At 39.3% G+C, this 144,179-nt stretch overlaps 2 protein-coding genes across 2 annotated transcripts in view; both read left to right on the forward strand.

Annotated features, from left to right (window-relative positions):
* The first annotated feature begins 3,529 nt into the window (after positions 1-3,529).
* On the forward strand, positions 3,530-102,141 carry PRMT3 (protein arginine methyltransferase 3). Its single transcript, XM_081942658.1, has 16 exons — positions 3,530-3,679; positions 3,777-3,933; positions 6,085-6,167; positions 7,511-7,560; positions 8,352-8,454; positions 17,918-18,071; positions 23,186-23,327; positions 25,566-25,631; positions 44,257-44,378; positions 51,033-51,132; positions 57,407-57,485; positions 67,511-67,698; positions 71,554-71,640; positions 91,926-91,976; positions 92,175-92,262; positions 101,001-102,141. The coding sequence occupies exons 1-16, from the start codon at positions 3,652-3,654 to the stop codon at positions 101,108-101,110; spliced, it is 1,608 nt and encodes a 535-aa protein (XP_081798784.1). The 5' UTR covers positions 3,530-3,651; the 3' UTR covers positions 101,111-102,141.
* A 26,788-nt stretch (positions 102,142-128,929) lies between these two features.
* Positions 128,930-144,179, forward strand: part of SLC6A5 (solute carrier family 6 member 5) — a gene marked incomplete at both ends in the record, with an annotated part of 62,039 nt that continues 46,789 nt past the window's right edge. Inside the window, 4 exons of the mRNA XM_081937205.1 lie at positions 128,930-129,418; positions 132,339-132,477; positions 138,201-138,332; positions 139,058-139,231. Of these exons, the coding sequence (XP_081793331.1) occupies positions 128,930-129,418; positions 132,339-132,477; positions 138,201-138,332; positions 139,058-139,231 (934 nt within the window). The remainder of the gene's footprint in view (positions 129,419-132,338; positions 132,478-138,200; positions 138,333-139,057; positions 139,232-144,179) is intronic.

Here is a 144,179-nt window from a genome sequence, read left to right on the forward strand (position 1 = left end):
GCTTAAAAAGAAGGACAAGGCTTCTTTTTAAGTAGGCAATCTTTAAGCAGGCGATCTTTAAGCAGGCGATCTTCGGCTGCACAAGCGCTGCCTTCTTCTCTCTGATAGCTGCCTGCTTAAAAAGAAGGACGAGCCCCGATGTAAAAAAATGCCATGGACTTGCGAGTGAGTTACAGGGGCGGGGCTTCCAGGTTCATTGACCAACCAGCAGAAACCCACCACTGCCCAGGTGGCTACATTCGGCCTATAAGACGCAACCAGATTTTCACCCTCTTTTTTGGAGTAAAAAAGTGCGTCTTATAGGGCGAAAAATACGGTAAATCTGTCAGACTAGAGGGGCCCTGAAATAACAAAGTTGACATTTTGTGACATTTCCAAACATAGAATGTCGGCATATTGCTCCCAACAATCTGAAAGATGGAAGGCTGAATCAACCTGGATCAAATTCCTGGCAGTGGGCAGAGTTAGCCTGCAATGCTATATTCTAACCACTGCGCCACCACAGCTCCTAAACAATATTTTAAACTACAAACAAGCAAGCCACATTTTAAAGTGAGGTTGCTCTTTGAAAAGTGTCAATCTGTTTTATACTAACAAAGACAAAGTAGAATGGATATAGTTGTTGTTAGTTGCAAAGTCGTGTCCCACCCATCACGACCTCCAGGCCTTCCTATCCTCTACCATTCCCAGAGTCCATTTAAGCTCACATCGATTGCTTCAGTGATTTCATCCAACCATCTAGTTCTCTGTCGTCCCCTTCTTCTTTTGCCCACAATCTTTCCCAGCCTTAGGCTCTTCTCCAGGAGACCTTCCTTCTCATTAGGTGGCCAAAGTATTTGAGTTTCATCTTCAGGATCTGGCCTTCTAAAGAGCAATCAGGGTTGATCTCCTCTAGGACTGACCAGTTTGATTGCCTTGCAGTCCAAGGAACTCGCAGGAGTCTTCTCCAGCACCATAGTTCAAAGGCCTCAATTCTTTGCCCCTCAGCCTTTCTTATGGTAGAATGGACATAGTATAGATCTCCTATATTGTGTGCATGTTTCTTGATGAAATGTTTAACTAAAGAAGAACAAGAAGGGTGGATTACAGGTAGTCCTCAACTTACAACAACAATGGAGCTTAAAGTTTCTGTTAAGTGAGGTTTGTTCCCTTTTATGACCTTTCTTGCCATAGTTAAGTGAATCACTGCAATTGATAAGTGAGCAACCCAGTTGTTAATTGAATCTGACTTTGCCATTGACTTTGCTTGTCAAAAGGTCACAAAAGGTGATCACATGACCTTGGGATGCAGCAACAGTTGTAAGTATGAACCAGTTGCTAGCATTTGAATTTTTATGACAAGATTATGGGGATGCTGCAAAGTTCATAACTGTGAAAAATGGTCATAAGTCACATTTTTCAGTGCCGTTGTAACTTTGAATGGTCATTAAATGAACTGTTGTAAGCCGAGGGCTATCTGTATGAGTTCCTCAGATAATTCTGTTACACATTGGTCCAGCAGGATAGCAGTGGACTTGTGTTATAGCACAGTCATCTTTTACCTAATCTCAGACAACATAAAACAAAGCAGAAAATATAGATATACTAACCATGGATTTAAAAACACCAAACAATAACTAAGTAGCAGCAAGTACATACTGTTTGCTGTGCTCATCTACACTTTGCAAACTAGAAATGCTATGTTGAAAATGAAAAACAAGATCAATCTCAAACCTCAATTAAAACATAGATCCTCCCACACTTAATCACAGTCAAATGTAAATAGAAAATGAAAACATTACACACTCAGATATACACAAACCACCTTGTCTTGCTTCATTGCTAACTGTGTAAATTCAGAAAGTTGCAACTCCAAGCATCTTCCGAACCAACGCTAAGAAATTTTGTTCTCTAATATGTTTTCACATCCAATAGTAAAAACAGATTCCATAAGTTTAGAACAACAATTAAAGAGAGGTCCTGCAAGGATTATTTTAAAAAAAATCACAACCATGTCACAGCAAGTATATTTGCTCAAAATATATTATAAGTCTAAGGTGGATAGCCATTTATCCATGAAGAAACCACACTGAACACATTTGTGCTGCTGATTGCTATTCCTCTTACATTCCACAGTATGGTATTAGAGTCCAATCATTTGCAACTGCAGAATCAGAAAGTCTAGCAAATATCTGTTTTCAATAAGAAAAGCTTCTAATATTTCTGCCATTCTATGATTTTGTACAAATATTTTGTGGTACCCAACAGAAGCATGCCTTTTCTGAAATAGTTATTTTTAAATGTGGGGTCAAAGTTGAAAGGCTTGAAGGAAATATACCTCAGATTCTGAAAGTTTGAGGTTTGATTATTTGAAAGAAACAAATGGTGTTAAAATGAATATCAGATTTGTAAGTATTTATGGGCTATGTATACATGGTGCTATTACCCAGATTTACTGAAATTTTCTAAAAACCACCAGAAGCAATAATAAGAGTAAACACAAAATATTAATACTATAGTGCGTTTCTGTCCCATATTCTTTAGAAAGTTTGCACTTGCAGTTGTCATTTGAAGAATGATGAGATTTTGTGTTTTTCTGTCACTACATTTGTATGATACACTAGTCTAGCAAACCGCTTTAAATGCACACTATGTGGTTGGTTTATGGTTCAGTTTATCATGTGAACTCACAAAATTGGGTTGAATAATGATTAGCTCAGATAACAAAGCTTAACCATTTCATGCAACAAAACTAACATGGCAACTGTTTATATATGGGCAGGAGGAAGTAACAGTATCAAAACCAAAAAGTACCATAATAATTGGAATATATTATATTGGGATATTGCTACACATGGCAGTTATTAACTTGCCTGGAAATATTTATATAAGCAAATTATTGAAAATCAACATTCTACTGATTCCACTGACCAATAAAAAAGTCCTACCTTCTTCAAATGTATTTTAGCAACTTAAAAAAAAAACTTCTATAGGTTTCTTTCTGCAGGTAACACTTCTAATTATATGACTGCAAATTGTATTGTATTTTAATAATTGTCATTTTAAAAATTACCTTTTTCTACTCTGAGACAAGAACACCTAATTATTTTACTTATCAAGTGTGAACTGGCTATGAAATTGACTCTGGGAGGGTTAAGTCACGATTCTATAAATTTTAAAAAGCCTAGTGGAAGTTGCTGTCGGGGGACGGGAAGAAAACAGGAGCTTATTACAAATCTATTCCGGTCTCTAAAAACTTGCATTGCGTGTTTGGAGCAAAAATACAATCAACTGCCAAGAAAAAGTTTGGTACGTCTTCATAGTTCCAGAAATCATTCTAATTACTACCACTACTCACTCCACTGTTTCTTGCACCCTCCTTTCAAAACGCCAGAGCATCTCCGCCCTAACCCAACGTTCCAACTCATGCACGCTCCTATGGTTTATGCGTACTCTCTCCGTCCCTACCGTGAAATTTGGCCCCCTAAAGTCACCGTAGTCGTGCGCATTCCCCGCCTCCTCCTCTATTTCCTTCTCCTATTGGTCGGAAACCTGACACTTAAACCGGAAGTGAGGTTCAGCTTCTCGCTCCACGTGGGAAGAGTCTGGTCTCTGTGTTGTTATCTGGGAACTTTCGCCGAAGGGTTTGAACTTTTAACGGGTTGCAGAGTTATGAGTGCCGGGACATCTGCGGCGATCGGTACGTGTTTTTCCCCTTCCGCCCTCTTCCTTTTCTGCAGATTTCCGGCCAGATTGAGCTCTGGTTCATCCCCCCTTTTTGTCTCTCGCTACTGCAGGCGAACCGGAGGGACCGGCACGAAGTGGCTCCAGGCTTTGTTTGTCGGATAGCGAAAATGAGGACGCTTGGGAGGAGGAAGAGGAGGATGGTGCCGACGATCCCAGCGCCGGGATGGAGGGACCTTCTCAGAGCACTCCCTGCCTTTTCTGCGACAGGTTGGAGTTTTAGGGAAACGAGTTCGAAAGAAGCCTTCCTTCCTCCAGTTTTGTATAGTTTATTGTCATTGCACATGGTACAACGAAATTAAATGCCATCTTGGGTGTACATTATAACTATAAAAATAAAAAACAAACTTTACTTTCTATATAATAGAAATTGGAAACCCGATATTGCACTATACCATAGAATTCAATATAGTTACTGCCCTGGGATAGAAGCTGTTTTTCAGCCTGTTTGCTCTTGTTTTTATTATCCTGTACCGTCTGCCAGATGGTAATAGTTCAAAAAAGGGTGCTCAGGATGAGATGGAACTTTCTTAAGGCAGCAGGAGCTATAAAGTTCTTCCAAAGAGGGGAGAGCAGGGCTGAAATTCAGCACGTTCTGACAGATTCTGGAGAACCTATAGCGGAAATTTTAAGTAGTTCGGAGAACCAGCAAATACCACCTCTGACTGGCTCCAGAGTGGAGAGGAAATGGAGATTTTGCAATATCCTTCTCTTGCCACGCCCACCATGCCACACCCAGAGAACTGGTGGTAAAAAAAATTGAATTTCACCACTGGGGAGGAGAGGGCAGCTCATGATCCTCTCAGCAATGATGTTAACCCCCTGGAGTGCTGTCCTATCTGCCACTGTGCAATTGGCAAACCATACACAGATGCAGTAAGTTAAAAAACTCTTGATGGTGCAGCGATAGAAGGTCACCAGCAGTTTTTCATTCAGTTGTTGTTTCCTGAGAAGTCTCGGGTCTCTGCTGGGCCCTTTTGACCAGTGCTGCAATGTAAGTGCCCCAGGTCAGGTCCTCTTTTATGATAACACATAACAGTTTAACATCATGCGAGTTTCTGCTTTGTCTCTATTATCTCCTTTCTTTCTCCTTGTTTCAGTAGAGTCCCCGTAGATGGGTATATAAAAGGACAGAAAAGCACCAGAAATTTAAACCGTCTTTGTGTTAAAATGAAAGTCACCATCTTGACACAACAGCTCCACTCCTAGCAGTGTGTAACATCTTTAAAAGACAACCCATGTGCACATCATTTTTTGATTCAGAAGTTGATTAGTTAGCTGCCCGGAGTTGTTTGGGATAGCAAAATGGGCAGCACATACATTTAATTTTAATTTAATAAGTAACGATATTAAATGTATAACATGGACAACAAAACTCACAAAATGCATATTTTTGCACTCTTTCCACCTTAGGATTTCACTTGAAATGTGACTGTTGTTACATGGGATTCTGCAATTTTTGGCTGATAAAAAGCAGGATTGCAGACACAGGCTTCAATTTTCCGGAGGGGTGGGGGCAAATCCCTAAACACGACCTTTCCTAGGGAAAGCAATGTAGAGAAGTACAGTAGTTCTGGCCTCACAACCACAATTGAGTTCAGAATTTCTGTTGCTAGGCGAGACATTTGTTAAGGAAATTCTGCCCCATTTTACGATCTTTCTTGCCACAGTTGTTAAGTGAATCACTGTGGTTGTTAAGTTAATAATAACCGTGGTTAAATGAATCTGGCTTCCCCACTGACTTTGCTCATCAGAAGGTCACAAAAGGTCACTGCAACCGTGGAGTAGTTGCCCAGCACCCGAATTTTGATCACAAGACCATGGGAATGCTGCAATGGTTGTAAGTGTGAAAAAAGTCATAAATCCCTTTTTTTCAGTGCCATTATAGCTTTGAATGGGCACTAAATGAACAATGTTGTAAGTCGAGAACTGAATGACCCAGTGCCTCTGACACAGTATTCAATAGAAGACTTGAATACTTTAGTCACAGTATTTTTCAGTCTTTACCACATGTATTTCCTGTCTTTCAGATACTGAATTTCTTTTGCATTTAATCATTGTTAATTTTCACAACTGACTACCATAATCCTTTTGTTACCATCCTTGCTGCCTTTCTTTTAGGAATATTATTTTCTTTGTACAATATCATGAGATGTTTCTAACATCAATTTGTCACTTCATTTTTCACCTGATACTTCAGAAACATGTTGCTTATTCTTTGATACTTGCTCTGAATTCTGTCTTTCATAGTTCTATAATTAGATATTGGGATCTATTTCTATGTTATGTTGTTCATGCCTATATTTTAAAAAGTATAAAATTGGTGCATATCTATTCTAAAAATATTGCTTTTTTCTTAAGATTTTTCAGTTCAGCTGAAGATAGTTTTTGCCATTGTACCTCAGACCATGGGTTCAGTATTGAGATGATGGTTCAAAAACATAGTAAGTTTATTTTCACATATTGTATGGTTCTCTTTTTGTATTTTCAAAAGGTTATTAAATGTAAGGCTACAAAAGGAAAAGAAGGGAAAAATTAAAAAAACCAAATACATCTTTACAAGTATTGTAAAATTAACTTAAGACATTTCAAAATTTATTTTCTGGATATTAGAATTGATTGTATCAATTTAAAGTTTTAAGAACATTAAAATAAATCTGTTAAAAACAAGGCAGGCAATAATTAACTATGATCAACATGAGAAATTGTGTTAAATGGAAAAGATTACAATAATTTTTGCTTAATAATAATAATAATAATAATAATTTTATTTGATTAGCCGCAACCCTCTCCCGAAGGACTCGGGGCGGCGTACAATCAAGCAGATAAAAAATACACATAAGACAAACATATATACAAAAACAGAGACATATACATATGTGCATGGAGGAGGATAACCAAAAAATTGGCAAATTGAAAACATAAAGAAATTAAACATTAAAGTCCAGTTACCTCTCTCGTGTATTCCAGAAGAGGGCATATGTCACCTTCCTCAACTTTCAGAATATAGGTAAAGTCACAAGTCCTTCTTGTGATGCATCCTACGGTCTACAATACTCTGCTTCCTCCTTGCAGAGTTATGATGACTGCCTTAAATAGTGTTATATCCAGAACCTTTGGGAAATGTGCTATTGTAATGTCTGAATGTTGGTTACCTTATCCAACATTTATGAATTATCTATTGTTGACTTTTAAATATTAATAATCAATTGGGAGCCAGTTTGGTGTAGTTTTTAATCTAGCAAGCTAGAAACTGGAGGGGCTGTGATTTCTAGTACTGCCTTAGGCACAAAGCCAGCCTCGTGACGTTGCCAGTGACTCTCAGCCCTTGAAGAAACCAATGTTAAGTAAGCCGTTTCCAAAAACCTGCAGGGGTTAACTCAAAACAGTTATCAGGAATCAACATTGACTCAAATGTTGTTTGAGTCAAGTGTGAAACACTGTTGTTTGTACACAGTGCACACAAATGCACATCAATTGCTGGTCCAGTAGTTATCGGTTGTTTTTCTACTAAGATTGTTTTATTTTGCCAGATGTAAACTGCTTAAAATTTGTGATTGAAATGGCATTCAGATTTTATAAGTAGCATAAGTCAATTACATTAATAAATAAGCTTTGTTAGTTTTTGAGATAAAGTCAAATATTCCATTTAGTATAGCAAACTTGTAGTTGTACTTGACAAAGAAAATCAGTACAGAAATAAAATAATGGGAGGAAGTATAAAAATATAAGAGAGTAAACAGATTATGATTCTGATAATTTTTTTTTATTTTTCTGCTTCTTTCAGGGCTTGATTTCTACGGGTACATTAAGCTAGTAAATTTTATTAGGCTGCAGGTAAGTTTTCAAGTATTCTGTAAAGTCGATGTAATTTAAATAATGTTATTTAAATTAGAGAGTGGTGAGAAGAATATGTTCTACATTTGGTATTAGGTTTCTGAGAATGCCACTTGAAGAAATTGTGAGTGCAAAAACTAAACCAAATACGAATGTAACATCCATTTTTAAAAATTATTTATGTTGTATTATCTTGATGCCCAGAATATTACTTCACTTAAGAACTTAAGTAGTTAATTGGGTCATCTTATAAATATAAGTGTTCATAAAATTCAGTGCAATCTGGAAATGTGTAAGTGTTAGATAACTTTTAATATTCTAACTATGGACATTTCTTACCGAAATGAAGACCACAATGTTCAATAATGTTTATTGTTTCTAGATCTAATTTTTGAGTTATTGTTAGCAACAACTTGTTGTTAACGGCAAGCAATGTTTGTTTATTTGTGTCACAATTAAAATAAGGCCTACTATATTACATAAAATGTAAAAAATAAAATATAAGATTAATCCATTTTTACAGTAGATGAGAAAGGTCAAGGTTCAAGTTAGCATTGCAAAAAAGATTTTTCTTTGATGAGAAATTAGGAGCATTATGTATACAAGAAAAATAAGAAATTGATAAAGACTATCTTCAACTACAAATTAGAGGAAAAATGTATCGTTTGTAGAATTACTAGTATGCTACAAGTAGATCATATGTCCAACTTTAAAAATTCCAGTTTGTTATTTCTGTGTATGATTCATTCCTACGATAAGTCTGTCACTTCCATGTTTATTTATTATTTCAGAAGCCAGATGCAGAATATGTTAATTCTCTTAGACCTCCATTTCCTTGGAATGAAGATAACTATTTGAAGCCTGTAATAGAAAACGACTTACTACTACAGTTTGGTAAATTTTCTTTTCATTTAAAATTTTTAGTATATAAAATTATAAGGAAATTTATAAATAACTTGAAGCCTTGACCAAATCAATAGTTTATATTTTCAAATGGAAATAGTAATTATCTGTGCTTTAAACTGTTTGAAAATAGTATTGTAAAAAAACCCACATGGAAATTAACTTAAACCATCAAAGTCATTTTAGTATTATATCTTTAACATTTCCAGCATAGATTATTCATCGTGGTGACAAGGCTATTACTATTTGTGTTCCATAACCAAGCCAGACAAAGAGTGAAAATGATTTAAATTAGTTGCCTCCAAAACTGTCAGAAATTAACTAATATTGTCTTCATCTTTACCAAGGGTAGAAAGTTTGATATTGTCACGATGTTAAAAAGTTTGCTAGGCCTGAACTGCCTGAATTGACACTCAAGAGTTAAACTAAGAAAGCTTTATTGCGCAGGTCATAAAACAAAAAAGGGTTCTTATCTGAAAGTGATTTATTGCGCACGCGTTACACATTCCAAAAATTCCTCTCTTCTTTGTTCGGCAGCCAATTTTGGCAAACGTAGCTTTCATTATCAAAATGTAACCAATTAGTTATTTTCTGTTTTATTTTATTATTTCATTAATTAAAGTTTGTTTATTAATTAGAATACTTTTAAAGACTTATTTTTCTCAATATCTCAAAAGATATGCAGAAGGGAATCAGCCACGGTTCATCGATCTCTAACAGGGTGTTTTTTTCCCCTGACAACTTGGTAGCAGAGGTTTGGTTGACAACTTGGTAGCAGAGTTTTGGCTTTTGATGATACCAGCTGAGATGGTTACAATTTATGGCTGTATTTTCCCTTCATGCTATCTAAAGATAACCGACTAAGCCTAATTAGCAATGTCGGAGAAAAAGAAAAAAAAGAAAAAGAAAGATGGGGCGAGCACAGATGGATCAGCTTCCTCTGACAAGGAGGCTCCCTCGGACACAGAGAAGCAAGATCAAAACGTGCTTCAGGAACAACAAATTCCTTCAGGTGCCGAGCCAAATATGGGAGAAGGAGCTACAGGACGCGACATCCACGAAACGAGGTCAGTGGTTCCTCCTTCTAAAATATCTCCAGGAGATTATGAATTTTTGGGGGCCAAGCCAAAACTTCCCACTCTGCCAGAGCCACTCCATTCCCAGACCCTCGCAGATTATCAAACGATTGATGAATGGCAACTGCCGGCACAGAAAATATCCTCCCACGCAGAAAGCAGATTTTATAACATCTCCCCAGATGGTGAGCAAGAAATGCAAAGCTATCTATATCAAATAGAACGTTTAGAAAGATATGTTAGGGAGGCGAGAGTGTGTTTTAACGAAATAAGGCGAAGTAGAAGAAGCTCCCCCACTCCCAAAAAGTCTGAGGACGCCATCTTGTCTTCTTCAAAACAACAGCCTAAGACACACCCCACAGAGTTCATTGGTCAATTAGAACAAAGAGACATGTACACGTCACCGAGGTCACGTGGTCCCTTTGAGTCGACTGAACTTCCGCATACGTATAGAAAGGAGAGGCAGCCAAAAAGTGAAGCTGCACTGCCATCTGCTGGCGGAGAAAAATTATTACAGCAAAAGATTAAGCAATTGGACCAGATTTTCAGAGATATGTCTATGAGTCTTTTAGAAGCCAAAACTTTGTCTCCAAAGGTTAAGTCTTCAATACCCCCTGGCGGTGTGGAATTCTCCCTAGATGGAAAAAGGCAAAGCCAAAGGCGAATTCGAGGAAGCCAATTTGATGTTGCCACGCAAAGGCCAATGATGCAACCCCAGCATCCCCTGGTTCAACAACCAGCTTTGCAACCAGAGCAACAAATCATTCCTCAGCAGGTATTCACAGTCACCCCCTTGACTGGTGAGTCCAAATTAAAGGAGTCAGGAGAGAATTATAAAGCCTGGGTCAGTGAAATTGCGCTCTTGCTTCGAAGAGAAGGCACATATTCCATGGTTTTTGATCCTCCCCGTCAACCCTGGACACCTGCAATAAGAAACCTTGAAAACAGAGCTATCACGACTTTACTCATGTCAATGGAAATTGAGATCCAAGGTATCTTTCCACCTGATGCAACTGCCCAAGAAATATGGGCTATTTTGGAAGATTGCTACAGGCCCGTTTCAATTGAATCCTCATGTTTGCTCATGTCTGAGTTCCATGGTTCGAAGTTGAAACCTGGTGAACGAATTGGTGGACATTTGACCAAACTGAAAAGAATGAGAAGTGAATTGAGACAAAATGGCCATGTAATCGATGATATCCAAATGATTAGCATCATCATTAACTCATTGAATTATGAATGGAAAGATGCTGTTGCAAAGATTAACTACGTGCCTATTGCTCAACGCACAGTTAACCACGTTTGCAGACTTTTAGTGGAAGACGAAGCTATCAGGTTAGCTACCCCACATCTGCAACGACCTCCAGCACCAAAGGCTCCAGCCAGACGTCCCTTCCGAGGAAGAGGCTACGCTCCAAGGATGCCAAAATGCTACACCTGCAACCGTGTGGGACATGACACCCGGGATTGTCCCCAACGAGTTCCAGCTCCCGCCACGTACCAGCCCAGAGGAACAGATTCCAGAGGCAGAGGTAGAGGCGGAAGACAAGGTCGTCGTGGTCCAAGGCGTGATCCACAAGCTCCGCTTGCAACACTGGCCATAACCAACGTTCCACAACCTGATCCAAAGTTCGACAGACGTCTTTTGTGGACTTTAGATAGTGGAGCAGCTGTGCACGTTACCCACAGAAGGGAACTTTTCACAGAGATGGGCGAACCAGAGCCCGAGTATCGAGAACTGTATTCCTTCACCAACCACACTTGCAAGGTTATGGGAAAAGGAACTGTTTACATTGAAGAACTCGATACACACATCCCTGATGTTTATTACATACCTTCAGCAACCAGTAATTTGCTTAGTCAAAGTCACTTGTCTAGAGATTTAAAGTTCCAGGTTCACCACCTCGAAAAAGCAAGTTACTTAGTTAAAGATGGTGATATTGTTGCTGAAACCATGCTGATTGGTGGTGTTTATTACTTAAAGCCAAAGCCTAAAGGGCAAGCACAGGCAAGTATGCAAACTCCAAAAAGGCACAACGCAAACCCAGAGAGAGTTGTCCCAGAGAGAGAAAGCGTTACTGTGCCAAAGGCTCCTAAAGCCAACAAACAAAGAAAACAGAAACAGATTGCTCAAAGCAAGCCTGAGGGTCCTCATGAAACTGTTAATGTTGAGAATTCACTAACTGGTAAACCTTTGCATTCCAGGTGTATTCACAAGTGGCACAGAAGATTGGGGCATGCCAGTTTCCGTGTTCTTAGAAAGATGCCGGAGTTCGCAAAAGGTTTGGATCTAAAGGGGTGTAAGGTGTTTTTGGATTGTGCGGTTTGCAAAAAGGCTAAATCCAAGGCGGCTGCAATTCCCAAACACGCTACACGCCGGTCAACACGCATTTTTGATTTGGTACACACTGACATAGTGGGTCGTTTCCCACCAACACTTGGTGGCAGGAAGTATTTTTTAACAATTGTAGATAATCATTCTAGATATGGATTTGTATATCCTATGAGAGAGAAATCTGAGACCTTTCAGATCTTTAAAGACTTTGCAGCGTTTGTTTCTACACAATACCAAGTTCGCATCGCCAGAATCCAGAGTGACCGTGGTGCAGAATTCATGTCTCAGCGTTTCCAGGACTGGATGCGTAAGAATGGAATTCTTCATCAGACATCTGCTCCATATACACCGGCTCATAACGGAGTCGTAGAAAGAAGACAAGGGGTTCTACAAACCATGATGCGTTGTCTTCTAGAAGATGCCAATCTCAGTAACGCATACTGGGGTGAAGCAATCAAATATGCAAATTACATTGTCAACCGTACTTGGAGCAGTGTAATCAATCAAACTCCTTTCTACATGCTGTATGGCTACAAGCCTGATCTCAAGAACCTCCACATTTTTGGTTCATATGCTATGGTGAACACTCCCTTAAGTCAAAGGAGAAAGGGAGGTACAGTAGCAAAGAGACTGAGATTTATGGGTATTGATGATAATTCAAAATGGTACAAATTCATTGATACTAAACATGTGATTGTCATTTTCACAATCTGCTAATTTTGAGGAAGACATTGACTGGTCCAGGATTCATTCCAATGATCCTGAAGTTTATTTTCCTAGAGATGGTGTTCCAGATGCCACGCAGCCTGATGACAATTCGCAGGCAGATGTTCCTTCTACCAGTTCTTCACAACCTGATGTTCCGTCTTCTCAAGCCGCGGATGCTGATGCTAGCGACGAACGTGAGGACGAGGATGATGATGAAGAAGAAGAAGAAGACTGGTCTGTTGTTCCTAGACGCTCCAAGAGGGCCACAAAAGGAATCCCTCCACAACGTTATTCATGGCAACTGACAAAATCACCAGTACCTTTGATTTGCAACGTTACTCTTCCTCCAGAGACATTCACACAAATCAAACAGCTTCCTGATTCAGAACAAGACAAGTGGTATGATGCAATGCAGGATGAAATGGACAGTTTAAAGAAACTTAATGTATTCACACCTGCAAAACCTCCAGCAAACAAGAAAGTCATTGGCACCCGATGGGTCTACAGAATCAAGAAGAAACCGAATGGTGAGTCCTTATACAAAGCCAGACTGGTAGCTCAGGGTTTCGCTCAACGTTATCCTGAGGACTACACAAACACTTACTCACCAACAGTCAGAACTGAAAGTGTAAAAATTGCTTTAACCACTGCAACTATTCTTGGTTTAGAAGTTTTCCAATTTGATGTGGACACAGCTTATCTACATGCAGACCTAGATGAAGAGATCTACGTGAGAAGCCCTCCAGGATTCCGAAAGCAAGAAGGGGATACCTGGTTCCTGAACAAAAGTCTTTATGGTCTGAAACAGTCAGGTTTAATGTGGTATTTATGTCTTACTGACAAACTAAATTCAATGGGCTTTATTAAGTCCGAAACTGATGAATGCGTGTTCACAAAAAGATCTGACAATGCATATGAGATAATTCTTGTTTATGTTGATGATATTGTTTATATTGGTCCAAATAAGAAAATGAGTGAGATTTTTGCCAAAAGTTTGCAGAGATACTTCACACTAAAATCTTTAGGACACATTAGCACTTATTTAGGTGTTCAAATTGAAAAGACACAGAAGGGGTTTAGTCTTTCACAAGAGGAGAAAATTGACCACATTCTACATCATTGCAACATGAAAGATGCTAGCACAACAAAGACACCCATGCAAACAGATTTTCACAACTTAACACATGAACTAAGTCCTGAGTTCGAGGATCAAACACTTTATCGTTCAGTCATTGGTTCACTATTATACATTAGTAGTTGGACCAGACCTGACATCGCACTTAGTGTTAATCTTTTATCACGACACGTAGGTAAGGCAACACAATTTCATTGGTCATGCATTAAGAAGTTGTTGAAATACCTAAAACACACTAAGCACATGAAGTTATTGCTAGAACCAACACACACTGATCAACCAAAGTTGATTTGTTTTGCCGACGCCGACTGGGCGAGCGACAAGAAGTCACGCAAAAGCACTTCTGGTTACATGATGTTCCTAAATGGTTGTCCTGTTTACTGGCAAGTGAGAAAACAGAGTTTTGTTTCATGTTCATCTACTGAAGCTGAATATGCTTGTGTTTCAGATGCTTGTAATTCTCTAACGTGGTTTGATGCTTTAATCACAGATATCTGGACACGTCCGATTCGACCAATCACCGTGATGGAAGATAATGTATCTGTTGTTTATATTTCTGAGTCACATTTCACAGGTTCTAGGTCCAGACACATTGACATTCGTTATCAAAACACAAAGCAATTAGTTAAGCAAGGTTTTGTTAAATTGCAATATGTTTCTACACATGATCAGATTGCAGACATGCTTAACAAACCACTTGCCGCAAATCAACACGAATATCTGCGAAAGAAGATGTGCCTTAATTGATGATTTGATGACGTCAGCCCAGACTAGCAAAAGAAGGGGTGTCACGATGTTAAAAAGTTTGCTAGGCCTGAACTGCCTGAATTGACACTCAAGAGTTAAACTAAGAAAGCTTTATTGCGCAGGTCATAAAACAAAAAAGGGTTCTTATCTGAAAGTGATTTATTGCGCACGCGTTACACATTCCAAAATTCCTCTCTTCTTTGTTCGGCAGCCAATTTTGGCAAACGTAGCTTTCATTATCAAAATGTAACCAATTAGTTATTTTCTGTTTTATTTTATTATTTCATTAATTAAAGTTTGTTTATTAATTAGAATACTTTTAAAGACTTATTTTTCTCAATATCTCAAAAGATATGCAGAAGGGAATCAGCCACGGTTCATCGATCTCTAACAGGGTGTTTTTTTCCCCTGACAGATATGAGGGAAGAATCTTTCTGGACAATGAATGCTTTGTTTTATTTTTTCATAGAGACCTTAATATCTGTTCTCTTAAGTAGACCCTTATGGTATGTGATGGCTTCTTGAAAATTTTGGGGAATTTGCATAATCTAAAAATGATGGGCCTGTTGAAACTCTTACTGATGCATGTGATGTTACTTTTTGAATGGGGATTGAAATAATGAGACCTGTATGGCTAGCTATAGATGTTCTTAGAAATCCTTTTCTGGATCCTATCTCTGGTTTCAGTTTTGGTCTGAGGCAGAATGAATTTATTCTGACAGAAAATTTTTAATCTAAATGGGGTTGCACAAGTAGACTTAATAGGTATTTTTCAACTGGTTTATCACTAAAATTGTCAGAGGTTTTGTTACATGTGCTGGGTTGTAAAGAATACCATCTTGTATTGCTTATGGATGGTATAATTAATGGATGCTTTGTGATAGCATCTGCACTCTGTCTCTAGAAATCAATGAGGCACCTATGATTCTATGGTATTCAATATATCTCTTTACCTAGGACTCCCCTGTATGTCTCCAGTATGAATAATAGTCTTTGGTGAACTTTTAAATACCTGTATAGCACTATGAATCCAGTGGAATTTAGAGTTTATTTTTAAAGTTTAATAATTGCAAGCTAGCAAATCCCTTTTGGAAAAAAATAATTTCACAAATATCTTGATGTTGATTGATTGTGCATCAAGACAGGTTGTTTTTTGCTCCTAGCAACCATATGATAGATTTTTGTCCATATATTGACACTCGCTTGGTAAGTACTGCACAAAGAAAAGTAAAACAGGCAATCTAATCAATTTGGATAGAGTCCTTTTGAACTTTAGAACTGGGAAGAAGCAACATGAGAAGAAGCTCAGAATATATGCACCAAAAGTATTCTTGGCAAAGATCCAAACCCAGCTTTCTTTTTGGGCCCTAAAAGTCATTTCTTCCTTTGGAAAGATTTCAGTCCAAGTTCCTGTTGGCTTAAATTCTCCTTTTTGTCCCCTTTAATTATGATGGATAGCTTTCACTTTTCCTGGTGCCAGGCAACATATGCCAAATTTCAATTTTATGGCTTTCCATTGCCAGCCATCACCTTGATGGTCCATGAATGTGCGCAAACTGATCTCAAGCAGAGGCCATTGACTTAGCGGTGCAAGCAAGCTTTCCAGCTCTCCACAAAACACTTTCTTGAGCCATTCTGCATAACTTTTCTAGCCGCAGGGCATGCATGGGCCTAATCGGCACTTGCCCATGGGCCTCACGAGCATAGGAGCCCCATACTAATCTGTGATGTTAATCCTTCGATGCACCTTGTATCATATAAATACAGCAACCTATTTATTACATTTTATTGCATTTTTTATTAATACTAACATGCAAATATATGTTTAATTTTATCAACCATTTACATTTTTAGTTTGAGTAGTTGTCATAGGGGTCCCAATACACTGCTTTGCTCAGGGCCCATAATGCTGTTTAAGATGGCCCTATCTAACCGGCTATATATCTTAACTGCATAATGATCCGAACATTCAGAAGGGCCTTATCCCTAGCCAGATTCAATGCCTTTCCAAAAGCCATTGCTGAAGAAGATATGTATCAGAGTTCCAAGTAACACCCCCAATGTAAAAGATGCTTCCAGGCCTGACAATATGAAAAGATCTGACTTTGAACAAAGACTATGTTCATGTGGTGGAAGAATAATTGAAATAATGAAACATGTTCTTCTGTATTGCCCTTTCTATGCAGGTGCCTGCCAAGAATTTTTACTAAAATCTTTACTAAATATCCTGGTCACTCTGATCTATTTTATCTTAAGATGATGTTATTGTATCAGTCTGATTTTATTTCCTTGACTGTTCTCTAGTTTATGCAATATGGTACAGTATTTATTCTAAATCAACTTGATTTAAATCACAATTTAAATCATGATTGAAATCACTAGTAAAAATGCTTGATGTAAATCAACTCGATTTAAATCATAATTTTTAAAGAGCAACTGTCATCTCTGTCCCGCAGCAGCTTCTCCTCTGACCAGCTGTTAACTCACTGACATTTCCATTCAACTTTAATGGGTGAGGTGGCAGTGACACAACAATGTGAAGGACATGGTGGGCAGCAGGTGAGTGGATGCCCGCTAACAGGCCCTACCCCACCTGAAACGATAGATTTTACACCTTTAAATGTAAGGACTCATTCTTGCTGGTAGTTAGAATCTTTAATATTATTATTTGCAAACAAAATGAAGGTTTCCTATTTAGCTTGCAGAACTTGGATTCATTGAATGAGTTTGCCAAAAATATAAATATTGCCGAATATAGAGCCTCATGCTGCATAACTAAGCTCCATTTCATGCTGAATAAACTAAATTATTAAAGTATCTTAAATATAAAACTATCTTTAGATAGATTTTTACTCCAAAAGCATTTTATTAAAATAAATTTGTTAAAAATAAAAAAATCCAATTTAAATTTTTTTTAAAAATCCAATTTTTTATTTTTTTAAAAAAAATCATTGATTTTTATTCATCCTGGATATTTTAGAACCATTATATTATAAGAATTGATTGATTGATTGATTGTTTTTAAAGTATTGTACTACTGTACTAAGCAAAAGTAAGTAAAGAAAGTTCACATTATACTCACTCCTGAGTTTATATGTTGTGTTGTAATAATACGTTGGAATACTCTTGGAAGATGGGAGGAAAAGCTGGAGAATAATTGCTGTGCAGAAGATACCTCAATCCAGAGGAGGAATGGTATGGTAAATGTTTCAGAAGGGATCCTAGTTATGTAAAAAGAAATCAAGAGGAGAAAATATTTTCAGTCTTGTTTGATTCTGTTAAATATAACCTTACAATAAAGATAGAGCTAGTGTTCCTGGCTGTGCTTCTTGTCTGGACTGTCTTTCAAAACTAACACACATTTAAGAAACATGGTCAGTATCCATTCTTATTCAAAGTTAAACCATTAAGTTCCATTCCATATTTGTACAAATATTTGTCTTTTATTTCCAGATGTAGAAGACCTTCTTGAGTCTCCCAGTATCTCCTGTCCTAATGGAGTATCTGAGGCTTCATCTCTCCTTGAATGCTTGAAAAATGCTGAGCACAGAACTGAGTTGGCAGAAGCTGCATTGGCCAGAGCCCAAGATGATCTACAGAAAATGAGGTCATCATTTTGAATAATGAACTTTTTAGTTCAAAATCTTGAACTAAAGATTCAACTTAGTTGAACTAAGAGGATATAGGAGCATAATGCCGTATTTTTCGCCCTATAAGACGCACTTTTTTACTCCAAAAAAGAGGGTGAAAATCTGGGTGCGTCTTATAGGCCGAATGTAGCCACCTGGGCAGTGGTGGGTTCCTGCTGGTTGGTCAATGAACCCGGAAGCCCCGCCCCTGTCACTCACTCGCAAGTCCTTGGCGTTTTTTTGTATCGGGGCTTGCTGTAAGAGAGAGGGAGCAAAGACCTTTTCCGGATTGGTGGTGGTGGAGGTGCGGGCCCGTACTCACTAAAGCAAGTCCGGGGAAGTCCTTTGCGCCAACTGGAAAAGGTCTTCACTCCCCCTCCCTTGCAGCATGCCCCGATGCAAAAAATGGCGAGATCTCTTCTCAGAAATGTCTTCTCGGGCTGGCCGGATCTCTCTCCAGATGTTGCGGCTTTTTCAGGGTTTTCTTTTTAAAAAACACCTGTCCGAACTATCTTGAAAACCTGCGATGTTGCTTTGGGAGGGGGCAGGCGGCAGCATTTGCCCCTGCCGCCCTCCCTGGGCACCTGCAGCCTTGGAGCCTGCAGCTTTAAAACAAGCCTTTGCACAGCTGCCCGTCTTTCCCCTCCGAAAGCAACCTCGCAGGTTTTCAAGATCGTCTGCAGAGGCGTTTGTCGCGAACTCCTCTCCTGTTCCTTCTTCTGCGGGGGGGGGGGCTGCCTTGCTTTGACAGCCACCTCGTTTCCAATTGGGGAGTGGGGGAGAAATCCTCTGCATGGATCCCCCCAATTGGAAGGAGGAGGCTCCATCCGCGGGGGGAGAGATCCCCCTCACATTCTGTCTGTCTGTCTCTCCCTCTCCCTCCCTCCCTCCCTCTCTCTCTATCTCTCTGTGTTTCTCTCTCCTCCCTTCCTCTCTGTCTGTCACTCTGTGTGTATATGTGTGTGTGTGTGTGTGTGTGTCTGTCTGTCTGTCACTCACTCAATCACTCACTCTGTGTGTGTCTCTCTCTCTGTGTGTCTCTGTCTGTCTGTCCCTCTCTCCGTCCCAACTGGAGAACAACCTTTTCTGTCCCCTTACCAGCCCATCCGGGAAGATGAGGAACGTGAGGGCGATTCCCCCCCCCCACGGTTGGGCTCCGAACTAGCGGAGCCTCGTCCTTCTTTTTAAGCAGGCGATCTTTAAGCAGGCAATCTTTAAGCAGGCAATCTTTAAGCAGGCGATCTTCGGCTGCTGCACAAGCCGCGCTGCCTTCTTCTCTCTGATAGCTGCCTGCTTAAAAAGAAGGACGAGGCTCCGCTGGTTCGGAGCCCATCCGCGGGGGGGAGGGATCCCCCTCGCGTTCCTCATCTTCCCGGATGGGCTTGTAAGGGGACAGAAAAAGTTGTTCTCCAGTTGGGACAGAGAGAGGGACAGACAGAGACACACACAGAGAGAGAGAGACACACACACACAGAGTGAGTGATTGAGTGAGTGACAGACAGACACACACACACACACACACACACACACACACACATACACACAGAGTGACAGACAGAGAGGAAGGGAGGAGAGAGAAACAGAGAGATAGAGAGAGAGGGAGGGAGAGGGAGAGACAGACAGACACACACACACATACAGAGTGACAGATGGAAGAGGGAGGAGAGAGAGAGACAGAGATACAGAGACAGACAGACACACAGAAAGAATGACAGAGAGAGACAGAGAGGGGGGGAGGGAGAGAAAGACAAAGAGCTACACACAGAGACAGAGACAGACAGACACACACACAGAGTAACAGAGAGAGAGAAAGAGAAAGAAAGGCAGAAAAAATAAAAATAAAAAAAAGAAAGTGGGAGAGAGAGATGAAAGAAACAAACAAAGAAAGAAAACTTATGACCACAATTGAGCCCAAAATTGAGTGGCAATTGAGCCCAAAAATCTTTTTTTTCTAGATTTTCTTCCTTTAAAATTGGGTGCGTCTTATATTCCGGAGCGTCTTATAGGGCGAAAAATACGGTATTTAGTGTATTAAAAAGAAGAAAAACTGAACAATTTGTCATTTAATGAATGGATCAATAAGAAAGAAATATTTTTTTTACAAAATTGGATTCATCTAAGCTTTGTAAAACACACTCTCCTGTTGTTTAAATAATACAATAAAAATAAATTTAGCAAATAGGAACTAGCAAGAGACTTATTAGACAGTGAAAAGGGAATGTGGGCTGGATAGCATAATCATCAAGTGGATACATAGATAGCTTGAAAATTATAGTCAGAATGCCCTCATTGAATTGGAATGTTGTTTTGAGTAAGTATCTAAAGATTCAACCCTAAGCTTACATTTTTCAATACTTTTATTAGTGGTGGAAGAAATGATACAGTGAAAGCTTCTCACATTTGTAAATAAGGTGAAACGAAATGGACTGTCTGGTGCCCTAGAAAACAAATGAAATTCACAACAATTTGTATAGGTTAGAGAAATGGCTTGAAAGCAATAAATGAAGTTGAGAGAGAGAGAGAGAGAGAGAGAGAGAGAGAGAGATGGGAAATTCTTCATTTAAAATCAAAGACACAGATACAGGATTGGAGGAGGATGTCTGGCTTAATACCAGTGCTTATGAAAAAGGTATTTGAATAGCAATTAATTGCAAAGCTGTACGTATCAGAAATGTGTCATTAAAAAAATCAATTTTAGGCTTCATTAATAGAAGCATAATTTCCAAAACACAAAAAATAATTGTTCAAATTTATTATTTGGTGAAATTTCATACTAAGTATATCTAGTTAGGGTTGGCATACATTTAAGAAGGATTTAGATAAATTAGAATATTATACAATACAATACAATAGCAGAGTTGGAAGGGACCTTGGAGGTCTTCTAGTCCAACCCCCTGCCTAGGCAGTAACCCTATACCATTTCAGACAAATGGCTATCCAACATCTTCTTAAAGATTTCCAGTGTTATGGAAGGCCAGTAAAGATGATCAGGAGACTAGAAACTAAATCATACCAGAGATCAAGAAATTATGAATATGTAACGGTAAGACAGAGCAGGATTATAACATCTTCAAATACCTGAATAAGATTACCAGAAAGTCAAAACAGGTTTTTCATAATTCAGGAATGCATGTTGCTTTAATGGAGCTAAACTATTGGAAGACAAAATCTGATTTAATGCTGAAAGAACTTTATAACTCTTAAGAGCAGTTTATCAGTAGAAATAATTACCATTAAAGAAGTGCTGTCCCTTTCATTGGATGAGTTCAATTGGAGGCTAGATACTTGTGTTTTAATTTAGGTTTCTGTCATAAAGTATGGATTGGACTTGGCCTAAGTAGAGCATTCCAGCTCAATTTTTTTGAATAGAGAATTGCTAAATCAATTCTTCCTCTTCTCTATTTGGCTCATTCCTGAGACAGGAGTGTTTTGAGTCACAAAATTGATTAAAATATCTATTCTGAATTTACGGACTCAACACGACTGCACTTTTCTTACCCCTTCATTAGTTGCTAGTGTTCCAACTAGAATATAGATAGGGAATTGGTAGGTGACCAGACATCATTCTGTCAGCAACTCCCATCAGCTCGGCCGGTAGCCAGGGATGTTGAAATTGATCAGTGTCGATAGTCTCATCCAAATATTTTTGTTGCTATAAAAAGTAGAGACTGGCACGTCCTAGACAGCTACCCTTAAATCCTGCTTTACAGAAAGAGAATCAGATGCCCAAGGCTACATCAAAACACATTCAAAGTATTTTAGTTATAGACCAGAAAGGAAGTCAGAAATCATCCCAGAAGCCATTGGCAAACATTTCTGTACTTTTGCCAGAAAAATCACAAGAGTATGTCCATTTCATTACCAAGAGTTAAGATTTATTCGATGTAGACTTGCCTGTAAGATATTAGAATAGCTTCTGTTCCACATTCTAGTTGCTTTTTATGTGGTGTTCTGAAATTATAGCCATTGTTCCTTCAAACAGTACTTTTATTTTTAAAAAATAGACTTTTGAACTATTGTGTTCTTAAATCACTCAATAAGGATCTGCTTTTGCCTTATAGATTTATTATTGTTTTTGTAGCAGAAAGAGGATGGTGAGAAATAATACTAATTGTTTAAGTGCTTTTAAAATGTTAATTTCTCCACTGTTGTGTCCCTGTGATTATCTTCTACTTTTTCTTTATTGGTTGCTATTCCTTGAAAGAATATTATTTTCAAAGGTTGCTAAATTACTTTAAAGTAATTGGACAAAGTTTTTTAACATCAACTGGATTATTTGGAGTCTATTCCCTGCTGTTTTATGTTTTCTGAAAGTACCTTTTAAAACATTATCTTAATATACATTTTACTGTACTACAGCTAGAATTGTGTGTGTACCTTTGAGTCATTATTGACTCCTGGTGACTGCCTGGACTCATCCCTGCAGTTTTCTTGGCAAGGGTTTTCGGAGATAGTTTGCCATTGGCTTCTGCTTCTTGGGCTGAAAGAGAGTCTTGGCCCAAGGTCGCCCAGTTGATTTTGTGTCTCAGGCAAAACTAGAACTCATAGTGTTAAGACCAATTGACTGCAAAGGAAATACAATCTTTCCATTCCCCTCATCCCACCATTTAATCTCAAATGTGAATAACTCCTTTCATCTCCCACAGCATGCAATACAACTGATGCTTCCAGGATAGGAAGCAAAATGTCTTCTTTTTTTCCTCAAAAAATCAGTCTAGTTTGCCTTTTCAAAAATAAAAACCACTTTTGATTCAACTGGATGACTGAGAATTTTCATAGACATTTGACTAGAATTCATAGTTTCCCAGTATCTAGCCTAGTGTCTTAACCACCAAATTGACTCTCATATTTAGAATTGAATAGGGTTATAGAAAATAACCAGATACAGTAATTCATGCCCTGGAATGTAAAAAAAAAGAAAAATACTGATGTTTGATATACTCAAAAAAATTCCAAGCAACTTTCAATGCAGTAGCCAGCAGAGGGAGCTTCAGCATGTGGAAGCCACCAAACAGCACAGTATGCAACCTATATGCTGCCTTTTTATAGTTCTTGTACTATGTCTTGAGGGTATGTTTCAAATTGATTACAGGCAATTTGCGCAGGATTTGGTGATGAACACAGAAATCGGAAGTAGCTCATCTGCCAGCACGACTGGGAACTTAAAAGAGGATGAGGAAGATGTTTACTTCAGCTCATACGGGCACTTTGGGATCCATGAAGAAATGCTAAAGGTTAGGAAATGAACAGAAGCATGTCTTTATGGTGAGAAAGATGGAAGGGAGGCTGTTTCCCCATACGTATACTGCAATACAGCTGCATTTTTAACCCTATCCATACTAGATTGTTATCCTGGTGAAGCTCAGGTAAAAATGCAAGGGAAAAAAGTGAACAAAATAACAAGACATATGTAAAAACACAGATCAAAATCCAAAGGACCATGTATAGTCTGCCCTCCCCATATGCTGCCTTGATTGTTGTTTTTTCCATAAGATTTACAGATCCCCTTCAGTGGGATAGGAATTCAGCCATATGAAACACAAAAGAAAAAACTCTGGAGGTAATTCTCCTCTACCATTTTGATATTAAATAATTGACATCATTTAAGATATTTTGTGACTGAATTTTGACAATTGTGCATATGCTAGCCTTTGGGATTTTGTCTACCTTAGTGCCAGCGTTTACATTGCAGCATATTCTTCTCAGTATGTGGACTAGTACAGACAAAATAAATGGTAAAAAGAAGGAACTATCCTATGGGTAACATGGATTTACATTCCACGGTGAGTATGGTTCCCCCACAATGTTAAGCGCTCAACCATGACTTATAAATTACACTGGCTGGATTTCTGTGTCAGCTGAACTACAGATGAACAATCAGCTATATAAGTTAGAACCTAGTCCGTGCCTTGGATAGGTAAAAGAAGACTGGTAAAACACCTTCTTGCTTAAGCTGAGGTGGGAACTCTGGGTCCCTCCAAATACTGAAGGGTTGCAGGACTGTTAGAATGAACAGTTTCAAGATTTTCAGACTTGTAGCCTTACTACAGCCTGAGGTCCATTACTTCCACAGTGCCATTCGTGCTTAGAATTGAGCTTTAAGTTAGAAGCTGCATAATATTTGATTTTACAGTACATTCCCTTGTCTTTAAAATATGGCATATTTAATAAACAAGATGCTTCTGAAACAATGCTGCTAGAATCAGATAAGTACTGTTGAATAAAGAGATGGCTTAATATTAATTACCTGGCAGAATCTAATTTAAGCAGCTTTCTAGATATGCCCAAGGGTAGGAGTACCTGAGTTGTCAAACAGTGAAGTCCATGTCACTGCATTACTGATGAAGAACAGCCAATTCCACGTCCTTGTTCTTTGAAACTCTGATGGAAAAGGAATGCAGAGCATGCATTCCTGTGGACTGCAAGTGAGAAGGTTCACAAATGAGAGCAGAATAATGGGTTTTCTTTAGATAATTGTTTTTGAAATTCACTAAAAAAAGTTTAATTTACATTATTTATGTATAAAATAATAATTTCATGCTCCTCTCACATTCTGATCCATCAATCTCAATCCTGAAAGGCACTGATTCAGATATATATGCTTCATTCCTAAATGTGAGTTTTGGAATTTAGCTTGCTAGCTGCTGCAGGGAATTGTACTTTTGTCCTTTCGGTGTTTCATCTAGTGGTGCAGTGTCTGATTTGTATGCAAGGAGAAGTTCTCACTTTTTAAAAAAGTTGTTCTTCTTACATATTTTTTTAAACCTGCATTTGCAAGGAGCTAAAAATAGGATCTCAGGCACTGTCTTCCTTTCGTTTGCTGATTGGTTCTCCAACCATTTACACAGATAGTAAAGCATATTAGCTTTCTGGCAGTTTGTCTATCTGCCTGCATTTATTAAAGGGAATGATGTTAGTTGCTAAACAGGTTACAGAGTCAGCTTAGGTTGTTATCTCTGTTCAGGTGTACAAACTGGAAAACTACCAGTACTTTGCACACTGTTACTTAGTTTTGTACATTTTTAGATTTGTATATGTTAGCCTCGGCAAAAGATAACAAAGAAATAAGTGGGTAGCTATGCATCCTGAATATCAAATTAAGACTAGTATTTTATTGCTTTTACAAGGTTGTATTACTGTACTTCAAAAATTAAGAGAATGTTGGTAAAAAAGAAGATACGAGCATTATTTCCTTACAAACAGAAAGGTTAAATCATTATCCTAGTATGTTTAATATTTCCACATTTCACTTAGGTCTGATAATTTTGTTGCTAAAAAAAACCTATTAGAAATTCTGTAATACTTTCTCAATAAAGTACTATTTTTTGTCACATTCCAATGCCTGGTCATACTTAAAATACTGCTTTTGTTAGATGGGTTAAGGAATAACTGCTAGGTGATGAACTTTTGATATAACTATCATTGGACAATGAATAGCAGTCAGTGCTCAGAATACCTCTTTTTTTTAATAGGATAAAGTGCGTACTGAAAGCTATCGTGACTTCATTTATCTAAACCCACACATCTTTAGAGATAAGGTAAGTGAGCTGGCTTTAAAGCTGTTAATGTATTTGCAGCATGTGATGCGCTAAGGTAATAAAAGTCTCCTGGATTGGATTCCTTCTACAATTGGGATACTGAATCTTTTTGACAAGGCTTTGATTGAATGTACTAAAGTCCTATTACATGGAGAGCATTATTCAGTTGCAGGAGAGTGCAGAATACTGATAAGAGAAATGCTGATCAGCATTGTCATTGTTCAGTGTGCTGTCGTGAGTATTCATTAATTTTGATGACAAGGTTTTGTTGAGTCTTTTCTTGTTTGCTCTTCTTAAGTGGTATCTGAAATAAATGTGTGAACACTTACCATTCTAAAATCTACCACAAATGAATTTCTTACCTGTGTGTTGTATGATAAAAAGTTTCATGAAGCCCCCTGAGGTACTGGCTTCTGGAAAGAGTTCAGATCCCAGTGTTTTGGTTTGAGTGAAACCCATATAAATAATTCCCTCCTGGTAAGTTTATCAAAAAATTTTTTTAGCAAGTTCTGCCTTTGTATGGGACTAAACCTGGCTTCTGTGTGAAGAATTAAGGATAAATTTCCTGACAGTGAGAACAGGTAATAGTGGAGCCTGCCTTCAGTAGCTGTACATATTCAAACACTGTAGGCTTTTAAGAGGAGACTGAACCAGCCACTTGTCTGGAATGGAATAGGTGTCCTGCTTGGGCACAGAGTTGGACTAGAAGACCCTCAGGGTCCCTTCCAAGTCTGTTATTCTGTATTCTGTAAATTATGGAATAAGAGTAAACAATAGGAAAAGAAGATCCAGTCTGTATATGCCATTGCATATTCAGACCTTATTCATATCATCTTTTGCTTCTGAGTGGATCCTTTTCTCATATTTATTGGCTATTAGTCAGAAATGCACACTTAGAAATTACCTTCAATTAAAGTATATGTCAGCATTCCAAATGCATGAAATCAATCAGAGACCAAGGCAGAATCCTTAAAGTTCCAATTTAATCATACAGGCACGTTGGCACTGTGCTATCGAATTTCAAATCTGATCTTCTTCCCGGAATTCTACCCAGTTGAAAGTTCATGATCTATCCCCACACCCCATAATCCATCACATGTTCCAATCATCATCTTCCACGCTGGCATCTACACCCCTCTGCTTCCGGTCAGGTGTTGAGGTGCGGAGACAAAAGATGACCTTGAGCTTCTAGAAAGAATGACAACAATACATTCCACAATCCTATTCCTTTCTATTCCCCCCTCCCAACTACTACACTAATGAAACAACATAGGAAAATAATAGAAAGTGTGGCAGGCCAAAGATCCTAAAAGAAACATAACTACAGGCCTGGCAGGCGGCCTCTCCTCAGAAGAAAAACGTTTCCTGAAAAGAGAATAACATAAAAGTTAACAAAATAAAATTTACCACCTCTTTCCCCAGGGGTACTTTGGGAAGCTTCTCATGGAATTGCTTTACTAACTTCTCCACTTTTAGGTTCCCACTGTTCACCCAAGTAGCTTCAGACCAAGGGTAACCCTTCCAGTGCACTAAGTACTGTAAGCGACCCCTATTCATCCTGGAGTTTACAATTTTTTCCACGTCAGATTGTGTTTCCCCTTCTATCACTACAGGAGGAGAGTGAGCTTGGGTGGATGCTCTTAGGCTAGACCCAATTACTGGTTTCAACAAGCTACAATGAAATTCTGGGTCAAATTTCCCTAGACTTCTGGGTAGACTGAGTCGAACTGTAACTGGGTTAACTATCTTCACTATTGGGAATGGACCTAGAAATTTTGGACCAAATTCCTTTTTAGGCATTCCTAATCTTATGTATTTGGTAGATGCAAAACCTTTGTCCCAGAAGGGGTTTTGGAGCGAGCAGTGTTGATCAGCTTGCTTCTTGTAGACTTCTGCCGCTACTGCTAGAGCCTTCTTCGTATTCTCCCATCCGTTCTTTAGCATGTCTATCCATTCATTCAAAGACATGGAGGAAGGAGGTTCTCTAGGCAACTCGGGCATGGCAACAAATTCCATGCCACTGGTAATCTGGAAAGGAGTTAATCCTGTGCTGCTGTGGACCGCATCGTTGTATGCCACTTCGGCGAAGGGTAGCAAGTCCGACCAGTTGTCTTGTTGATAGTCCACAAAACACCGGATGTATTGTTCCACCACCGCATTGGCTCTCTCTGCTGCGCAGTTCTTGCTGGGATGAACCTCTGAGCTCAGTTCTTGTGTGGACCGAATGGATCTCAGGACCTCTCTCCAGAACTTGGCTGTGAACTGGACTCCGGGGTCTGAAATGATCCTCTTGGGTACACCGTGCAGGCGATAAATGTGTTTCACAAACATTTTCGCTAATTTGTTTGCGGATGGCAATCCTGAGCAAGCAATGAAGTTTGCCTGCTTAGACACCAAATCAATAACTGTCCAGATTACTTTATTCCCACTGCTGTCTGGGAGTTCCACGATGAAGTCCATTGCGACCTCTTCCCATGGTCGGTTAGGGCTCTCTGCTGCAGGTTCTGGGCTCTTGGATTCAATCATCCCTGGTTGGCCCTTTTCCTCCTCCGAGGCCTCCCCTTCTGTGGTGGCATCTGGGGCCCTCTCTTTACCACCGTGGCGATTGGTACACACATTTGTTCTTCGGCAACTCCCTCCTCCGACCCCCCCCCCTTGGTAGGACTTTTTGTCACCTTAAGTTGGGGATCCTCCTCCGGAGATTGTTTGGGCTTTTCTCCCTCCAAGGCCTCCCCCTTGGTAGAACTCTTTGTCACTTTAAGTTGGGGATCCTCCTCCGGAGATTGTTTGCCCTTTTCCTCCTCCGAGGCCTCCCCCTTGGTAGGACACTTCATCACCTTAAGTTGGGGATCCTCTTCCAGAGGTTGGTGGCCCAGATGATTCTTTTCTGGTGGCATCTGGGGCCTTCTTCTTACCGCTGTGGCGGTTGGTGCGCACGTTTGTGGCATTGGGGGCTGGAGCCAAGCACTGTGACGCCCTGTGGCCAAGTTGACAGCAATGGTGGCATTTTATTGACCTCCACGAAGGAAGGAACCTAATTTTATCTCTAAACTTAGGAACCTCTTCATCACATTGGCTTGCTCTCCAACTTGCAGCTTCCCCCTTGGTAAACCCTTCTTCCCTTTTGGAGATTGCTTCTCTGTAGGAAGGTGGGGTAAGAACCTTTTGGGGCATTGCAGGGGAGACTGGAACCGGTGGGGAGGTCAATCCCTCGGTTGGCCACTGCCCAGTTTTCTGCCATACTGCCATCTGCTGAGCGAGGGCAGGTGCCCACTGGGATTCCTCCCATTCATGATCTGGGGTTAAGACCCATCCCGGGGTTGCCTGCTTCACAGGTTTCCATTCAACCAATGATGGCTGGCTAGGGGGTTTTATGTGCCAAGGACCCTCCTGCTGGCTTGGAGGAGCTTTGGGCCAAGTTTGAGAGCAATCGCGCGTTCCGACCCTCATCACCCTTCTTGCGCCCCCGGGTGCTCGGGATTACAGGACCCTGGTCTCCGGCTGGTGTCGCTTAACGCCAGGTCTGTGGTACATAAGGCTCCCCTCATTTACGACCTCACACAGGAGGGTAGAGCAGACCTGGCGTGTATTACGGAGACCTGGTTGGGCCATGAGGGGTGTGTGCCCCTTAGCGAACTATGCCCACCAGGCTTCCGGGCGTTTCACCATCCGAGAGCCCAGGGCAGGGGCGGGGGGGTAGCGGTGGTTATTAGGGAAAGTCTCAGACCTCATGAGGTCACTGTGCCTCAGATAGGCGGGTGTGAGCCCCTCTTTGTGAAGTGGGGCTTTGGAGCTCAGGTGGGCCTTTTTGTTACATACCTGTCTCCCTGCTATGTTTCATCGGCCCTGCCGGAGCTGCTGGATGTATTAGCTGAATTGGCGGTTGAGTTCCCCAGGCTCATGGCCCTGGGGGATTTCAATCTGCCCTCCATTGGCGAGACATCCGAGTCAGCTCGGGAGTTCATGGCTTCCATGACAGCTATGGACCTAACTCAGTTAATTCAAGACCCCACCCATAATGGGGGACACACACTCGACCTGATTTTTGTCTCTGGGCAGTGGATGAATGATCTAGATTTAGGGGATATTTCTATTCAACCCTTGTCATGGTCTGATCATTTCCTCATCAGGCTTGACTTCCATACCGCTACCCCTCGCTGCAGGGAGGGGGAACCGACTAGATGGTTCCGCCCCAGGCACATTATGGACCCCGAAAGGTTCCTGATGGAGCTTGGGACTTTTCCTGAATCCCTTGCTCACAACTTGACCGAAGCCCTAGTGGGAGCCTGGGATAGGGCTTCTGCTGGGGCTTTGGATCGTGTTGTGCCTTTGCGGCCTCTGACCCGGTGTCGATCCCGGATGGCTCCCTGGTTTACCGGGGAGCTCCGGGAGATGAAACGCCAGAAAAGACACCTAGAGAGTGGCTGGAGGGCCAGCCGGTCCGAATCTGATCGAACACTAGTAAGAATTTATATTAAATCCTACTTAGTGGCGATAGAAGTGGCAAAACGGCAATATTTTTCCGCTCTTATCGCGTCCGCAGATAACCGCCCAGCCGCCCTGTTTAGGGTGACCCGCTCCTTACTTAACCAAGGAACTGGGGAAGACACCTTGCAGGGTAGGGCTGAAGAATTTGTTCAGTATCTGCAGGATAAAATCTCTCAGATCCGGACAGGCCTGGACTCTGACTAGGTAGATTCGGGCGAGCCGACGGGGATGAATCTTGAGGAGACTATCTGGGATGGGTTTGACCCTGTGACCCCCAAAGGCATGGACAGGATTATGGGGAGACTCAGGGCTGCCACTTGTGTGCTGGACCCGTGTCCCTCTTGGTTAGTTTCAGCTTCCCGGGAGGTGACACGAGGCTGGCTCCAGGCGATTACCAACGCTTCATTGAGAGAGGGGTTCTTTCCCACCGCCTTGAACGAGGCGGTGGTGAGGCCCCTCCTCAAGAAGCCTTCCCTGGACCCAGCTTCTTTAGCCAACTATCGTCCGGTCTCCAACCTTCGCTTTGTAGCGAAGGTTGTCGAGAGTGTGGTAGCACGTCAGCTTCCCCAGTACCTGGATGAAGCTGTCTACCTGGATCCGTTTCAGTCGGGTTTCAGGCCCGGGTACAGCACAGAGACGGCATTGGTCGCGTTGGTCGATGATCTCTGGCGGGCCCGGGACAGGGGCTGTTCCTCTGTCCTGGTCCTATTAGACCTCTCGGCGGCTTTCGATACCATCGACCATGGTATCCTACTGCGATGACTCGGGGGGTTGGGAGTGGGGGGCACCGTTTTACGGTGGTTCTCCTCCTACCTGTTGGATCGGTCACAGTTTGTGTTGACTGGAGGGCAGAGATCGACCCCGAGGTGCCTCACTTGTGGGGTGCCCCAGGGATTGGTTCTCTCACCCCTCCTGTTCAACATATACATGAAACCGCTGGGTGAGATCATCCGTGGTTTTGGGGTACAGTATCATCAATATGCTGATGATACCCAACTTTTCATCTCTACTCCAAACCACCCAAATGATGCCCTCGACGTGATGTCCCGATGCCTGGAGGCTGTGCGGATCTGGATGGGGAGGAACAGACTCAAGCTCAATCCCTCCAAGACTGAGTGGCTGTGGTTTCCGTCATCCCGATTTGTACATCTTGTTCCATCTTTGACGATAGGGGGAGAAATTTTAGCCCCCTCAGAGAAGGCTCGCAATCTGGTAGTCCTCCTGGATACGTGGCTTAGTTTAGAAGAACACCTGACGGCCGTGACCAGGGGGGCCTTTTACCAGGTTCGCCTGGTAGGCCGGTTGCGCCCCTTCCTGGATCGGGATGCTCTGTGCACAGTCACTCATGCCCTCGTCCTTTCTCGCCTGGACTACTGCAATGCTCTCTACATGGGGCTGCCTTTGAAGAGCACCCGGAGGCTTCAGCTGGTCCAGAATGCGGCCGCGCGGGTTGTCATGGGGGTACCTAGGTGCTCCCATGTCACACCCCTTTTAGACGGCCTGCACTGGTTGCCGGTTGTTTTCCGGGTGCGATTCAAGGTATTAATTATGACCTTTAAAGCGCTCCATGGCTTAGGGCCAGGGTACCTGCGAGACCACCTACTGCCACCAGTAGCCTCCCACCGTCCAGTACGCTCCCACAGAGTTGGCCTCCTCAGGGTGCTGTCGGCCAAGCAGTGTCGGCTGGTGACCCCCAGGGGGAGACCCTTCTCTGTGGGAGCGCCTTCCCTCTGGAATGAGCTGCCCCTGGAGCTCCGCATAATCCCTGACCTCCGGTCCTTCCGACGCGCCCTAAAAAGTTGGCTTTTCCAGCAAGCCGGCCTGGCCTGTTAATGTTAATTTTAATTTTAACTTATTTTAAATGTATTGTTTCTTTTAAAAAAAAATCGGTTTGGTCTTTTTGGAAATGGATTTAATCTTTTTTTTAACTTTTGTGATGTGTGTTTTTAATGTTGTACGCCGCCCTGAGTCCTTTTGGAGAAGGGCGGCATATAAACCCAAATAAACCTAAACCTAAACCTAGGGGGTTTTATGTGCCAAGGACCCTCCTGCTGGCTTGGAGGAGCTTTGGGCCAAGTAGGTGCCCTCAGCTGGCTTGGAGCATTTTCCCATGTTGATGGCAAAAGAGGTGCCCAGTGGCACCTTCCCCATCCATACTCTGGGAAGAAAACCCATTCTGGAGGTGCTTCACTCACAATCTGCAGCCCAATTTGTGGTTGCTGGCAAGTGAAAGATGCTGGCCAAATTCCTTCTTGCTGGCTGGGTTGGAATTCCCATTTTGATAGGGAATCTGTCTCCCACTCAGTTGCTGGGTAATAAGTCATTTCATTTATTGCTGTCTGGAAGGAGTCAAAATCTCCACTCCAGGTTTTTTTCCAAGATTTGCTTCCAAATTGGGGGGAAGGAGAGGGAGCATGCACTCACGTTTAGTTGTCTGAAATGGTCCGGGAAGTTCATCAGAGATGGTTGCCTGGGGATGGCTGGAATCTCCATTCCTTTCATCTTCTATTTCCCTCCTCTAACCGGGTGTAGAAAAAGTCTTTTCCAGCCCCCTCCGTCCTCTTGCCAGATGCAATAAATCTTGAAACAGATTCCTTTTCCTTTAAAGTTAGCAGAGACGTGTTCCATCTCAGCTTCTTATCACCAAAAGCTTACTCATAATTGTTTGCTGATATTTTACCCTGTCCCGGTCAGCGTTGGGAATTCAGCACCCCTTTGCAGCACCCCCCCATGCGAGGGGGGATGCTGGTGCCTTATTTTAAAGAGAGAGTTGGAATAATGTCAGCGTTCCAAATACCATGCATGAAATCAATCAGACCAAGGCAGAATCATCCTTAAAGTTCCAATTTAATCATACAGGCATGTTGGCACTGTGCTATCGAATTTCAAATCTGATGATCTTCCTGGAATTCCATCCAGTTGAAAGTTCATGATCTATCCCCACACCCCATAATCCATCACATGTTCCAATCATCATCTTCCACGCTGGCATGTACACCCCTCTGCTTCCGGTCAGGTGTCGAGGTGCGGAGACAAAAGATGACCTTGAGCTTCTAGAAAGAATGACAACAATACATTCCACAATCCTATTCCTTTCTATTCCCCCCCTCCCAACTACTACACTAATGAAACAGCATAGGAAAATAATAGAAAGTGTAGCAGGCCAAAGATCCTAAAAGAAACATAACTACAGGCCTGACAGTATATCTTCTTCCACACATTATTTATTTTATTTTATGGAAGGAATTTATCTTGGAGGTTGCAGTTAACATCTATCTTTTATTTTTTTAAACTGTGGTAAAAACTTTAATTATGCTAAGTGTATAATCTAGAGTCCTTCTATTGAACAAAGAGGAAGATTAACCCTGATCTTGTATGTGCCACTTCTATGATATAAGGAATCGTCTTTATTTTTGTCTTTGAGCTAGAGAACAGGCAGAAAACATTTTCTCTGTATGTGTGTAATTAAAAATTATTTATACCAAATGTAAACATACCTTGACATTTATGGGAAACACTTGTAGCATTTTTTTCATAATAAAGTTCTATTTTCTTAAATGTTGAGTATGTATAGAAAACCTCCACTTTTTCCACTTGATAAACATCTCCAACCTTCATCATATTTTACTGTTAGATGCTCTAGGTTTTCCAACTTCTTTTCCATTCTCTCAAATGTATTTGATAATTTCTGAATTTTTAACAATATCTTTTGCAGGCTTAAAATTTCTTTCTGCTGTTGAAGTTGTGCCATTATCTCCAGCTGACAAACACTGCTGCTCTGGCTTAGAAGGTTTTTACAAGATTAAGCATAAATTCACAATAACGTGTTATTTTCACTTTTCTCTAGTTAAAGATATACTTCAAAGGAACATCTGTATGCTTTTCTTCTTATCATTGTCTATAAACAAACAGTGAGATCTTGAAGTGCCAAGCCAAAATAATCAGTAAGGAAAGTAAAAGTGTTTTGTTTCCAATACACAAACCTCCAGCCTCCGAGCAGCAGAGTTTTTCTTTCACTCTGTTGTAACAATTTTCTTTGTTTCTTTTTGTATCTTTTTTATATTCCAAGTTAAACAAAAGTCAAATTCTTGAATGAGTTAGAGAAGAAAAGGGGAAAAACACCCACAGTAGTGAAGAAGTAGAATTTTAGTCCATAGGTTACAAAGAATAATAATAAAAGAAAAAAATAGAAGAAGAAAACTTAGTCCATTCGTTTTAAAAGGCTTGCATAAATTCCATCCATGAACATAGCGTTTAAAAAGCAAGATAATCCACTGTCCAAAACCATTCAAAGCTTAATTCCACCACTTATTTCTTCTGTTCTCAAATTTAAATTAACGTTAAGTTTTTTATAGGCAGTCTCTTTTAAAACGGCAAAAATTCCTCACCAACTGGAAACATTTTCTCTTTCCGTATCCTTCCATTTTGGAGCCGCCTCGACTTTATCAGCCTAATGGTTGGCTTTTTTGTCGCCGGCTTGAAGAACTTCTCTTGGATCTATCAGAGACTTTGCGATGTCCCTGAGATCAGCAAGACATTTTCTTTCTTTTCACTGTCTCTGTGGGACGGTTTAGGTCCGATTGGACCACCCAGCGGCAAAAGTATCGGGTGCGCTCTCGGAGCATCAAGACCGCACATCTGTATCGTCGTGACGTTGGCTTCTCCTCCAGGTTCTTAATTTTTAACATGTTTGTGCCAAGTAAGTTGTTGGATCTGTGGATTCTTGCTTAAAAAATGTGTAAGGTGATATTGAAATCTGCTACTCTGCTTGCTTCTATGTAATGGATATTATAGAATAACTGACAATATTTCAAAATATTTCAGCGTTTCTTCGACTCCTAATTAGTTTTATACCTATTTACACATTTATTTCTAGTCAAAAAAATGTTTTTGTCTTTCATTTTATTTTTTTAAACCATCACTGCTCCAGCTTTTGCTGGTGTTGGGAGGGGCAAAGTACTGATTTTGGGAGGGGCAAAGTACTGATTTTGAAAACTGCATTTAGACTTGCATGCTTATTATTGCTACAGAGCTTCGCCTTGCTAGCATGGAAATTGGATAGATTTGTTAAAATAGCTTCCGTTTGTCAGGGGAAAAAAACGCCTGATATCTGAGATCAATGGATCGGGCTGATTCCCTTCCGCATATCTTTTGAGATATTAAGAAAATAAATAAAAGTCTTTGACAAGTGTTCTAATTAACAAACAAACTTTAATAAAAGTAAATAAAAGTAAAATAAACTAATTGTTACATTTTGATAATGAAAGCTCCGTCTGCCAGCTCTGCTTGGCAGCCGGACAAAGAAGAAAGGAATTTTGGAATGTGTAACGCATGCGCAATAAATCACTTTCAGATAAGAACTTTTATGACCTGCGCAATAACTCTTTCTTAGTTTAACTCTTGAGTGTCAATTCATTCAGTTCAGGCCTAGCAAACTTTTTAACATCGTGACACCCCTTCTTTTGCTAGTCTGGGCTGATGTCATCAAATCATCAATTAAGGCACATCTTCTTTCGCAGATACTCGTGTTGATTTGCGGCAAGTGGTTTGTTAAGCATGTCTGCGATCTGATCATGTGTAGAAACATATTGCAATTTAACAAAACCTTGCTTAACTAATTGCTTTGTGTTTTGATAACGAATGTCAATGTGTCTGGACCTAGAACCTGTAAAATGTGACTCAGAAATATAAACCACAGATACATTATCTTCCATCACGGTGATTGGTCGAATCGGACTGTCCAGATATCTGTGATCAAAGCATCAAACCACGTTAGAGAATTACAAGCATCTGAAACACAAGCATATTCAGCTTCAGTAGATGAACATGAAACAAAACTCTGTTTTCTCACTTGCCAGTAAACAGGACAACCATTTAGGAACATCATGTAACCAGAAGTGCTTTTGCGTGACTTCTTGTCGCTCGCCCAGTCGGAATCAGCAAAACAAATCAACTTTGGTTGATCAGCGTGTGTTGGTTCTAGCAATAACTTCATGTGTTTAGTGTGTTTTAGGTATTTCAATAACTTCTTAATGCATGACGAATGAAATTGTGTTGCCTTACCTACGTGTCGTGATAAAAGATTAACACTAAGTGCGATGTCAGGTCTGGTCCAACTACTAATGTATAATAGTGAACCAATGACTGAACGATAAAGTGTTTGATCCTCGAACTCAGGACTTGGTTCATGTGTTAAGTTGTGAAAATCTGTTTGCATGGGTGTCTTTGTTGTGCTAGCATCTTTCATGTTGCAATGATGTAGAATGTGGTCAATTTTCTCTTCTTGTGAAAGACTAAACCCCTTCTGTGTCTTTTCAATTTGAACACCTAAATAAGTGCTAATGTGTCCTAAAGATTTCAGTGTGAAGTATCTCTGCAAACTTTTGGCAAAAATCTCACTCATTTTCTTATTTGGACCAATATAAACAATATCATCAACATAAACAAGAATTATCTCATATGCATTGTTAGATCTTTTTGTGAACACGCATTCATCAGTTTCGGACTTAATAAAGCCCATTGAATTTAGTTTGTCAGTAAGACATAAATACCACATTAAACCTGACTGTTTCAGACCATAAAGACTTTTGTTCAGGAACCAGGTATCCCCTTCTTGCTTTCGGAATCCTGGAGGGCTTCTCACGTAGATCTCTTCATCTAGGTCTGCATGTAGATAAGCTGTGTCCACATCAAATTGGATAACTTCTAAACCAAGAATAGTTGCAGTGGTTAAGGCAATTTTTACACTTTCAGTTCTGACTGTTGGTGAGTAAGTGTTTGTGTAGTCCTCAGGATAACGTTGAGCGAAACCCTGAGCTACAAGTCTGGCTTTGTATAAAGACTCACCATTTGGTTTCTTCTTGATTCTGTAGACCCATCGGGTGCCAATGACTTTCTTGTTTGCTGGAGGTTTTGCAGGTGTGAATACATTAAGTTTCTTTAAACTGTCCATTTCATCCTGCATTGCATCATACCACTTGTCTTGTTCTGAATCAGGAAGCTGTTTGATTTGTGTGAATGTCTCTGGAGGAAGAGTAACGTTGCAAATCAAAGGTAGTGGTGACTTTGTCAGTTGCCATGAATAACGTTGTGGAGGGATTCCTTTTGTGGCCCTCTTGGAGCGTCTAGGAGCAACAGACCAGTCTTCTTCTTCATCATCATCATCATCCTCGTCCTCACGTTCGTCGCTAGCATCAGCATCCGCGGCTTGCGAAGACGGAACATCAGTTTGTGAAGAACTGGTAGAAGGAATATCTGCCTGCAAATTGTTATCAGGCTGCGTGGCATCTGGAACACCATCTCTAGGAAAATAAACTTCAGGATCATTGGAATGAATCCTGGACCAGTCAATGTCTTCCTCAAAATTAGCAGATTGTGAAATGACAATCACATGTTTAGTATCAATGAATTTGTACCATTTTGAATTATCATCAATACCCATAAATCTTAGTCTCTTTGCTACTATACCTCCCTTTCTTCTTTGACTTAAGGGAGTGTTCACCATAGCATATGAACCAAAAATATGGAGGTTCTTGAGATCGGGCTTGTAGCCATACAGCATGTAGAAAGGAGTTTGATTGATTACACTGCTCCAAGTACGGTTGACAATGTAATTTGCATATTTGATTGCTTCACCCCAGTATGCGTTACTGAGATTGGCATCTTCTAGAAGACAACGCATCATGGTTTGTAGAACCCCTTGTCTTCTTTCTACGACTCCGTTATGAGCCGGTGTATATGGAGCAGATGTCTGATGAAGAATTCCATTCTTACGCATCCAGTCCTGGAAACGCTGAGACATGAATTCTGCACCACGGTCACTCTGGATTCTGGCGATGCGAACTTGGTATTGTGTAGAAACAAACGCTGCAAAGTCTTTAAAGATCTGAAAGGTCTCAGATTTCTCTCTCATAGGATATACAAATCCATATCTAGAATGATTATCTACAATTGTTAAAAAATACTTTCTGCCACCAAGTGTTGGTGGGAGAGGACCCACTATGTCAGTGTGTACCAAATCAAAAATGCGTGTTGACAGGCGTGTAGCGTGTTTGGGAATTGCAGCCACCTTGGATTTAGCCTTTTTGCAAACCGCACAATCCAAAAACACCTTACACCCCTTTAGATCCAAACCTTTTGCGAACTCCGGCATCTTTCTAAGAACACGGAAACTGGCATGCCCCAATCTTCTGTGCCACTTGTGAATACACCTGGAATGTAAAGGTTTACCAGTTAGTGAATTCTCAACATTAACAGTTTCATGAGGCCCCTCAGGCTTGCTTTGAGCAACCCGTTTTTGTTTTGTCTGTTTGTTGGCTTTAGGAGCCTTTGGCACAGTAATGTTTTCTCTCTCTGGGACAACTCTCTCTGGGTCTGCGTTGTGCCTTTTTGGAGTTTGCATACTTGCCTGTGCTTGCCCTTTAGGCTTTGGCTTTAAGTAATAAACACCACCAATCAGCATGGTTTCAGCAACAATATCTCCATCTTTAACTAAGTAACTTGCTTTTTCGAGGTGGTGAACCTGGAACTTTAAATCTCTAGACAAGTGACTTTGACTAAGCAAATTACTGGTTGCTGAAGGTATGTAATAAACATCAGGGATGTGTGTATCGAGCTCTTCAATGTAAACAGTTCCTTTTCCCATAACCTTGCAAGTGTGGTTGGTGAAGGAATACAGTTCTCGATACTCGGGCTCTGGTTCGCCCATCTCTGTGAAAAGTTCCCTTCTGTGGGTAACGTGCACAGCTGCTCCACTATCTAAAGTCCACAAAAGACGTCTGTCGAACTTTGGATCAGGTTGTGGAACGTTGGTTATGGCCAGTGTCACAAGTGGAGCTTGTGAATCACGCCTTGGACCACGACGGCCTTGTCTTCCGCCTCTACCTCTGCCTCTGGAATCTGTTCCTCTGGGCTGGTACGTGGCGGGAGCTGGAACTCGTTGGGGACAATCCCGGGTGTCATGTCCCACACGGTTGCAGGTGTAGCACTTTGGCATCCTTGGAGCGTAGCCTCTTCTTCGGAAGGGACGTCTGGCTGGAGCCTTTGACGCTGGAGGTCGTTGCAGATGTGGTGTAGCTAACCTGATAGCTTCGTCTTCCACTAAAAGTCTGCAAACGTGGTTAACTGTGCGTTGAGCAATAGGCACGTAGTTAATCTTTGCAACAGCATCTTTCCATTCATAATTCAATGAGTTAATGATGATGCTAATCATTTGGATATCATCGATTACATGGCCATTTTGTCTCAATTCACTTCTCATTCTTTTCAGTTTGGTCAAATGTCCACCAATTCATTCACCAGGTTTCAACTTCGAACCATGGAACTCAGACATGAGCAAACATGAAGATTCAATTGAAACGGGCCTGTAGCAATCTTCCAAAATAGCCCAAATTTCTTGTGCAGTTGCATCAGGTGGAAAGATACCTTGGATCTCAATTTCCATTGACATGAGCAAAGTCGCGATTGCTCTGTTTTCGAGGTCTCTCATTGCAGGTGTCCAGGGTTGAGGAGGAGGATTAAAAACCATGGAATGTGTGCCTTCTCTTCGAAGCAAGAGCGCAATTTCACTGACCCAGGCTTTATAATTCTCTCCTGACTCCTTTAATTTGGACTCACCAGTCAAGGGGGTGACTGTGAATACCTGCTGAGGAATGTGCATTGGAACAATTTGTTGATCTGGTTGCAAAGCTGGTTGTTGAACCAGGGGATGCTGGGGTTGCATCATTGGCCTTTGCGTGGCAACATCAAATTGGCTTCCTCGAATTCGCCTTTGGCTTTGCCTTTTTCCATCTAGGGAGGATTCGACACCACCAGGGGGTGTTGAAGACTTAACCTTTGGAGGCAAAGTTTTGGCTTCTAAAGGACTCATAGCCAATTCTTTAAAACTGTCACGAAGCTGCATCATCTTTTGCTGTAATAATTTTTCTCCGCCAGCAGATGGCAGTGCAGCCTCACTTTTTGGCTGCAGTCGTCTATACGTATGCGGAAGTTCAGTTGACTCAAAGGGACCACGTGACCTCGGTGACGTGTACATGTCTCTTTGTTCTAATTGACCAATGAACTCTGTGGGGTGTGTCTTAGGCTGTTGTTTTGAAGACAAGATGGCGTCCTCAGACATTTTGGGAGTGGGGGAGCTCCTCCTACTTCGCTTTATCTCCTCAAAGCACATTCTCGCGTCCCTAGCATATTTTTCGAAACGTTCTAATTGATCAAGATAGCTTTGCATTTCTTGCTCATCATTTGGGGAGGATTCTTAAAGTCTGATTTCTGTGTGGGAGGATTTTTTTTTCTGCCGGCAGTTGCCATTCATCAATTGTTTGATAATCTGCGAGGGTCTGGGAATGGAGTGGCTCTGGCAGAGTGGGAAGTTTTGGCTTGGCCCCCAAAAATTCATAATCTCCTGGAGATATTTTAGAAGGAGGAACCACTGACCTCGTTTCGTGGATGTCGCGTCCTGTAGCTCCTTCCCCCACATCTGGCTCGGCACCTGAAGGAATTTGTTGTTCCTCTGTGTCTGAGGGAATGGATTCTTTGTCAGAAGAAGCTGATCCGTCTGTGCTTGCCCCATCTTTCTTTTTCTTTTTTTTCTTTTTCTCCGACATTGCTAATTAGGTTTAGTCGGTTATCTTCAGCTGCCAAGTTGTCGACCAACCTCTGCATACCAAGTTGTCAGGGGAAAAAAACGCCTGATATCTGAGATTAATGGATCGGGCTGATTCCCTTCCGCATATCTTTTGAGATATTAAGAAAATAAATAAAAGTCGTTGACAAGTGTTCTAATTAACAAACAAACTTTAATAAATGAATAAAAGTAAAATAAACTAACTGTTACATTTTGATAATGAAAGCTCCGTCTGCCAGCTCTGCTTGGCAGCCGGACAAAGAAGAAAGGAATTTTGGAATGTGTAACGCATGCGCAATAAATCACTTTCAGATAAGAACTTTTATGACCTGCGCAATAACTCTTTCTTAGTTTAACTCTTGAGTGTCAATTCATTCAGTTCAGGCCTAGCAAACTTTTTAACATTGTGACACCGTAGTCCTTTGAATTGTTCGCGTTTTACTATGTTCACATCTTAACATAAGATCTAAATAGTCCTTCCACGCTCCTGTGTATCTGCTGAATTTTTGTGCACTTAACTATAGTAGATAGAATCTGAAAAAAAAAATTATATATTTAAATGATTTATGTGGCAGCTCATCTCACAATGGTTACTTTGGGTTGGCGTACAAAGGTTAACAGAACTACTACAACAGATAATCCAAATGCAGATTGTAGAGGCATTTGTAGAGATTCATCAAGCGCAATAGATGCATCATAACGCAGTGCCTCAATCATTAGTTATTTAGCGATTGAGGAAGTTATAGAACTTAAATATTTGTTTGCATGCAAGTTTCCTTTTCTCAGGGACATACTGAAAAGCAAAAAAACAAAAAACCTCCATTAGAGCTGCAGATCATTACCATCAGGATCATTAACATATAAAGATGAAGAAAATACTTGTTTATTGCTTATATGGCTCGAGAGTTCTCTGAAATGTCCACGTATTTTAAAAAAGTTAAATATCTGAAGTCTAAATAAGTACTTAATAAAACACAGCGGGGCATTTGAAAAACACCTCATTAATGTGTAGAGTGAGTTCATTTTAAAGTGAAAATCTTTTAACTTATTTCAAGAAATGGACAATTTTTACTGCCATGCCAACATTTAAAGTATTCTTTGCAAGGGAAGAGATGCATTTCCTCTATGGTTCTGCTGACTGGTATATAATTATAGTCAATCTATATAAATAAGAAACATATAATTGCAGTAACATTTTCTTTATAGTTGGCATTTTTTTAGATAACGAACAGATCCAGTTGGCAAGGAAAAAGAAGAGGCCTGCTTCCATTCCATGTTGCTATGATAAGAGCTCATTGTTTTAATTTATTTTGATAAGTTTTTGGAACTCCAGTCAGAGAAGCTTGAGAATAAGCTTATATTATTAATACTATCCTTTTCAAGCATGTGTGCTACTTTCTTTTGGGTCCACAGTATTTTATCCACATCTACTCATTTCGTAAAAGGAGGTATTTTGTTTTTTAATTGCTCTCTTTCCCTGCTAAAATTGCTTATTAAGAAAAGGAGCCTTGCACTTGTGGGTTTGATCCCTGTCCCACCTGGCTGCTAGAGAAAGTTCAAGAAAATGGGTGTAGGATTTTGTTATTCTTACACCCTGCAGGAATGGGGTAATGTCAGTGTCTCTGAAGAGAGCATTTGATTGCCCCTTTAAAAGGGTTACTATAAACCAGATGAATTGAATAATTGTTGTCTAGTCTTTAATCTGCCTTTGGGGGGGGGGATTATAGAGATGGTATAGCTATAAAACAAAACAAGTTACTGAAGAAACGTTATCTGGATCCTTTTTAGTCATGGCTCAGGCCTGGGGATGATGGAAAGTGAATTGGTCACTCTTGTTGACTTTTGACAGGGCTTAAAAATTCTGTTAGCTCTTTCAGCAGCTTTTGATGTCAGTTTGGTCTATTAGTTAAAACACCAGACTAGAGAGCAGGAGGCTGTGGGTTCAACTCCAGCCTTTGCCATTAAAGGCAGCTGGCTGACCTTGGGCCAGTCATATTCTCTCACCTCACATGGTTGCCATTATGGGGAAAATAGGAGGAAGAAGTAGCATTAGATATGTTTGCCATTTGCCATCTTCTCTGCCGGCTTTCCTAGAAAGTCAATGGAGGAGCCAGCAGAGAAGGTTGCCGCACAGCTGAGATTCCCTCCTGGCAGGCAGGTCTTTGAGAAGAGTTCGGGTTTTTGTGTAGCTGATATCCACTCCCCAAAAGAAAAGGGTTGCTTGCTGAGGGGAGGGAAGTCAGAAATGGAGGACAAATCTGATCTCTGTTCTTGCAGCCCTTCAGAGGTGGTCCCTGGTGCCCACAAGAGTTTATAAGCTTCCCAAACAAATCCATTTCATAGTTTCCTTTCTTCCTTGCAGACAACTCTCTTTTCATTTCTTCAGCTTAAAAGTTATTGCAAAACCTCTGGTTTTATTTTGGATTATGAACAAAGAATAAAATAAAGCCTCCTTCAGAGTCTAGCTTGTTAGGAGAATGACAAACCATGAATGATTCTACAGTAAGGTTTTGCTTTCTGACTTTTTATTGCCTGATTTCGCTGCTATTGATAACGGAAGAAGCCAGATGAGACTAGTATGGAGCATGCATGTTATTATCACCAAGCCAGAATTCTATGTGTGTTTTGTGATGTCAGAAATAGGCTCCGGGCCAACCAGCATCCTGATCTTTCCTACTAGCTACTAGTCAACCCTCCACCTGATCTTTCCACCATTTCTTTCTCTTCCTCTTCTCGACTCATTAATGTCCATTTCTTTTTCCTTGTCTTTTCTTCCCACTTCTGCTCAGAATAGCATTATTTTGGTTCATGTTCCAAACAAAACATCAGCGCTTTATTTGATATTTGGACCAAAACATTCAAAATGCATGTTTTAGTTCTGTTACCAATCAACTCAAACCTTGAACAGTACAGCTTATGCAGTTTCCCCTCCTCCCCTTTTTTTCAGAATGTAGATAACTCTTCATTGGATTTGTTCAAAGAGAGGCTACACAACCATTTTCCTGGGATTCTTTAACTTGGATTCCTGTGCTGAGCAGGAAGGTGGACTTGATGGCTTAAATGGCCTGTTCCCGTATTGTGATTCTAAGTGTTTCTTGCCTCTGGTCTATTGGCAAGCAATTTTGTTGAAGGCTGCCAGATGTCCTGGTCCTGCTGGTTGTTGTGAATATCTCAGAATTGCAACATGAGTTCAGCAGTGCAAATGTTTTTGTTCTGCATCCGAAAATGGGTGTTTTTATGGGCTGAGGAGACATATGCTTATAACAGCAAGACATTAAATGGTTTTTAATCAAGACTCTAAACACTGAAGACTTTCAGTATATCTTTTAAGGAATTCAGACTTTTTAAATTTCATATTTTAGAACTCATTTCTCATTAACACTGAGTATTCATGACTAGCATTTTGATTACAGATACTATTTAGTAACATTGTTCAATGCCTTCGTCATTATTTTGTAATCAATATCTGATTGCAATAACTTGCTTTTCTTCTTCTTCTTCTTTGCACTTCATTAGATTGTCCTAGATGTTGGATGTGGCACTGGAATCCTTTCCATGTTTGCTGCCAAAGCAGGTGCAAAAAAGGTGATAGGAGTGGATCAATCTGAAATCATTTATCAAGCCATGGACATCATTAGGTAGGCACCCTTCACAGATTTGATTTCATTAATATCAAATATATAATAATACTTAAAGAGAAAATAAAGGAATGGATTTTAGCCGAATCAGACATATTTTTATTCCAAGACTAGGAACTACAGTGGGGCAAAAAAGTATTTAGTCAACCACCAATTGTGCAAGTTCTCCCACTTAAAAAGATGAGAGAGGCCTGTAATTGGCATCATAGGTAGACCTCAACTGTGAGAGACAAAATGTAAAAAAAAAAGACCAAACAATCACATTGGCTGATTTGGAAATAATTTATTTGCAAATTATGCTGGAAAATAAGTATTTGGTCAGTATCAAAAGTTCATCTCAATATTTCGTTATATATCCTTTGTTGGCAATGACAGAGGTCAAACGTTTTCTGTAAGTCTTCACAAGGTTGGCACACACTGTTGCTGGTATGTTGGCCCATTCCTCCATGCAGATCTCCTCTAAAGCAGTGATGTTTTGGGGCTGTCGCTGGGCAACACGGACTTTCAACTCCCTCCAAAGGTTTTCTATGGGGTTGAGATCTGGAGACTGGCTAGGCCACTCCAGGACCTTCTTACGAAGCCACTCCTTCATTGCCCGGGCAGTATGTTTGGAATCATTGTCATGTTAAAAGACCCAGCCACGTTTCATCTTCAATGCCCTTGCTGATGGAAGGAGGTTTGCACTCAAAATCTCACAATACATGGCCCCATTCATTCTGTCCTGTACACGGATCAGTCGTCCTAGTCCCTTTGCAGAAAAACAGCCCCAAAGCATGATGTTGCCACCCCCGTGCTTCACAGTAGGTATGGTGTTCTTTGGATGCAACTCAGCATTCTCTCTCCTCCAAACACGACGAGTTGTGTTTCTACCAAACAGTTCTATTTTGGTTTCATCTGACCATATGACATTCTCCCAATCCTCTTCTGGATCTAGCAAACTTCAGATGGGCCCGGACATGGACTGACTTAAGCAGGGGGACACGTCTGGCACTGCAGGATCTGAGTCCCTGGCGGCGTAGTGTGTTACTGATGGTAGCCTTTGTAACGTTGGTCCCAGCTCTCTGCAGGTCATTCACTAGGTCCCCCCGTGTGATCCTGGGATTTTTGCTCACCGTTCTTGGGATCATTTTGAGCCCACGGGGTGAGATCTTGCGTGGAGCCCCAGATCGAGGGAGATTATCAGTGGTCTTGTATGTCTTCCATTATCTAATTATTGCTCCCACAATTGATTTGTTCACACCAAGCTGCTTGCCTATTGCAGGTTCAGTCTTCCCAGCCTGGTGCAGGTCTACAATTTTGTTTCTGGTGTCCTTTGACAGCTCTTTGGTCTTCACCATAGTGGAGTTTGGAGTGTGACTGTTTGAGGTTGTGGACAGGTGTCTTTTATACTGATGACAAGTTCGAACGGGTGCCATTGATACAGGTAATGAGTGCAGGACAGAGAGCCTCCTAAAGAAGAAGGTACAGGTCTGTGAGAGCCAGAAATCTTGCTTGTTTGTAGGTGACCAAATACTTATTTTCCACCATAATTTGCAAATAAATTATTTCCAAATCAGCCAATGTGATTGTTTGGTCTTTTTTTTTTACATTTTGTCTCTCACAGTTGAGGTCTACCTATGATGCCAATTACAGGCCTCTCTCATCTTCTTAAGTGGGAGAACTTGCACAATTGGTGGTTGACTAAATACTTTTTTGCCCCACTGTAAATGGAAGCCAGATATTCTTGGGCTTCTAATAAAGACCTGAGACCTGTAAGTAGACCATGTTTTACTTTTATATTTTCTGCTGGGTAAAATTATAACTACGCTGTTCAAAAAAGTCAGTGTTATAATTGTTTGGGGAATACTCCTCCTATAATGCATCATTTTATTTGCAAGCATTGAGGAACAGAAGTACTCACTTACTTTGAAAGGTTGGTTTATTTCTTTTTTGAAAGCAGTACTTCCCCACTGCTGTCACTTTGATTTTACAGATAGGAAATCACTTGATTTATTATTTTCAAGAATATGTTAAGTCATATATCAAAAGCAAAACGTCTGCTATATGGAGTATGGAATGAAGAATGGTGGATGCCGTTTACTTGTCAGTTTTGGCTTATTTCTTGGAAAAAACATGGAGGGTTATCAATGCATTTGGCTGCATCTGTATTTTTGGTTTATTTTATGATTAACAAATGTTATTAATTTTCAGACTGTCACAATCGCTAGACTCTCAGCTTTTATAAGAGCAAAATGGTTATTTAAAATACATTCTTTAAAAGTCTAAAAGAATTATAAAAACCAATTTTAATAATTCATTATATATCAATCAAAAATCAAATTAAGCATCCTAACATTTCACTTAGGGCCCCCAAATACTTCAGTTTCCAAAATGTTCATAGTGTTTAAAGAGTGATAGCCAGTATAATTTCCCTGGGGAGTTCTACTGAAAAAACGTAAGTCCTCTCCCTTCACACTTTATGACAGTGAGGGACCACAAACAATTTTTCTCAAGATGCACATGATGGGCAAGTCAATTCTGGTTTGAGAAAGCCTTGCAGCTAACGTATTGCCAAATCACATATTAGTGATAGAAGGATAGAGGTTTATAGGCTATGATGAACACTTTAAATTGCACTGAGAATCTGATAGGAAGCTGGTAAAATGACCATAACCTTTGGTGAAAGACAATAGAGTCACTATATTCTGGATTCGTTGAAGTATGATCTTCAAAGACATTATATAATCTGGGTCAGTCACCAGGACCAGAGGTGATTGACCAAAATTGGATCCTGCAACATTATACCTGGACTATATATATATGGACTACAACCAATTTTGTTGTATTTAAGTGCAATGACAATAAAGATTATACTTATATTCGCCTGCATTCATGAGATACCAGTATAGTACATTGTAGTAATTTAAAGGGAATGAATACTTGATTGACATCTGCATAAATTAGAACTGCCTGATAAGGTAGAACAGTGCCCCCATTTTACCAACTTTGGAAGCAATTTAGAAGAATACCACGGTCAATTGTATCAAGGCTGATGAGAACTCTAAAGACTAGGGGTGTACTACCTCCATCCAGGACCCAACAGAAGTCAGCCACAAGAGGGGTTAGTGCTGTTCCACTAAGAGTTTAAATAATCTCTCTCTAGAGTGCTCTTACAATGACTCCAGTCTCAGTAACCTTCTCAAGAAAAGGAAAGTTAGGAACAAGGTAATAGTTATTCAAAAAGGCTAGGTTCAGGAAGAAGTGAGCTATAGAGAACTAGATGACCTTGGAGAAGGAATATAGCAATTGACCAAATATTAATTAAGCCCAAGACAGGAAGAAAATGTAAAAAGGAAACTTACGCTGAAGGGCGAAAATTGCATCTTCTTTCAGACTTGCAGATATAGTATATCTTCCAAAAATGAAGAACTGACTGTTGCCACCTCTCCTGGTCTCTGAAAGAGCTGGGGGAGGGGACATGGATCCAAACTGTAGGTGGCTGAGGACATATTGGAGAGCGCCCTATCACTTCTTTACGCTCCAGTAGCCAAAATGAATTCCAGCTAAAATAACAAAATATTATCCCAATCACCACAATTAACTCTGCCTTTGAAGAGTTGAGAAAGTTGAATCTGAGTGTCTTAACCCACACAAAGCTGCACACTCATTGCATCAACCAGGTAGGAGTTTATGTGAGACCCTCTTCCCAAAGGAGTACCCTAAATAATGTCACTGCCTCTCAGTGTCTTATTGCCACAATGTTGGCTTGAATTTGAATTTGGTTCTCCATGCTTGGCCAACTTAACTTCTTGTTGTCCTTCACTAATGCATCAATCATGATATATTGCTTCATCTCCTGGACTTTCTCAGTAAACAAAAGGCACATCTCAAGGTGATGTGTGTGTGTGTGTGTGTGTGTGTGTGTGTGTGTGTGTGTGTATATATATATATATATATATATATATATATATATATATATATATATATATATATATATATATATATATTGTATTTTATATTTGTGTTGTAATTGTACTGATACATTTATCAGTACAATTACAACACACACACATATATATAGAGGCCATTCAGGAGCAATTTTATCAAGTGGTTGAGACACCTCTGTATTAGCAATCAATCAGGTGCTCAATGGAACAGCTGGTAAGATTGTTGGGAACTTCCTCAAGTACCGGTGGAATCCATTTGGATTTCACTTGTTTCATTTCAATAGGTGTTTGGAGAGTATCAAAGATAGACCTAATGCCCAGGGAACGCCAGAATTAAATGAGAAAACAAAGTATTAATTTCAAAGATAACATTACTCTTGATTGGATGCTAGTAATTATGTTCAGTGTAAATATTGCCAAAGCATCCAAATTTGGTTAATATTTTATGTTTGGTATGGCATTTTGTGTTCATGAAGCTTTTCACCCATACTTTGTTTTTCTATGGTTTTTATCTACTGAAATGCTAAAATTGTAATGAGGTTACTGGCTTCTGTTACACGTCAGATGTAAGGTGATTGTAATATAATAAATGTTTAAGAAACAATTTAGATAATCATTGTGGTAGAGAAATAAATCCCACTGGTGTGAATAATTATACTGTCCTGTCTGGTATTAGCTGTCATGACAATGGCGTAAGAAAGAAAGATTGATAAATTGCACTGAAGAGAAAGTAAGTGCTATTAATCTTGAGTAACTTAATTCCTTGCACATATTTTCATTTACAATATGAAACAATAGGATATCCGTAAAGGAAATTGGTATTACACCATCATGCTTCAGCTAAAATACTGCAGTTAACTAGGATGATTGTTTTCATAAACACAGAAACACCAGTTACTTTACTATAACCTAGTTGTATCATCTATGGAAAGGACTGTTAAAACTTCCATTTATCAACAGTTTAAAAAATCATTTTGTGAAAGAAAGTATATGAATATAATTCTTTTATTTAAAAAAGCTTGCAGAACACTTAAGTCAGGAGTGTCCAAACTTGGGAACTTTAAGACTTGTGGACTTCAACTCCCAGAATTCCCCAGCAGGAATTCTGGGAGTTGAAGTCCACAAGTCTTAAAATTCCCAAGTTTGGACACCCCTGACTTAAGTATATTCCACTAGGTTCAAAAATTATGAATATATGGTTAAAGCACATTTGACTATTATATTTTTCTCTCTCAGGCTTTCTCTCAGACACCAAAGCAAACCTATATTTGTCTCTGATCTTATAATTAAAACTTGAATTAAACTGTAATTTATTTAACATAATTGTTAACAGCAGACCAATTGCTTTGCAACATACGAGCATGTTTCGAAATCATCTGTTGATTTTTGGTAGCTTCTAATTGATGGGATGTATAAAATCAAATAAGAGATGTGAATACTTATTGAGGCTGTCCAAAGCATTTGAAAGAAGTGCAAAATACATTAATGCAAATTAGTGTTAGTCTCTTCACAGCATTAAAGCAGCCTTTTGAATCCTTATGTGTTTTTTCCCTAGCTGTTTTTTGGGGGGGATATACACATTCTTGTAGACCCAGCCTTTCTTGTCTCTAGCATTCCAATTATCTGGGCATATATACAGTATATGAATACCTATACACGTTTGAAGTAACTGCATAAGTTTCCTAAGGATGTGACTGTTTTAATGTTTGGAGAAGAGGTGTTTCACTCATACTAACCAACTATGCAAAATACTCTTTTTGAATGCTTTGTAAAGTCTTAATTCTTCCAGATACAAACCTACACAACTTGCTAAAAGAGAATATTTGTAGCCTAGGATTGAGCCATGTGGGATACTTGGTGCTTTCTGAACTTGGTGGTGCACTGATGATATTATCTAATTTGGTAATGAACAATCTTCAAGAAAATCACCAAGTTCAGAGAGCACCAACTGTACTGTACCACAGTACAGTATTTGCTTTTTCATTTTTCCTTTACATTTGTATAAGTAGCTTACATTTTCTATTACATATTTCCTTTCTGAAAATAAATAAATATGCATCTAAGCATCTTCAAGTGTGTATTATGTCTTCAAGAAGAAAAAGCTGTGTTATATTAATAAATTAATATATCTCAGTCAACAATTTTCTAATACTGTTATAATGCTTATGGAAGCAGTAGTTACTTTCCTAAACTATGAAAAGCATCCTTGAGACTCAGAAGGCTAAAAACTGCTGCTATCTGGAAGAAATGCTAACATTTCCCTAGGATGTCTTCCCCCATTGCTGGTTAATACCTTTTTTTCTTAGAAGAAAATCAGAGGTATATGAACCCAAGCAAATATTTGAAAATGGAGTGGCTGATTTTCTACTGAACCCCCAAATCCTGCTATCCTGTGTAAGTAACAGATAGGGGAAGATCTGTTTGTAGATTCCCATAGGTCAGTCCAAAACTTCCTTTTTCTTAATGTCTTATAAGCAAAACATTCTCGGCTCTTTAGTACTGTGTTCCATAATATCTCACTTAAAATCATACAGGGAATTCCTAACCAAGTGTGATTTCATGAGTACAATTCATGAGTACAATGCAATTCATGAGTACAGACAGTGTACAAAACATTTGTGAAACAGTTCTCTGTTATTATAAATACTTATTCATAGTAATGTTTGAGTACTTTCAGGTAAAATGTAATTAGAAAATGTATAGCATGCCCTTGCCCTTTGCCTTGCAGGCTCAATGGACTTGAAGATAGTATTTATTTGATCAAAGGAAGAATTGAAGAAGTTGATATACCTGTTGAAAAAGTTGATGTTATCATATCGGAATGGATGGTAAGAATAGAAATATGCTTTGCGTAAATATGGAAACATAATTTCAAATGTACGAAAATATGTGGCAAATGGACGTAGTTTTAATTATTGTAATTATTGTATTCTTGTTCTAAAATGACAGGAAATAATTTGTCCCAGTAATGACACAATAACATCTATTTGAAATCTTTTAGACTAGTATTTCTCCATAATTTATCACAGCCATTAAGTAGCATTTAAAAGAAAGCATGCATGCATGCATATATGTGAATTTATTTGTATGTAGACCGAATCCAGAATGACAGGATTGGAAGGAACCTTGGAGGTCTTCTAGTCCAATCAACTGCTCAAGCAGGAGACCCTATACCATTCCAGACAAGTGGCTGTCTAGTCTTTTCTTAAAAACTTCAAAGTACCTGAATACTTCGATGAGTGCTCAAAGTTACAATGGCACTGCAAAAAGATGCTGAACAAAATTGCTGGTGTATATTGCAAGTAGGCTATTGCTAGTAAGACAACATTGATATTGATATATCAAACAAACAGACTTCAATGCAGACAGAATTGTACTTCTGTTCCTGTGAGGTATAGAATTGTAAGAGGAAATTATGTTTAACACTAATTAGGGCAATTTTACAAAGAGTAAGCTATGAAATGAAATCAGATGTGCAGCATGCTGATGCTAGGTTTTCCGAATATTCATTTATTTATAAAGGGAGACAGTTCACTCAGCACATACCCTTGGGAGAAGCACTTGAGCGTATTTTTCTTCACATCTTGATGATTTAAATGTCGCTACAAGAAGGAATTAGTGCAAAGAGAACACTGTGATAAATCCATGGGCAGAATTTTTCTTCTAAAGTGTAAGGCTCGCTTCCTTGCAGTCAATGCTAGGCTTACACATAAAAACACACGGACACACGTGTAGGTACATGCACATGTACTGTATGTATGTATCTGTATAAATACAAATATAAATAAACGGTGGCACAGTGGTTAGAGTGCAGTACTGTAGGCGATCCTGCTGACTGCTGGCTGCCTACAATTTGGCAGTTCAAATCTCACCAGGCTCAAGGTTGACTCAACCTTCCATTCTTCCAAGATGGGTAAAACGAGGACCCAGATTGTTGGGGGCAATATGCTGACTCAGTAAACCGTTTAGAGAGGGCTGTAAAGTATATGTCTAAATGTACATATACAGTACATATACTATAAAGTATATGTCTAAATGTTATTGCTATTGCTAAACACACAAAGAGACAAAGCACTGACCAGCAGCATCCTCTGCTACTTCTTATCTAGAGCACTTGGATTAGATATATCAATAGCACTTAGACTTATATACCGCTTCAGAGGGCTTTACAGCCCTCTCTAAGCGGCATAGCTATTATAGAGAAACTGTGATTTAGCTATCACTAACCAATGATCAGGATAATGTAGAACTGGCAATGAACCAGGAATTGTAGAAATAGGTTTGGGATGGCTTTGAAAAAAGTTTTTTTTAACTACCATCTACCCCCATCCCATCTTGGTCTTATCAGTAGGTAGTGATAGTGCATAATAATTCTGCTTCCAGCATCCCTGTGGCTCCTCAGCCAAATGTTGGGCGAAGTATCTGCAGCAGTGATTTGTCAGAGCCCCTGGCGTAGAAGCATTTTAGCTAATGACTATATGAACAGCAGTAACTAGTCAACATTTGCCATTTGTTTCTTTTATCCAGTGCAGGTGATGAATTGCTGGAGGAAAAAAGACAAACTACAAATGAAGGGAGGTTGACAGATGTAGATCAGGTCTGATGTTTGTCCAGTCCTAATAGACCAGGGGTGTCCAAACTTGAGAACTTTTAAGACTTGTGGACTTCAATTCCCAGAATTCCCCAGCCAGCATGGCTGGCTGGAGAATTCTAGGAGTTGAAGTCCACAAGTCTTAAAGTTCTCAAGTTTGGACACCCCTGTAATAGACACTAGGGAGGGATTTGAAGGAAATAATGTGGTGTGGAAAGACATGAAAAATATTTCTTGGGATCAGTAGAATCACTGAAGAAATCATATTGGAACCTATGTGTGTGGTGAAGGTAGAAAACGGACAGAAAATGAATGTTCAGAAAACTAAAGTTAGTTGTATTGGAACATTCTTAAATAGTTTTTCATGGCTTAAAAATGACAATAAAGGTTATCTTCTCTATCTTATCTTAGATATCAGCAGTAGGACAGCATTAAAATGTATGAAATGCAATAATAATACCAAAAATGTTTTGAAAGTAGAATGAAAGATATCGTATTTTTCAGAGTATAAGAAGCATCTTTTTTCCTCAAAAAAAGGCTGAAAATCTGGGTGCGTCTTATACATCGAATGCAGCATTTTTTGCCTCCCGAAGCCTCGCCCCTTCATCAAAATGGCCTTGCATAGCCTTATGGAGGATTTCAGAGAGCTCCTGGGGGCTGAGGAGGGCAGAAATGAGCAAAAGATGGGCTGCTTTTTGTCTCCCCAGCAGCACTCTATAAGCCTCCATAAGGCTATGCATGCAATTTTTTTTGACAAAAAATGGGCCCGTTTTTGAGAAAAACAGACCATTTCTTTGCTCATTTTTGGCCCCTCCACCCTCCCAGGAGCATTCTACAAGCCCCCCCTTCCCCCCCGGCTATTCATACCTTTAAAAAAAAAACGGGCCTGTTTTCGGGAAAAATGTGCCATTTTTGGGAGGTTTGCAGACTGCAAAAACTTTTTTTCCCTTTTGGAAAGCTCTTTAACTGATTGATGAGAATTACATTGATCAAGTGCTGTGCCAGCAGAAACAAAGTCTTAGGTGCTGCAGATTGTCAGTGATTTCGTTCTCCAGCACATGGATAAATACACCTGGAAACATCTACCTACCTACTTACTCTTTCTCTCCCTACCTATCTACTGTATTCTCTCTCTCTCTCTCTCTCTCTCTCTCTCTCTCTCTCTCTCTCTCTCTCTCTCTCTCTCTCTCTCTCTCTCTCTCTCTCTCTCTCTACCTACCTACACTCCCTCTCCCTATCTACCTACTGTATTTCTCTATCTATTTCTCTATCTACCTACCTACTTTTTTAAAAAAAAATGCCTCTTGAAAACCTTGGTGCCTCTTATACTCCGATGCGTCTTATACTCCAAAAAATACGGTAAATGAGTTGAACTAAGTCTAGGGCTTTTTCCAATGTTTTGGGGGGAGGTTTTTTTTTCTTTTTTGAGAAATTCAGTTTGGACTTAAAGGCTTAAAAAAAATAAGTGCTGTGTTACACATCCATATAACAATTTTATTTGATGCGAACTTGAAATTGCAAACTTGCTCTCTAGGAGTAAAATTGAATGGAGGAGCATTTTTTTAATTTTTATATATAAAGTTTTTTATTTTGTCATTTTCATAACATATAACCACATGTATACTATTACATAGCCAACATCGTATTGTATTATTAAATGTTTACATCAATTCATCGTACCATCAACTCCCAAAAACAATTATTGGCTCTTCTGCTCAGTGGAGGAGCATTTTTGTTCAACAGCCAGTATCTTATTCTAATTGTTTATTTCTGTTTCTCTGAATTTTGATATACAGATACGCTTCTGTCACCCAGCTATGCAAGTATACCTCACAAAGCCTTAGATCTTTATTCAATTTGCTATAAGCACTAACAAATATTTTAAATAGTTGAAGCACTTCTATAATATGCAATAATAAAATATCCTTTCTTTGTTCGTCTAAGAAAAAGCTAGTAGGTCTTCATTGGGTTGCTACTTTCAATCATTAGCATTCTGCTCACAAATCTGTGCAGTACGGAATACTTAGCTTTAATTAATTTTGAATTAATAATGCAACTTTTTTTAAAAAAAATATTTTTTAAAAAATTTGCACCTTGTCCATGTAGAAGCAGGAGAGTCTCCAAGCATCACACACCAACAATTTCAGGTATAATTCTCTTTCCAGATGGCACCCCTACAGGTGAGGCAGCAGCCTGTGAAATTACATTCTAAATTACAGCAGAGATTAGCACCACACATAGAGCAAAACATTTTGAGATTGATGATGAATGACTTGATTCAATAAGACGGACAACCCCTTAGCAGCTTACAGGACGTGATATTGCATAAGAGAGTTTGGGTGGTTGAGGTAAAAACTGCAGTATCAGCCTGGAAAATATCAGAAGAGAACAGTGAGATCTGAGCAACACCAGTTATTTATCGGTGTTCTGCTTTTTTAGCATGACTGAGAAAGGTATTGATGTATTAGTGCAATAATTGGTTGCTTCTAGTGATGGCTTTGTCTTAGCAGAAAGCATTTCTTCTTCCCAGGGGTGTAATACCCAATTTTCATTATACCTTTTCATGCTATGTGACACATTTTTGTGGAGGATTCCTTGATTTTCAAAACAGCCTTCATGTACATTTGAGGGGGGGAGGGGAGTGCAGTGCAGAAGGAGGAACAGCAGACATCTTGGGTCTCCTTGTGCAGAGAGAAATGCTCCATAGAGATACGAAAGTACTGTTGGATGCAAATATACATATGTCCTGCTATAAAAAACCTGCTTGCCATTTGTCCCTAGGGCTCTTGTTTGTGCAAACAGAAGCTAGAGAGAGAGCGCCTTTCAGTAGGAAACTGATGAAAGCTTTCCATCAGAAGCACTTTCTGGATCAAGCTGTTTTAGCTGTTATTTTCTCCAAAATAAAATTGTCATCTTAAGCTTGCTTATTTAACCCTCAGTCCTAAATAAAGTTGAGCCCTCTTATCAGTAGAAAAATTGCCTCTTTCTTGCCACTGTTCTTTTTTTTAGAGAATAGATTTTCTAACCCTTTTGCATATGTTGAGATTCAAACCTACCTTTCCAAGCTATGCACAATTGGTTTGCACTCTGAGAATATAATAATTGGCTGTTAGGTAGAATTATGACCTGTGGTTCAGCCTTTTGAGAGAAGCTCAGTCCTAACCTCCCTTTGTTTTCCAGCGCATTGCTAAGAAGGAATTTAAAGGTAAAGGTAAAGTTCCCCTCGGACATATGTGCTAGTTGTTCCTGACTCTAGGGGGCGGTGCTCATCTCTGTTTCAAAACCGAAGAGCCAATCCTGTCCCAAGATGTCTCTGTGGTCATGTGGCTGGCATGATTCAACGCTGAAGGCGTACAGAACACTAACCTTCCAACCAAAGTGGTCCCTATTTTTCTACTTGCATTTTTTACATGCTTTCGAACTGCTAGGTTGGCGGAAGCTGGAACAGTAATGGGAGCTCATTCCATTATGCGGCACTAGGGATTCGAAACCACCAAATTGCTGACCTTTCTGATCCACAAGCTCAGCGTCTTAGCCACTGAGCCACCACGTCCCTTTAATTTAGTTTAATTTAGAAACTTTAATTTCCTTTGTACATTAACCCAATTTAATCCAGGCAAACTATGATTAAATTTAAACTTTGATCTGTAGTTCAAGTGTAGTTTGTAAAGCTATTTCATTTTATCAGCAGATTAACTTAAGTTTCAGATGACAGACTTAAATTGCTGTTATTCTAAAATAAAAGCCAAATTTACAGCATCTTCTTTTGCAGCCATGTTGAAGAAGTGGGAATAGGCTGGGAACTAGAGCATGTACATGGCCTACGAGGAAGCCATGCTTCTTAATACAAAGCTATTATTTTTATCACATATACAGTCAGTCTCAAGTCTTCGGCTTATTCTTTACATTTGCATACCTCTAAACCAATAAAATCTGTTGAGCTTCTCTATAATTTCCACTGGGAACCTTTTTTATGGTAAGGGGCCTGCAGCCTTCTCTATTAAATATATCTTTAAGTGGGGAACATTTAGCTACTGCCACCCCTGAGCCTCAGCATTCCTGTCTCTATGGTGGTTTTGTGACAGGAACGGTGTGCGTTGTCTTCTTGGCTTGTATGACGTTTGTGATTGACCTTCATCCATGCTGGATTTGAGAGCTGAAGATTTTAATTTTACTATGCGCCTTTATGTACAAAAGGAGACATGGTCTTAAGATATTTCATTAGTCACTTTTCATACATTCTGATACTAACAATCAATTAAAGTTAAATCTGTGGCCTCTTCCTCTGGGTTTGTAGCACAAGAATTGTGAAATGCTTAATGAAAGGAATTGCTATACCAGAGTGTAAATGGAGTACTAATAGTAAAGAATAAAAGAGCTGCTGGACTGTTCTTCAGAATATTTATTTCCAAGACAAAGTTTATAAATGCTACTGTAGAGCTTGCTAAAACTGATATATAATTTTACCCTATCTCTTATTTGTTTGTTTATTTTTTTTTCTCATTTTGCAGGGCTATTTTCTCCTCTTTGAGTCTATGCTGGATTCAGTCATTTATGCAAGGGACAAATATCTGATCAAAGGAGGCTCAGGTTAGTCTGATTAAATAAATAGTTCAGCTGTGGAAAAAACTAAATTCTGCTATGCATGACCAAGAATTTTATTTTCTGACATGAATAATGTTTCCATTAAGAGTAGCTCCAAGATAATTCATAGTGTGGATAATACAAGAGCAATAACAGAATAGTTGGATCTTAAATGAATTGCTATTTTCAGGAATGCTTTGTCTTTTTAAAAATAATTAATATTCAGTCCTTGAAGAATTTTATGGAAATTTTTAATAGTAAATAATTTGGTAATAAGGTAATAAAAAGTGGAAAGTTGATACAGGAGTATTTCTAAACATTGCTTTACAAATTACTAAAAAGGACATAAACATAGTGTGTGTGTATGTGTCTATATATGTGTTTGCTGTCATAGCAGAGTTTTATATTTTCATCATCTACAACAGAGGTGTCAAACATGTGGCCCACAGGCCGGATATGCTCATGCAGGCCACATCCACTCCAACTCCGTAAGTACAAAAACAATCCCAATACGTCACGATATGGTCTGCGATGCAATTGGGTTTGACACCCCTGATCTACAATGTCCTTCTTCTGCCCCCGCCCCCACTCAATATTTAGAACAGATTGAGCATGGTACTTGAGAGAAGGGCAAATCTATCCTATTGATTCATGCCATGTTGGTGGAAAAAATATTAGAATACTACTCAGTGGAATTCTTTAATTCCACTGGGAATTCTGCTGGATATAAAAATGTTATAGGAAGATCAGAACTAACAATCTAATCTAGATATGAGGTTTAGTAAAGAAGTGGGGAACTACTTGAAAACACAGGTCCTAGTGTCTTGTATAGAAACAGTTTATCACAGCTGGTTTATGTGTTATGTTTTACCTTTAAGTAAAATCCAGTTTTCATGTAGAGTTTCAAGAATAGAATAGAATTGTTTATTAGCCAAATATGATTGGACACACAACAAATTTGTTTCTGGTTCATAAGCTCTCAATGTACATACAATCAACAATCAACACATGATAAATCATAAATAATCATAATACAATTACCATGAATCATAAGATATAACCTTGAGCAATAGTCCTAAAATATTAAATGAAAACAATCAGCATAAATCATAAGGTATAAACAACAAAGTGATAGTCATAAGATGCTAAAGGAATAGGTAATAGAAAAGATGGATAGGAGAAGGAAAATGGTAATACAGCCCAACTACATTGTTTAGCAGAATGATGGCATGAGAGCGGGGGAGGACTGTCTTTGTGTCCAGTTGTTTTGCCATGCGATGCCCTTTAGCATTGTCTTGAAGGAAGAAGTTGAAACAGTTTATGTCCAAGATGCAAGGGATATGTAGATATTTTCATAGCCCTCTTTCTGGCTTGTGCAATATATGGGTCCTTAATGGAAGGCAAGCTCATTGCTATTGTTTTTTCTGCACTCCTAACTGTCCGTTGAAATCTGTCAGTCTTGTTTGGTTGCTGTGCCAAACTAGACAGTTATGAGGTACAAATGATAGTCTCAATAATTTCTGTGTAGAACTGTACTAGCAGTTCCTTACGTAGTCTCAGATTTCTGAGTTGTCACAGGAAGAACATTCTTTGTTGTTCTTAAGTGTAGTGACATTTCTACACCCTCAATTGTTAATATAAAAGCCGAGACCCCCTCCCTTCTTTTTACGGGATGTCCCTGCAATTCTATCTGGCCTCTGTATCTTAAATACTGGGATATGCAAGCTGCTATCATTAATCAAATCATTTAGCTAGGTTTCAGTGACGCAGAGGTCTACCAAGTTGTAAAAATCAGAGTTGCATCTGTTTAAGAGAGTATCAGTTTAGGAGAAGTATGTTTAAGAGAGCCACATAATAACAGAGTTGGAAGGGATCGTGGAGGTTTTCTAGTCCAATCCCATGCTCAAGCAGGAAACCCTATAACATTTCAAATAGGTGTCCAATCTCTTCTTAAAAACCTCCAGCGTTAGAGTGCATACAGCGTGTGGAGTGAGTTAGGAGAAATCATGCCTGCATTCTGTTTTATTTTAAATCTGGAATTGTGTGCTTAGGTTTGCATGCCACACACTGAAAAACAAAATATAATCTTATGGTATTTAAAATAATCATTATGATTTTCTATCCTTCTGATGGTGCTTTCTGAGGTGGAAGCACTACTTCTGAGGGAATAGGTCTATGAGAGGAAATTCTTCTAAACTCCTATCTATGGAGCTTCTCAATCATTCAGGTCATGGTTGCCCCAAAAATGCTTTTTCCAAAAGGCAACTAGACTTTCTTTTTTGTGTTTGAAAACATTTTGCTTCTCATCCAAGAAGTTCTTCAGTTCTAAATGCATAACTATTGCTCAATGGGCAGATGAGAGAATGGCCAGAAGGATTTTTGCCCAGCTTCAGTTTAAGCCACACTTGTAGCATGGCCTTGCTGTAGTGATTCATGTCCCCATCACTACTCATTTGGGCTGCTGCAATGCAGTGGGACTGCCTTTGAAGACTACTCGACTACTGCGTTTGCTTCAAATTGCTGTGACCTATCTGGCAGATTTTGTCAGGATTATAGAATATAAATATTGCAGGCCCACCATTGGTTTTCACTGGGTTTCTTGGTCCAATTCAACTACTGGTTTTAACCTATAAACTCTTTATGACTTGGCACCTAGTTATCTTCAGGACTACCAACTGGGACCATGTTGCATATTTGGAATGCTTGTCATAAAAGATGAGTGGGACTAAGGCCAGGAAGTAATAATTTTCAGTAATAGTGGTGATTCTTTGGAACCCACTCCTTCTGGAGGTGAAATTGAGTCTTTATCTGCCTTTATCTACCTTCCCGATCCAAATGTAATTGTTCCAGTGGGCTTTGGAGGTAAATTATTGTAGTTTAGATTCTGATGTAAGTATATTTTAATCTTGTAAAGCATCAAGAATTGTTAAGATGTGGGGGTTAAAAAAATTAATTAAAAATAATTTACAGTAGGCTAATTGCTACTAGAATTCTGGCTTACCATTCTGTGTATGTACGGCCTCAAAATTTATCCCCAGTGCATTTTTACTCCTCCTTCTCATTTACGGAGTTTAGATTGAGGAACATCTAATGTTGGCTCTTTGAAATAGAATAGGAAGTGTTGAGTTTTCAGTGTTTGCTGAAACACTTACTAACTGTGTGCACAGCTGGATGACTTAATTAAAAATAGTGCTTAACCAAGGGAAAATATAGGCTATTTTTGAGACAAACTGCAGTATTTAAAGCACCATGAAAGAATTGGCCCAGTATCTAGTATTAGAGAGCCAAATTGGTATGGCATTTGTCGCATTTTGTCAAAATAATTTCCAAGTTTATTTAATATTGCACTACATTGATGCGTATGTTGTTTTGCTGAAAAAATGTTTCCAACTAATATTTTTCTCTTTTAAAATTATTATTAAAAGATTGAAAACTAGTGTTTGACCTGCTTAAGGGGAAAACATCACAAGTTGAGTTTCAGTAAATCAAGTTTTTTTTTTACAGTTATTATTTTTGCTTCTTGTTTTTTATGGATGAAATAATACAGTCTTACAAAATCTACAAACAACTTATTTCAACTGTTTTTCTTATTTCTACTTCAGTTGTAATAAAGTTAAATCAGTTTCTTTTTCATAGTAAGGGAGAAAATGACATATTCTGTGTGTTTGCAGACAGTCTCCAGGGTGATGTGATGGTTCTTCTTACCCTTTGAAGATAAAATTGTAGTCATCAAAAAAACCTGAAAGGTTGGAAACTCCTATTTTATCTAAAACCCGATTAGGCAAGTACAGAGCTACATCTGGCATCACAAAGTAGTGTCAGTTGACATCTGCAACCTTTTTGTACCCACTGTGCTTCATAAGCAGTGAAAAGAAAGAAATATAAGAAAAAAGACATATGGAAAGGAAAGAATTGATAGATGTGAAGAAATGTCATAGCATATCTTAAGGGACTGCAGTTGCATGAATCTTGCTGTATCACTCTATTAATACTATGGATTTTCAAGCGAACAAATATATATAGTAATTTATAAGATAAATTTTATCTTTTTTGAGGAAAGGAGAATATTTTTGCCCCTATATCCAAAGAAGCCATGATGACTATCAGATCTTCTCTTTTGTTTCATTTATTCAGTGTATATTAGCAGATTAAGTTTAATGGGTAATGTCAGGCGCAATAAATCAAGAGTTAGGATAGAGTTCAAAAGCACTACAAGTTTATTCCTTGTAACCTATAGACAAGAATCTAATCTACTAACAGTCAAGGCAAATTGGCACCAGCCCTTCAAGGAGGGCTGAACTTAGGTCTCTTATGGGGGCAAAGTGACTCCAAACTGATGGTGCATTCAACCCACCCATGGGCTCAGCCGGGTCATTTCCTACATCCAAGTCTAAATGCAGAAAATAATATTAATAGTAGTTTTGTTGATTATTCAGATAATTCGACAGGATTTCAAATAGAATCCTGTTTTGTTTTTAAACATATGTAATTCATATTCTTTCTGATTTAGAAAGTTACAGAATCCTGTTTTGTTTTTAAACATATGTAATTCATATTCTTTCTGATTTAGAAAGTTAATCAAAGCCTTATTCATAGTTTCTTATATTTTTATGTATAAATCAGTTAGCTGGTAGGATTCAAAGATCAAATGAATTTCCCCATTTCAATGTCCATATGGTATATATTCTTGCCTTGGGTGCAGTAGTAAGCATAAGAACCTGTGAATTCAAAATATTGTATATTATTTCTAGAGTTGACTTTTTAAAGAGTTAGGCTGAAGTCCAATAACCATTGCACTAGATAGAAAGAAGAAAGTTTACAATGAATATATTTTGATGTAGTGAAAACTCTCATATTCCATGGAATAATGTACTTTTGTGATATATGTGATAGCTTGATCAAACATATGTAGGGCTCAGGATTTTGTTTTTCTTTTTTCTTTCCCTTCATATAAAATTTCTTCCCCTGACCCCAAGATGTCAACAGAGGTACTTTCAGAGTGAGAAGAACAATAACTTACAGATAATTTTGAAATAAAAAATATGGTGTAGCTTCTGCAAGAATGACATTGCTTTCAGGGTGGCGTTCTTAAAATTAATTAACTGCCAAATCTGTATGATTTGATAAGATATTTATCAATTCCTTTGCACATTTTAGTGCCAATAGCATAACTGCACAATTCATTTAGCAGGGATTTAGGCATTTGTAACCGGTGAACTTTTGTCAACTGCTTTGGAACAATTGTCCTATTTTCTTTATTATGCTAAATGCTTTCCAGGAGGCAAAGATGATTTATATTTCAATCTTTCTAGAAAGCAGATAGTCTGATTTTAATTGAGAAGTTAAAACTGTACTCCGGACTATTCAGATTTCATTTAAAATTGAATGCCGTGATAGACATTTTAAAAGGCCATCTGAATTTCAGTTCACCGCAGCAATTTAATTATATAGATCAATAGGATATATAATATGAGCCTCAAATCATCTTCAGAGCAGACATTTCTGTCTTGAAAATTTCACTGAATTGCCTGTCTTAGAAGAGAGATTTGTAAGATGAGCCATTGAACCCTTAATTTAAGGAAATGTTACCTCTCACTCTAAGCTGTTCACTGTCAACAGTGTTAAGTTGTGTGTTTGTCTGGGCCTAAATTGTGTATCTTATTTATTATTTATTACACCAATTTGTATATCTCCCAACCATAAAGTTTCAAGGCAGTTTAGGATAAAATACAATTTAAAAGCTTCCATTGTAATTGGTAAGTGTATGTTGCTAGGCTGAGTACAGAAAAAAAAAAGCTTTCACCTTGCAGTTTAAACTGTTCGTCAGCTAAGGCTTTGGAAGAACACAGTGTTCTCAGTGGAATGCAGCGTGGTTAATTTGCTTGTCGAGTGAAACTAAGACAATGAAGCTGCTAATGCTTCTGACCTTAATAAGCTTCTTAGTAAAAGTGTGTATAAAAAAAGCTGAAGTGATGCCTTTACACTAAAATTCTTACAAATACTAAGAACATAAGCGTACTGTAGTCTTAGAACCAAAAACAGTAAGGGAGTAAAAAAAACAGTAAAGTAAATTAGTGGTTGAATAGGAAAGTGCTGCATTAGATCACTAATGTAGATTTTAAAGGCAGTGGCAGAGAGACATACTACCCATCCTGTAATGCTTTTAATTAGTTCCAAGTGTAGTAAAAATGCCTGGGTGGCATTGTACCTGACATTTTTATTTTTTGTGTATTTATTGGATTTCTTATGGCTGTCCATTTCAGTAGACTCTGAACATTTACAAAATCCAAATACACAAAACAATTAAAAAAACATAAAGCAAAATGGACAGCCTGCACTAAAAACAAACACAACACAACAAGGGCTTCATAAACACACTTAAGCCCAAGTCTGAAAACAGGGCCAGATCAGAAGGGCTGTTTGGAACCCTAGAAGAATAAGTGCTGCTTGAATCTCAGTTCCAGAGGGTGGGTAGAACAACAGAGAAGTCATGCTTCCTGAGTTGCGTGACACAGGTAACCTCTTCCCAATGTACTGGGCGGGCAGAAACAATTGGAGATAGATCAGGGGTCCCCAGGCCGTGAACAGGTTGTGGCCTGTTCGAAACTGGGCTGCGCAAGAAGTGGGCAAGCGCACATGTAGCTCCACTTGCGCAAGCAGCAGACCCTCATGCGCAAAGCTCCATTTGTGCAAGTGATGTGCCACTTTCACAGAACTATCCCTTCTTCCCTTCCATCGCCACTAGGCCGCCAAGCCAGAAAGGTTGAGGACCGCGACCTCAGATAATCAACCCTGTGCCCTGAGGGACTTAACGGGTAACAACCAACCTTTTATTTGCCTCCAGAAGCTCATTGGTAAACAATTCAAAAGTACTATCCCGGATACTTTTCCTTCTTAAGCAGTTGCTTTTATGCCCTTTATTTTTTTCAGAAAAAGTAATTTATTATTTCTTCTTGCACATTGGCTTTAAGCCACTTAAAAAAAAATAGCAAGAAAGGAAATCTACCTTCTGCATTGTATTTTTTTTCTTTCCTCCTGTATTTTTCTTTTCTTACTGAAAACAGCATACTGCTGTATTATAGCCAGCTGACAATTTATTATGACTGTATTAACATAGCAGCACTGTGTCATTTTAATATCTCCTGTTCACCTCCCTCAAGTTGCCCCAAGGACCTCTCTATAAAATACATTAAGCTGTGGCTTGCAAAAAAAAAAAATTCTCCGAAGCAAAAGTAGTACATGAAACAGTGATTGATTGTAGTTGCTTTCCCACCTTTAAAGGATGTTTGCTTCCAAGTATGCTTCGGCTTTGCAGTTCCTTCGGTATTACCTTTCTACCACATTGCTGAGGGATCAAAGATTTCCCATCTTACTTTGTTCTCAGTGTGAGCTGTTACTAATGACAAATGATTTGGAGGCAGTGAATCGAGAAGGACACAGATGACAAATCCACAGCAGTGCTAGAGTGCGCTGTCCTGCTATGTCCGATCAGCAGTTTTGTATCACCTATGTTGAGAAATAATTCAATCGGGTAAAAAAAAAAAAGATGGAATAACCCAGAATTAAAGGGGGCTCTTACTTTTTCCTTGCTTTTCCTTTTTCCTCATTTTTATAAATAGCAAGGCTTAAGGGCTGAATCCAGTGAAGTGACATGTCTGGAATATGTCAGAACCATTTCCTCTCTTTTTAGAAGATTAAGGAAAATAACCTTCCATTGAACTGGATCTTTTCTACGAGCAATTTTTAAAAAATGAGGTTACAGTGAAACAGTATTGGGCTATATTGTTAAAATAGAGTAAGGAACCCCCCCCCCCCCATGTCTGTTTTCCTTGGCATTTTTAACATCACCAGCCATTCAAAAATGAGTTGGTCAAACAACAGATCTAGATGTACAGTAATATTAAAACATGCACTTCAGAGTGCCTTACAAAGGCAACCTTGTAAGTATTCATTTGTTTCTTTTTTCTCACTGTAAGACCTACCTGTCTACAGAATGAGAAAGGATTTAACTCCTATTTTAATTTATTTATATATATTTTTAATTCATTCATTCGTATCTCGCCTTTATTATTTTTGCAAATAAGTCAAGGTGGCAAACATATCCAATACACTTTCCTCCTCCTATTTTCCCCATGATAACAACCCTGTAATGTGGGTTGGGCTGAGAGAAAATGACTGGCTCAAAGTCGCCAGCTGGCTTTTATGGCTAAGGCAGAATTTGAACTCACAGCCTCCTGTTTTCTAGCCTGATACCTTAACCACCACACCAGATTAAACCCTGTGTAGTTCAAGATTTTGTTTCCTGCAAATAGGCAAACAAATGAACTCTCTGTAAAATTTGGAAAAAAATCTTCACTGACATTAAATGGCATAATTGTATACCTGTATCTCTGCTGCAACCTAGTGATCATCCAGATTTTTTGCAGCTCAGCAGTTAACTGTAGCTTTTTTGTTAGGCTTGCGCTCACTTGTTTAATTATTTCTTCCTTTCGTTTTTAAGACCATTCACTGCTAATGTTTTGTGCAGTATGCATAGGATTAATAAATAAAGGAGAATATTTATAGCTTGGGGCTGAAATGAGACATCCATGGTGTTCTCTGAATTTGGGTAACGAAATGTATACGAGAAAACAACCAACTCAAAGAGCACCAAAGATCCCTGCATAAGATTAGAAATGTCATACTACAAAACAATCACCTCTACACAACATTTTGTGCCTGGGATAGTGCACTCCAAGCACACATCTAGATAGTTTCATACTGCATTCTGACCCAATGTCTGGGGAGAAAGAACCAGGCTTTCCAGAATCTGTGAAAGTATAGCAGGATTGTGGTCAGTTCAGACCTTGGGGTGGGACAATGTAGGCACAACCAGAGGTGAATTGCTGCCGGTTCAGCCCGGATCGCCTGAACCAGTAGTAGCGGTGGCGTGAGGCTCTGCCCACCCGCCCAGATGCTTCTGCGCATGCGCGTGAGTGCACATGGGAGCGCACCTGAACCGGTAGTAAAAAGATCAGCAACTCACCTCTGGGCACAACTGAGGCATTTTCTATCAAGATTACAAGGTTTATAATATGAATCAGCCTGTTAATACTCCATTTGAGTAATAATAGCAATAGGAGGGGTAGTAATAATATTAGTAATAGGAATAATTCACCAGAGACACATTCCTTATGTTTCCAATCACACTTGGCCAATAAATATTCTGTTCTATTCTATATTTGATTCTGTATTCTGTATTTGATTGTCTATTCTATTTCTATTTATGTTCTATTGGATTTAAATGCTAATCCTGGCATCAGCGTTTGCAAATTAACATGTATGCATGTTTTGTTTGGAAATACTCTTACACAACACTTGCTCTATATTGCACCAGAAATTTCAGTTGTTAAGCTAGACGTTTGTTAAATGAATTTTGCCTCCCATTTTACAACATTCCTTGCCACAGTTGTTAAGTAAATCACTGCAGTTGATAACTCAGTAACACAGTTGTTAAGTGAATCTGGCTTTCCCTTTGACTTTGCTTGCAAAAGGTGCCTCTGGGATGATGCTGCAAGGGTCATAAGTATGAACCAGTTGCCATATGTTCAAATTTTGATCACATGATCATGGGGATTCTGCAAAGGTTGTAATTCTGAAAAACAATCATAAGTCACTTGTTGTAACTTTGAATGGTCACTAAATGAGCTGCTGTAAGTCAAGGATCACCTGTATACCAGTTCAAAGTTGTTTGTATTTTCTCTTTTATACTGTAGATTTTGGTTATACCGCTGGTAGACTTAAAGCTCTTCTCCTCCCCTTTCACATCCCAGCAAAAGAACATCCTACAATTGTTACAGCTGTTTTGTACTCTGTTCATGGAAACACATATCTCTTTTAGTCCTAGAGAACCTTATTTCAGAGAAGTAGCTGTGGAATTGCTGAATTTAAATGTTTTGATTTCCTCCAGCATGTTTAATAGCATTTGGCTTCTCTTGTACAGAATTTGCTCCTGCACAGTCCTCACTATTGAATCATTTATCTGATTGCAGTGTATCCTGACTCCTGCTCCATTAGCCTGGTGGCTGTAAGTGATATCGCTAAGCATACCGATCAATTGACTTTCTGGGATGATGTATATGGCTTCAATATGTCCTGCATGAAAAAGGTGGTAATGCCTGAAGCAGTTGTGGACATCTTAGATTCGAGGACTCTTATATCTGAAGCTTGTATCATCAAGGTAATGTGACAGAGAATAGCATCTTCTAAAAAAATAATCTTTTCTTTATTCTCTTTGTGAACTGTTTTTATATAAAGTTGTCATTATAGAAGATGAATATAATGACTTTGTGTTCTTGATCAATAATAATACGAAGTCCATGGTGTTTAAGTTTGGAATTATCACTGCGGGGTTTTAGTCTTTTGATAGTATGCTTCCATCCTTGCTTCCAATTCCCCCCTCAGGTGTGTGTGTGTGTGGAAATAAGAGTTATCTGCCACTCAACTATTGATTACAGATGTCCTGGCTCATTTGCAGTAATTTCACCCAAAGTCTATTACAGGGCTGTCAAACTCACAGCCCGCAGGCCGGATACGTCACGCACTGGTTATACCCATGCCTGGTTTAGCAAAGGTAAAAAAAAGTCATGATACGTCACGTGACACCGTCATGACGACGCAAGTTTGACACCCCTGATCTATGATATAATTTAAACAGTGACATTGCAACCCTATGTTCCTTTCTCTTTTCCTCACAAGCTCTCTTGATATAACTAGCAAACCATATTTTCTGGAGCTACGGTTAATTACTATTCTCTATTTTACATATTTGTAGAAAAAATAATATTTTCCCATTTTTCCTGAGCAGATATTCATCTCCATTATAGTCAGAAAGTAATAATACAAAGTATAGTATCAGTATATGGCTTTCCCTACAAATAAACATTGGATGTTGGATCTTTACCTAGTGTCACTGTGGAGTCCTTGGTGCTTTCTGAGCTTGGTTGTTTCCTTGCAGATATTTCATTACTCACAATCCACTACTACTTCCTAAAACATGGGATAATATTTTCTTTATTTGCATTTTGAAACTCTGTCAAATTATTTGGAGGAAAGATCATTTCTTTGGTTCTCCTGCTACAGTACAGAAGAAAGACACGATATTGCTGTTCATCTGATACACTGAAATTAGTTGGTTTCCAATTTAGAGCATCCTCTTAAGCATCCTTGGGTTCTCTTTAGATCTGTGAAATTTTATTCTCAGAATTCATGGCAGTTGAAATCCGTGGTGATGGCTAGGGTGAGAAAGGCTGGTCTGGTGCTAACGCTATCTCATCTTGATTAAAATAGGTCACACTGCACTGTATTTCAGATTTCAAATTGTAATTACACAATTTCATCTATTAGCAGTCTGCAAATAATGTACAGGTAGTCCTCAACAGTTCATTTAGTGACTGTTCGAAGTTACAACGGCTCTACAAAAAGTGACATAACGTTTTTCACAATTACAACCGTTGCAGCATCCCCGTGGTCACATGATCAAAATTTGGACGCTTGGCAACTGGCTCCTATTTACGACAGTTGCAGTGTCCAGCCATCATGGGATCACCTTTTGTGACCTTCTGACAAGCAAAGCCACTGGTGAAACCTGATTCACTTAACAACCACGTTACTAACTTAAGAACTGCAGTGATTCACTTAACAACTGTGGCAGGAGAAGTCGTTAAATGGGGCAAAGCTCACTTAACAAGTGTCTCACTCAGCAACAGAAATTGTGGGCTCAGTTGTGGTTATAAGTCGAGGACTACCTGTATATCCAAAACCACCTTGTTTCAGATTTAGTCCTCTGGAAAAATAGGGATCCTGTAGTTTAGGATTCCAGTAAATAATAAGCATACCCAGCATGTCCCAAAGGTGCTTTTTCAGGAGACAACTGGACTTTCTTGTTTTTTCTTTTGAAGACATTTCACTTCTTATCCAAGAAGCTTCTTCATCTCCGGCAGGATAGTGGGAAATGGAAGGATCTATCCTGCCAGAGCTGAAAAAGCTTCTTGGATGAGAAGTGAAATGTGTTCAAAAGAAAAAAAACAAGAAAGTCCAGTTGTCTCCTAAAAAAGCATCTTTGGGACAACCGTGACTTGAATGACTGAGAATCTCTACAGACTTTCATACCCAGCAGAATGATGGATTCTCTCACTCTATTTTCAATGCTTTGTGTAATGTTTGTGTAATGGTTAAGGCATCAGGCTAGAAACCAAGAGAATTCTAGTCCTGACCAGAGCACAATGTCAGCTGGGTGACCTTGGGCCTCTCACTAACTCTCAGCCCTAGGAAGAAGCCCGTGATAAGCACTTATGAAACCATGTTAAAAATGCAAGGATCAGTCCAGGCAGTCATCTGAGTCAATTCGGACTCAAAGAGAGCAAAAGAAGAGATTTTTTAAAAAAGTTATAGTTTTAAAACTGAGAAAATATCCGTATGTAATCATGGATGATAAAAGCTTTCAGATAATTCTTTTACATTCTAAACTTTTTTTCCTGTATAATAAAACTAAGGAATTGACTGAGAGTGTCATTATGAGTAAATAACTAAGATTAATAGCAGCTTTCTAGAACTGGTGATTTTGAAATATCCAGGAAATTATAAAAATGTGCTTTATTTATCATGCAATGTCAAAGAATATACATTCGGCAGTCAAATGTGGGTGAATATGAATAATGCCTTTGTCATACTCTATTTACGTTCATGAAAATCTGTTAATATGCAAGACTGAACTGGGTACATTTTCAAGGATATTTCTATTTTATGGGTTGAACAATTCCTGAACATCATTTGTAAACTGAACGAGTATAATAGAATTGCGGGGCTATAAAGTGGAGAATAGATTTTCTGGCTCCACCATAGATATATAATAAATATTAGTGTCTTCTTGAAAATACTCAAGAATAGATTTCAAGCTTCTGGTAGTTTGTTTCAGTCTTAGGATGTTGGTATATGAAATATTAGGTGTAAGTATTTAGTCTGAATCTCATAACCATTGTTTCATCCTTATCTTAAGTGGAAAAATTGATTATTTATTTGGTTTGGCCATTTTTATTTGTTGTTGGAAGGGTATTCTATTTTTTACAGTGGAAGAATTTTTATCTTCACTGCACACTTTGAGAGAAAACATAACAACTCTTCATGATTCACTTCTAAAATCATTTATACTATTTTCACATTTGTTGAAGTTCCCAACAAATGGGAACATATTTTTACAGCGTTCCCAAACCAAGAGCTATGTACAAAAATGACTTTTAAAATTCTGCCATAAATCAAATAATTAAAAAAAAATCATTTTGGAAAGGAAGACTGGTCCTGGAGTAATAGTTGCCCTGCAAAAACTAGAGAAGACAGTCATGTGTTCATTTGTTGCTTAAAACACAATGGAAAAGGAACCGGATGAGCTTACCTCAAGAGAAAGGGTATTTATAATTGGAGTGCTACCATTGAGAAGACCAACTTCTCAGTACCACACTATGAGACAGATTTGTTAGAATGACAGACAGGTGTTTTTTTTTAAAAAAGTTAAAAACGCGACATATTGCTGCGATATAGAGCGATGAATAAGGCAATGGGAAAAAAGTGTACCTTCTGATCCTTACTCAGCACGGGGTGTTTTTAAAGTTGCACAGACTGCATTGCAAGCTACTTTTAGCATTTTCAAAACTTATTTCACCACACAGTGTTGGCGAGCAGCAATTTAAAAAGCAATTAATAGTCCTGAACTCAAAACAGAGAGCAAAATTATGTATTTTTGGCTTGAGTTCACACATATAATTATATATCGATCTTACAAATAACAGGTTTTGCTGAGATAAATACTTTTGATACAAGGGGGGGGGGGGAGTGAGCCTTTGGCCTTTAGCACTGTCTTCCAGGTATCCCTGATGGTGCGTTTGTGCATCTTACACTCTCCCCATAGAATTGTTCTATCTGGGAGTGCCGAGAACTCTACTATAAAACCTGCAAGTTAAAATAGTTATCAGCCACTCCAAAATCCATATATAACTTTCTTTTGTTTGGTCATCAAACTCATATTTGTTCTACCTTGCAGCGGATAGACTGCCATGTTGTCTCAGTTCCAGAATTGGAATTTTCATCTGACTTCGTCTTGATGGTTACCAAGACTTCCATGTGTACGGTAAGTTTTGTTTCACTTGTAGAAATATTTCTGGGGATCAGATGACTTCATTTTTTAAATCTTCCGTTTGTGCTAACAAAATTTTGTTTCCTGATAAAAGCCACTGATCGGTTTGCGTAATTGCGTAGCTGCAGACATGTGACATTATCTTCAAGCCAATTAACCTTATTTCTTGACTGATTGTCTTGCCAACAGTTAAGTTGTTCCTCGTGAGTCTTTGACTGTCATGTTTTCCCCCCCCCTTTTTTTTTAATTATATATTTTCTCTTTGTATGCACAAATGATTTGTGGACAGCTTGTGGGACAGTTTGTTTACATAACAATATTAAACTCCTAATTTCTACCTCTATTATCCAACCAAATAAGTTCCAAATTTTAAAATATTTTGTGTCTTCCTTTTCTTTTATCTTCATTGTTAATCTGCCATTTCTGCACAGTATCATATTTTTTAAAATTATCTCTTCTGTGGGTGTTTTCTCATTTTTCCAGTATTGTGCAAATACAATTCTTGTTGCTGTCAAAACATGTAATATTAAATATACATTCCCTTTATCATATTTTTCTGGTATGCCTAACAGAAATAATTCTTGTTTGTTGTCTGTATGCTGTCTTAACATTTTTTTCCAACCATGTATGTATTTTCCTTCAATTGTTTTTGCTTTTATGTTTTTCCTAATACATATTTTATCTTACCTTATACTTTAGCTTTATGTTGTGGCTTTATATTTAATAAAAACCTATAGGTTATCCTTTTTTAAAGTATAGATCCTTTAAAAGTAAGTGGTATAATTCTCTTGCCTTTAAAACGCTTGTTGCTTGTTTTCTGTAATTATCATTAATGTCATGGAAATGTGACTTCTTGTTCTACTTTTCCAAAAATTTGCTTCAGATAATCCTGCTCCAGAAAAAAATAGTGAATCCATTCTACCAGTGATTTCCATTCTGTTCTATGAGCCACGGTGGTGCAGTGGTTAGTGCAGTACTATTACTGCTGACTGCCAGTTGACTGCAATTTGGCAGTTCAAATCTCACTAGATTTAAGGTTGACTCAGCCTTCCATCCTTCCGAAATGGGTAAAATAAGGACCCAAATTGTTTGGGGCAATATGCTGACTCTGTAAACCGCTTAGAGAGGGCTAGATAGCACTATAAAGTAGTATATAAGTCTATGTGCTGCTATCTATGGATAGGCAGACTGTAATTAACTGCAATCCCACTAAGCATTTTTGGATTTATTCAAGATTGTATAAAATACTTCCTGCATCTTTCCATTTTTTTTCAATTGATATAAGCTTTATCCATTTCCAAACTCCATTTTATTGTTTTGTAGACATTGATATTCTCCTGTCCTAGAATGGAATGTCAGGTTTGGAAGTTATTGGTCTTTTATTAAATTTTTGTGGCACTACACAGAAAACGAACACATTACCTCACATTATTTGTACTTTTTAATTTATTGACATCTTATGATGAGAATTTTATGATGAAATGCCAGAGATTAGTCACAGATTGACAGTCCATCCATCATAACAGGCTGCCTAACCTTACAGTAAATAAATGGCTATTGAGTGATTTATTCATCATTTGTAGCCAGACAGAAACTTTTTTTCAGACATTGACCAATAAAAGTACAATCAATAAAATGAACAACACAAAACTATCTTCTAACAATAAGAACTGTTAGCACAACTTGTGGGCAAAGTTTATACATAATGTAAGAAAAGTTTGCTACTTTAGAGAAATAATTTTTTATCTTACTTTTTTTTTTTTTAACAGAAAACAGTGTTTAATAGTGCAAATAAAAGCCATCAGTGCCCCGGAAATTTAAATAAAAGAGGAATAATTAAATGGTGTTGAAGGTCCCTATAGAACTGGCAATACAGAAAGATATGAGCAGTCAATAAATAGTGGAATACATTATTAGTGTTTGTTGGAGATGGTTAAATATATATATATATATGATATATATGTTGTAATTGTACTGATAAATAAATAAATAAAGGGAGACTAGGATAGATCTATTTCGAGCTAATTAGCTCTCATCAGCTAGCCATACCCTTACTGGGATTAGAACCCGGGCTGTATATATCTTAGGCAGGAGTCTTAACCACTAAGCCACGGGTTCTCTTCCTTATCAGTTGAGCCAGGGAAATAGGTATGTATTTGTTTTACAACCCCTGGTATGACTAAATATATATCTTGATTTTGGAACCTCAGTTTTGATTAGATTTACAATAAAAATTTAAGGCTTAACGTAAGGCTTACAACATTTTGTGAACTAGAAAACTGAGAAGGTGATTTTGTGTGACATGTCCAGTCAAGTATATGTAGTGCTGCAACCTGGAAGAAATCTATCAGTTTCATTCTATCATAAAGAAATAATAATTCATTCTCTCCAGTAGGTGGTGCAAAGTATTAACCCCATCTACCCACCCACCCTACCAACAAACTTGCATTCAACCTATTCATGCAGTAGTATGAATTTAGGCAACATTTTCACACTTTATGTTAGAGGTATAAAAGTGTTAAATCTGCTCACTTAGACTTCTTTCATAGCCAACCCTTGTTATTTTTGTTGTATTTTTTTGCCATTTATTTGCCATTTATTTATTTCTCCATGGCTTATCAGTGTGTAAAAGTGTTAGAGTATATTATTCATAGATGAAAACATATACCAGGGAATTGAAATGGAACACCAATAAATCGAAATTGCAATTCTAGACTTGAATCTGTATCTTAATGACTAGATTGTATTCTTGACCAGTTCTTGGCAGATTGAGTAGAGTGCCGAACTAAAATCAATCCTGTGCTCTTTGAGTATTTAATATAATAATAATATTCAGAGGTATATTGAAGTAGAAAGGCTTATCCACTATAAAATGAATACTGTTGGAGGAAAAACTCAAGGATCTCAATTTGCCTTGCTTCTTATTTGAATAACAATAATAGAATAACAGAGTTGGAAGGAAAACTGGAGGTCTTCTGTCCAACTCTCTGCTCAGAAAACCTGCTGTCCCACTGCTCAGGAAACCCTCTACGAGTGATGGCTAACCGTCGGGGCCACAACCCAGAAGAGGAGCTGCCCAGGGGGCAGGTGCACTGGAAAGTGAATGTCTGGTTTCCGGTACTTGCATGTGCGCCAGCAAGCTAATCTTCCGGTTACTGGCATGCAAGCACATGCGATGATCAACTTGCCGGTGCGCATGCTCACACTGGAAAACGGAAGACCAGCTCTTCCAGTTTCCAGCACTACCGCATGCACAAAGGCCGGCTGATGCATCGTACGCGCATGCGCACCAGGAACCCAGAAGAGGAATGGGCGACGTCACGCAAGCCAGTTGACATAGTTCCACATGCCACTTCGGGCATGAGTGCCATAGGTTTGCCATCACCACCCTAAACCATTTGAAACAAATGGTTGTCCAATCTCTTCTTAAAAACTTCCAGTGTTGCAGCATTCACAAATTCTGGAGTCAAATTGTTCCACTGATTAACTGTTCTGTCAGGAAATTTTTCTTCATTCTAGGTTACTTCTCTCTTTGATTAATTTCCATCCATTGCTTCTTGTCCTGCCCTCAGGTGCATTCGGGAATAGCTTGACTCCTCATGTTTGTGGCAACCCCTGAGATATTGGAACACTGCTATCATATCACCTCATTAAACTAGACATACAGCATAGTTACTCCATATATGACATTAAAATACCTATGTTCCAGTATTGCAGAGGGGCAGAGCAATACAGTGCATCAATATGAAGACCTAACTGAATTTTGGAAGCTCTAATTGCATGAGGTATAAATGCTGCTATGTACTTCTGAAGATTAGGAAACAAAAGATTGGGAAACTTTTGTGTCTGTGGGAGTGTCCGTGATACATTATTTTGTGTTTTGAGTTCAGTTTTTACTTTTACCTTTTTAATGGCTGGTGGCCTTAATCTCTTCTTGCACCACTGCCATATAATTTAATGATTTAGCGATTTCTTGTTTCTTTTCACAATTTATGGGAAGTAGAGATCCACATGATGTAGTAGAGCAGAATGAGACATACCCAGTGGTGGGATTCAATTTTTTTTTACTATCGGTTCTGTGGGCATGGCTTGGTGGGCATGGTTTGGTGGGCGTGGCAGGGGAAGGATACCCTAAAATCTCCATTCCCACCCCACTCCAGGGGAAGGTTACTGCAAAATCCCCATTCCCTCCCAACCCGCTGGGACTCAGGAGGCAGAGAATAGATGGGGGCAGGGCCAGTCAGAGATGGTATTTACTGGTTCTCCGAACTACTCAAAATTTCTGGTACCGGTTCTCCATAACTGGTCAGAACCTGCTGAATACCACTTCTGGATATATCCCCCCTTTGGAAGGTGGAGATAGAGTCCAGAAAAGGTGTGAAGAATCTTTTAGTTTTTTTTCTTAGAACAAATCCACCTTTCTCAAAATAGTAGTTTCGAGGTGTTTGGATTTTTAGGGAAGATATGTACATTGAGATTACCTCCTAAAGGGAGGTTTAATGGCAAAAATGATTGTTTATAGTGTAATCTTTACTGATTCCTGCATATCCAGCATTTATTTTTCAGTCCAATCGGAGGCGTGTTATAGGGTTGGACCATATCTTTGCCTTTTGCTTCAACTTTTTCTATATTTTGTTCTCTCACCTTCAACTTGGCTAAGCACTTGCCTTACCTTTTATTGACAGCCAATATTATAATACTATGCTGTTTTCCTAGCATTGTTCAAGCCCTCAGCTAGGATTTGGCCTCTACTTTTTAGCAGGCAAGAAATGCCATGATCTTTAAAAACCTGAAATGTCCTCAGAATTCAAGTCTTAAAGGCTTAAAGGGCAGAACGGTACATTGAAAGGATATAATAATTATCTTACAACAGGGGTGTCCAAACTTGGGAACTTTAAGACTTGTGGACTTCAACTCCCAGAATTCCCCAGCCAGCATGGGAATTCTGGGAGTTGAAGTCCACAATTCTTAAAGTTCCCAAGTTTGGACACCCCTGTCTTACAATCTTATATTCAATGTGATTAAGAAGTGTTTATCAAGCCTCAGAAATACTGGCCATTGCAGTGTTTGGGCAGGAGAATGGATAATCATTTTTCTATTCTGTCTAACTCCATGTCATTTACAGTACTCAAAAGCTTAAATGTGTTTTGTTGCAGAATATATGAATTACTATCTTCAACAGTGTACTTAGACCAGCTAGTTGAGATTCTGTGTTTATTAGTGAGCAAGGCTCATCAGAAATCACTACTTTATTTTTTACTGCCTTCCATAATTTCCCAGCCTCTTTTACATCTGCATTTGCAATCTTATGGTACTTGTTATTTTGAAAATCTGGTGCTTTCTCCTATGAATTTTCTTTCTGCATGTACTTCTGAAAGAGAAGTTTAAGGTCATCTGTCTTCTTGCTGGCTGCCAATATTTGTTAATAAACTGCTATGGGTCTTTTTGTAATCAGCAGTGTTGTCTGCAAGGGATAGGGGTCAAAAGAATCTTAGATGGCAGTCGACTAAATACTAAAGACTAAAATTGAAGTCCACACTTTTCCAGATGTTTACAGTTTCCATGTATGTCCATTAATAAAGTAGAACTTTGAGGGAACACAAGCTTTGGAGTTTTATTTCGTTAGGGGTGTTTTTTGGAACCCTGACAGCCAGAGCTTTGATTACACAATCTCAACAAATTGTGCCATTTTTAAAAACTTCTGATCCTTCATCCAATATATGTTGGTGGCAGTAGCAGTATGCATTTTTAAGTACACCAGGTCTAAAGCAGCATTGTAATGGAATTCAGTTCTTTTTTCTTCCCCAGTCTCTAATTGCAAGTTATGTTCAAAAGATGAAAGTTATTCACATTCCCAGTTAAGCTCTACATATTTGTCAGAATTACAAGAATGCGGCTCACTTATCCAGTCCTCAGTGTTCATTTATTACAGTACAATTGAGTCACTTAAGGAGCAGGTTTCTACTTTGCTGTAGTACAAAATTGACAAGTAACTAAATTGCATGACATATTGCTACATAATGTCAGTCATAGTCAATTATATATTGCTACACATTCCTATTAATTTGTATTATAAACGTTGAGATGTTCCACTTTAAATTTAGTTAAACAGAAAATATTATACTGCTGTAGCCAGTATAATTGTAAGCTCCAGCGATTTATAACTGGTACATGTATTACATTCTATCATAAAACTATATATTCTTCAGTGAATACTAAAATCAGGAGAGGGGGGGGTGAGTGAGTGAGTGACTGAGTGTGTTCTGGATAGAAAGTAAGGATAGGTAATCCTTACTTTTAATTTTTAATAATAGTCTAGTTATCCTTGCTGCTGAATTGTTTTTGCTTTGGGGGAACTGAATTTTTTTAAAGCTATATGAAGATAGAGAATTGCCTCCATAGGTCCTGAAGGATTAACAGGTTTGCACTTGTCCATCTATCTTCTCATAACATCCAGGATGACAGAGTATCTAAATCTGATGTAAATTTGAATTTGAATGGATCCCAATAAACAGTATCCTTCAAAGCTACCTCATTTTTGAAAGCTACTAACCCCACCCCTCATTCCAGAACCTCTCAAGTATGCAAGACTGCATAGATGGAACCATATTTAGTCGCATCTGCCAGAGGGTTGGCTTTCAAGAATCTCACCATGTCCTCTCTGAAAGGAGTGCTTATTATTCCTCAAGTCCAAAATCTCAACTCTGTCCATGCAGATTTGAAAAGCCAAATTGACAAGGATTTGTGTGTGTGTGTGTGTGTGTGTGTGTAATTTCCACAAAATTAAGACCCAACCGCAAATAAGTCCTAGCATAATTTTTCAGGATGCTCTTAATATATGGCCTACCCCCAAAATAAGCCCCAGTTAAGATTGTCAGCCAAACAGACCCATTTAGTACCAAATAGTTTTCCAGGGCGCTGCTCTGGAGAGTCCAAAGAAGGGGTTAAACACAGCCAATCTGCCCAGAACTGAATTGAAACTTTAAGCCACGCCTCTGGTGCCGACTCTCCCCAGATTTTTTCAATTCAGCTAGCCCAGTAGACGCGCTTTAAGATTTTCTCCAGTTCTAAGATTGATTCCTTGGACTCTCCAGAGGAAGAATAATTTTTTTAAAACAGTATATTTAAGGATTTTTAGAGCAGGCTGGTGAGTTTAAATTTAAGTTTGTTTTTTTCCCTTTTTAATTGGGTTTTTCTCACCCTTTCGGCTCTCCTGGAGTCCGGGGCTTTGCTCTGGCTCCTAGAAGCCACAGGCAGCTGTTGGGGGAAGCGCGTGGGTCGGAGTGCCGACGCCAGCGCTGTTGGGGCACCCCTACTGGGGGCCGATTCCCACTGGAAGCCCTCCGTTGCAATTTGTGCTTCTAGCAAGTCAAATTGCTGCGTGGGCTTCCAGGGCAGCCATTTTGGCTTCTTCCCTCTTTAAAATTGGCGCGCAAAGCTCCGGTGAGTTCCAGCCGCCATTTTGGATTGCGCAATCTTCCGGCTTTACTTTTAAAAGTTTTTTTGCCGCAGCTGCCTGGTGCCTGGCTCTTTGCAGGAGCCGCGTGGAGTCAGACTTGCCCGGTGTGACCGGCGACCTGGGCCCCAATCCAAGCAAGTGATAGCGGCGTGGGATCGTGGCCTGCTGGGTCGCCTCCTTTACTCTCCTGCAGGCGCTGGGAGCGAATTCTGCTCGCGCCTAAGAAATTCCAAGCTACTTCAGGCCTTGCAGTTTCTCTGTCTCCTCAGGAGCATCGTGCTGCGGTGGGCTTTCTGGAGGTGGTGAGTGGTGGTTTCCCATCCCCCTACTGCCCCAACCAGTGATTGTTACCATGGCAGATCAGGTCCCTGAGACTTCTGAGGGTGTCTCTTCCAGAGCCCCTGTAAGACAGGCCGGGAAAGCTGCCAGGGAGGCCATTAGAGGGAGTAAGCCTTACTCCAGGCATGGCCCCAAGCAGGGCTCAGGCCTAGACAAAGATGCATTAAGGCGACAGAAGGCCTTAGAAAAACAGTTTTCCAAAGCCCAACAGCAGGCCCAATCTTCCCTTTCGGTGTCTCCTGGGGAGCCCTCCAGGGAAATTCCTCCAGCCCAGGGAGGCCCCATTTCTGATAGTGAAGAAGAAGGGGATTCCTTGGCCATGGCAACTTCTCCAGGCCATTCCATGGCTGATCAGGCTGATCTCTTTGCCTGTCCCTCTGATATGGAGGAGGGACCAGCTCCAATGGGGCCCTTAGCCCCTCAACAGCCGATCCCCGGGCCCACTCAAGGGGTTCGCCCCATTGAGGCCCAAGGGCCTAACCTATCCACTGAAATGCAGGAAATAATTAACAGGGCCATTTCCCAGGGCATTGAGGCAGGCATGCGAAAAGGTGGCAAGCGCACTCGCAAGACCCACCATTTGCAACCCCAGGAGGATTCCAGAGAGATGACTCCTAGCCTTCCACCTCCGTCCCTGCATTCTTCAGTGGCCTCTGATGAGTCAGACTGGGAGGAAGAAGAGGAATTTCTTCCTAGGCAGGAAGCTGAATTCTCTGGGGATGAGGCAAGCCCCGCCAAAAAGCCGGCCTTTTCAGGCTTATTTAATTTGGATAATTTCAAAACCATTTTAGATAAGGCTAAGATCTCAACTCACATGGGGTCCACCCCCCCAGCTCAGGTGGTTGTAGACCCTGATGATCTATCTGGGGATCTCTTTGAGGAACCCATTTCGGTCCAGGAAATAGTTCCTGTACCCAAGATGTTCCTCAATTTAGTTCAAGACAGTGGGCGCAGCCAGCTACCATGGCTACCCCCAGCAGCCATGACAAGAAGCTATATACGGTGGATGCCAGCCTGGAGGAGCTGCTCAAGCTCCCTCCTATCGATCCCCCTGTAGCGGCTCTTACCTCCTCTTCTGTGCTCCCTCCTGACCTGTTGGAGGGGCTCAAGGCTGAGGACAAGAGAACCGAAACTGCTTGTCACAAGACCCATCAGGCAGCTGCATGGGCCATTAAGTCCTCCGCTTCAGCCTCCTTTTTCTCCAGGGCGGCTCTCCTGTGGCTGAGGCAGTTGTTGAGGAAGATACCTGCCAAGGACGTTAAAGTCAGGCAGGATATCAATAAAATCATGGCAGCCACAGAGTACACTGCTGATGCCACTCTGAATGCTGCTAAGTTTGCCTCGCGTGCCCTAGCGTCTAATGTTACTTCCAGACGCCTCCTGTGGCTTAGGCACTGGAATGTGGATATGCGCTCCAAATGGAAGCTTGTTACTGCCCCCTTTAAAGGGGACAAGCTGTTTGGTGAGGTCCTTGATCCAGTCCTTGTGGAAAACAAGGACAAAAAGAAAGTGATGCCATCAGTCACCAAAAAGCCTGATCGTAAAGGTCCTGGCTCTTACAGGAGGGAGGCCTTTCGGAACAATGAGCCCTCCACCAGCTCCGCCCCCTATCATCGGGCGTATCCCCAGCAGGGTGAGCGGTCTCAGGACCGTCAGTCCTTTCGAGACAGAGGTCGCCAGCAGCCCTTCTCCAAGCGGCCATTTCGGGGGGGGCTCCGGCTCCCGACCCTTTAGGAGGTATAAATGACCATCACAGGTCAGCTCCCATAGGAGGGCGGTTGCAGTTCCACGCCAAATGGGAGCAGACCACATCGGACCAGTGGGTTCTTCAAACGGTCCGCATGGGTCTCACTTTAGAATTCTGGTCCCCCCCTCCCCACCACTTCATCCGGTGTCCAGTTCCCTCAGGGTTAGTCAAAAGATCCCTCATGGAACAGGAGATAAGGCACCTCAAGGAGATCAGGGCCATAGAACCTGTCCCAGCAGGCCAGGAAGGAAGAGGGTTTTACTCCATCCTGTTTCTGGTCCCCAAAAACTCAGGAGGGTAGAGGGGGATATTAGATCTAAAGAGGTTCAATCACCACGTGACATATCGCAGGTTCAAGATGCAGTCCCTCCAGTCCATCTTGGGGGCATCAGGCCAGGCGATATACTAACGTCCATAGACCTCAAAGAGGCCTACCTCCACATCCCTATCCGCAAAGCCCACCGCAAGTTCCTGAGGTTCTCTTACGCGGGCCTCCATTGCCTCCGGGACCACGGGTTCACCATCAACCTAGAAAAAAGTCATCTCGTTCCCACGACCAGACTGAAGCATCTAGGGGCCGTCATCGACACCACCTCGGGCACGGTATCCCTGTCCCCGGAAAGGGTGGCCAGCCTTCGGGAGATGGTCGTTCAGGTGCAGCAGTCACGTCTAGTCAAGGTGGTTCAGCTCTCACAGCTCCTCGGTAAGATGATCTCGTGCCTGTCAATCGTGCCTTGGGCGAGACTTCACTCCCGTCCCCTTCAGTGGCTCCTGCTTCCATATCAAAGAACAAACGAAAGCAGCTCAACAAGACTGATTCCAGTTCCAGCAGAGGTACGTCGCTCTCTAAGTGGTGGTTGTCTCCGGCCCTGTTAAAGGGGTTGCCATTCAAGGAGCCAGTCAGGCTCACCATCACAACGGATGCCAGCCTGTTCGGTTGGGGGGCCCACTGCCACAACCAGCTCACACAGGGCAGGTGGTCCCCTTCCGAAGCCGCTCACAGCATCAACTGACTGGAGCTGAGGGCAGTCAGGCTTGCGCTGAAGCGCTTCCAGAGCACCGTTCAGGGCCACCACGTGCGCATCATGACAGACAATGTCGCCACCAAGGCGCACATCAATCGACGGGGGAACGCGCTCCAGATCCCTGATGAAGGAGGCGGAGCTCTTGGGTCGATGGGCGGAGAGGTATCTCCTTTCTCTTCAGGCGGAGCACATCTCGGGCACGAGCAACACCCAGGCGGACTGGCTGAGCAGATCCACAGTCGACCACTCGGAGTGGCGTCTACATCCGCTGCTGTTCCAGCAACTGTCCCAGAGGTTCGGCCTCCCGCTGGTGGACCTGTTCGCCACCGCGGCCAACGCGCATCTTCCGCGGTTCTTCACAAGGTTCCACGACCCGAGGGCGGAAGGAGTCAACGTGCTGCACTGCCCGTGGCCGAAAGGTCTGCTTTACGCTTTTCCCCCACTACCTCTTCTTCCCAGAGTCATCAGGAAGATCCTAGCAGAGGAGGCGGAGGTGCTGCGGGTAGCACCGTACTGGCCCAGGAGAACCTGGTTTGCAGACTTGGTGAGTCTTTCGATCACACCACCGTGGCGGATTCCTCCACAGGACATCTCTCTCAGCCAGGGGGCCCTTCAACATCCAGAACCCCAGTGGCTGCAGCTGGCCGTCTGGCACTTGAGAGGGATCTCCTAAGCAGAGGCAAGTTGTCAGACAAGGTGATTGGCACCATCCAAACGTCACGACGGCAGTCCACGACGCGCATCTACGACGCCACTTGGAAATCCTTCGCCAGCTGGTGCACGGCTCATGGTACGTCTGCGCCCCTTGCTTCGGTTCCTGTCATCCTGGACTTCCTGCAGGAAGGTTTGGACAAGGGCCTGGCACCTAACACCCTGAGGCGCCAGGCGGCAGCCCTGTCAACCATCCTCTCAGTTGAGGGCTACGCATCTCTTGGCCGGAATCCGACCATCCGCAGTTTCCTCAGGGGAGCGACCAACCTGAGACCCCCAGTGGTCCACAGATACCCATCTTGGGATCTCAATGTAGTGTGCGGTCCCTCATCGGGCCCCCGTTTGAGCCCATTAAGACAGCCAGTCTCAGACACCTCACATTCAAGACGGTTTTTCTGGTCGCTATCACGTCTGCTCATCGCATATCGGAACTGGCTGCCTGTCAGTCAGAGAGGACTTGTGTCTCATTCGTAACGACAGAGTAATCCTGAGGCTGGACCCTTCCTTCAGTCCGAAGGTCAATTCCGGGTTTCATCGGGCGCAGGAGGTGGTCCTTCCGGATTTTTGTCCGCATCCTCGGCACCCGAGGGAAAAGCGCTGGCACATGCTGGATGTGCGCAGGACTATTCGCAGATACATCAAGCGCACGGCCAGTTTTCGGAAATCCGAATCTCTATTCGTCTCCTTTCAACCAGCTTCTCAAGGCAAGAAGGTCTCTTCATCTACCATCGGCGGATGGCTGCGAGCCTGCATTGCGCTTGCCCACGTTTTACAGTCCGTTCCTGTGCCTCGCAATATCACAGCACATTCGACTAGAAGCGCCGCCACCACAGCTACCTGGTCTACACAGGCACCGATTGAAGAGATCTGCAAGGCGGCCACCTGGACTTCTCTGTCTCCATTTGTCCGAAATTACAAACTGGACAGTTTTGCATCGGCGGAAGGGGCCTTTGGGAGGCGTGTTCTTCAGGGCATCCATACCAGCGGAGCGACCCTGATGGCTGAGCCTTCCCGCCCTAGTGACAGTTAGCTTGGGCATGTCCCTTCTTTGGACTCTCCAGAGCAGCGCCCTGGAAAATGACCATTGTCTTACCTGAAGGGTCCTTTTCAGGGCGCTGCAACGGAGAGTCCACCCCGCCCTGGGGTCTATTCTCCGCTGGTGTTTGTGAAGTCACAGTGTTGTTTGTTGTTTCTGTTATTGTTGTTGGACTATTTTTGACTTGTTCCATATTAGACTTCAGCGCGCAACTGTTCCACGTCTTCATTGAATAAATCTGGGGAGAGTCGGCACCAGAGGCATGGCTTAAAGTTTCAATTCAGTTCTGGGCAGATTGGCTGTGTTTAACCCCTTCTTTGGACTCTCCGTTGCAGTGCCCTGAAAAGGACCCTTCAGGTAAGACAATGGTCATTATATGTTGTAGACCTCTACCTCCAGGAAGGTTGTCCCCATCTTCTGGTTGCTGACATCCAAATATCACAGCACAAACTGTCAAGGAACATTCATTTGTATATTTAAAAAAGTGTCCATATCAGCATAGCTACAGATAATTTTAGCTTCAGGTGAAATGAGATGCAAATTCATCATAACAAAAACTTTTTAGACACTAAGATTCTTTTAACATAAAAGTCACTTCATTCACTGGGCATGGTTTCAGTACATTGGTGACAAAAAAAGTAAACCTTTGTATAATCCCAACAGTGTATGCTAGAAAATAGACCCTTATGTACAGTGTGCTTTGATGTGTTTGCTACACATTTGTAGCGCTAGGCTGCTGAGATTCAGAACAAGGTAAGCAAGAAGCTAATCGCATATGCCAGATCTCAGCAGTTTCACATTGTTTTGCTTGTGGCTACATTTCCCTACTGTTTGTTTTCCTCCATGATTCTTTGCAACCTCATTGCAAAGGGAGTAGAAAATAAAAGGGAATAGAAAACTGAACATTGTTAGTATATGAAAGACAACATGAAATCCAGGTGTAAATTCAAAACAAAATTAATCCAAATTTAATTTTAGGGTGTTTTTTTTTTGTTGTTGTTGTTAAAAAGCATTTGTATGAGGTCCAGTTAATAATACTCAAGATATTCTCTTAACAGTATTGTGGGTTTTTACTTTTGCTTTGTTTTGTATTTTAGAGGTGGAAAATGACCATGAGCATTACAAATAATCAAAATACATTTTCCTTTGATCCTCCCCTTGAGAAAAAAAGATCATTCAGTTATATCCATGTTCTGAATTGTTTTAATTGAAGGAGTACTGTTTTAAATGTTTAAGTAGTATTTCTGCTGCAGAAACGTATGATTGTTTCATTCTCCCTCTCTCCTGCATGCGTTACAAGCATGTCATCTCCATGGTTGAATAAACTCCATCAAAAGCACATTATCCTCCTACTTCTGTGGCCAGCTGCCTAATTGTATCTACTCTAGCTGCATGCAGTTGGAGCGTGATACCAATGAGAAATAAAAAAATGATAAATTGCTCCCTGCAACTGATAGTGATGATGGTAACTTTTAATTTCCCTTCGCCTAAGTGAGCTGGTTAGATTACCTGCTTTCAGAGGCTGCTGTATAAACCAGTCAATGATATATAATCTGTGCAAATTGTTTTCTTTTCTGAAGGAGATAATTCAAGTAAATGAAGTGGCTATAATATTACCTCATGATTTGGTTTATCTTCAACCATAAGTGCAGATTAACAACTGAGTAAATTTGGAGGCTGGTGGCATCCCAGCCGAATATAAATAAATTGAAATAAAGGTGAAATAAATAAATTATATACTCACTGTGCTTTTAATGCTTATTTTTGCAATGCTTTTTAAGTAAAACACGTCCCTCTGTAAAAATAGAGCGAATAAGAATTCTGAACGCTGAAAATAATTAGGCATGTACAAAACATATTAACTCCCCCTCCCTTTTCCCCCCCTCTTATTGTGTTGCAGCTCTGATTTGGCAACATTAAGGCTGCTGATGTTGATTATGTACTATCTATAATAGCTGTCTATAATAGATTTGGAAGGATCTCTAGATTGAGGCAACTAACTTAACCTACATTTCGCTCGTGCATTAATTTCACCGGTCTGTATGCCAGCTTAATGATTACATTTGTAGCTCTGGTGCTCTTCATTTTTCCCCTTGTACAGATGACTTGGTTTATGACCAGGAGAAATTCTGCGTTTTTGTGCATTTTTACATCTCATTAACGTATTTTACTCTCTTCTGCTTGCTTTTATTTCCAGTAGCTCCCTTACCATCCGCACCATCTTTGACTTGGAAATGCTGAGGACAGAAGGCAGAATAATTTATTTGGTCACAATGTCTGTCAACATAAAATAGCCTTTCAAAATGCATGCCAAGTCAGGGTTTCAGTTCTCTATGACCAATCCTGTCCTGTTCATTTTTGATTTCCTAGTGGGGCACTCTTCAATTTCGTTTGATAGATTGTTACACATATCCTAGAATTTGTCATGAGTACTCATCTGAGTATCTATAGATCTGCTGTCAAAGATGAACTGCAGAGATAGAGAAGGCGAGGCAGTGGTAAGGATAGTTTATCTACCAAAACCCAAGAAATATCTCATCATGGTAAGCCCGTTCTTATGTGCTCTTTTTGTTAGTCCTGCAGATAATTCTTCAGATGTCTACAATTCTGGATTTAAATAGGGTTTAATGGCCTATTCTATTCTAGATTTTTAATAATATAGTTTAGTCATGTTTGGCTGTATCATATAAGATGAGGATTTTTGCTCTCTGACCATAAATAATTCTTTCAAATCTTGATTACAGAAATTCTTGAAATACTTTCCACAATGGAATGCACAAATTCAAACAGATTAATAGAACATTATGTACAAAAACAAAAACAACAATTACTTTAGGACAGATTTCCCTTTTAAAGCCATTAGAGAGCAATCCTAAACAAAGAAAGAAACTATGGTAGTAGAATCTCTCCTACTTGCAAAATCCTGCAAAGCTCCATGCAGTGATATACAGAGAAATAGATTACTGTATGCCCTCAAAGCTTTTTGTGGGTTTAATTGAGTCTCTAGGAGTGGGAAGAGAAGGAACAATCATCTCTGCCGGCAGCAAATGTTTTTTTCCCATACTAATCCTTCTCAGGAAACCATTACCATGTTAGACCTGGTGAACAATCCTTCTGAAAAAGATCAACCTCTGTTTGGAACAATTGTCATGTACAGTTGCATTTTTGGCAGCTCACAGCATTGCAATTTAAAAATACTGTGTGGCCAAGACCCGCTTTATATTTCTGATATTGACAATTGACCCCCCGTTATGTAATCTGCTGTTCCATGGAGCCATGATGCTAAGGTTGCTGTGGACCAACTGCTTAGAATAATGGAGTTTGAAGAATTGGCTTTTCTTCTTTTAGTAATTATTTTCTTTAATCCCCTTTGTTTAAACTGCACTATTTGGTTGGCCTTAGTATTTTAAGGGGAAAGATAAAGGGAAATAATTGTTTGTATAAACGTTCAATCATATTCTTAAAAGTTCAAAGCTAACAGTTTAAAAGTAATTTATTTTATTAAAGTGGCTAGATATTTTCAAAAATAACTAGCCACTGAAATAATGAAATGATTAATTCTACCGTGTGGTGCTTTTGGGGAGATGCTTCCACCAATGTTAATTAGGCAATTGCTAAAAAAATTAAGTTCTGAATGCTTTAGGGTGTTAAGTCATACAAATGAGCTCATGACTTAATATTTACTGTGGAAGAAGTAATATTGAATATTGAAGGATCCAGCCTTAAAAATAAATGCGTAGCCATAGTGAAACTTGTCACCATTATCTCTAGATTTGATAGCCCAGTGAACTCTGTGCACCTGCCTTACCAAACCTGATTGTAAATATTCAGAGATCCTTCATGGGTTCAAAGCTAGGTACTTTGAGGATTGCTTTCTCCAATCAGAATTGACTTGAATAAGACACTTCACTGGGAGAACCTGCTTGTAGTACCCATTGTTGGAGTACTACAGGAAAAGAGGTTGAAACCGGAAACATGACTTCGTATTTGTACCACGGACATTCCAATTGATGCAATTATGTTTTAATTCTGTAAACTGCTTACCGTCATTGCTAAGCAGTATCTATCACTCAATTAATCAGTCAATTAATTAAAATGCAGCAGATAGAAAATTGAAGCTAGCCAACTCTTAGGATAATGGGAAGCTCATTATTAGAGTACAGGAACTTCTGGTGTCGGTGTCAAATTTAAATGTTTTTTTTATCAAACCCTCAAAATGACTAGTGCTAGAATACTGTGCTTTTGCCTACTTGAACTTGAGGAAATTATTTCTTAGTAGTATTTCTTGTGATCCAGGCTTAAGGATCAATCTGTGCAATACAGGTAACATTCCAATTTGTAGACATTAGTTGTTAAACTTTTATCAGTACTTACTTTAAAGTTAAACTTTTCTCTTTGGTAAAAGAAAACCGAATGACTAAACCATTAAATTCCCAGCTTGAAAGTTTTATAGGACACGACACAAGCTATATTAACCTTCTGTTATGCTTACTTGCTCGAATTAATTCCTGTGTTCATTAGTGATTTGTAACTATATTTGGCAACTAGTTTCCCACAGAAAAACGTACAGTCCAATCTAAAAGTTTTGCTACACTCTGCACGCAGAAAGTAGGAGGCACATTCCATTACCTGGGATGAGAAGGGAAAAAAAGATATAAAACTCACACTTTTTAACAGTTTTTGTTTACTAAACCTGTTTGAAACTGTCTTGCAGTATTTGACTTGCAAATACAGTTATATAAATGGATATCCCACTTTCCCTTTTTTCTGATTAGTTAGGCAACTGTGTGTACTATTGGCCTAGGAGGAATAATGAATATATATGCATTGGTCTTATATAGCTGTTTATCTTAGGAAACCCAATGGCTCACATTTATAAAATCCAAAGACAGTAAAACAAAAAACCTGGCACCTCACCAGCAATCCATTGAACAATATGATCCCCAGGCTCCAACCTACCTTATCCCAAAGCCTGGAGGAAAAGCTAACATTTAATGGCATTCCTGAAAACTAAAAGCTTGAGGGCTTACTGGATACCAGGGGAAAAACTCAGGGTAGGTAGAGGCTACTATAGAAAAATTGAGCTTCCTTGATCCCACGCTTTTGGTATTTTGAAGCACCCTGAAGACATGGCTTTTCGCTCCAAGCCTTTGGCAAGGGGAATTGAAGCTTGTTTGGATAATGTGTGTGTTTCTTTTCTTTCCTGTTGTTTTTGTTGTCATCCTTGCTATTTTTTTTATCCTTCATTTTTGTTCATTGCTGCATTTTTTCCATTTGTTTTTAATATTTTTGATTTGTTAATCACCTGGAGTCTTTTGAAAACAGGTGGAATAAATAAATAAATAAATAAATAAATAAATAAATAAATAAATAAATTAGAATTAAATAGATAAATAAAAACATTAAAAAAATGGCAGCATGTAAAAAAAAGAGAACTGAGGCACGCCCACCCTATCTAATCTGGTGGGGTGAGCGGATACTGTCATGGACATGAAGTCCCACAGATAACCTAACTCTCTGCTATATAGAGCTATAAGGTAATAATAACTAGCATCTTGAATTGTCTCATGGGCAAAAGTGATAACTGTTAGATAAGAGAAATCTGAGTCAGGGCCATAACTGTAATCTGAGAAAGTGTCTCAAACAAGTCTCTCTCTGGTTCACATGAAGATAAAGGGGTGCGGTGGGAGAAAGCATATATCAGACTTAGAAGATCTGTTAACTCTAACCTTGAAATCAGTATTAGCTTGCATGACTTTGGTTTCCTAATCAGATCTACCTTAAAGTGCTGGCAAACTGCATCTGGGGGAAAACCTGGCAGCTCTCACAACAGTGATGTGATAATGGACACCCCAAGGGGTACCCAGCACCACATGCCACTGTATTCCATTGCAGTTGTAACTTGGCCTTTACAGTCAACAAGATGTACATTGTAGTAGTCCAGCTAAGAAGCAACCAAGTCATGAGTTCCTGTGAGCAAGGCCTCCAGACCAGGAATGGGCACAATAGATGCACAAAGTATTTTTGTACAATGGCTCCCCTAACAATGGCTGCCACCTCTTTGACTGAGAGCTGCAATTCCAGGAAGATCTGTAAATTGTTCACCAGCTCTGTCTAGGGAAGTGCTACCCTGTCAAGAGTCAAAGATAGCACATTGTCAGCCCATGGTGGAGCAAAAACCCAAAGCAACTCAGTCTTTATAAGGTTGGTCAGAGCCACTTTTTCCCCATTGGTCAACATTGAAATTTTTCTGATAAATAGTTAAGGCCTGGTTGAGGAACATAATATAGGCTTTTATAAGCTATTTCTCCATGTACAACCACCTTTGTTTTCAAATTCAAATATTTCTGAAAAATGTGGCCATTATTCTTTGCCTGCCAAAAAAAAGTATACATAATGGGCTGTAAGAGTAACCTTGAGGAAAGGAGATTTTTTTTTTAAAAAGGCAGAAATGTAATTTGAGAAAGCATCTCCGACTTGACCTTCCCTTATTCTCTTGAAGATAACAGTAGGAAGGAGCGTTTGTATTTGCAAGATTCTGTTACTGTAACACAATAAAAACAGTTTTAGAATGCATGACTTTTTTCTCCTCGTCTGATCGATCTTGAATTGCTTACAGCATGGGAGAGACTAAAGGAACAGATAGGGAAAGACAGATTTTGTGACTTCTTAAAGAAGTTGCTGAATAATTTGGAATTTTTAGATAATAGGAGCCATTTGCCCCAGACTGTAGCTACCAGCCTAGTGCCTAGACTGAGTGGGTAGCAGTCATTTTGGTTTACTTACTTACAGCTGCAATATTTTGCTCTTCCTTTCCCAGCAGGGAATGGAGCAAATAGTTTCTTTTCAAACTTGAGTTTTTCTGCTGATTTATTTTTGAGCAGAAAAGGGAAGTATGCCTGAGGGTAGATGTGGAGCAGGCTTTTCATCGCCACTGATTCAGTAGCGGGAGTGCGTGCACACTTTACTTGTACGTGGCACTTCTGCGCATGTGTGATGGTATCAGCTTGGCCACCACTACTGGTTCGGCAGAACCAGTGATGATGTCAGAGCTGCCACCACTGCCTGTTCGGCCAAACTGGTGTGAACAGACAGAATACCACCTCTGATGTGGAGGTAAAATCAAGTGAAACAGAAAGGCCTAAAAATAAAAGGGTGTAAAGGATGTGACATGGACAAGGGAAGGAAGAGAAGGTGAGAGAGCATTTTTTCCTGTTCTTGTGATCATAGACTGGATTGCAAAGCTGAGTTTATGTGAGTGCTGCTTTTAAAAATTAGAGAATCAACCAATGCAAAGTCTTTGTTATGTAACAATTTGCCTTTTCTACCTTGCTTTCTTGATTTCAAGCTCTTTATTTTGTTATGAATTGTAGGACAAAATTAATCAGTGTATCATATTGTTTTGCACTTGCCACCATTGCGAGATTTCTCCCTCTATCACAGAAGGTCTCAAATGTATCCCATTCCAGTATGGCAGACACAAAATTATGAATCATAAGCTTGGATCATTATGGAGCCCATTATATTTCAAGAGCTTTCCCCAGATCATCAGCAAATCACAAATTCATTTTCATGTCCATATTTTCTGTGAGTCCATAAAGTTCCATATACAAAGTCAGAAAGATGCATGTTTCAGTCCTGGTTTTCGACTGTGTTGTCACTGGCCAGGACAGGAGACTTGATTTTTCTGTGATTTGATCTGAGGTAGTTTTGATCCTAATGGGCACACCAACAAAGGTAAATAACATTTGAAAGAAGTGCTTCACAGGCGTTGAAAGCAGGAGTGAAGGAAGTAGGGCTTTTAAAAAACATTGTGTTATATTTTCAGCATTTTAAAGTCTTAACATGGATTATGGTGGGCTGGTTTCTGTTATCGGGAATTGGCATAATAGGCTTTAACCTATTTAGTGAGTCTAGTAAACTAAAATTTCTGTTTGCTATTTTGTTTTCCTTTTAATTCAGGCAATTGCTGGATATTTTGATGTGCATTTTGAGAAAAATTGTAACAAACAAGTAAGTATTTCAAAGCTACAGGTTTAAAATTAATTGTAAAATATAGTTTATATGTTGGCAGCTTTTTGCCTTAAGGTGTTTGGAAATAAGCCTATTAAGTATTGCAAACATTTAACATGTATGGTTGTATAGTGAATGAATGAAGCTTGTTATTTAGACTTGTATTTTATCATGGTTCTCTGAATTTTGTTACTGCAGATCCTACTTTCAACTAGTCCCTGTTGTACCAAGACACACTGGAAACAAACAATGTTTTTTCTGGAAAAACCAATTTCTGTCGAAGAAGGTATATATTCTTGCCATGTCATTAGACTTTTCAGAACAAATTGGATGTTAATAAACCACATTCATCTCAAAAGCTTAACCCTGTGCCATCACTATTCCCATTTTGCCTTTTGATGTAGCATATGTGAAAGTTATTTTAATACTGATCCAGAATTTTTAAGACTCTAGATGGGAATACTCAGCCTATTAAGGGTGAGTAGGATCAAATCTGGTTAGTAATAAAATGGGAGATTACCAGAAAATTGTAGGCTAGTTCGGAAAATTGAAATAACATCCTGGGAAGAATATAACGACAAATCATTTCCTTATTATTGCCAAAAAAAAATTAAATGTCTTAATCCATCTAGGCACAAAAAGCAACTGGTTAACTTTTTTTTAATAACTCTGCAACTTCAATTTATGCATAGGAATTCATTTTTACATTATTATTACAAACATAAATAGTTAATATGCACACTGAGAATGGGAATGGGGAAAAAGCAAAGGGAAATGGACAAAGGAAAATGGACATATTTGCCCAAGTGTTGGCAAATACTTTGTTACCTTTTCAGAACAGCTTTAAATTGTATGTGGGAGACAACAGAGCCACATATACAGATAGTAGAGGTAGGTATTACTGGTAGCTACACGCATGGCTAATAATGGAGGGAGTGCAAGGGGGACATTTGGAAATCCTCAACATGATGTAGGGAAACTGTGACATTGTCAGGTTACTCATCAGGCTTACAGGCTTCCTGTAAGAAGCCATCTAACTATTTTCCATGCATTTAAGACTTCTGGGCCTTGCAAATTGCATACCATTTGACATTAAGTGTCAACAGTACTATTGACTACAATATTGGAAACTGCCTAGAGAACTGATTAGGTATTGAAAGAGCAAACATAGACCCAATATTTTAAAAAGGCAATAGAGAGTCTCTAGGAAATGATAGTTAGTTGAATGCCTAGTAATATTGGTAGATCATCAAATAGCATGCCTATAAACTGTTTGGAAAGGTATTGCTATGAAATGAAACCCATGAAAACAACATGGATTTTTTAGAAACAAATTATTGAACTAGACTTACCTCTTTTTATTTCAAAAGGAATCACTGGGGGTGGGGGGATATATGGGAATGCTGTGGACATAGTATATCATAATCCCAATAAAGCATTTGACAAAATATCTGCTTTTACTCTTTAAGGACAAGATGGATGAATATGGGCCAGAGGGTAATGTGGCTCAGTAGATTTTGCAGTTGGTTGAAACAGCACACTTATTATTAAATGATTCTGTAGTGATTGAGTAGGATTCCCAAGATTCTGTCTTCAAACTAGTGCTTTTCTATAGCTTTATAAATAGCATGGAATAGAAGGCATGACACTCAGATTTGAAGATGCCATTAAACTTCAAGGGTTGGCTGGCATCATAGAGGACAAAAATAAATAAATCACAGTTCAGAATGACCTCAAGAGGGTTAACTATTGGCCCAATCCCAAAAGGATGATGTTCATTGATAACAATAATAAGGTTATCAATATGAAATGTATAAGTGCAGGATTAGAGAAACTTGCTTTGGCAGCAGTGTATATGGGAAGTTGTTAGGAATACCAGTGAGGCACCAACTAAATATGACAAACAATGTTACAGTAGCTAAAGAGGTTAGTGCCATTTTGGGTCATATTAATCAAAATACTATGCCCAGATCAAAGAAGATAATACTTCAATTGCTCTCTATACTGGTTAATCTGCACTTGGAGTAAATGCTTCGTTAAATCTGCCCATTTTTCTTTGTCCAGTTCCCTGTCCCTTTTCCCCATTCTCAATCTGCATATTAACTATTTATGTTTGTAATTATAATGTAAAAATAAATTCCTTTGCATATATTGAAGTTGCAAAATCATAGAAAAAAGGTAAACAGTTGCTTGAGTTAACTTTTTATGCCTAGATGGATACAGATGTTTATTTATGATAAGAAAGTGGTTCATCAATATTTGCTTCCCAGGATGTTACTTCAATTTTCCAGACTAGCCTACAGTTTCCTAGTAGACTCCCATTTTATTGCTAATCAGATTTGATTAGTAATCAAGGCATCACACTTTAAAAAGAATATGTCGAAACGGGCAGATTCAGAGAAATATCTTGATGGTAAAGCTGCCACCAGCCAGGTTGTATGAGAAGCAATTAAAGAATGTAGAGATGTTTAGCTTGCAAAAGAGAAGTTGACACACATAACAAAAAGGTGTCATGCACAAGGGAGCATATATGTTCTCTTAAAACCACAAGTCTAGTGTGTTGACACTAAAAGGAGATTTGGACTGAGTATCAGAAGGAATTTCTGAACAGTCTGTCTAGATCAGTGGTGGACTTCCTCCCTGGAGGTTTACAAATGAGCTGGGTGGCCACATCTGTTGGGATGGTTTAATAGACTTCCTGCAATTGCAGAAGTTTGGACCACATGACCCATAAGGTCCCTTGTAATTTATAACATTCTGCAATTCTATGTAGAGAAGCTAATGGTTAATCATATTTTTACCCAGTGTATGGCAAGGTAATACAGTTTGTTTGTGGCAGAAGAAAATACTATTTCTACATAAGCATTTCTTTACAGTAATTACTCATTTGTTATATCTCCTTTAGACAACATGGGGGGCATCTGGTAAAATCACGAGACCATTTGACTGCAGTATTTTACAAGGGGCACTTCTGAAAATGTGTTGGCATAAATAAAACATCCTTCCTGAAACTGCTTTTCTGTATCAACACCAATGTTAGTTTCATGCCATTCCTTTTTTCTAAGAGGTCAAGGCAATATGTGTTTAAAATATATATTTTGCATAGCTGATGATGCTTACTAGGAAGTGAGTCAAGAGCGAATGATGCTCTGGAATGAGACAGTGGTATAGAATGAGATTCAACAGAACATTGCCACCGTGCTTCATTTGATCTCAATATTTTGCTACAGGGCTAAATCAGTGAAGAAAGACCCATCTGATATTTCACAGACAAGTGAATCTACATTTCTCTTAAAGGGCATTTTTGTTAAAATCAGAATCTTAGATAACAAATGCATACCACCACTTCTGCACAGCTATTGCCTGAATATCTGTAGTTTTATTTATACTAATTTATACTAAACTTGGCTAGTTTCCCCCTAGCTCTTAATATTGTGTGTGTGTGTGTGTGTGTGTGCTTACACACACAAAGACACACAAACTCATATATAATATTCTGTATCTTCCGTAACATAGTAGGTTTTCCACTTTTTGTCAGTGTGTATAACTTACCGTATACGCAGTATAAGACGCACCAAGGTTTTGAAGAGGCACTTAAAAAAAAGTAGGTAGGTAGATAGAGGGATAGAGAGGGAGAGAAAGAAAGAGAAATACAGTAGGCAGGTAAAGGGATAGAGAGAGAGAGAAATAGAGAGAGCGAGAGAGAAATACAGTAGGTAGGTAATGAGAAAGCTTGTGTAGGTAGGTAGGTAGAGGGATAGAGAGAGAGAAATAGAAAGAGATAGAGAGAAATACAGTAGATAGGTAGGGAGAGAGAGTAGGTAGGTAGGTAGGTAAAGGGATATATACAGGTGAAACTCAAAAAATTAGAATATCGTGCAAAAGTTCATTTATTTCAGTAATGCAACTTAAAAGGTCAAACTAATATATGAGATAAGACTCATTACATGCAAAGCAAGATAGTTCAAGCCGTGATTTGTCATAATTGTGATGATTCTGGCTTACAGCTCATGAAAACCCCAAATCCACAATCTCAGAAAATTAGAACATTACATGCAATCAATAAAACAAGGATTGTACATAGAACAATATCGGATCTCTGAAAAGTATAAGCATGCATATGTACTCAGTATTTGGTTTGGGCCCCTTTTGCAGCAATTACTACCTCAATGCAGCGTGGCATGGAAGCTATCAGCCTGTGGCACTGCTGAAGTGTTATGGAAGACCAGGATGCTTCAGTAGCGGCCTTCAGCTCTTCTGCATTGTTCTGTCTTATGTCTCCCATCTTTCTTTTGGCAATGCCCCATAGATTCTCTATGGAGTTCAGGTCAGGCGAATTTGCTGGCCAATCAAGCACAATAATCCCACAGTCATTGAACCAGGTTTTGGTGCTTTTGGCAGTATGGGCAGCTGGAAAATGAAGTCAGCATCCTCATAAAGCTCATCTGCGGAAGGAAGCATGAAGTGCTCCAAAATCTCCTGGTAGACAGCTGCGTTGACCCTGGTCTTAATGAAGCACAGTGGTCCAAAGTCCTGTTGCTCAGTGGTCCAAAGTCCTCTTTTCTGATGAGAGCAACTTTTGCATCTCATTTTGAAACCAAGGACCCGGAGTATGGAGGAAGAATGAAGAGGCCAATCAAGCACAGTAATCCCACGGTCATTGAACCAGGCTTTGGTGCTTTTGGCAGTATGGGCAGCTGGAAAATGAAGTCAACATCCCCATAAAGCTCATCTGCGGAAGGAAGCATGAAGTGCTCCAAAATCTCCTGGTAGACGGCTGCGTTGACCCTGGTCTTAATGAACCACAGTTGGTCCATCAACATCAAAAAGAAACTTTAACATTGCAAGAGATAATGTTTGAAATTCAAAAATTATTAGTATCAGAGAGAATTGAGGAGAAACTGAAAAATCTAGAGCATATAACAGCAAAATATGATGGAGAATCTCAATTAGAAAAAGTGGAGGCTAGAGTCCTAAAAATTGAAGAGAAAAACGAGCACAAAGACAAGAAATTTGTTGACATCTACGGTGAATGGAATGTGGTTGGAAATGGAGAGAATGGAATATGGAAAGGGGAGCTAGATGGCCAGGAACTCTACCCCAGATGGCAAGGTACAGAAGAAGAAAAAAGAGAAGAATTGATGGATTTAAGGAGAGAAATCTTATCAGAAGCACCCTTGATGACCAAAGATATGCTGATTAAAGAAACAGATGGAGGGTATCGAAATTATATAAGAGATGCAACAAGCAATGAGCTGCGAAGAGAAGTCCGGACAAATATTAAGGGAATAATCAGTAGATTAATTCCACAAATGGCAAAAGACATAAGATTGCATTATTACGGAAAGATACAGGTTGATATATGACAGCTTATAATAAAAAATTAGTTAAACTTAGTTAAATTTAGAGCATTATGTAAAAATGAAGTAATAATGGATATGGTTAAATAAATAATTGACAATGATAATAATGTATACATATGTAGTGGTTTGATAAGAATTAATTGGATACGAATGGTAAATGGTGACTATGATAGGAAGATTAGAAATTTTGTTATGACATAAAAGCTAATAATAAAAAATTGGATTGAATCTAGTTAAACTTTGAGTATTAGGTAAAAAATGTTATGATAATGGACAGTCAAATAAATGTTTGCTAATGATAATGATAATAATGTGTATATATATATATATGTATATATATATATATATATATATATATATGTGTGTGTGTGTGTGTGTGTGTGTGTGTGTGTGTGTGTATGTATATATATATATATATATATATATATATATATATATATATATATATATATATATGTATATATATATATATATATATATGTATTGGCTTAATAAAAGGAAATTGGATATAAATTGTAAACAGTGATTTGGAAAAGAGGACTAGAAACTTGGTTACTAAATATTATTGATTTTTATTTAGAATAGGTTATAAGGAAATAGCTAACGAAATGCCATTATGTGGTTATGCTTTAAACTTTGGAATATTTTATACAAAAGGACGTTAAAACAATTGTGGTCAAATGAATATTGAGGTATGATGATAGTAATATCTATAAATATATTTGATTTAAAATATATGATTTGATATGTATTATAGGTGATGACTGAAAGAGATGCACGAAAGCTTTTTGTAACCAATTGACCCACTTTCTATAGTATGTAAAGAAAGAGGATTATTTGTGTTGTATTTGTGTTTATTCAAACAAAAAAAATTAAAATTAAAAAATGCTGTATTCGATGTATAAGACGCACCCAGATTTTCAGCCTCTTTTTTGAGGAAAAAAGGTGTGTCTTATACTTCGAAAAATACGGTATCTTGATTTTGTTTTCCCAAAAAGCTTTATTTTTTTTATTGACTTACTGAATTAATCTGAAAAATAAAATCCTTATGCCAGCAAATTCTATTAGCAATAAAATAAGCACAAGTGCATCTTTTATGTTTTTATGGTACCTTGCCGTGTGGTTTTCTACACCGACTTTAAGATAGTAAAGAGCAACCGTGAGCAATCAAAATATTTTAAAGGGGGCATTTTACTGAAGGCTACTTCATTCTTGATAGTTTAATTCAGCTCAGTTATATCAATAAAAGTGTGCACTCAATGCTGTAAATATGTGTGTGGGTAGTAAGATTTATTTTGCCAGAAAATACGAAAATCATATATGAGATAGCCTTGTTTCTAGTCTATTGGTAATATTAGATTTTTTAAAAATTAATTTCAATATATGCACTCAAAAAATAGCCACTTTTAATTTGAAATTTAAAATCATAGAAACAAGGGGCCCATTTAAGAACTCTTTCCCAAACTGAATCTGAAACACAGAACATGCAAAACAGGTAACTTAAGCATATGGCTTACTAGTGATGAGCCAGTTTACATGTTGTGTGGTCCTAGACACGGTGTAGTTATCCTTGCTGTTTCTGGAGGCTTACTGCTACTAATCTCATTAGTTTATGAACAATTTCCCATCTTACGGTTGAGCAATATAATTACTTTTAGCCCTTAGCTGCCGTAAAGATCTTGCAGTATATCTGTAACATTTCTATTGAAGTAAAAAGCCAACTAGGACGATTGCTATAATGTGCTCAGCCGTAGAGCCAAGCCTCCAAGGGATTAAAAAACACGTAGTAATTATAATTGCATGCTTCTCTGGAAGATCTGTTAAAGGCAAATCAGACTTGATTTTCTCTGCCGGAAGAGTGTCAGTTCCATAGGAGCAGGGTAATGAATTCAGGCTGAATCAAACTACAGCGTGACTTGTGTCTCGCCTGCTTCTTCCTGAGCAGAGGTGATGCAGTTCAGCCTTGGAAGGCATCCTCTCCACTGTGTAGAGCAGCAAAGCTGTTGAGAGCACATCAGTCATTTTATTTCCCCATGGCATTGATTAATTGGCCTGATCTTCTTCCCTGTCCTGATTGCCCTGCCATTGCTTTAGTTCGGGAACAGAAATGGTGGCGCACAAAAGGAGATGTAATGTAGCCAATTGGAGCGAGAAAGGCAAAGATCTGCCTCGTGATAATGAATAAAGCATTGTCTGGATCACTTAATGCAGTTAACTTGGTAATAAATAACGGAGGGCTGCCCTGATTGAAAACTCTCATCAGTTCTTTATGCATAATTAAAGTGAGATTATGTGCTGATAAAATAAATAATAGAAGTACAGCTTTACATTAACAAACATAAGACCCCGATTGAGCTCAAAATTTCTATTGAGTGAAACATTTGTTAAGTGAGTTTTGCCCCATTTTACGACTTTTCTTGCCACAATTCTTATGTACATCACTGCCATTGATAAGTTAATAACATGGTTATTAAATGAATCTGGCTTCCTCGTTGATTTTGCTTGTCAAAAGTTGGCAAAGGGTAATCACATAATCTTAGGACACAGTAATGGTCATAAGTAAGAGTCAATTATCAAGTATCTGAATTTTGATCGCGTGATCATGCGGATACTACAAAGGTCAAGTAGCATGTAGGTGTGAAAAATGGTCATAACTCACTTTTTTCAGTGCCGTTATAACTTTGAACAGTCACTAAATGTAAGTTGTAAGTTGAAAAAAATGTTTTAGCTGTGGATATTTTGAAGTAAGTGTCATCAGGTTTTGTTATACATATCAGAAAAACTAATCTGTTTAGTTATAAAGATTACTTACCATAACAATTGAAGCTTTTTTGTTTTGAGAATGTTTCTTAATAGCCAAAATGTATTGTGTTTGCGGCTATTTATATTGCTCTTTTGATTCTTTTTATTGCTTATTGTCACTGTGACAAGAAGGGTGGCCATGTCCCAAAGGTTCTTTTCCAAAAGGCAACTGGGCTTTCTCGGTTTTTTTCCTTGAAAACATTTCGTTTCTCATCCAAGAAGCTTCTTCAGTTCTGACTGAAGAAAAACGTTTTTAAGGGGAAAAAACCAAGAAAGTCCAGTTGCCTTTTGGAAAGAACCTTTGGGACAACCATGATGTGAGAATATCCATAGACGAGGACAGCCATGCAAATACAAATAAATAAATTCACCTCAAATAATTGAGTCATTCAGGTTAAGGTGAAATCTAAAGAGATATGAAAGAAAGCAGGATGTTATTACTATAAGAGTAACAACATTAGAAATTTTACCAATAATAATCAGAACCTTACCATGTAATATAAAATGAATATTGTGGTAATGGACAAGATTTATTGTTCTTGGTGTTAGATGGCCATTATTTTTATTTTGTTTTTAACTTTTTTTTAAGTCTTTAAAAGACTTAGGGAAATTGAACAATATATAATTTGTAGCAGAAATAAATACATTTATTTACTAATACTAGAGGAAAAACTAGTAATGTTTCTTAACAATAAACATTTGCATTCCTTTCAACCTGTGCTATCCTTCCACTGTAGACTTTGGGGCAAAATACTGTAAGAAGGAGGGATTTAAATCAGCAAATTATATCAGTTTGCTTGGCAGAAAGACACTTGGTTATAGGACTTAAAATCTTTGTATTTATATTTTCTTTCTATAGGTGAAGAACTGAAAGGAAGGATAACAATACACAGAAACCGAAAAGATCTCCGCGCCCTCGTTGTAACACTTTCAATTAAAAATGTGAAACAAACATACAGTCTACAGTGAACATTGCCCCACAATCAGCTTGAGAAGCTCATTTCAATTACCAGATGTTTCTTTTTGAAGCAGAAAAACCTGGATAAAATATTAAGTTAATTTGGTTCTACTTCCAATAACTTTTGTTTTCCTGGACATATAGCTGATCTTTTTTTTTTCTGGACATATGAAATAACTGGCTGTGCTTTGCAATCAGCTCATGCTGTCCTAATAAATTATTTCACCTTCGGTGGGAAACCATTAGTAGAGTATGGAGATTCTCAGTCATCCAGCTCATGGTTGTCCCAAAGTTAACTTTTTTGAGTGGCAACTGGACTTTCTATTTTTTCTTTGAAGACATTTCACTTCTCGTCCAAGAAGCTTCACTCGTCAAAGAAAAACCAGAAAGTCCAGTTGCCTCTTGAAAAAGCACCTTTGGGACATTAGTAGAGTAGCAGTCCTCTGCCAAATCTCTCAACGTTCTGTAAATGTAAGAATGTATTGCCATAGAAATACAATGCAGATATACATCTAGAAGCGACATCACTTGTACAATTGCTATTATTTTTTGGAAGAGTTCATATTATTAGATGGGACCCAGAATTTATTTCTACAGTGATGGAGTTTTCTTCAGAGTAGGGGATATCACCACTTCCATTCTTCCGGAGAGTCTCCAGAACAGATTTTTGAAAATCTTTAGGACCTCCTGGTAGCTGGATTCCTCCTCTGGTTCAAAATCTTTAACTTTGCAAGAATCAAAATCTTTAACTTTGCAAGAATCAAAAGTCGTTTATGTCTGCAGGAAGCAAGGCCTAGTTTCAAGTTAATCATAAAAATATTGAAGACATGCAAATAGAGCTATGTGGATAGCAGACCATTTGGATTTGACTACAATGCATAGGCAAGAATTATGCTTCTGCACACATTATTTTTATAAATATAGTTTCAAAATAAATTCATTTCTTGGTCTTTGGATTTCAAATGTATATCTGATATTATTACATTGTAATATCTTTCAAATATTAAAATGGAATACAAAAATTTTCTGTTATTAAAAGTCACCATTCACTTGAGTCTCATCTTTATCTAGAGGACATTCCAGATTGCTAACAAAGCACAGGCTGTGGCCAAGGGACCAGGGTGTTGGGCAGATCTGGAACAAAAGGATCTGGCGCCAGGGTAGACTATTTTACTTTACTTTACTTTATTTCATATTTCTAGACCGCCCCCCCCCCTCCCAAAAGGCAATGGACCACATACGGGGCTGCTTTTGTAAACTATTTAGTAACGACAATAGATGCAAAATGCAGCTGTCCACATGCTGGCATGTAAGGATTGCATCAGCCTTGTTACACCAATGTATTGGACGTTGCAGCAGTTGCCAATAGATTTATGGTTACAATCCTATATTTTTGGTTCTGTTTTTAAAAGTCTTATATGGCTTGACTACCTTTAGAATCACCACCTCCAGGTACACCGGTGCAATCATTGAAGTTGGGGTGGTAATTTATCTCCAAATGGGTGGGTTGAATTAATGTGGGCCAACCAAAGAATTATGGAATAGCATCCCTCAAAGACTAGATTGGTACAGGCTTTGATTTTCTGCAAAGCAGTAATAACTGAATTCTGTAGGGTCTTGGGACTTCAGGCTATCTATGATGGAGCCCACGATTGGGGTATTAAAGCATAATACCACTTTTTATTTTGTATGGATGATTCCAGTTAACAGACATATTATTGGAGAAAGTACAAATTGGTAAACTTCGAAGAACTATTACAATCATTATCCTATAGTCAATTTCTGCAATAATTGAGATTTACCATTACTGTAACTTGTAAGAGGAATGTTCTAATACATTTTAAAAGCCCTTTTTATTCATAATTGGATTGAAGCCTAAAAAAGAAGGAAGTGGACAGAAATCTTAGTGGCTTCGAAAGCTTTTCTAAGGACGGTGAATGGAGAAAAAATGTGCCAAAGTGATTAAAGGAGATTCCCTCAAAATAAAATATTGGCCTTCCTCCACAGCCAAGTTTCTATTAGAAAAAAGCATCCAGGAAATGATTTTTAAAAAAAATTAGAACCAACCATCATTGGAATAAATATGCAGGAAGCTTCAAGTGACTAGCCCTGCCCTCTTAGGACATTCAGCCTCCCCCCCCCCCCTCCAATAAGAATTTCTTCTTAGTTTCATAGATCATTTTTTACTAGTCTGGCACCATTAAGCACATTAACTTTGACTTTGCCTTGTGTCAAATGTTTTGCAATAAAAAGCTTTAAAGATTGAAATTTACTTCATTGGCTGATGGGATTATAATGTGGCGCTTGACTCCCTCTCTCTTATCTCTCCATGTTTGCTTTCATGATATAAAGGCTGGCTGAACTTTTTCACAACTCTGTTTACTTAATAAAAGGGCTGAAAGGGATTTGTTAGCTACTATGAACAGATTGCAGAGTGTTCAGTGAAGTAGTTAAGACACAAGGCTAGAATCCAAGATACCGTAACATCCTAGGCATAAAGCCAGTTCGGTAATCTTGGAAGTCTACAAAAGTAATTTTCAATCTAAAGAAGAGAGACATAAATTTAAATATTCATATGTGGTATTTCCCTCCACACAGATATTTTTAGTTGTAGTGGTTGTCACATAACAATTAGACAGATTTACAAATTGAATGAATAAAACGTATTACAAATTATTTTGCTACTATAGTTCTAATGACACCACGTTAATACAATATGCTTTAATTAAACATTTTTCAAACTTTGTGATTGCACATATTTTGTTACATTTTTGATTTCCATTTATTCAAGGAGATAAATTTTCTCACTGTTTTGCTATCGTAATTGCATTAATTCTTTGTATTGCGCCATTTTATGTGCCTCGATAAGAATGGATGCTGGAAATATTAATGACCATGATGTACTCTTTTTTCAATTTTCCCAAAAAATCTTTATCCAAAATGAATAAATGGCTACTGCCACTGAATTGGTATGTACCAATTTGATTGTTACCCTTCCAATGCAATCTAGAAAGACTTTGATTAATACAGAACAATTTTAGGACTGTACTACTATGAAAGAACTATTGTTATGGTCATTTTTTTATAACTCGCTGAAATAAAAGGAATGTTATAAAGAATTCTAAGGTGATTTATTTAATTCAAATCCAAAATTCTTTTACTTTTTATTAAAAAAAAAACTTCTGAGAAAGATTGTTTTACTTTCTATACAAATTTCTTGACTATAATTGGAAATTACATACCTGCACTTTATTTTATTTTTCACAACAAATACATAAAAGGAGTATTTCCTATGCCCCAGTGTTGGTTTGTCAAGAAGCACCCTTAAAATCTGATGATCAAATATTAATACACTATCAACGATTGCTTTCTAATATCCTTGTGCCCACATTTTTCTTGTTCTTTTCCAATATGTGCATGCCTAAATAATTGTTGTTTAATACATCTTTACCAGTGAAATTTAATATTTAAAAATCTAAACCATTATATCACTAAATAGTTTGTTAATGGGGCAAAACTACATGGGCTATTAAAGCTGTGAGAGTTGTAATTAGCTCTTGTAACTATTCTTTGTGCATAATATTTTATATTGAATTATTTTAGTTATACTTTTTAAGCAATTTCGTATTGGAGCTAATTTGAACATTCTACTCCTTGATTAATGGTTTCAGTTGTTTTTAAGGACTGAGGGCTTGTTATAGGGAGATAAAGCTATCTGAGGCAACGTTGAAGAATTTTACAGGTTAAGAATTCACTCTGAATGACAAATACTTCAACGTTCTTCATAGAGTGTGTCCTATCAAATCAAATTAATATTTAAATAAATATTGAAATCTTATATCATCACCATATGTCATGAAAACATAGCATGCAAGAACTTAACAATAGATGAGAATGGGTTTTTTTCCCAAATATCAGAAAGATTATTTATTTATTTCTATTAATTTTGATATTCTGACTTCGTTATTTTTTAAATATCTTAACAAACACATGTAATATCTCTTTTTCCTCCTCCTACTTTCTTCACAACAGCTACATTGTGAGGTGAGTTGGGCTGAAAGAAAGTGACAGGCCCTAGTTTATCCAGCTGGCTTTCATGCTGAAGGCATAGTTTCTAGCTTAGTGCCTTCACCACTTAAATCCAACTGATTCTTCTATTACACAGAAGATAACCAAGAGAACATTGGAATATTCAATATCACCCCAATGTGTATGAAATGTTAGCTTTAAATTTCAGGAAGACAGATTTTCAATTAATTTGAAATACCTACCAGTAATGTTCCACTTCAAAATCCATTCAGAGATATTGCCAGTTTCCCTTCACTGTGTAGGCTTGGGAAGGGACTTTGGACTTAATGACTAATGCAGCCCTTTCCAAGTCTATGATTTTAAATAATGCTCAACCATTTTTCTTGCTATTTCATTGAAGATCTAGGAGACAGTGTTTATGAAACACACACACATAGTAAGTTTATATGAAGTATAATTTCATTGTGTGAAGCTATATATTAAAATTTATAAGCATCAACACAAGACATTTAAGACCAAACAAAGTGTATTATGTTCAGCCAAAAAACACATACAAATCTTGTCACAGTAGAAAAGTGCAACAATAGCTACTTTCTTGATCCAGAACTGATCATATGTTTATTTTTAAATGGGATTTTTGTTGAAGATAATGTGTGCTATGAACTGAAACACTCACTAATAGTGGGCCACACTATTGCAAGATAATGGATTTTGCCAATTGAAAGCTACAGTACATTGTGAAAACTTACTTGTTTACAGCTAAACAAGTAATACATTTCTTACTTTCTAGTAGCAGTGGAATCACATCTCCATTATAGCAACTAAGAGCTAATACCATGAAATAATCATAGCATTGCTTAGAAAAGTCCAATGGCCAATGGATAACCAAAGCAATATAGGCTTCACTTAATGGGGACCAATACAATTAGAGAGAAATAAAAGTTAGTCAACAAGTTAATTTGATTTTCCACTTGGGTACGACTCAGACTCCCATGAATATGTGGAAGAAAACTCTAGAGAAAGAAATAACATTGGCATACTCAGAAAACTTTTACCTAATAAATGCCAACTTGGCTTTCACCCTCTTATTTGACTGAACCAACATTATTCAAACTTAAGGAGACATTTGAGTAATTGTATGCTACTGTGTGGTTATATATACGGAACTTATTTGCAATACCCCTCATTTTTATTGACTAACAAGATAGACTATCAAACATGAAACTGTTTTGTGTATCGTTTGGCATAATTTGCCATTTCAAGCTGGCAAACAGGAGATGGAAAGATTAATTTACTACAACTTTGGTGAATCTAGTGCTGTACAGATGTGTTGAAAGAACAGTCTCCAAATCCCCAAGTCAACATTTCCAACAGCCATTCCAACTGGGAAATTTTGGGAAGTGTGGTCCAAATAAACCAGGTTGAGAGAGATTACACTAGATTACCAGTTTGAGAAGTTGATACCTGCTGGTTGCTGGCTTGTTGCTCTATAGAGAGTGTCTGTTTTTTACTGCTATCCCAAAATGGACTGGCAACAAGAAGTCACCTTATCCAAGATGTAATGGTACATATTTATTTACCTAGTTTGCTTGGTTTCTTGCCTTTCTCTCCACTGCAGTTTCTTGGTCTTCTAAGGTTATAGCAATGTTATTTTTTATGGGTAGAAAGTGGATACACAAGAACATTAATGCACATGGTATTTTTATATGAAGCAGATCATATTTGAGTCTCATAAATATTCAACTACATTTGGTAAAACACCGTTCCAAGTATATACCGTACAATTGGGTTCTATTAAGCTTCTTGATTAGCTCTAAGACCTGATAATAAACAAGCCAGCTAGGATAGACTCTCCTAATAGAATTACCCTTTATCTCATTACTGGACCGCCTTGACCCACTATCCACTCAGCTAGAAAATTGGATTGAGAGAGGGCATATGGTGGAACTCCATGACTCAGAAATTCTTTCAAAGCTCTGCATCCCCATGTTAATAAATGTTTCAGCTCTTCTAAAAAAAGCAGAATAAAACAAAACTAGTAACATACGGTAAAAAGAAAAAAAGAAAAAAAATAGCTTTAAGGCATTCATAACTCTTGATTTTTCCATTGCGGTGTGGGTCACTACACCACAATGGAAATTGTAGAACTTGCATTCTATAATTGAGAGATAGATGTACCATTTATATTTTAAATAGCTTTAAAAAGCTTCAGGTTTTTCCCCCTGACATTTATCTGTTTCAAACCTAGCCATAATGTCAAAAACATTTCTATATTTACAGTTCTAGCCTAATCCCCTAAGGCTTGGAAGGAATAATAGCATGTTAATAATATATTCATTTTTATGTTCTAAAACTGGCTCCAAATTAAGTTGTGCCCAGTGGTTGTAAGATTGAAGTCCACATATCTGGAAGACTTCAGATTGGGAAAGACTTAGCTCAAAGTTTTAAAAATGATTGATTCTTCCTATTTTAATTGATTATAAAAGTTCAAATAATCTTATTAGAAATATTACTGTTTATCTAATTGTTTTGGCTTTTTAGCCTTAACAATAGATACAAATGTAATACTTTTTTACTCTTTTAAAACATTGGTTAAAGGTATTAAACAAAATTTCCAAATAAAGATTATGGAACTGCTTTTCCAAAAGCAAAATTGTGACAATAATAGAATGACCAAACTATGAGACAGCTATTGTTGTAGACTTCATCCAAATTAACATTTCACCCTTTATAAATTCTCTTATGTAGCCTTGATATACGTTTTGATTCTTTCTTAAGTAATTTAGCAATTGTTTTAAAAGCTTACAGAACTATTACGGTATGATTGCAAGTAAATCAACAAGAGCCGCAGTGGCACAGTGGTTAGAGTGTAGTACTGCAGGCAACTTCTGCTGCCTGCTGGCTGCCTACAATTTGGCAATTCAAATCTCACCAGGTTTAAGATTGACTCAGCCTTCCATCTTTCTGGGGTGGGTAAAATGAGGATCCAAATTGTTGGGGGCAATATGCTGACTCTGTAAACCTCTTAGAGAGGACTGCAAAAGCACTATAAAGTGGTGTGTATACTGTATAAGTCTAAGTGCTATTGCTATATAATCCAGGATTGGGTAATAAATACAAATAGAAACAGAAAAAACCCCACTATCTTGTTGTATTTCTATCCATTATATAGATTTAGATTCATTTAGAAGTTCTAAATGAACATTTTAAAATAGGGGATTGTGTAAGGATTCAGACACTGATTTCCATACTTGCTGTCTTTCAGATTAGTTATTTAAATATCCTCCTTATGATTGTCTGTTTTATTAAATTCTAATCATGATTATTTTATTAAAATGAAAATTAGGATCTTGTTCAAAAATACCATTTTTGAAAAATATAGGAGAAACACCTCCCAGTGCATTTCACTATCATTATAATCTTTTGATCAAATTCATTTGTTGAGAACCTTCTAATACAGTAAACCTGGTGTCAGATAACAGATCTAGATGACAAATGGAATGGTAGAAATCAGATAAGAGGGCATAAATAGGCTATGGATTGCAGCTGTAATGGAGGAAAAATATTCAGTTTTATTACAGGTGGTCTTCGTAGATTTTTGTTTTAAACTTATAGGAACTTTTAAGGACACACACACACACACACACACACACACATTGCATTTGTGCTGATAAATAAATAAAGGGATACTAGTATAGATCTATTTCAAGCTATTTAGCTCTCATCAGCTAGCCATACCCTTACTGGGATTTGAACCTGGGCTGTTTTTACATGTTAGGCAGTTGTATTAGCCACTAAGCCTCAAGCTCTCCTCCCTTATCAGCTGATCCAAGGAAATAAGTAAGTGTTATGTCAAAGCACTTGGTATGCCCAAATATGGGAAGAAGCATACTGCTCCCCTTTTTGCCTTTCAGTTCCCCCCTAGGAGCCTTCCAGGCATTTGTGCTGATAAATAAATAAAGGGAGACTCGTATAGATCTATTTCAAGCTATTTAGCTTTCATCAGCTAGCCATACCCTTAGTGGGATTTGAACCTGGGCTGTTTTTACATGTTAGGCAGTTGTATTAGCCACTAAGCCACAAGCTCTCCCCCCTTATCAGCTGAAGCTCACCTGGGCATACCAGGTGCTTTGACATAACACTTACTTATTTCCTTGGCTCAGCTGATGTGAATGACATCAAATTGTATGCTAAGTGTGAACAAGACATCAACTTCCTGACTCACCTGACACAGATCTAGGTGAAGACATTGGGAGGCCATTTGGACTGTAGACATGTCGCCAGATAGCAAAGAGAGGGAAGGTAGTTAAGACTGAGGGGCAGAACTAACAGTGAGCTACATTAACAGACCAGCTACAAGTTCCTTGGTATCTCACAGTCACATGAGAACCATGATGAGGAGACAAGGAAAGCAAGCAACATCTAAAACATCCAGAATAAGTATTGAAGAACCAGCTCAATGACAAGAACCACACCATCAACACATATACTCTACCAGATACCTCCAGTATAGTGAACTAGCCAAAGGAGGATATGAAGGTTGCCAATGTGAAGATCTGCAAGCTCATCACAATGTAGGGAGGTTTCCTCCTTAAATCCAACACCTAGACACCATATACTGGCCAGAAAGAGGGTGGGCAGGATCTGGTGAATGTCAAAGTCAGTGACCTGGATGAAACTCAGAACATCCATGAGTACACCAGTAAGATGGTACCCAAAGATGAGCTGCTGAGAGAATGCCTAAGGTAGCAGCAGGCAAGGGGTAAGAACAAGCAGAAAAAATACCACAGTAAAACAAGAGCCTGCGTGGATTTTACCATTGACAGATATCTGAAGTGGCTGACATTGGGAAATCATCAGTTGCTAGAAAGGGCTATAGTAAAAGGTAGCACTGAGGCACTGATCATAGCGGCAGAGGCACAAGCACCAAACATCAGATCTGTAGAAGCAGGGGTCTACCAGACACTAGACAGGATCCGAGGTGTAAACTGTGAGAGAAGCTTCAGAGACAGTTCCAAAACATAGTGGCAGGGTATAAAATGCAGACAGGAACAGCACACACACTGAATGGAATAGCCAGGTATTGTATACAGGAACATCTGCACAATGTGGCATTAGACCTTCCCAGATTCCAAATGGCAGATTCCACAGAAGGTTGTGAAGAATAATAGGGCTAGGATCTGTGGGAATTCCAGATCCAGACGTAGAGGCAAGCATTCACCAATCAATCAGACTTTGTGGTCGTAGACAAGGACCAAAAGGCAGCGGTGGGCTAGATATAGCAACAGTAACACCAGGAAGAAGAGGTGTGAGAAGTTAGTGCCAGATCCTGAAAGAGGAGCTAGAGAGGATGTGGAAAGTAAAAGCCAAAGAGGTCTCAAGGGCTGTAACCCTTAAGCTGAAAGAGTGGTTCCCACAGATCCTAAGAACAACATCAGAGCTCACTGCCCAAAAGGATGCAGTGCTAGGAATAGCTAAGCTATTCTGAAGAATCCTACTAGGTCAAAACCAAGATTGAGGGATTTTGGGAGAGGAGGAGCCAACGTCGCGACGAGATGACGTGCGATCTCAATGCTCTGAGATCGCTGCAGATACTTTTGCCAATGGGTGGTCCAAACAGACCTAGACCGTCCCGCAGAGATGGTGAATGGGAAGAATACATCCTGCTGATCTCAGGGTCACCGCAAAGTCCCTGATCGATCCAGGAGAAGTTCTTCTAGCTGGTGACAAAAGCACAGCCCTTAGGCTGATGAAGTTGGGACGATTCTGAAACAGACGGAAATGGAAAGAGAAAGTGTTTTCAGCTGGTGAGGCTTTTTTACCATTTTAAAAGGAACTGCCTACAAAAAACTTAAAGTTAATTTAAATTTGAGAACAGAAGAAATAAGCAGCGGAATTAAGCTTTGAATTGTTTTGGACAGTGTGTTATCTTACTTTTTAAATGCTATTTTCATGGATGGAATTTATTCAAGCCTTTTAAAACAAATGGATTAAGTTTTCTTCTTCTATCTTTTATTATTATTATTATTACAACCTATGGAGTAAAATTCTCCTTCATTACTACACGTGTTTTTCCTTTTTTCTTCTCTATTTCATTCAAGAATTTGACTTTTTAAAAAAAAACTTGGAATATAAAAATATACAAAAGGAAACTAAGAAAATTGTAACAACAGAATGAAAGACAACATTGCTACTCAGAGGCTGGAGGTTTGTGTATTGGAAACAAAACACTTTTACTTTCTTCACTGATCATTCTGTCTTGGCACTTCAAAGTCTCACTGTTTGTTTATAGAGAGTGATAAAAGAAAAGCATGAATTGTTTATACAGATGTTTTTTTGAAGTATATCTTTAACCAGAGAAAAGTGAAAATAAGACCTTATTGTGAATTTATGCTTAATCTTGTAAAAACCTTCCAAGCGAGAGCAGCAGCGTTTGTCATCTGGAGATAATGGCACAATTTCAACAGCAGAAAGACACTTTAAGTTTGCAAGAAATAATGTTTGAAATTCAGAAATTATTAAATACATCTGAGAGAATAGAAAAGAAGTTGGAAAACCTAGAGCATTTAACAGCAAAATATGATGAAGAAGTTGGAGATGTTTAGCAAGTGGAAAAAGTGGAGGTTAGAGTCCTAAACACTGAAGAGAAAAATGATCATGAAGAAATCAAATCTGTTGACATCGATGGTGAATGGTTTGTGTTTGGAAATGGAAAGAGTGGAATATGGAAAGGGGAGTTAGATAGATGGGAACTCTACCCCAGATGGCAAGACATAGAAGAAGAAAAAACAAAAGAATTTATGGATTTAAAGAGAGAAATGTTATCAGTAACATCATTGATAACACCACAGATAATTAAAGATAAGCTGATCAAGGAAACAGAAGAAGGGTATCGAAATTATATGAGAGACTTAATAAGCAATGAGCTGCAAAGAGGAGTTTGTGCATATTTGATTAAGGCAGTGCTTCTCAATTATTTTCTGTCATGCCCCCCCTAGGAAGAAGAAAACATTTCGCGCCCCCCCCCCGCGCGACTGTAAATAGTATAATTTGTCTATAAAATTGTTATAAGTACACCTCTGCATAACATAGCACACCGGTCTTTCCTCGTCTCCCACCGTAGTCACATGCTTTCTTTCCTCTTTCCCTCTTACTTGTCTATCCTTCCTTCCACCCTCCCTTCCTCCTTCCCTTCCTTCCTGCCTCCCTTCCAGTTCCCTCCTTCCTCTTTCCCCCTGCCTGCCTGCCTTCTTTCCTCTTTCCCTATCCTCCTATCCTTCCTTTCTCCCTCCCTCCTTCCCTGCCTCCCTTCCAGTTCCATTCTTCCCTCCTTCCTTCTGCCTCCTTCCTGCCTGCTTGCCTTCTTTCCTCTTTCCCTCTTGCTTGTCTATCCTTACTCCCTCCTCCCTTTCTTCCCTCCCTCCCTGCCAGCAGCTCCTCCAGCATCCCAGCTGGAAGCAGCAGCACACCAGGGGCGAAGGGGTGGCGGTGGCAAGATCGGGCGACCGCCGCCCCTTTGTCCCTTCCCCAACAGCGGCTGTTGCGCTTCCGCTTCCAGACGGAATCCTGGCGGTGGAGCTGCTGGCGGGGAGGCGAGCTACCTGCATAAAGACGCCGCCGAGGGCATGGCAGAATATATCCCGGCTTGAAGTGGCAGCGCTGGGGACTGCTCAGAGACTCATCAGAGCCGCGGGCTGGAGCTGTGCAAAAAGTCTGCTTGGGCTGGGGGGGGGGAGGGAGGGAAGCCTGGGACAGCCATGCTTCCCTCCCTCCCACCCCCGCCCGAGCAGGCTTCTTGCACAGCTCCAGCCTGCGGCTCCAATGAAAATCCACAGTCCGAAGTGCTGCCATTTCCAGGCGGGATATATTATGCCTCGCCCACGCCGCCGCCGTTGCACCCAGATGGAAAGGGAGCCTTCGCGCCCCCCTTTATGGAGCCTCGCGCCCCCCCAGGGGGGCGCGCCCCACTATTTGAGAACCGCTGGATTAAGGAGATGATTACAGGACTGATACCACAAATGGCAGAAGACATGAGATTGTTTTGCTACTGGAAAGATACAGGTTGATAGATGAAAGTGTATAATCTAAAACTAGTTAAACTTAGTGAAATTTAGTGACAATAGATATAGTTAAATAAATAATTGATAATGATAACAATGTATACATATGTATTGCTATGATAAGTAATAATTGGATATGAATATTGAATGGTACCTATGAAAGGAAGATTAGAATTTTTTGGTTATATATAAAGGTTAATAAAAAAAGAACTAAGTTAAATTTAGTTAAGTTTTGATTATTAGGGGGAAAATGTTATGATAAAGGATATAGTCAAATAAAGGAGGGATAATGATAACAACGTATATATATTTCCTTATGTTGTATGGGTACAACATAAGGAAATTGGATGAAAATTGTAAACAGTGATTTGGAAAGGAGGATTAAACATTTTTGTTACTAAATATTATGGATGTTTAGCCAGAATAGGCCATAAGGATTTAGTGTTATTGGAGGATATTAGAAATAGCAAATGAAATGCCAGTATGCGGTTATGTTTTAAATCTTGGTATATTTTATGATGAAGGACAAAATGTTTAAACAATTATAGTCAAATGAAAATGGAGGTATGATGGTAATATGTATAAATATATCTGAGTTAAAATACTTGTGTTAATATGAATTATGGTTGATTACTGTGGAAGAGATGCACGAAAGTCTTTTGTAACCAACTGATGCACTTTCTACAGTATGTAAAGAAGGAGGATTCTTTGTGTTGTGTTTGTTTTGAATTTTTTTTTTAAAAAAATAAAAAAGATTGAGGGATTTTCTGTATCATCTAGCTACCTACCTACCCACCCACCCACCCACCCACCCACCCATCCATCCATCCATCTATCTCTATCCTCTCTCATCATCATCATCTATCAGTCTTTTCTTCTATGTAAACTGAAATTGACACAATGACCCTATTGTTCCCAATTTACTGGTCTCAAACATAATTCATTATAGGTTTCTAAATTAGACTTCAAATACGGTCACTTTTTGAGAAGTTGCTAGAGCAGCCTTCTTCAGACTAGTATCTTCAGAATAGCTTGTAATCTTATAATCACCCAACAGCTATGTTGGTTGAAGAGGTTTTGAGAGTTTGTCCAATATGTCTAGAAGGCAGATAGGAAATGACTGTGCTATTGAAATGAGTGAAATTCACCAAGAGGACTATCATTGTGCTAGCATGGGAATGCTAGGTTCTGTGTTCCATATGCATTAATTTTAAGACTAGACTTTTATAATGGAGAAAAGCAAAAACAATTGTGACACTATCTCCTTCCTCAAAATGAAGTCTTACAAACCATTAGCTATTCTATACAGATAAACATTCTTCCCCCCCCCCCCACCTCCACCAAATTGAAGCACTAAATATGCTTAAATATTTCTTTCTTTCATGCACCACCTCTTGAGGAATGAAACTTGTCATTGTAAAATAGGTCAGCTCTCACTTAACTGCAAGATAAAACATTCTTCAAAGTGATCCATGTGAAACCTTTTTCTCAGGAGCACTGGCAGAACATATTGTTACTTTGAAATGTGGTTATTCCCAGTCAGTTTCCTTGGCCAAGGTTGTTGTTCGGAATATTAATAAATGATAGGAAACTTGGAAGCTGGAATGTGGGATTCCATGCTCAGTATCACAAGCAGGAAAGTTTTCCTGCAAGGAACTTTGCCGTGATTTAATTTTCCCAACAAGGCAAGGACACCAAGGAGCTAGGACTGGTTCCAAGCATAGATGACACACGTTGACTACTACTTTCTATTTTCTAAGGCAGAAAATTAGGGTGGAGGTTGGAGAGATGTCCAATATTTTTCCTAGACATTGCAGGGTTCCTTATCAATTGGCTTAACTGAAAGGTTTTAAAAAGACTGACAGTGAGCTGAACCTGGTTAAGCTAAGGCAGTGTTTCCAATGCCTAGGAACTTTAAAATGTGTGGACTTCCATTCCCAGAATTCTGGGAGCTGAAGTCCACAATTTTTAAAGTTCCCAAGGTTGGGAAATTCTGCTGTGTGATTTACAATCTATAATTATAAATCCAATTGTGTTTCATGTTTCTTCTTCTTCTTTTATATTAGTAAAATTTAGTTTAGATTAGAATTGGATTTAGTATTAGGCAAATCTGACAGCCAAGACTATTCTAATAATTACCAAGACATTCACAATTGATTTTAGTTAATGCCACTAAATGCATCAGTGCATCATTTGAATCAGTATTACTTTTAGCTACGGTCAGGTTTGGTACTTCTCCTTGAAATCTTTGCCTAGCTTCTGTGGTGTAGCTTCTGCTGCTTGAGGAAAGAGAAGGGTCTCAATCTTTTAATCAGATTCAGTGTGATATCCTGGTAATCATGATGTATAAGTAGAGACCATTATAGTGATACGGTATAGTAACCAAGAGAAATCCTTGATTGGATGAAAGGTTACTTGACTGGGAAACAATAGCTGTTAACAACATGACTGCCTGACCAATGATGCAGAAATTTCTTCCAGATGCTTCTCCTTTTCCCCACCTGATCCCCTGGAACTTCCAATGTCTATGGTTATTTCCCTTACCAAAGTCAAATCTTTCTAGTTTTTCTCTGCCTTCAGTCTAGATTCTCCTCAGTCCTGAAATCAGAACACAAATTTAAAATTAAATTTAAATTTAATATATATGAAAATGAATGATAACAAGCCCACAAGAATAGCTTCACATTCTGCTTAGTAAAGCCCATTGCTTTGGAGGAGTTAATTCTGTAAGCAATTAATGCTTTAAAGATTTACCAGCCTCTTAATTATCTAGGATAATTTCCATGGGAATGAGAGGTTATTTTTCTCAGAGAGCTTAATCTAGGTAATTATTTCCCTTTCACAGAAACATTTTTTTATTAACCAAGGTGACTCATAGAATAAATTATTTACAGTTACAGAAGGAACCCTACCTGGGCTAATGAAAAAAAAACTTGACAAACAATGAACTATATAGCACATTCCCCCCCTTTGAACTAATGCAACTTTTTTCACTTACTGTATTTACTTATTCACTTATCTAGCATTTATTCAGCACTTACTAAATGGTTTATACTTTGTACTACACACATGGCCTTTAATGTAACAGATTAGGATTTTTCCCATAGTTGAAATATCAGACTTCTGTCCATTTAACAAGTTAATTTGGTCAGGCTGTAATAAGAATAATAGTGGCTTGAGATAATGATGCATTTTCCCCTTTGTATCAATGACAAAGTAAATACAGAAGTAACTAGCAACCAAGAAAGAGCAGTATGGCATTACATACAGAGGTGGGGTTAAAAAGAAAAGTATGATTGTAGCTGTGGCCACATGATGTAAGCTCTGCCTCTTTTTTATGTATTTTATGATGTATTTTTATTTTTTTATAATGCAAGTAAAAACTGGGCATTTTCACTGACTAATAATCATGGCCATGACCTTGAACTTGGAGACTCCTTGCAGAATGTGATAGTATAATAACCTTTTCTTAAGATTGTTGATGTTCAACTTACAGAAGATAATCTATTCATTAGGACAATAATAGACAGAATGGAATACACACAAAACCTCCTATGACTGATTTGTATTGATGCTGTGATATATCTTTCTTTCAACGTTTGCCTTGGATCTGGCTAAGAGGAAGCCTTGTGCTACTACCAGTTCAGTAGATCAGGCCTTTGAGAGGTTTCTTCTTAGCATCCTGTGATTTCTCTGTAAGTGCTACCTGTTCCAAGGGCACCTGGCCTAAGGGAGAGGCAGGGCAGATCCATTATTTGCATTACAAGAGTCAGCAGTCAAAAAAGAAGACCAGAAGAATTTCATAGTTGGGTTTCTCCTACCACAAGTGAATTGGGAAGATGGATTGGCATACTCAGAGTAAAGTTCAGTAGGCAAAGCTCTTTTTAGGCATGGCCACCATCTTCAGTGTCTCATCTTTAAAAGTCCCCAGAAAAAGAAATAGCTGACTGGGTAAATCTGAGAAATCGTGTCCATCAACCTCATACCCTCCAGATAGGTTGGGATGACATTTCTCACAATTCCCAAGCATCACAGCCTCCAGTCTACAGGGGATTGTAGTTCCAGCACACCTGGAAGTCCAGTTAGGAAAGACTGATCTAAGGAACCTAATCTGCCATCTTTCTAAAGAGGCAGGCTGTAAAGAATTAAAGATTCTTTAATGGTCCTGTTAGTACCTACTAAGCTCTTAGCAATCTGTTGGCACCATTGCAAGCACCATTGCTTGCCTTCCACTGCAATTAAGAGGCCTATATGTGGCCTAGGTGGTGGTTGATTTCTACCCACCACATTTTTTGAAAGGCATTCTATAAGTCAGCTTCAGCAGCTAAGTGTAGCCACTTATATGCATAAGACTTTGGAGTGGAATAAAATCTCCTACAACTAATCAAGTGGATGCAAAGGGCAGTGGTTTGGTTCATTAGCCACCTGAAATTATATTGAACCTCCCAAATGTGAGTTACATAGCAAACACAATTGTTATATTATATAGCAAGTCACGTCTCTTCAAAATCATGCCAATCCTCATGTTCCGAGAACTACATTTCTTTCTGTTGTTTGTGATAGATATTTTGAACTATGGTATAATCATTTTCAACCAGGTATCTTCTAGGTGCGTGGTCTTAGTGCTTATTTTGACTTCCTGTGCTGTGAGTTTCATGACCATCTCCCATTAGATGATCATCAGGGGAGGGAAAAAAAGAAGTCAGAGAGATGAAGAAAAAAAAAACAAAGCAAAGATGTCCCAAACCCAACCATTCCAGTTTTCTTTCTTCTAGATGTAAGAAATTTGAAATGTAACACATCTGAAAGGCTCAGGAAAGGTTTTATGCTATGAAGGCTCAAACATTCTCTGAATATTTCTGGTTAGTATACAGTAAACCATCTATCTACCATATATGCAAAGAGGAAGTATCAGCAACGACAAAGATTTGCAGAAGTATTAAATACATATTCAAGTAGGGAGAAGAATCTAAGTTCATTGAGAGATAAATGTGTTCCTGGGTCATACTTCACTCAACTACTTGGATAAGAGGAAATGAATATACATACACATACACACAGCTGTATGTGTGTGTGTGTGTGTTCCAGTATAACTCTGGAACGCCTCGACCAATTTCAATCAAACCTGGTACACAGATGACTTACTCTATGGAAACCAATACTGTGGGGTTAAGACACCCCTAACACCCCTCAGGGTGTGTGTTCTGTTAAGATACAGCCTGTTGTGCCTTAAAATGGCTTCTAATGTACTGCAATAAAATGGCTTCTACTGTACAGCGCAGTGGAGTTGTCATGGTAACGGCTCCACAGTACTCCACAAGAAGACTCCCTCTGGCAAGGGGGAAAATTCAACATTAGAAATTTCATTTGGTCCTGACATTTCCCCACTATAAATAAATACCCAGACAACACCAGATTATCAGCTAGTAGCTAAATATATATGACTGTTGTATTCTAGGGCAGGTTCCCTAACCCCTAGTCCATGGACAGGTACTGGGCCACAGCATGGCAGAAACAAGGTTGCACAAACAAGTGAAGACTCATCCACGGGATGCAGGCAGCATGCAAAACCATTCTCCATCTGGTCTGTGGAAAAACCTTTTCTCCACTGAACCAGTCCCTAGTGCTCAAAAGGTTGGGGGCCGCTGCTCTAGGGCAACTTTGTATTCATCTGGTAATATTTTTTCATTATTTTTCCATATTTCATACTAGAGTTTAAATTCCCCCCATTGCATTTTTCTTAAGTGACGGGTATTCAGAGTTCAAGTATATCTTCAAGTTTTGACCCTTGGGAATTGCCCTCTGCAGTTTTATTGACAGCATTTTTCAGAAGTGGTTTGTCCTTAACTTCTTCCTACTACTGAAATGATTGGCCTAAGATCATTCATCTGATCATTCAACTTTGGGCCACAGGTGAGACTTAAAGCTCATGGTCCTTGGGTTTCTAGTTTTGATGCCTTAACCCCTATACCAGTCTGGCTCCATGTGATAGGAACAACCATCAAACTACGTGGAAATTCAATGAAAGATAATGTTGAAACAAAGCATTTGGTGGTTTATGTGCTAATAATGAGTTTCACACCAGCAATGGGACCCATTGTGTTGATGGAGCAACTGAGGCCAATCAAGCCACAATTGATCTTGCATTGTTGTTCTTGGTTAAAACTCAGTCCTGTGGAATTTAAGATGCTACTTTATCTACTGTGATGTTTCAATCGCAACAGACCCTTGGTTCTGGTTTGTAGAACTATTAACAAATACAGCAAGCTCAATATTGTATTTCTACTGAGGTAACAATAATTCCCACTGAACACAATGGAACTTACTTCAGCACAAATCTGTACTGTATAAAACTAAGCTTTTGAAATCACTATGTGAATTTTTGAATTATATGAAATAATAGTCATATAATATAATCAAGCAATAAAAAGACTTAATGTTAATTATAAATTGATATAAAAGTAAATATTCCCCCAACCTACAAAATCCTCAGTGAATTAACCTTTCAAAGAGATAAAGATTAAAAGTAAAAACTACAAACAGTAGTTAGTGAAATATTACTATACCCCTCCCCACAAATTCAAAAAGTAAAATGAACAAGTCACCTGGATATCACCAGGAAATGTCACTGAATACATTATGCTTTATTATTCCTGTTAAAAGATAAACAGTTCTACATCTTGGTTGGCAAATATTAAATACTAGTCAGAAAGTCAAGTGTTATAATGTTTATTTTTAATCAAATTCAGAACACTAGGATTTTAGCTTGAGTGGAGATAAAAGTCAGTCTGCATTTAAAAGGGATGTTTATTTTATGCAATTCAGCATTTAACTATTAAAGCAAAATGCAGTGGAAATAGTTGAGATGTTCCATTTTTAAATTTTTTTCACATCTAGATATTAAAATGTTCACCTAATTGGCATTGTCCTTCATAGTAGACAATTATACCTACCCTAAACTAAGATACTGATAAATATTTCTCTTGAAAGAAAGAAAGAAAGAAAGAAAGAAGGAAGGAAGGAAGGAAGGAAGGAAGGAAGGAAAGAAGGAAGGAAAGAAAGAAAGGTAGGTAGGTTTTGACTTTCCCTGTTCAGTAATTCTCCCATGGAGAAAAGAATAAAAAATATATGTTTTAAAGTAGAAAAACTTGTTTGCAAATCCATTTTAGATTATCACAAACAACACATTTCTGTTATAATTTTGCCAAAAAAATTATAGACCAGCTGTGCCACCTAGACAATGCCAGAACAATAAACCAAGGCAAATGCTAACTAGAAGACTATGTGTTTCCACGGATTATGCTTCTTATTCTAGTATCTCACTCTTAATGATCCTATCTCCTGTCTCCTCACCCTCTTGAATAGCCCTACAATTGCTTGTAGCGTTTTTTTATTGCCCTCCCTCTAGGTTTCCCTGATAGGTATTTATTTAGTTTATTCCAAATTTATTTATTTATTTGCTTATCTGTGAGGACCTGGAGGAAGGTAGGGTATTGAGGGGGACAGGTGGGAGGGGGAGATGTGAACTGATCCAGGACAAGATCAATTACTATTTTTCATCTTTGACAAAGTAATTAAGGCTGTAGTGACTTGTTAATTCAGTCTCAATGGCTGCTGCAGTGATAGATGCAAATTTACAATCAGTTCTGCTTCAGCGTAGGGAAAATGATTATCCACTGCAAACAGGAGGCCAGAGAGTAGGGAATCACTCCAGAGGGACCTGTTTCCGTTTTTAAAGAGTGCAGGCACTGCTTTGGGGGGGGGGGGGTATGATGGAGAGGAGGGTTTGAGAAAGATAATGGGGGAGAGAGAGAGAGAGAGAGAGAGAGAGAATGAATAGATAGAGGTCAGAAGGAGGGAATAGCAAATACACATTTATCTCCCATGCTCACTCATGAAGAGGGTGAGTGTCAATTATTACTGGGGACACAGTTCATATAACTGAAGCCAGCGCCAGGTCAGGGCTCTGCATAGGATAAGCTCTGTTGAGCTTTGACAGGATTTTGCATTGTGAATTGAACAAACAGCCTGGATAGCCTTCTGATTATATTTGGGGCAGGTTTAGATTCATAAATTTCTTTGTGCTATACATATGAACATAGTCTGATGGAATGGTTGCCTTCTGAAACACGATTTCATTTATTTCTATGTTTTACACTCACCCAATAACTAGAGATCTTTGGCACATCTCAAGATTTTTAAAAATAATAACAGAACACTGAAAGAAGCTCTCTCTCACACACAAGCGCACACAGAGCACCAGAAATATTTCAGAGATCCAGTCCACCCTTATTCTCCTCAGGCCAATTTATTATATTTATTTTAAAGCATTTATACATTTTTCTGAACAATGAATCATTTAAAGTAAAGGTAGAAAATCTAAAGGGCATACCTATTATCCCATTTGCAGCCTTCAGAGAAGATTAAACTGACTTTTTAGACTTCAAGTGACTGGAAATATTGACTAATTAAAATTCCCTAATGGGTCAAATTCCCATAGTGGAGGGTAGAGGAGTTATCAGTATGGCTTCTAAAGCCCTTTTAAGACCACCCAAAGCCCCCTCCCACAATTTTAGCCTTTGCCAATGATATTGAAACATTCCAGAGCCACCAGGCAGGGCAGAAAAAGGATGCATGGCTCTGAAACTTCAACACATCCACAATTCCAACAAAGGGGGAAATTATTTAAAAGCAAAACAAGTATTACTTAAAGCAAAGCCAACAGTATTAAAATCCATTATTAAAGTCTCAGAAAGAAACAATGCAGGATTTACACCATGTAAGGTTGAAGGCAACATTACTTTCTTCAGCCAATGAGTTCCTGTGACAGGATGGATTCCAGTAAAAAGCTCAAATCTAATCACCAATGATGTCCAGAAGATCTCTGGTGAATAATGTATAGATGAGGTGCAAACTTTTCAAATATGCTGACTCCACTGAGTTTAAATATGTCTTAAACAACTGAAGACTATCTGTCCTCAAAATTTGTCTGATGTACCGGTATCACTTGGTACTTCAATAATCATAATATAATTTATCAAATTTACATGGTCCTTGAGTCCTTGCTTCTCTTGCTCTTGCTTTAATAAGCAAACTCTGTCACAAGGTTTGATTTTTATTTGTAACCTTAGAACAAATAGGAGAAATTTGGTTAATCTCTACTATTTCTACAGCTTTTAGGGTTGATGTTAAAGTTAGGATCTATGGGGGAAAAACAGGATATGCAGGGAGTAGATTGGATCATAGTTAATATAAGGTTCAATTTCCATGAAAATCTCCAACTACACATGAAATTCTGGTCATTCTCTTCTTTGAAGATTGGATAACGCTTCACTATCATAGTCTATCTTTCCAATTTTTCCCCTTCCAAGCAACTCTGCTGGTGTCCACAACCTTTTTAGCAAAGCTATATTTAGACCAAGCTCTTGTCCAAAGTTGTGGGAAAGTCAAGGCTATAAATCAAGAAGCAAAAGCCGGGACCTAATCTAAATGTAAGGGCAAACCGCTTACAGAAAAGTTCCTTAGAAAACCACAAGGACGTGTCCATATAGACAACAGGAGTTAAGTCTCAAACACACAATTTATAATAATAAACCTTAGACACTGTTTTTAGGTCCTCCCTTTTTGTCGCTTCATACCATAAAACCAGAGGCTGTATCAACTTGCATTCCAACAAATGAGCAAGACCAGGCAAAAAGCAACAACAAAACTAAGCATATTTGAAAAGATATGATCATTATGATAAATTACTCTAATATTTGATATTTAATGGAAATTATATCACTCAGGGCAATTTGGGGAAGTGCTCGGAGGGCTGTCCAGGATCCAACTTGCATGTCTCTAACGTAACACCCAAGAGGAATTCTTTTGGGTGAAATGCAGGGCATCTCTCTCAGCATCAGCTGTCTGTTGTGGTCAACTTCTGCCCTTCATTCCTAGGGCAGGCAGTGTCACCTCAGCACCCACCCACCCTCTCTCAAGAGAATTGGAACCTCTTTCGACGGGAGGCGCCCATTTTTTCCATTTTCAAGAGCACTGCAGACACCGGGCGTCTTTCACAGCACATGTAAGGTCACTGCTGCTGAAACAGCAGTCAGGCCCGGCTATGGTGCAGATCCGCCTCCGGGAGAATGTGGAAAGAATGACCGTCCCTTTTCCTATCCTACTGTCTCAGCAGTCAACCCTGTAGCCTTGCAGTCGACGATACACCGCCCCCACCCATCAAAAATTGGACTCCACCCTTTCACAGCTCTGGGACTAAATCCTAAATCAGAGCCAGTCAGTCTCCTTCCCCCCCTCCCCACTCCGCTCCCTTTCGAGAACGCGCCAAAGAGCATGCGCCCGCTTCCCCGTCGTCCATCTTCGAGGAGAAAGCGCAGGAGGAGGAGGACTCGGCCTGAAGGGAGACTCGCAGGAAAGCTCGGGAGCGCCGAAAGAAATCCCTCCCGTCCCCGCGCCTTCTCTTACTGCTCCTCTGCCTGTTTGGCGGCCAGGCAGGAGGGCCAGCTTCCCTTGCCGGCGTGGTGGATTCGGCGCGGGAGTTTTGCGCTTTCAAACTTCACGCGCCCTCGTTCCAGCCGCAGGATCCTGAGTCACTGCCGCGCCAGTCGCTTCATGCCCGCGCCTTCTCCAAGCCAGGCCCCCCTAGGCGAAAAGTGCTCAAAGGTCCGGAGAAGTCATCCATTCCCAACCTCCCCGCCCTCTCTTTGCGGGACGCGCAGCTTTGCGCAAATCCGCAAAAGGCTTGAAGCCTTCCAGCCTTCTCGGCTCTGAAAGCTTAACTCGGGAGCTGGCATGGATGACGCGTGTTCGAGACCCCCCCTCCCGCCCCTCTTCGCAGCGCAGATGCCCGCCCTTTTTGCCCTCAAAAGGAAGACGGGTTTAAAAATGAGGGCGGGGGAGAGATAACTCCGGAAAGGTTGTGGAAAGAGTTTAAAAAAAAATAAAAAAGCCTTTGCCAGCCTTAGCTATTCATAACGGTCCTTCAAATCGAGAAGACCATGGGAAAGGAAAATGACCACTTTAATCAATGCGACACGGGTAGTCACGAGGACATCGCAGAGAATTGGAAAGAAGAAGAGAGGGTTGTGTTGTTTCTTTTTACAGGAATCTGCAGAATATATTGTTTCTGAACTTAGACGAACAGATTCCCCCAGTTGCATGAAAATAGAGAACAATATTGAAGTGATAAGGATCATCATGATGATCCCTCCCTTCCTATATTTATGAAACACACTTCGCCTTGAGTTTAATTTGCACCCGGAATATATGGGTGGGCTTGGACTTTCTGGCTATAAATAGAAGGGCAGTGTGACGGAAAGGGCTAACTGAATTCGTGCTGATGTCACCTTGCGTCTGAAAATAAATTCTGCCTTATTTTTAAATTAAGCCTCCAAGCAGTTCTGTGAATGATCAGTCAGCAATAAGTCCCATTCTACTGAATGGAGCCTCTTCCTAACTAAATGTGCAGAGGCTTGCAAATACAAACTTAACGTTCTCTCTTGACTGTGTAAAAAAAAAAAAACCCACGATGCCCTTGGGAAAAACATTGTGCAATTGATTTCTACTTCAGTAGTTAATTCGTATCTTCTTTTGGATTATGAGGGTCTCTGGAATTAACTTCGGTTAATCCAAAAACCACCACCAGAAAGCCTTTGTGCACTTTAAAAGCTAGCGCTCCAGTTTTTATGGATCACGAGCCAGTTCATCAGATGCCTGTAGCGACAAGAATTGTTCACGAAAGCCAATGTAGTCATTAGTTTGCGATATTTTTTTTTAAATAAGATGTATCACTTATTTGGCTGTCATTACGTTAGAAACTTAGAACAAGGGCAACAACAAAAACAGATTCCAATGCTGAATTGAAGAAAAAGAACAACTAACTAAATTCCTCGCCATTGAAGATGATGAGCAAGTGTAAAAAAAATCATGTTTTAGAATTTATGAATTTGCATCTTAAAGAATGAGACACATCAGCACATTTTCTTCTTTTTATAAATGAAGATTCTTCCAACAAAATTTGTCTTTTTGATTGGTGACTTGTCACGTTTTGTTTAGCTCCTCTGCTTAGGAATTACTCTACCTTGGGGGGTGGGGGGAGATGGAGCTGACAGATAGGCAGAGCTAGGAAGGATCTCTGGGTTATGCGCCCCCCCCTCCTGCCCCATTCTGAGGGACAGCAGAAACACTAGTTACAATTCCAGTTAGGTTCAAAATTCTGAAATATTCTTATTTTGAAATAATATTAAGACACTCAAATATTTACTTTCCTGGTTTTATTGGTAGTTCTTGTGAGCCAGCTAGGATCATTATTCACAAGATAAGGGACTTCTATGAACAAATAAATATAAAATTAATTCAGAGTATATTTCATGCATTATAATTTTAAAGAATATTTAATGTTTTCAATGATAAATTTGTAAAAAATATTTATTGCTTTATTTTTGTTACATGCTATTCACAGTCACTAGCTGTGAGATGCGAGGCTATATGGATGGATGGATGGATGGATGGATGGATGGATGGATGGATGGACTGGCAGGTAGGCAGGCAGATACCGTAAGCTCAATAGGATACATTTTAGGAAAGTTTGCAAAAGTCTACATTCCAACACTCTCTTATATGAATAAGTTATGCCTTTTCCTCCTGAAATAATTTCTAACTAAATTAATTTAGTTTAACTTAGTGGACATTCATTTTTAAAAAATTAAAAAACAGCAATGTTTTAAAATAAGATAAAATAGTGTAGTTCTTTCTATACCTACCTTCATAGTGCTTAATACAGATATACACTTCTACATTTTTAAAGCTAGAAATGTTATTTCATGATCTCACCATCATTGTAAGTCCTTCCTAAGTAGGTCCTACTTTGTTACTGCAAGATAGGTTTCAAAGAAGATATGAACTAGGAGAAGTGATTTGAAATACCCTCTTCCAAAATGGGTGCTAGATGAGATAAATCTAAATGCTTCATTATACTACAATTTTATAATTGTTTCATAAAGTAGCCTTTGTGATTGAGGGGTTACAATGAGTATTCATAAAACAAACTCACTCCTTGAATATCATATAGAGAGGTGACAAAGTATAAAGTCCACGAGTTTTCTAAATAGCTACCACCTTCTAGTAAATAGGCTTGTCGGACGTTCTCAAAAATAATCCAATCACATTTCTCTCGTCTGTAAATCTGAAAGGTGCTTAGTTGTTTAAAACACATATATGCATTTTAAAAATACATCGATAGTAGTATTTACATAAGATACGCACAATATACAGAGACACATGCATGTTTCAAAGATTGACTCTTGTCCCATTAAAATTAACAGGATCACCCCACTGAAATCAACTAGGATTTGATCAAGCTCATAGTTCTACTTCCTAAGCCAATCATTTAAGCATTTGTTGGTGCATATATTGCACAGAAATTTACAATCAAAGTTCATGCTGCTGAAATCGCAATTTCCTAATGGGTGGCCAATTTCAATGACATTTTAGGGATCTCCTAGGATCTACAGCATCTGTCCTGGGTTGTCAAGTCTGAGTGTCACACAGAGGTTACAGTTGCTTTATTTGCTGTTATTGCCTGATTTACTTACACATCTCTACAACTTATGAGTCTATGAAGAAATCTTGCTTAAAGATATTCCCCGGAGTATGCAGGTTGGGCATTCTAGATTTTAGTCCCAACCCAATTTGAGGGATTACATTGGGTAAGGCTGATTATGTGGCATCAAGCATCCTAATGCCACTGAACAAATTCAACCCCAGCATCACTTTTTAATGGAGTAATCCAATACTAGTTTGCTCCTTTAAAGCAAAGATTTAGGGTTTCAGCCTTTAAAAATCTTCACCCAGCAGCGCTTGTGTGTGTCCAGAGGAATATTTCTTCTAGCATCTCTATGTACTAAAAATAAATCTCCACGAAAATAAATATTTCTCTGAGCACGCGGTGAATTTCGTCTACGGTCTTGGGTCTCCCGCTGCATTTTTGCCGGACAAAGGTCCAGAAAGGTGGGGGAGGGGGGAGGGAGAGAATCTTCTCTTTTCACTTCCCAGAAGAATCGTGACATTAAATTAAAATGCCTCTGCTGACAGATGAAAGGCAGGAAAAGGCGACGAACCGGGTCTTTCGGAGGGGCGGTAGAGGAGCTACTGACTGGAGGCGGGAGCGGTGCGTTAACGAGGGAGTAGACTTCTATCGCCCCTGTTTGCGCGTTGGGTGCAATAGGACGTGTTTCTCACATGTTCTTTTTCTAATTAACCACACACGCGCGCACACGGCTTTCGCTGGGCTTGGCTTAGCAAAGTCTCACCCCCTCCTTCCCCCTGAGTCACACCAAGCACGCCATCCCAACTGCTGTCTGACTGACAGCTAGCTTGCGCGCCTGTTCCTGTTGCCGCTTTAAAAATTCGAATCCGTGGGTAATGATTTATCAAACTCTGATTATCAAAAAAATGTCATAGGAAGGGCACCTTGCTATGCACTGACGCAAACCCAGTCTTTCTCACGGAGCTATAGAAAGCTTTGCTCTTAACGGAGCAAAATTCACTCTACCATTTCGCCCCAGCTGCAGCCTTTTGCCTCTGCAAGATTTTGTCCGATGCTATTGTAAATATGGTAAGTGGGCTTTATTTTTTAATCTCTCTTTTCTTTTTGGAGCCTTGGGTTGGGAGAAAACTGTATTTTATTTGTAATCTTGCCGATGGTTCCGTATTGTTGCGGGTTAAAAGTAGTTAGAAATTAAGGCTTAGTAAAAATGTACCGAGCGGCAGTCAGCCTGTAACGCTATGAGCACTGTCCAGGGTCCTGAAAAACCATATTCCTGTTCTGTAGATAAATTGTTTGGTTCCTTCTACTTTCTGGATCTGCGTTTGCTGACTGCGTGAGTTTCTTTGGAGGGAGGGGTTGATTCCAAAAGTGGAAAGAATATGTGTTATGTCTTTACAGACACTTTTCAGAAGAAGAAAAAAACATTCTCTACAGCAAAAATGTTTATAGAGCGGCAATGATTTATGGGTGAACTAGAGTTGTCTATTAAGGTAGACAAAGCACAGATTGGAGAATGTGGCCCAATTTTATAATTCCACATATGCAATCCTATTTTTACCCAGCTTGAGATCCTCAGAGTACCTACTGAGAAACAAATCCCATTAAATGTACAATCTGTTTGGAGTAACGGGATGTGAGAAAATGTAATTCAGGATTTTTATGCTTCTCGTGCTCCTCCCCCATCGGTATAAGTATGTGGGGGGCCAAGGTTGGGAATATTTAGAAACCAGTATTATTGAATTTCTCTCTATGTCGTTAGCTGCATATAGGGTAGTTCGGTTTTATCTCCCCCGCCCCCCTCTCCAGCTCAAAGCTAGTATGCACTGCTGAAGACAGAAAGGAAATGAGGCGTAAAATTAAAGATATTTTTTTCTACAGTGGGGCAAGGAGAGGGGAGCGTCTTTCAGTCGTGACGAGAAAATAAAAAAAGGTTTGCAAGGAGAGAGCTGGGGGCGATGGTGCTTCCTACGCCGGAAATGTGGGGCTGCAGGGGGAAGAAACGATTTTAGGTTAGGGTGTGAAATGGAATCTGCTGCAGCGTCTCCCTGATGCCTTAAGCAGCGCAACCTTCATACGAATTCTAAACGTTCCAGAAACCCTTTTCGAGCAACAGAGCCGACCGAGGGCAGCCGTTCGTTTCCTTCTTTCTTATTGTCACTCTGCTCTTGCAGGATTACGCCTATCCCAAGGAGATGAGCGAGCAGCTGGTTCAAAGCCCCGAGGTGGTCGCCCCTGGGCCACTGGAGAGGGCAGGGATCCACAGAAACAGTCCCGAAACCGAGCAGCCGCAGAACTTCCAGTCCCAAGTCCCGCCTCAGCTGGCTAAAGTGGGCACAGCTTTCTCAGGCGACATCCACCCTTTGCCTCTCGACGAAGGGCCACCCCACGAGACCGAGCGCGCCAAAGTTGGGATCGGCAAAGTTGCCTCGGCACAAGGCAAAGACCCCGTCGATCTTTGTACGCTCAAGAATGCCCCCTGCGCAGGGAACGCCGCGCCAGCTAACATTGCCCCCTGCAAAATCGCCCCCTTGCAGAGCGCCGTTGGGCTGGCTAATGAAAGTCTTGGTAAGAGCCTGGTGGAGCCAAACAATACCAATACAGGCTGGGTGAACATGAGCCACAGCACCGTGGTGTTAGGTACAGATGGAATCGCATCTGTTCGGCCTGGCACCGTCACTGAGGTGAGTTGGTTCTCCCATCCCATGTACGCTACTCGGTCCCTTTCAGAATGCAAGCAGGGGTTCCTTACTCACGGAAGGACCCTGACTCCACAAAAGTCAACTCCACCGACATCCTTAAATCATTGACACCAGCTGGCCCCTTAATTCCAGAAGTGCTTGGCTGCATCATTGCCAAACAGTCCTCCGGTCTGGGGCTTAGGGGATGTATAGTTCGACATGTCCCACTTCGGGATAGGCCCGTTTAAAACAATTCAAAATTGAGATAGGCAAGGAGCGACCTTGAAAAAGAAAATCGAGGCTAGATTCTTGCGTTGCCTCTTCCAATGCAGGAAGGGAAAAGACAGCAGGCGTTTCTGTTCAAAAGGGAAGAGGGTAAAATCTTCAACCGGTAGTCCGTAAAAGACCTTTCAGGAGGTGTATTTTATGCCCCTAATAACCACATAAACTAGATTGGGAGGAAATGACTGGCTCAAAGTAGGATTCAAGGTTAACTTGAACCCTGAGAGCTCTGTGGCTTCATGCTGCGTGCGAAGCCATCGGATGAGTTGCTAGAGCCGGCTTAAAAGTGCCAGCCCAGCACTTTGGGAACAAGGGATTATAGAGTAGCGCCTTCGGGGAAATTATCTCCCAAGAAGTGTTTGCCGGGCCGCCTTCCGTGTTCCAGGATTGCGCTGCTTTGCATGGAAGGCTGCCGGTAAAACCAAGCGAGAGAGGGGTCGGGCAGGTCACCCTTTGCGATGCTGCCTGTCTTTCGTCCTGCCTGGCCCCTGATCGGAGCACAATCGAAAAAAAACCTACTCAACCAAAGAGCCTACGGGGCCAACCCGCCTCCTGAAGCCCCAGTGGGCCAAGCTGAGCGATCAATCACTTCAGTTCAGACAGTTTAATCGTTACTCGGAGTCAGTCAGCGCGCAAAGCTCTGGCGCTGCGGCGGGTTGTAAGAAACAGGGCTCCGGGCCGCCACTGCGGAACACCTGATCCCTTCGCTGAGCAGCGGCCGCTCGGGAGCTCCGGCGCTTAGGAAGCAAAGCGCTCCGGACACGTTCTGCTCAAGCCTTCTCCGGTCGGACTCGGAACCTCCTCGATTGGGAGTGATGGAGGTTGTAGTCCGACCTCTCTGGAGAGCATTGCACTTAAGAAAAGGAAAGTCTCCATTTACCCCAAAGGACTACTACTTCTGGTCTTTGCACAGAACTGGTCGTGGGGATTTTCTCCTTCCGGTCTCCGGAAGCAAATTAAGTGGAAAGGCATTAAGTGTTGAAGAGTTGGTTGAAGAGTATCAGTATTTAGGGGCGGCTTTGCTGGGTTTTTTTTTGCCCAGGGAGAGCCTGGAAGGGCAGTGAGAATAGCGTTCGTAGAGGTTCATTACCTCAAAGTGGAGCTCATCCCCGGCCCGACCACGGTTAGGTAGTATTGGTGGACAAATCAGGACGTCGATAAGTCCTCAAGATAGGGTAATACAGGCTCAGAGGAAATTGGAGAATAAAACTTTTTCCTTCAAGTGGAATATTTTTTCCCAACAACTATCTGGGAAGACGAAGTGTAATCATCTTCTCTGGCTTCCGTTTAACCTTCTAGTGCTTTATTTTTCCCTGACGACTGGGAGAAGAAGAAATATCTTCCGTGGTTGTTTTTCTCATTTCAGGATCTTAGCAAACGAGGCAGCTTCTCAGTCGCTCACCCTGGTTGTTATCCAACTGGACCATGCCTTTCAGTTAATAGAGGTTACTGATTTAACCTCTATGGGATGAAGTTATAAGATTAAACACACCGTTCTAAAAATAATGGTTCTCCCAAGATCCTGAACTAAGAGGATTCAATGGGGGAAGGGGGAGAAAACAAAAAAGGAATGTTCACATTCGTTGAATTAGGGAGATCTCCCTGGGTTTTACCATATTTAACAACTACAGAGAGCCAGCAGACAAAGTGCCTTGTTTGGAAGTCAATGAGCTGAATTCCTGCAGGGTCCCGTCCCCCACAATATAGGTTGCAACTTGAACCCCTGCTGCCTATCAAAAGCACCCTGGAAAACTGCCAACCTATTCTCCCTGCCCTCCCCGCCCCCCAGTCCCCAGTTTACAGTGTATCTTTTGAGAATCCAGTCTGCCCGATTCCTGACCCTCACTGTCAGCCGGATTTATGTTTCACAGCCAGCTTCTCTTGAAGTGTACAGCAAATATGATTTAGTTCATCTTTTCTTGATTTACTTAAACGGGAGGACGAGCCATTGGCCCTTGTGCACAAGTTTCTAAAAACAGAAACTGAGCAAACGCAAATTATGCCAAGGACCCAGCAACCTATTTACAGTTTTACATACCCTGTGGAGGCAGAGGAGTGGGTTAAAAGAACGTGTGTGCCCATTCAGTTCTATGCTTTTCATTTTCAAAAGCAGGGCTCTAATGAGGATGTCGAACTGAGGCTGTGCTGGTTAGCCGGCTTCAGGAAGCCTATTGCCAGATTAAAAAAAAAAACAAATTCTGAAGCATCAGGTACAGTAATTCCATGTAGAATGGTGTTTGGCACTCTGCATTAAGCTGCCAGAATCTGTAATTCTTTGAGCATGACCAAACCATGATTTATACTCAAATCTCCTTAATTTTAGTGAAAGGGATTATAGCCAAGCCCAACTCTTCAGAGTGCTTGGCTTCACTCCTTTCCAACACATTTATCTTTGGGTCGTGTGTCGGAATACCAGAACACACTAAGTTGATCAGTTCATAATCCAGTGAGTTGTGCCAAGCTAAACAGTTGGGTTAGTTCAATCCAATTAATCACGAGTTGGGACTAGTCAGTTGTGTGAATGTAGCCATGGAGCCATAAGTGTATCATTTGATAAGGTAAAGCACACCTTCAGATTTCTGAAAGCTGATTCTTGACACAATGTATTATTGTAGTTATTATTATTTTCTTTCTGCAACAGGAGGAGGATGAAGGAGATGAAAATAAAGCCCGAGGCAATTGGTCTAGCAAGCTGGACTTCATCCTCTCCATGGTGGGTTATGCAGTAGGGCTGGGCAATGTCTGGAGGTTCCCGTACCTGGCCTTTAAGAATGGGGGAGGTATGGATTTTCCACTCTTTTTACCTCGTGCAGCTCAGAAAGGGGATAACCCCCCAAATTAATTGAATTTATACTGGTGGGAGGATTGGCTTGAATCCAAACTCATCCGTTTCACTATTTTTGGAGATTGGGCTTGCAGTCAGCAAATTAACAGGAAAGGTTGGGAGGGGGTGGGGAAAGGGGAAAAAAGGGATTGGCATTTCGTCTATAGGAACTTATAGCATCATTCAACAAAGGACAATATCTCCGCAATGAAGAAGGGTTTATAGTCCCACAAAGATGGTTGGATGACACTATAAAGATAGGTAAAACTCAAGGAAACTCCTGGTGAGGTGTTTGGAATTCCCAGAAGTTGTCCAACCAAAATCGACTCAGAGCCAAAATCCACTCAGTGCTGTCACCCAGCAAGCTGGTGGAGCTACAGTAACCTTAGAGAAGAAGACTTACAAACTTTGTCCACTCTCCCTCTGAGTGTTGCTTTGCAACCAAGGCAGTAAATAGACCCATGTCTTTCCATTATAATTATAATCATCACTTACTAATTGGTTTTAAAATGTAGATATTCACAGTTAAAATCATTAAAATGCAGATCACAATGCTCTTTGGCATCCTATGCTATAATCAGAATTTCTGAAGGGTGAGCAACAAAAGGACAATAATGTCCTTGCAGTTTTTTCAGTAAAAATAGGAACTTCTAATTCACATCAAACATTGCAAACATGGAAGAGTCAACTGGACATGGCATATAAATGTATCATCTTTCATACCAGGGACATGTGTGAAAAATTCTTTATAAGTGTAATTCTAATTCAAGTAACCTGTTCAGAACTACTGGAGACAAACTCTACAAGGAGACAAAAATAGATTATAAGGACTTCTCACTTCCATCTGTTGGACATAAGAAGTTGATGAAGGAGGCTGGTTCTCTCTTTGACACGAGCAGCAAAAAATCCTTAGGCTCCTTAACACTTTCCCATTCTTCAGTGTGTTCATTTTGAATTATAAAATATATGTCTATGGAGATTCTTAGTAATTCGGGTCATGGATGTCCCAAAAGTGCTTTTTTCAAGAGGCAACTGGACTTTCGGGTTTTTCTTTGAAGGCGTTTGGCTTCCATTCCCCACCATACAGTAGAGCTGAAGAAGCTTCTTGGATGAGAAGTGAAAAGTCTTTCTCAACCCCCCCCCCCCCCAAAACCCTGAAAGTCCAGTTGCCTCTTGAAAAAGCACCTTTGGGATTAGAAGATATATATGCACTTACTTCATTCCTCAGTAAAGGGGGAAATGCTTAAAAGTGAAGAACGAGCCAATGTAAATTCTGCTAAACTTAATGAGTTTAAGAAATAACAGGAGTAGAACTGCTGAAGACTATGGGTTAGAATGGCTATTTTTAGTCTAAAAACATAAAGGATTACTTATTCATGTAAATATGCTGTCCATTCCCTTTAGAACAAATCACACCTTCCTACAAATACAGAAAACTCTTGGTTACCATCTAGACTCGCCCCGAGTCTCTTTTGAGAGAGGGGCGGTCTAAAAATCCAATAAAGTTAGAGGTTGCCTAACTTTTTGCAATCCAGATCTGGTAGCCTTATAATCAATGCCAATTCTGCCTACGTACTAAGCAATGCATACTGCGATAAAAAATAGTTTTCTCTTTATAAAATAAATTATAGTTTTAAACAGTTTTGGAGTATGGACACAGAAGCTTCAGATTTACTTGAAAGAAAATTCATTTTTCCTGTAAAAGATTGGCTTGTTTCCTCCGTTTTCTACAGAAAAAATAATAATAAAGATAAATAGGTTACATGGGTTAACTTCAATGAGGAAAAAAAAACCTGAACGGTAAAAATTTGCACATATTTAGCAAGGAATAAATTCCACCGAACGGAGGAGCATATATACAAAGGGTGGCACCCTAGTTATTACTTTTTTTACTATATCCAGTCATTGTGAAAGGGTGTCAGGCTTTATTTCTATTATGAACAGAGCATCTGAGAAAATGAAAACAATACGATATGTCTTGGCGTTAAACCTGAAAAACCTACGTTCAGGTGCCGTAGAATATGGCTTGGGAACGGATTTCGAATTTAGTGGGGCCAAAAACCAACTGGTGCAATTCATACCCAGAAGTGAATTCGTTGTGTTTAGCGGGGACTGACGCCAATGTGCACCGAATAGGACCTGGACTCAGGGACCTGCGAGCACAGTTGCGTACTTCGCTTCCCTTTCAATTCAAGTCTGAGCCTACCTCATCTAATCTGCAAAAAAAAAATCCGAACCGACCCCGAGCGTGCAAACTTTTCGTTGATCTTTATTACTGCTGCCTGGGTTTAGGTTGGAAGTCCGAGTCTCAGGATGCAGCCTCGAGACCAAACGGCTGTTTCTGGCGTGAGGAAAGCGAGGTCCCTTCACCCTCTCTCTGCCTAACCCATAAGGCTAAAGAGTGGGTGGCTTTTTTTGAGCCGTCCCAGCAGTGCGGTTGGCTTTAAGAACTGAGTGTGTGTCTGTAGAGATTCTCAGTCATCCACGTCAGGGTTGTGCCAAAGGTGCTTTTTCAGGAGGCAACTGGACTTTCTTGTTTTGTTCCTTGAAGAACAGACATATTTATTTCTATATATACAGTATGTACAAGGAAGACAAATCCTTCCATTCTCCATGATCCCCCTTTTCAAAGGTGCTTTTTTCAAGAGGCAACTGGATTTTCTGGATTTTCTTTGAAGACGTTTTGTTTCTCATCCAAGAAGCTTCTTCAACTCTGCCTGGAGCGTGTGTGTGTGTGTGTGTGTGTGCGTGTGTGTGAGAGAGAGAGAGAAAGAGAGAGGGGGTGGGTGGGTGAAGAAGCTTCTTGGATGAGGAGCGAAACGTCTTCAAGGAAAAAAAACCAGAAAGTCCAGTTGCCTCTTGAAAAAAGCAACTTTGGGACAACTGAGGGTGTGCAAAAATCCGCGCACTGGAGTGTGGAGACGATGAAGCCGCTGTGCGCTCTTGTCCCGCTGTATCCTTTAGCCGCAAGCGCCGTATTCCAGCAAGCCGGTTATGTTTAAAAATGCGATTAAGGGGCTTTCCGTCCCTTTGGCTTCGCTTTGCTTTTGTTTTTTATTCTGCCTAAACCGGTACCCCGCGGATTTTCTGCCGTCACACTCCAGGTAGCTCCGAGGCACAGTTGTAGGTGATGATGAGAAAAATGATTAGCCCTAATTGAATTAGCCGCGCCACCTGCAGCAAGGCCGGCGGCCATGGCATCAACCCACGTCTTCCTTGTTGAACGCAGGGCCGGAAAAAATAATCTATGAAATACCCCGAGGGGGGAGGGAGGCGGATTGGGGGAGTGGCTGATTTAGAGAAGGTACTGTCGAGAAGGGGTTACTTGTTGGGAAGTCATCTCTATGAATCACAAAGATTCTTTCTTTCTTTCTTTCTTTCTTTCTTTCTTTCTTTCTTTCTTTCTTTCTTTCTTTCTCTCTCTCTCTCTCTCTCTCTCTCTCTCTCTCTCTCTCTCTCTCTCTCTCTCTCTCTTCCTTCCTTTCTTTCAAGAGGCAACTGGCATTTCTTGTTTTCTTTGAAGACCTTTCACTTCTCATCCAAGAAGCTTCTTCAGCTCAGAGCTTCTTCAAAGAAAAACAAGAAAGTCCACTTGAATCTTGGGAGGGGAAAAAAGGACATTTGGGACAACCTGGATGACTCAGAATCTCCATAGACATCCCTGTGAAGTTCTTCATAAGCGTATCCCAGTGCCTTTATCAGGATGGGGTCTTCAACTCTTTAGATGGAAAATGAAGCTTATTTATGATAGAGGCAAAGATGCTCTGAATTAGATTGGGTGACACACCCATATAGTTTCCTTGGCAAGGGAACTGAAACGGTTGGCTACTGCCTCTCCTGGGATTTTTTTTCTCCTTTTTTGACTTTGCAATCTAGCTCAGTGTTTCTCAACCTTGGCAGCTTGAAGATGTCTGGATTTCAACTCCATGTTCAAGTTGCCAACATTGAGAAGCCCCAAGGTAGCTTATGGTCCTGAAATCCCTTGGAGGTCTTCCATCCAAGTACTAAGGAGGGCCAACCTTGCTTTGTTTGGAGTTTAGACACAGATGACCAGCAGTTGCTTCTTTGTGATGTTCAGTAAGCTGCCAATGTGTCTAGCCATTGCTGAAGGTTGTCATTCTTGGCTACAAGTCCAGTAAAATCTAATGGTTAGACACCAGGTGAATGCTAGTTCTGCCTTAGACATGAAATCTGGCTGGGTGTCTTTGAACAAGTCACTTATTCTCAGCCCAACTCATCTCACAGGGCTGTTTTTATCGGGAAAATAAATAGGAAGAACTATTAGATATGTTTTACCACTATATATAATAAAGGAATTAAATAATTCTTTTAAAAATAAATTTCTTTTAGAATGGGAATTGTTAGAGCTAGTTTCATGATTGGCTTTCAGCTACCTCAAATTAGTAAAGTTTGGCCCTTTTTGTAAGTTATACTGGAGTCAGAGTATATTAACTTGCTCATTTCCCCTTGGATTGTATAAACTCAGTTTATCTTACTCCAGAACCAGCCTCCATTTTAGTTTTATGCTGACCATTCATATTCCAGGAAAATAATCAGATTATTTTCCAATACTAAGACATGGTGTGTAAACACTTCCCCCCTATGATCTTATCATCAATCCTTCATCTGTCAGAGTCCTCTGGAAAGTATACAAAAACAAATGCTATAAACCAGTCCATATTTTCAAAATGAGGGTGCTATGTAGAAGAAATGGACTAAATTATGCTAATAATGTACTAAAGAAAGACCCCTTGTATTTCTCAATTCAGTTAGAAATGTGGGCTGGTTTAATCTTACTGACAATAGGATAATGTTGTTCTCTGTGCATTAATGTTGTACACCTGTAAGGGGCAGAATGGTGCATACACGTTTGTCCCTTGATACTTTGCCCCATCTATACATGGCTGAATCAACTGCCTCATTTTGCCTAAAAGTTAAGTCGGCCTGGAGAAAAATAAAACTTACACTGTGGATGAAAAAAAGAAACTTTGGATCATCTGTTATGTTAATCCATAATGTATCAGATTAACATATTGAGCAAACCTAACCACTATAGCTTGTAAACCTTGTTTTGTTTAGTGATAGGGTGTGTATTAGACACTGAGTTGCAAGCTACAGTAGTTTGCCACCTTTTAGTCTAACATGTAGGGGATCAACCTATGTATTTAATTTTCTGGGATAATACAATATGTAGAACTCTCAACTGAACTAACTGAAGAAAAAAATGAATAAATCAAATATGGCTAAGCATTTGTTTAAAGCCAGGTATTAATAAAATCCAGATTTAATGCTATTTAAGTAAACCTATTCAATAATAGAATATTGATTAATGACAGTCAGGTTAAATAATCCCATAGATGCCTGCTGTTCTGCTTCCCAAAGAATTATGCCTGTTTTTGATCAATATACAGTCCATGTTGCCCCACCCCAACTGGGCAGAAATGTAAATTTCTAAGACAGGCTTGCTCAACTTGGCATCTTTTAACTGAGCTGGTGGACAACAATTGGAGTTGCTCCAGGCTGCTGATTTGGGAAAAAAAATTGAAGATGAAATATCTTAGTTTCATAAAATTTCGTGAGATTAAATACGTAAAACTGTAAAGCAGCAATAAGAAAGGCAGATTGGTTGTTTTCTGTGTTTAAGGTTTCTCCTACTTGGTCCTTTCCCCCCCTATTTAGGTGCATTTCTTATTCCCTATTTGACAATGTTGGCTCTGGCTGGAATCCCTATCTTTTTATTGGAAGTTTCTCTGGGACAATTTGCTAGTCAGGGACCTGTATCTGTCTGGAAAGCCATCCCTGCCTTACAAGGTAAGCTTTGGAAACGGATTACTTCCTGCGCTTTTCAGAAATTAGGAAATTGTGGATTAACTTCAGCTTAATCAAGAGATAGGACATGATTTTGGTCTGTGGGTAGCGCTGTGAGAGAGCAGCGGCCGATGCTTTGCAGTCTTATTTTGACCTTGAATGGACCTTGCCTTGACTGATGTGGTAATAATGCAGCACTTCTCCTGCTTTAGTGAACCTTCACTGCATTCTACAGCAGGGGAGTGTAGCTGCAGCATTCTGATTAAATCCAACACATGTGATACTGCAGTATAGTACTTTCCGTACTTAAAAAAAAAAATCCATGCAAACCCTATGCATCATATTTATATAGGGAGGATGGAGGATGCACAGTAAGATGCAAGGATACATGCTTTGATGCATTAAAAATGTGATTGCAATGTATTCATCCCAATGTACCATACTTAACCATTCTTACTTAATCATTCATATGTGAATGATGACAATTTGGTGCAAGCCGGAATCAAATATGTAGTTACTTCGAGCATAATTCAGTCAGTCAACTTGTGATTAGAAATAAACTAGAATGGGGCTGCATATTGAATTGTCTCCTATAAAAGACTCAAAAATAATGTACTCAGTGGACAAAATAAAATAGTTGCATAAGATTAGTTGGTTTGATCATTAATTTTTGGTCCCAAGAATATAAAACAAGATAACATCATATCTGTTTTATTTATTTTTTTCAGGTTGTGGCATTGCAATGCTGATTATCTCTGTCCTAATAGCCATATATTATAATATTATATTGTGCTATACACTTTTCTACCTTTTTGCATCCCTTGCACCTGTGTTACCTTGGTCTTCCTGTAATAATCTGTGGAATACACCTGATTGTAGAGATAAAAACAAACTTTTGTTAGGTAAGTTGGGGCATGCTTTTCTTTTATATTTTTAAAGCTCACATTCCTGTTATGCTTCTGATCTGTACTATACCTGTAACAAGCTAAAGCATATTCAGAGATTTGTTACTGTAAATTAACAATTCTCCATACAAAGCCTGTCCTTTCCTCACTGAGCAGTAATGATTAGATGACTTTAAAATAAATTATAAGTCACTAGTAAGTATCCTGCTGCTGAGCTGATTAAAAAAATCAAAAGGTAGTGATAATTTTATCTTTGTTTTACTGGTCAATTATTTTATATGGTGAACCTTTTTTGTTGAACTAATCTCTACCCATTAGAAAGTCTTAATGATGCCTTTATAAATACCAATAACTAATAGTTTAGCTATTTACATCTTCATCATATCAGTATTAAATAATTAAAACGAAATGTTAAAACTAGAAAACCAATGATCTAGAAATATTATTTTCTTCCAATCAATTGTATCTGATTCTTAGAATCTCTCTGGACAAATCTCTGCACTTTTCTTGGCAATGTTTTTCAGAAATGGTTTGCCATTACCTTTTTCCTACAGTTGAGAAAAGTGACTGGTCACTTTTCCAATGTCACCCAGCCAAGGTGAACTAGAACTCCCTGTGTCCTGGTTTCTAGCCTGAAAACTGTGCCAAATTGAGTCATACAACTAATAAACACAAAATCATCACTTAATATAACGCGACTTAAGTTAAAATCAGTACATGTTTTATGGGTCTTTAATGTCCTCATAAGGCCACCGTTGATGTGATTAATTGTATTTTCTCTGGGTAAGAATGTTATAAAGAAAACTCACATAACAAGTGCTTTGCAGTCTAATTGAACTCTGTCATAACAATTTTTTTTGCCTTACTAAGGTGATTCTTCAAATAATTCATTCCAAGTAAGGAATCCATCTGATTTTATCATGCTAATGAAGTGTATGTGTGTGTGTGTGTGTGGGGGGGGGGTATGTATATTAAAAGCACTCACTCTTTTAAAACAGCTGGAAAAGAATTTCCTAACTAAGAATATATTGCATATACAAATGGAGTGTATCTTCTGATCCCTAAACATGAATACTAATCAGTTTGAAGGTTTACTGAGTTGATACATGTGTGCTCAGGAACAGAAATGCAAAAGGAAAAATGATGTTAGTAAATCATTCTGAGAAAAGTTGAATTTGAAAGGTGTAATACATATGTTTTTAAAACAAAAATGAACCAATACTATGTCAATCTATATTATAATTTAACTTTTTAAAAAGTTCCATAAGTTATTTTTCCCTGCAAAAGGTTCTTCTACTTCTAATCTAGCACTCTTAGCGAGCTAGATTTATTTTCTAGTCCCTTTCGGGAGAGGGGGCGGTCTAGAAATCTAAATAAAAGTAAAGTAAAGTAATTTTATTTTTTAGTTTACTGCTGCAAGATGCTAGAGGGCATTTTTCTTAGTTCTAAATTGTTTTAAAAAATAATGTATGTATTTCTTTATAGCATTTTGTGCTGTATATGGCCCCAACATTTTGTAGTTTATAGTGCTATCCATGCTTTCTGCTATATAAAAAAATTAGTCCCCTCGATATGTTTCCTTTAGATGCAAAGGTGGGAACTTAGTGAGGCTATATGTAGATTACAAGAGAACTTACTTTAGGATTTAGAATGTCCCTGAGCCACTTTGTTATTAAGGTACAGTAAATACAAATGTTCTTGTCCTACTCTAGGTAAGAAATCTGATTGGGAGATTCTGGACCAGTCACACTTTCTTATCCCAACCCACCTCACAGAGTGGTTGTTATGGGGAAAATAGGAGGAGGAAGGTGTAATACAGGGGTGTCCAAACTTGGGAACTTTAAGACTTGTGGACTTCAACTCCCAGAATTCCCCAGCCAGCTGGCTAGGGAATTCTGGGAGTTGAAGTCCACAAGTCTTAAAGTTCCCAAGTTTGGACACCCCTGGTGTAATAGAAGTGTTCTCTGTTTTGAGTTATATATAAAAATAATAAAGGGAGGGGGGATTTTTTTTAAAAAATAAAAAAAAATCAGGCCCCATGAAAATTGGCTGAACTTTTCCTCAGAGATGCATCAAAAGTAATTTATTTCTATCTAAACAAATAAGAAAATTTGAAATATAACAACAATATAGGAAGAGAAAGAACCATTTTGACTAGCAACTTTGGCTAGAGATTTGAGTTGGGCTAAACAGCAGTTCTTCACAAAAGTGTCAAGTTACTTTCATTTTGATCAATCAGTACCTTCCCCAACCTATTATTGACTGATCAATGACTTCCCTTACATATTATCTTCCTAATATATTTTTAATAGATACCCCAGAATTCTGACTACAGTAGTGTTACAGAATTTATTAAGGTTTTATGCAAGTCTGTTTCACGTAATGGTTAAAGACATCAGGCTAGAAACGGGAAGACTCTCTAGTCCTTCCTTAAGCACAAAGCCAGATGAGTGACTTTGGCCCAGTCACTTCCTCAAAAATCTGTGAAAGAGGCAATGGCAAACCATTTCTGAAAAACTTTGCCAAGAAAACGGCAGGGACATATCCAGGCAGGCTGTGAGAGTTGAACATGATTGAATGGAAGAAGAAAAATATTTACATGAATGAGTGGAAAGGGAAAAAAAGTGGTAGAATTATTTAAAGCATCCTGTAAATTAATAACTTGCTTTGCTAATTTTTGTAAAGTTCAAAAAAGGAGGAAAATAACAGTGTTTGCCCATTCTATAATTGTACAAATTAGAAATCATATTAGATATGTAGTAAGAGGAAGTACAGTTCATTTCTATAGCCCTTCTTGCTATCTTCTTAAAATATCCAACTAGCGCGTATTGTCTCATTTCTTAAAACAATTTTGGCATTATAAAAATAAGCAAATTTATTGAACTCTTGGATATATAATTGCATACGTAAAAATGTGAAACTCCTCAATTTTCTGTTTTCATGCTTATTCTGATTATTATCATTCTGTCTCTTGCTGCAAAATGGTTGCTCCCTCTGCTGACTTGAATTGTTTAGTGCAGGCAAATTACCAACTCAGGAAAACTAAGCTGTATTAAAAAAACAAAAACAAAAGCCAAGCTTGCTGCAGTGCAGCAAAAATGACCTTATATGTCACTCTGAGTTCTTGCTCATGCTCAGATATGACCAAAACAAGACAAGCCAATCCATCTTACATATATTCTGCTATATATCCTGTACATGCTTTATTATTATGCACCTTTAGGACTACCATCAAAGAAACAACAGTAATAATTTCTTTGTTGAACAAATTTATATAGCCACTCACAAATAGGCAGCTTAAGGTAAAGATAACATATGTGCTAGTCATTCCTGGCTCTAGGGGGCGGTGCTCATCTCCGTTTCAAAGCTAAAGAGCAAGTGTTTCCCGAAGACATTTCTGTGGTCATGTGGCCGGCATGACTAAACACCGAAGGCCATGGAACACTGTTACCTTCCCACCAAAGGTGGCTCCTATTTTTCTACTTGGATTTTTATGTGCTTTCGAACTGCTAGGTTGGCAGAAGCTGGAGCAAGTAACAAGAGCTCACTCCATTACACAGGGCTAGGGATTTGAACTGCCGAACTGCCAACATTTCTGATCTCAGAAAGTGGCTCAGTATCTTAGCCACTGAGCCTCTATAGGCAGCTTACAAAACTTAAAAAATACACCATATAATAAAATCCATTAAAAAACTCACCCCTCACCCCTCATGGCAGCAACAGCCACTTGATCAGTTCTATCTCCATTTGTGGTCCCCAGGTCAGTTGAGAAAACTACATTATTAAGGCCTTCCAGGAAAGCAGCAGAGTTGGGGACTAACCATACCTCTGGGGAGAATGGTATTCCACAAAGAAAGGGCTACTACAAAGAGAGGGCTACCACTGAGAAGGTCCTTTTTTTTGTGGTCCCACCAGATTACAATCCTTAATCAATGGGGCCCAGAATATGCCCTGAATTCCCCTCCTGTTGGACTAAATGAATGTAATAGGGAAGAGATGGTCCCACATATAACCTGGTTCCATAAATACAAATGTCTTGTGTGTGCACATTATGAGCACATTTACCAGTGAGTAAATAGCATTACACTGAATGAGAAATTCTCCTGAGTAGATTATACATAGCATTCCATTGTTTAATAGATTTTTTGGTGACTGAGAACCAGTGCAATAATTTTAATGTGCTATTTATTAAGTCTTACAAAGATGCATTCAACAGCATATTCAATAAATAAATCTCAAACTTTAATTTAATATTTTTTTGGTGATTTGGAAATTTGGTAGCATTGATAATCCCTTCCCTAAAATTTGGAATTAGATTGGGATTCTATCTCAATTTTGGATATTTTCTTAGCCCTCTTTCTGGCTTGTGTAGTATGTCAGTCCTCACTGGAAGGAAGGCTGGTTGGAATATAAATAAAAGTATGCTGTTTAGAAAGTAAGAAGCAGCTATTTATTTAGAGGAATTATAACATAAGGCACGTAAAATCAAATACAAAAACATTTGCAAGTAAAAAAAAGTATTTAACCCCTAAATAAATATAGGAAACATAAAAAAAAGAACTGTGGAAGGATAGCATACAACTATGCTACCCTCTGCTGGTCGTTTGAGATATAACACCAAAAATTATTTATATGTCATTTGTAAAAAAAGTTTGAACTTTGTAATAGCAATTACATACCAGAATTTGAAAATGGTGGACATATAAATATCTGACTTCACAACAAGGACATAGTTGTTTCCTAGTTTTGTGCTTCTTGCATTGATAGTTTTTCCTAGTAATTTCCTAGTAATTTTAACTAATATATAGTTTTGCCCATTTTATTAAAAAAGGTTAAATGTGCTAAGTTACGGTACTATATGGCAGACAAATATAACCATTTAAATAATTTTGTTCATTGGAGCATTTTTGCAATTGCAACATTTTGTGGCATGTAGTACACTGAC

The sequence above is a fragment of the Natrix helvetica genome, assembly GCF_964273705.1.
Source record: "Natrix helvetica genome assembly, chromosome: 1".
Classification (NCBI taxonomy): domain Eukaryota; kingdom Metazoa; phylum Chordata; class Lepidosauria; order Squamata; family Natricidae; genus Natrix; species Natrix helvetica.

Coding starts and splice junctions, on each gene's coding strand:
- PRMT3 (XM_081942658.1), top strand. CDS start 3,652: ATGAGTGCCGGGACATCTGCGGCGATCG. Junction 3,934..6,084: donor CCCTGCCTTTTCTGCGACAG/GTTGGAGTTTTA, acceptor TTTTTTCTTAAG/ATTTTTCAGTTCAGCTGAAG. Junction 71,641..91,925: donor CCAAGACTTCCATGTGTACG/GTAAGTTTTGTT, acceptor CTTTTAATTCAG/GCAATTGCTGGATATTTTGA.